The sequence below is a fragment of the Oncorhynchus mykiss genome, chromosome 22 (assembly GCF_057628025.1).
Source record: "Oncorhynchus mykiss isolate SJ-2025 chromosome 22, ASM5762802v1, whole genome shotgun sequence".
Lineage (NCBI taxonomy): Eukaryota > Metazoa > Chordata > Actinopteri > Salmoniformes > Salmonidae > Oncorhynchus > Oncorhynchus mykiss.
The window spans coordinates 57,143,048-57,287,226 of record NC_143043.1 but is presented as its reverse complement, the minus strand read 5'-3'; the positions used below and the strand labels follow the sequence as shown (position 1 = coordinate 57,287,226).

Genomic DNA, 144,179 nt, shown 5'->3' with positions numbered 1-144,179 from the left:
TATCAGTGATTAACAAAACAGAGTTGCATTCAGCTTTCTACATTGGCGACCTACTTGAAGCAAAATGCAACAATCCACAACGTAGCTGTCGATCTTCTACAAGGCGTCATCTAACCAATGATATAGACTGCATTCATCTAACCAATGATATAGACTGCATTCATCTAACCAATGATATAGACTGCATTCATCTAACCAATGATATAGACTGCATTCATCTAACCAATGATATAGACTGCATTCATCTAACCAATGATATAGACTGCATTCATCTAACCAATGATATAGACTGCATTCATCTAACCAATGATAAACACTGCATTCATCTAACCAATGATAAACACTGGATTCATCTAACCAATGATAAACACTGCATTCATCTAACCAATGATATAGACTGCATTCATCTAACCAATGATATACACTGCATTCATCTAACCAATGATAAACACTGCATTCATCTAACCAATGATATAGACTGCATTCATCTAACCAATGATATAGACTGCATTCATCTAACCAATGATATAGACTGCATTCATCTAACCAATGATATAGACTGCATTCATCTAACCAATGATATAGACTGCATTCATCTAACCAATGAGATAGACTGCATTCATCTAACCAATGATATAGACTGCATTCATCTAACCAATGATATAGACTGCATTCATCTAACCAATGATATAGACAGCATTCATCTAACCAATGATATAGACTGCATTCATCTAACCAATGATATAGACTGCATTCATCTAACCAATGATATAGACTGCATTCATCTAACCAATGATATAGACTGCATTCATCTAACCAATGATATAGACTGCATTCATCTAACCAATGATATAGACTGCATTCATCTAACCAATGATATAGACTGCATTCATCTAACCAATGATATAGACAGCATTCATCTAACCAATGATATAGACTGCATTCATCTAACCAATGATATAGACTGCATTCATCTAACCAATGATATAGACTGCATTCATCTAACCAATGATATAGACTGCATTCATCTAACCAATGATATAGACTGCATTCATCTAACCAATGATATAGACTGCATTCATCTAACCAATGATAAACACTGCATTCATCTAACCAATGATATAGACTGCATTCATCTAACCAATGATATAGACAGCATTCATCTAACCAATGATATAGACTGCATTCATCTAACCAATGATATAGACTGCATTCATCTAACCAATGATAAACACTGCATTCATCTAACCAATGATATAGACTGCATTCATCTAACCAATGATATAGACTGCATTCATCTAACCAATGATATAGACTGCATTCATCTAACCAATGATAAACACTGCATTCATCTAACCAATGATATAGACTGCATTCATCTAACCAATGATATAGACTGCATTCATCTAACCAATGATATAGACTGCATTCATCTAACCAATGATATAGACTGCATTCATCTAACCAATGATATAGACTGCATTCATCTAACCAATGATATAGACTGCATTCATCTAACCAATGATATAGACTGCATTCATCTAACCAATGATATAGACTGCATTCATCTAACCAATGATATAGACTGCATTCATCTAACCAATGATATAGACTGCATTCATCTAACCAATGATATAGACTGCATTCATCTAACCAATGATATAGACTGCATTCATCTAACCAATGATATAGACTGCATTCATCTAACCAATGATATAGACTGCATTCATCTAACCAATGATATAGACTGCATTCATCTAACCAATGATATAGACTGCATTCATCTAACCAATGATATAGACTGCATTCATCTAACCAATGATATAGACTGCATTCATCTAACCAATGATATAGACTGCATTCATCTAACCAATGATAAACACTGCATTCATCTAACCAATGATATAGACTGCATTCATCTAACCAATGATATAGACTGCATTCATCTAACCAATGATATTGTCAGGTGCGTGAATGAGGACCCAAAAGCGAATTAACAAACAGAGTTTCTTTAATGATAAACACACGTGGGCTCAGATGGACAGGTAGATTCCGACAGGACAGGACAAGGTTGCAGCAAACACGATGATAGTCTGGTTCAGGCATGAGACACACAAACAAGAATCCGACAAGGACAGGAACAAAAACAGAGAGAGATATAGAGGACTAATCAGAGGGAAAAAGGGAACAGGTGGGAAAAGGGGTGACGAGGTAGTTAGGAGGAGACAAGGAACAGCTGGGGGAAAGCGGGGGAGAAAAGGTAACCTAATACGACCAGCAGAGGGAGACAGGGTGAAAGGAAAGGACAGAAAGACACAACATGACAATACATGACAGTACCCCCCCACTCACCGAGCGCCTCCTGGCGCACGCGAGGAGGAAACCTGGCGGCAACGGAGGAAATCCTCGATCAGCGCACGGTCCAGCACGTCCCGAGAGGGAACCCAACTCCTCTCCTCAGGACCGTACCCCTCCCAATCTACGAGGTACTGGTGACCACGGCCCCGAGGACGCATGTCCAAAATCCTACGGACCCTGTAGATGGGTGCGCCCTCGACAAGGATGGGGGGGGGGGGGGAAGACGAGCGGGGGCGCGAAGAACGGGCTTGATACAGGAGACATGGAAGACCGGGTGGACGCGACGAAGGTATCGCGGAAGAAGAAGTCGAACTGCGACAGGATTAATGACCCGAGAAATACGGAACGGACCAATGAACCGCGGGGTCAACTTGCGAGAAGCCGTCTTAAGGGGAAGGTTCTGAGTGGAGAGCCAAACTCTCTGACCGCGACAATATCTAGGACTCTTAGTTCTACGCTTATTAGCAGCCCTCACAGTCTGCGTCCTATAACGGCAAAGTGCAGACCTGACCCTCTTCCAGGTGCGCTCGCAACGTTGGACAAAAGCCTGAGCGGAGGGGACGCTGGACTCGGCGAACTGAGATGAGAACAGCGGAGGCTGGTACCCGAGGCTACTCTGAAAAGGAGATAGCCCGGTCGCAGACGAAGGAAGCGAGTTGTGGGCGTATTCTGCCCAGGGGAGCTGTTCTGACCAAGACGCAGGGTTGCGAAAAGAAAGACTGCGTAAGATGCAACCAATAGTCTGATTGGTCCGTTCTGCTTGACCGTTAGACTGGGGGTGAAAGCCGGAAGAGAGACTGACGGAAGCCCCAATCAAACGGCAAAACTCCCTCCAAAATTGAGACGTGAATTGCGGACCTCTGTCCGAAACGACGTCTGACGGAAGGCCATGAATTCTGAAAACATTCTCGATGATGATTTGTGCCGTCTCTTTAGCAGAAGGAAGCTTAGCAAGGGGAATGAAATGAGCCGCCTTAGAGAACCTATCGACAACCGTAAGAATAACAGTCTTCCCCGCTGACGAAGGCAGTCCGGTGACAAAATCTAAGGCGATGTGAGACCACGGTCGAGAGGGAATGGGAAGCGGCCTGAGACGGCCGGCAGGAGGAGAGTTACCGGACTTAGTCTGCGCGCAGACCGAACAAGCAGCCACGAAACGACGCGTGTCATGCTCCCGGGTGGGCCACCAAAAACGCTGGCGAATGGAAGCAAGCGTACCCCGAACGCCAGGGTGGCCGGCTAACTTGGCAGAGTGAGCCCACTGAAGAATGGCCAGACGAGTAGGAACGGGAACGAAAAGAAGGTTCCTAGGACAAGCGCGCGGCGACGGAGTGTGAGTGAGCGCTTGCTTTACCTGCCTCTCAATTCCCCAGACAGTCAACCCGACAACACGCCCCTCAGGGAGAATCCCCTCGGGGTCAGTGGAGGCTACTGAAGAACTGAAGAGACGAGATAAAGCATCAGGCTTGGTGTTCTTAGAGCCCGGACGATAAGAAATCACGAACTCGAAACGAGCGAAAAACAGCGCCCAACGCGCCTGACGCGCATTAAGTCGTTTGGCAGAACGGATGTACTCAAGGTTCCTATGGTCAGTCCAAACGACAAAAGGAACGGTCGCCCCCTCCAACCACTGTCGCCATTCGCCTAGGGCTAACCGGATGGCGAGCAGTTCGCGGTTTCCCACATCATAGTTACGTTCCGACGGCGACAGGCGATGAGAAAAATACGCGCATGGGTGGACCTTGTCGTCAGAGAGGGAGCGCTGAGAAAGAATGGCTCCCACGCCCACCTCTGACGCGTCAACCTCGACAACGAACTGTCTAGAGACGTCAGGTGTAACAAGGATAGGAGCGGATGTAAAACGATTCTTGAGGAGATCAAAAGCTCCCTGGGCGGAAACGGACCACTTAAAGCACGTCTTGACAGAAGTAAGGGCTGTGAGAGGAGCTGCCACCTGACCGAAATTACGGATGAAACGACGATAGAAGTTCGCGAAGCCGAGAAAGCGCTGCAGCTCGATGCGTGACTTAGGGGCGGGCCAATCAATGACAGCTTGGACCTTAGCGGGATCCATCTTAATGCCTTCAGCGGAAATAACAGAACCGAGAAATGTGACGGAGGAGGCATGAAAAGTGCACTTCTCAGCCTTCACAAAAAGACAATTCTCTAAAAGGCGCTGGAGGACACGTCGAACGTGCTGAACATGAATCTGGAGTGACGGTGAAAAAATCAGGATATCGTCAAGGTAAACGAAAACAAAGATGTTCAGCATGTCTCTCAGGACATCATTGACTAATGCCTGAAAGACAGCTGGAGCGTTAGCGAGGCCGAAAGGAAGAACCCGGTATTCAAAGTGCCCTAACGGAGTGTTAAACGCCGTCTTCCACTCGTCCCCCTCCCTGATGCGCACGAGATGGTAAGCGTTACGAAGGTCCAACTTAGTGAAAAACCTGGCTCCCTGCAGGATCTCGAAGGCTGAAGACATAAGAGGAAGCGGATAACGATTCTTCACTGTTATGTCATTCAGCCCTCGATAATCTATGCAGGGGCGCAGAGACCCGTCCTTCTTCTTGACAAAAAAAACCCCGCTCCGGCGGGAGAGGAGGAGGGGACTATGGTACCGGCGTCAAGAGCTACAGACAAATAATCCTCGAGAGCCTTACGTTCGGGAGCCGACAGAGAGTATAGTCTACCCCGGGGGGGAGTGGTTCCCGGAAGGAGATCAATACTACAATCATACGACCGGTGTGGAGGAAGAGAGGTGGCCCTGGACCGACTGAACACCGTGCGCAGATCGTGATATTCCTCCGGCACCCCTGTCAAATCACCAGGCTCCTCCTGTGAAGAAGAGACAGAGGAAACAGGAGGGATAGCAGACATTAAACATTTCACATGACAAGAGACGTTCCAGGAGAGGATAGAATTACTAGACCAATTAATGGAAGGATTATGACAAACTAGCCAGGGATGGCCCAAAACAACAGGTGTAAAAGGTGAACGAAAAATTAAAAAAGAAATGGTTTCGCTATGATTACCAGAAACAGTGAGGGTTAAAGGTAGCGTCTCACGCTGAATCCTGGGGAGAGGACTACCATCCAGGGCGAACAAGGCCGTGGACTCCCTTAACTGTCTGAGAGGAATGTCATGTTCCCGAGCCCAGGTCTCGTCCATAAAACAGCCCTCCGCCCCAGAGTCTATTAAGGCACTGCAGGAAGCTGACGAACCGGTCCAGCGTAGATGGACCGACAAGGTAGTGCAGGATCTTGAAGGAGAGACAGGAGTAGTAGCGCTCACCAGTAGCCCTCCGCTTACTGATGAGCTCTGGCTTTTACTGGACATGAAGTGACAAAATGACCAGCAGAACCGCAATAGAGACAGAGGCGGTTGGTGATTCTCCGTTCCCTCTCCTTAGTCGAGATGCGGATACCTCCCAGCTGCATAGGCTCAGCTCCCGAGCCGGCAGAGGAAGATGGTAGTGATGCGGAGAGGGGGGCAACGGAGAGCGCGAGCTCCTTTCCACGAGCTCGGTGACGAAGATCAACCCGTCGCTCAATGCGAATAGCGAGTTCAATCAAGGAATCCACGCTGGAAGGAACCTCCCGGGAGAGAATCTCATCCTTTACCTCTGCGCGGAGACCCTCCAGAAGACGAGCGAGCAAAGCCGGCTCGTTCCAGCCACTGGAGGCAGCAAGAGTGCGAAACTCAATAGAGTAGTCTGTTATGGATCGATTGCCTTGACATAGGGAAGACAGGGCCCTGGAAGCCTCCTCCCCAAAAACAGATCGATCAAAAACCCGTATCATCTCCTCCTTAAAGTCCTGATACTGGTTAGTACACTCAGCCCTTGCCTCCCAGATTGCCGTGCCCCACTCACGAGCCCGTCCAGTAAGGAGAGATATGACGTAGGCGACACGAGCAGTGCTCCTGGCGTAAGTGTTGGGCTGGAGAGAAAACACAATATCACACTGGGTGAGGAACGAGCGGCATTCAGTGGGCTCCCCAGAGTAACACGGCGGGTTATTGATTCTGGGCTCCGGAGATTCGAAAGCCCTGGAAGTGGCCGGTGGATCGAGGCGGAGATGGTGAACCTGTTCTGTGAGGTTGGAGACTTGGGTGGCCAGGGTCTCAACGGCATGTCGAGCAGCAGACAATTCCTGCTCGTGTCTGCCTAGCATCGCTCCCTGGATCTCGACGGCTGAGTGGAGAGGATCCGAAGTCGCTGGGTCCATTCTTGGTCGGATTCTTCTGTCAGGTGCGTGAATGAGGACCCAAAAGCGAATTAACAAACAGAGTTTCTTTAATGATAAACACACGTGGGCTCAGATGGACAGGTAGATTCCGACAGGACAGGACAAGGTTGCAGCAAACACGATGATAGTCTGGTTCAGGCATGAGACACACAAACAAGAATCCGACAAGGACAGGAACAAAAACAGAGAGAGATATAGAGGACTAATCAGAGGGAAAAAGGGAACAGGTGGGAAAAGGGGTGACGAGGTAGTTAGGAGGAGACAAGGAAGAGCTGGGGGAAAGCGGGGGAGAAAAGGTAACCTAATACGACCAGCAGAGGGAGACAGGGTGAAAGGAAAGGACAGAAAGACACAACATGACAATACATGACAGATATAGACTGCATTCATCTAACCAATGATTATAGACTGCATTCATCTAACCAATGATATAGACTGCATTCATCTAACCAATGATATAGACTGCATTCATCTAACCAATGATATAGACTGCATTCATCTAACCAATGATATAGACTGCATTCATCTAACCAATGATATAGACTGCATTCATCTAACCAATGATATAGACTGCATTCATCTAACCAATGATATAGACTGCATTCATCTAACCAATGATATAGACTGCATTCATCTAACCAATGATATAGACTGCATTCATCTAACCAATGATATAGACTGCATTCATCTAACCAATGATATAGACTGCATTCATCTAACCAATGATATAGACTGCATTCATCTAACCAATGATATAGACTGCATTCATCTAACCAATGATATAGACTGCATTCATCTAACCAATGATAAACACTGCATTCATCTAACCAATGATATAGACTGCATTCATCTAACCAATGATATAGACAGCATTCATCTAACCAATGATATAGACTGCATTCATCTAACCAATGATATAGACTGCATTCATCTAACCAATGATAAACACTGCATTCATCTAACCAATGATATAGACTGCATTCATCTAACCAATGATATAGACTGCATTCATCTAACCAATGATATAGACTGCATTCATCTAACCAATGATATAGACTGCATTCATCTAACCAATGATATAGACTGCATTCATCTAACCAATGATATAGACTGCATTCATCTAACCAATGATATAGACTGCATTCATCTAACCAATGATATAGACTGCATTCATCTAACCAATGATATAGACTGCATTCATCTAACCAATGATATAGACTGCATTCATCTAACCAATGATATAGACTGCATTCATCTAACCAATGATATAGACTGCATTCATCTAACCAATGATATAGACTGCATTCATCTAACCAATGATATAGACTGCATTCATCTAACCAATGATAAACACTGCATTCATCTAACCAATGATATAGACTGCATTCATCTAACCAATGATATAGACTTCATTCATCTAACCAATGATATAGACTGCATTCATCTAACCAATGATATAGACTGCATTCATCTAACCAATGATAAACACTGCATTCATCTAACCAATGATATAGACTGCATTCATCTAACCAATGATATAGACTGCATTCATCTAACCAATGATATAGACTGCATTCATCTAACCAATGATATAGACTGCATTCATCTAACCAATGATATAGACTGCATTCATCTAACCAATGATATAGACTGCATTCATCTAACCAATGATATAGACTGCATTCATCTAACCAATGATATAGACTGCATTCATCTAACCAATGATATAGACTGCATTCATCTAACCAATGATATAGACTGCATTCATCTAACCAATGATATAGACTGCATTCATCTAACCAATGATATAGACTGCATTCATCTAACCAATGATATAGACTGCATTCATCTAACCAATGATAAACACTGCATTCATCTAACCAATGATATAGACTGCATTCATCTAACCAATGAGATACACTGCGTTCATCTAACCAATGATAAACACTGCATTCATCTAACCAATGATATAGACTGCATTCATCTAACCAATGATATAGACTTCATTCATCTAACCAATGATATAGACTGCATTCATCTAACCAATGATATAGACTGCATTCATCTAACCAATGATAAACACTGCATTCATCTAACCAATGATATAGACTGCATTCATCTAACCAATGATATAGACTTCATTCATCTAACCAATGATAAACACTGCATTCATCTAACCAATGATAAACACTGGATTCATCTAACCAATGATATAGACTGCATTCATCTAACCAATGATATAGACTGCATTCATCTAACCAATGATATAGACTGCATTCATCTAACCAATGATAAACACTGCATTCATCTAACCAATGATAAACACTGGATTCATCTAACCAATGATAAACACTGGATTCATCTAACCAATGATAAACACTGCATTCATCTAACCAATGATATAGACTGCATTCATCTAACCAATGATATAGACTGCATTCATCTAACCAATGATATAGACTGCATTCATCTAACCAATGATATAGACTGCATTCATCTAACCAATGATAAACACTGCATTCATCTAACCAATGATAAACACTGCATTCATCTAACCAATGATATAGACTGCATTCATCTAACCAATGATATAGACTGCATTCATCTAACCAATGATATAGACTGCATTCATCTAACCAATGATATAGACAGCATTCATCTAACCAATGATATAGACTGCATTCATCTAACCAATGATATAGACTGCATTCATCTAACCAATGATATAGACTGCATTCATCTAACCAATGAGATAGACTGCATTCATCTAACCAATGATATAGACTGCATTCATCTAACCAATGATAAACACTGCATTCATCTAACCAATGATAAACACTGCATTCATCTAACCAATGATATAGACTGCATTCATCTAACCAATGATATAGACTGCATTCATCTAACCAATGATATAGACAGCATTCATCTAACCAATGATATAGACTGCATTCATCTAACCAATGATATAGACTGCATTCATCTAACCAATGATATAGACTGCATTCATCTAACCAATGATATAGACTGCATTCATCTAACCAATGATATAGACTGCATTCATCTAACCAATGATATAGACTGCATTCATCTAACCAATGATATAGACTGCATTCATCTAACCAATGATATAGACTGCATTCATCTAACCAATGATATAGACTGCATTCATCTAACCAATGATATAGACTGCATTCATCTAACCAATGATAAACACTGCATTCATCTAACCAATGATATAGACTGCATTCATCTAACCAATGATATAGACTGCATTCATCTAACCAATGATATAGACTGCATTCATCTAACCAATGATATAGACTGCATTCATCTGACGAATGATAAACACTGCATTCATCTAACCAATGATATAGACTGCATTCATCTAACCAATGATAAACACTGCATTCATCTAACCAATGATAAACACTGGATTCATCTAACCAATGATAAACACTGCATTCATCTAACCAATGATAAACACTGGATTCATCTAACCAATGATAAACACTGCATTCATCTAACCAATGATAAACACTGGATTCATCTAACCAATGATAAACACTGCATTCATCCAACCAATGATACACACTGGATTCATCTAACCAATGATATAGACTGCATTCATCTAACCAATGATATAGACTGCATTCATCTAACCAATGATATAGACTGCATTCATCTAACCAATGATATAGACTGCATTCATCTAACCAATGATATAGACTGCATTCATCTAACCAATGATATAGACTGCATTCATCTAACCAATGATATAGACTGCATTCATCTAACCAATGATATAGACTGCATTCATCTAACCAATGATATAGACTGCATTCATCTAACCAATGATATAGACTGCATTCATCTAACCAATGATATAGACTGCATTCATCTAACCAATGATATAGACTGCATTCATCTAACCAATGAGATACACTGCGTTCATCTAACCAATGATAAACACTGCATTCATCTAACCAATGATATAGACTGCATTCATCTAACCAATGATATAGACTTCATTCATCTAACCAATGATATAGACTGCATTCATCTAACCAATGATATAGACTGCATTCATCTAACCAATGATAAACACTGCATTCATCTAACCAATGATATAGACTGCATTCATCTAACCAATGATATAGACTTCATTCATCTAACCAATGATAAACACTGCATTCATCTAACCAATGATATAGACTGCATTCATCTAACCAATGATAAACACTGCATTCATCTAACCAATGATATAGACTGCGTTCATCTAACCAATGATATAGACTGCATTCATCTAACCAATGATAAACACTGCATTCATCTAACCAATGATAAACACTGGATTCATCTAACCAATGATATAGACTGCATTCATCTAACCAATGATATAGACTGCGTTCATCTAACCAATGATAAACACTGCATTCATCTAACCAATGATAAACACTGGATTCATCTAACCAATGATATAGACTGCATTCATCTAACCAATGATAAACACTGCATTCATCTAACCAATGATATAGACTGCATTCATCTAACCAATGATATAGACTGCATTCATCTAACCAATGATATAGACTGCATTCATCTAACCAATGATATAGACTGCATTCATCTAACCAATGATAAACACTGCATTCATCTAACCAATGATATAGACTGCGTTCATCTAACCAATGATAAACACTGCATTCATCTAACCAATGATAAACACTGGATTCATCTAACCAATGATAAACACTGCATTCATCTAACCAATGATATAGACTGCATTCATCTAACCAATGATATAGACTGCATTCATCTAACCAATGATATAGACTGCATTCATCTAACCAATGATATAGACTGCATTCATCTAACCAATGATATAGACTGCATTCATCTAACCAATGATATAGACTGCATTCATCTAACCAATGATATAGACTGCATTCATCTGCATTCATACCCCATAATGACATCACAATACCCCATAATGACATCACAATACCACATAATGACAAAGCGAAAACAGGTATTTAGAAATTCTTGCATATGTATTAAATTTAAAAAACAGAAATACCTTATTTACATAAGTATTCAGACCCTTTGCTATGAGACTCGAAATTGAGTTCAGGTGCGTCCTGTTTCCATTGATCATCCTTGAGATGTTTCTACAACTTGATTGGAGTCCAACCTGTGGTAAATTCAATTGATTGGACATGATTTGGAAAAGCTCTAGGAAGAGTCTTGGTGGTTCCAAACTTCTTCCATTTGAGAATGATGGAGACCACTGTGATCTTGGGGACCTTCAATGCTTTACGAAGGCACTGTAAAGGGATTTGGTAGCCAATTATTTTTGCACCTACTAGTTACATGTTCACAGTATTTCATGTAGATTGGCACTTTTATAGTTTAATGTTGAACATGTAATACTTGGTGCTATACATACTGTATTTTATGATTTAAAAAATATACACAAAATCAATGATACAACTGTATTTACTGTTTAAGAAAAAGTGAATAAACATGTCTGCTTTCCTTGTGAGGCAGTATCTGAGACACTAATCTAGTTTAAGCTGCTTAAATAGAGCCAAATAGATAAGGTGCTGGAACGTAACTCCTCTCTGGAGTAGCCTCCACTCTCACCACCGAAGACAAGTGGTCAATTAATCAATACTATAAGAAGACTATTCTGATAACCATAGTAGCAGTTGTAGAACAGGATTGATGTATTATTTATTATCTAATTAATTATTTAGATGATGCTACTCTAAAAAAACATTTCGGACTAATTTGACTTTACTTCTCTGGGGATTATCTATTCGTGTTACTGAGTATGACAAGATAGCTCATATTGCCTCAATGGCAAAAAGTTATTTCAGACAATTCTTCCCATAATGGTCATTCTGTGGGCCTGCTACCTGTTCCTCACCTACCTGTCCCTCTACCTGTCATTCAATTTCCTGCGCAGCTTACGAAAGGACAGTGGAAAGCAGAAAGTGACCTCAACGATGCGTAGGAAGAGAAGAAGAAGGGGACGAGCACGGCTGTCCACACGAAGAGCCTTCCAACGCAGGAGCACACATTAGCAGCTGAACTGACCTGGGCTCCCAGCTGAACTGACCTGGGCTCCCTGCTGAACTGACCTGGGCTCCCAGCTGAACTGACCTGGGCTCCCTGCTGAACTGACCTGGGCTCCCAGCTGAACTGACCTGGGCTCCCAGCTGAACTGACCCTGGGCTCCCAGCTGAACTGACCTGGGCTCCCTGCTGAACTGACCTGGGCTCCCAGCTGAACTGACCTGGGCCCCCAGCTGAACTGACCTGGGCTCCCTGCTGAACTGACCTGGGCTCCCAGCTGAACTGACCTGGGCTCCCTGCTGAACTGACCTGGGCTCCCAGCTGAACTGACCTGGGCTCCCAGCTGAACTAACCTGGGCTCCCTGCTGAACTGACCTGGGCCCCCTGCTGAACTGACCTGGGCTCCCAGCTGAACTGACCTGGGCCCCCTGCTGAACTGACCTGGGACCCCAGCTGAACTGACCTGGGCCCCTGGGATGAGAATGATCCAGAAAGCAAAAAGCTATTTTGGTGGTATTCTACTGTAAAAGCTCTTTTGGTGGTATTCTACTGTAAAAGCTCTTTTGGTGGTATTCTACTGTAAAAGCTCTTTTGGTGGTATTCTACTGTAAAAGCTCTTTTGGTGGTATTCTACTGTAAAACTTATTTTGGTGGTATTCTACTGTAAAAGCTATTTTGGTGGTACTCTACTGTAAAAGCTATTTTGGTGGTATTCTACTGTAAAAGCTCTTTTGGTGGTATTCTACTGTAAAAGCTATTTTGGTGGTATTCTACTGTAAAAGCTATTTTGGTGGTATTCTACTGTAAAAGCTCTTTTGGTGGTACTCTACCGATTCAAATCAACGTAGCCTATCAACAGAGTTCTGGGGAACTTCTTAGGTGATACTCTACCGTATTTCATAAGTGATAGAATCGAACGCAAGAACAAGCGATTGGACAATTGGACATATGTAAGATTAGGATATTGTTATGGGGGGGGAACAATCATTGACAGTCTTAGGAGAAAACCAGTATGACAAAAATGATGGAAAACATTATCTTATGTAGAAAACAAATGTCTTATAACTGTGTGCCTTTGTATGGAGCATAGGAAAGATAGTATGAAGGAGGTGTCAGTTCCCTCTGCCATGGTGGGTGTTAGTCTGCTGAAGAGGAGCTGTCATGAATGATTAGAATGGCCTGGGACTGAGAAGGATCACCATGAAGCAGATGCACGTCGGGTTGCCCATTAATCCCCATGTGGTCATCAGTTGTGATAACGACCATACGAGATCTCACACTTTAAATCACATTGTACAAGACTTATAACAGACTTTATTGACATGTCTTGATCTTGAGTTTCATAAACATGATTAAAATATGTATCAGTAAAAATGGGATATGACTTGTTCCATCGGTTTGTAATCGGATCGTGGTCTACGCCGACAGTTCTTCATCGGAGTTACACCAGGCCACCTAGCAGACAAAATAAAACACTGTACTAGTGATGCCATGAAAACATACGGTTCACAAACACTTAACCATGCCATATCCACTGAGATGGTGAAGCCGGTAACTACCTACCACATTCATACAGTAGGTTTATCTTCTGTATGTCCAGAACACTGGGTCCATCTCGCTGACCAATAGGAGTGTTGGGATCTGGTTTGGGGATGATGGTTGGGCTACCGTCCTCTGAGAAGGCATACCTGTATCAGAGAACGCAACCTTAGAAGAACACAGCCTTAGAACCCAACATTAGAGCACAACCTTAGAACCCAACATTAGAACACAACCTTAGAACCCAACATTAGAGCACAACCTTAGAACCCAACATTAGAGCACAACCTTAGAACCCAACATTAGAGCACAACCTTAGAACCCAACATTAGAGCACAACCTTAGAACCGAACATTGGAACACAACCTTAGAACCCAACATTAGAGCACAACCTTAGAACTGAACATTAGAACACAACCGTAGAACCGAACATTAGAACACAACCTTAGAACCCAACATTAGAGCACAACCGTAGAACCGAACATTAGAACACAACCTTAGAACCCAACATTAGAGCACAACCGTAGAACCGAACATTAGAACACAACCGTAGAACCGAACATTAGAACACAACCTTAGAACCGAACATTAGAACACAACCTTAGAACCCAACATTAGAACACAACCTTAGAACCCAACATTAGAGCACAACCGTAGAACTGAACATTAGAACACAACCGTAGAACCGAACATTAGAACACAACCTTAGAACCCAACATTAGAACACAACCTTAGAACCCAACATTAGAGCACAACCGTAGAACCGAACATTAGAGCACAACCTTAGAACCCAACATTAGAACACAACCTTAGAACCAAACATTAGAGCACAACCGTAGAACCGAACATTAGAGCACAACCATGTTAAGACCTTGGTGATATGGACAACGATGAACTTGAAGCTCTTGACCCGCTCAGCCCCGTCAATGTGGATCGGGGAGTGCCCTCTGTTTTCTACCTACATTTACATATTACCTCAACTACCTCCCTGCAAATTGACTCGGTACCGTTACTCCTTGTATATATCATTATTATTGTTATTTATTGTGTTACAATTGTAGTTCTTTTTAACTCTGTATTGTTGGTTAAGGGCTCGTAAGTAAGCATTTCACGGTAAAGTCTAATCCTGTTGTATTCGGCGCATGTGACATAAAATTGGGTTTTGATTTTATAAACCAACTCACCTGCCATAGTGCATGATGGAGCCGTAATCATAGACAGTATTGAGGTTGTTGGTCTGGTACTTCTTAAAGTTATGCTTCTGACCTGTTTAGAGGGACAAAAATTTAAGGAAGTCATCATAGGTACAGTAAACACATGAATAGAGAGAGGGAGAGGGAGAGGGAGAGAGAGAGAGAGAGAGGGAGAGGGAGAGAGAGAGGGAGAGGGAGAGGGAGAGAGAGAGGGAGAGGGAGAGAGAGAGATGGAGCGAGAGAGGGAGAGGGGGAGAGAGAGAGAGGGAGAGGGAGGAGGAGAAGGAGAGGGAGCGAGAGAGGGAGAGGGAGAGAGAGAGAGAGAAGGAGAGGGAGCGGGAGAGGGAGGGAGAGCAAGCGAGGGAGAGGGAGAGAGAGTGAGCGAGAGAGTTGAGAGAGGGAGAGGGAGAGGGAGAGAGAGGGAGAGGGAGAGGGAGAGAGAGGGAGAGAGAGAGAGAGAGGGAGAGAGAGAGAGAGAGAGGGAGAGAGGGAGTGAGAGAGGAGAGAGAGTGAGCGAGAGAGTAGAGAGAGTGAGCGAGAGAGGAGAGAGGGAGAGGGAGAGGGAGAGGGAGAGGGAGAGAGGGAGAGAGAGAGAGAGAGGGAGAGAGCGAGAGGGAGAGGGAGCGGGAGAGTTGAGAGAGGGAGAGGGAGAGGGAGAGAGAGGGAGAGGGAGAGAGAGAGCGAGGGAGAGGGAGAGCAAAAGAGAGAGGGTCCCGTGTGGCTCATTTGGTAGAGCATGGGGCTTGCAATGACAGGGTTGTGGGTTCGGTTCCCACGGGGGACCAGTAAGAAAAATGAATACTATCACTTCAGTAAGTCGCTCTGGATAAGAGCATCTGCTAAAATACTCAAATGTAACTCTTATAGATAAAGTATTGATGGGACACTGACCCTTCCTGATGTTTTCTCACATGGTAGAAACATGGTGAGTATTGATGGGACACTGACCCTTCCTGATGTTTTCTCACATGGTAGAAACATGGTGAGTATTGATGGGACACTGACCCTTCCTGATGTTTTCTCACATGGTAGAAACACGGTGAGTATTGATGGGACACTGACCCTTCCTGATGTTTTCCCACATGGTAGAAACATGGTGAGTATTGATGGGACACTGACCCTTCCTGATGTTTTCTCACATGGTAGAAACACGGTGAGTATTGATGGGACACTGACCCTTCCTGATGTTTTCTCACATGGTAGAAACATGGTGAGTATTGATGGGACACTGACCCTTCCTGATGTTTTCTCACATGGTAGAAACATGGTGAGTATTGATGGGACACTGACCCTTCCTGATGTTTTCTCACATGGTAGAAACATGGTGAGTATTGATGGGACACTGACCCTTCCTGATGTTTTCTCACATGGTAGAAACATGGTGAGTATTGATGGGACACTGACCCTTCCTGATGTTTTCTCACATGGTAGAAACATGGTGAGTATTGATGGGACACTGACCCTTCCTGATGTTTTCCCATATGGTAGAAACATGGTGAGTATTGATGGGACACTGACCCTTCCTGATGTTTTCCCACATGATAGAAACATGGCGATCCCGGTCAGAGCGGGACTGCTCGTGCACAAAGCCCAGAGCGTGCATGAGTTCATGGGAGACGATTCCAGACCACATGCACCCAGGGGACTGCAGGGAGATGGGCTGAGGGCCTTCAGTCATACCCAGGAATGACCAGCAACTAGTGGTTCAACAGGGGAGAGACACGTTCAGCAAAACATATGGACTGACTGTATTAGCCTGGTCCCAGACCTGTTTGTGCTTTCTTGCCACAGTTATCAAGGCAGTACAAACAGACTTGGGACCAGGTTGTCACTGCATATCGTACATGAAGCAACTGAAACTAGAAGCAAGATGTTTCTGAATGTTATCCTAAGACGATGTCCATTGAGTAGTAAACCAAGATACAACACTGACCCAAACCTGGGCTGTATATCCAGGAAGTTGGTTTCATGGCTGCGAGGAACAAACTTCACACACGTTTCAAGTAAGATGTCCAGCATTCCCATCTCTATGGTGATTCTATCCATGTCATCTGTCAATCAAAATTAAACTCCAACTGTCACTAAAGCACAAACGAATAATTGGCATTAAAAGTGTGAAGTCAGTGTAGATCAGTTCACGATGTGCCATGTAGAATCAAAAGATAAAAGCTGAAATATGATAAGAGTCATTTTCAATGGGAGTCATAACCTGAGTCTTAACTTTACAATTTGGTGATAGCTACCTAATACACCTGCTACCTGCTACCTGCCATACTGTGAAGATCAGCTCACAATGAGTCATAGATACATGAGACAAAACAGAGAAATGTAAAATTATAGAATCAGAAAGCCTTAAAGAATGTACAGATACTTGCCATATTGTGGAGAGATAATGTAGGGAACATAGACAGATCCATCCACTGACTTGGGCCAGAGGCAGGAGTTACCAGGGCAGGTAATGGCGCTGCGGCTCTGTATGTTGTAGGAGCTGGCAATGTCTCCTTCCCTGAAGGACAGGCCTCGGGCTCTAGGGCTGCCCAGCCCTGTCAAAGAGACATGATCACCATGTTACCACTGTGACAGGTACTGTAGTAGAACCATGTTACCGTCCCTCTCACAAACACCTGGAATGTGTCCCAAAATGACACCTTATTCCCTACATAGTGCACTACTTTAGACCAGAGCCCTATGGGCCGTGGCACCCTATTCCCTATATAGTGCACTACTTTAGACCAGAGCCCTATGGGCCGTGGCACCCTATTCCCTATATAGTGCACTACTTTAGACCAGAGCACTATGGGCCGTGGCACCTTATTCCCTATATAGTGCACTACTTTTGACCAGAGCCCCAAACACAGTATGTCTCCTTCCCTGTCAACCCCTACCCCAAACACAGTATATCTCTCCAGCCCCAAACACAGTATATCTCCTTCCCTGTCAACCCCTACCCCAAACACAGTATATCTCCTTCCCTGTCAACCCCTACCCCAAACACAGTATATCTCCTTCCCTGTCAACCCCTACCCCAAACACAGTATATCTCCTTCCCTGTCAACCCCTACCCCAAACACAGTATATCTCCTTCCCTGTCAACCCCTACCCCAAACACAGTATATCTCCTTCCCTGTCAACCCCTACCCCAAACACAGTATATCTCTCCAGCCCCAAACACAGTATATCTCCTTCCCTGTCAACCCCTACCCCAAACACAGTATATCTCCTTCCCTGTCAACCCCTACCCCAAACACAGTATATCTCCTTCCCTGTCAACCCCTACCCCAAACACAGTATGTCTCTCCAGCCCCAAACACAGTATATCTCCTTCCCTGTCTACCCCTACCCCAAACACAGTATATCTCCTTCCCTGTCTACCCCTACCCCAAACACAGTATATCTCCTTCCCTGTCAACCCCTACCCCAAACACAGTATATCTCCTTCCCTGTCAACCCCTACCCCAAACACAGTATGTCTCTCCAGCCCCAAACACAGTATATCTCCTTCCCTGTCTACCCCTACACCAAACACAGTATATCTCTCCAGCCCCAAACACAGTATGTCTCCTTCCCTGTCAACCCCTACCCCAAACACAGTATATCTCCTTCCCTGTCAACCCCTACCCCAAACACAGTATATCTCCTTCCCTGTCAACCCCTACCCCAAACACAGTATATCTCCTTCCCTGTCTACCCCTACCCCAAACACAGTATATCTCCTTCCCTGTCAACCCCTACCCCAAACACAGTATATCTCCTTCCCTGTCAACCCCTACCCCAAACACAGTATCTCTCCAGCCCCAAACACAGTATATCTCCTTCCCTGTCAACCCCTACACCAAACACAGTATATCTCTCCAGCCCCAAACACAGTATGTCTCCTTCCCTGTCAACCCCTACCCCAAACACAGTATATCTCTCCAGCCCCAAACACAGTATGTCTCCTTCCCTGTCAACCCCTACCCCAAACACAGTATATCTCTCCAGCCCCAAACACAGTATGTCTCCTTCCCTGTCAACCCCTACCCCAAACACAGTATATCTCCTTCCCTGTCAACCCCTACCCCAAACACAGTATATCTCCTTCCCTGTCAACCCCTACCCCAAACACAGTATATCTCCTTCCCTGTAAACTCCTACCCCAAACACAGTATATCTCCTCCCCTGTCAACTCCTACCCCAAACACAGTATATCTCCTCCCCTGTCAACCCCTACCCCAAACACAGTATATCTCCTTCCCTGTCAACCCCTACCCCAAACACAGTATATCTCTCCAGCCCCAAACACAGTATATCTCCTTCCCTGTCAACCCCTACCCCAAACACAGTATATCTCCTTCCCTGTCAACCCCTACCCCAAACACAGTATATCTCCTTCCCTGTCAACCCCTACCCCAAACACAGTATATCTCCTTCCCTGTCAACTCCTACCCCAAACACAGTATATCTCCTTCCCTGTCAACTCCTACCCCAAACACAGTATATCTCCTTCCCTGTCAACCCCTACCCCAAACACAGTATATCTCCTTCCCTGTCAACCCCTACCCCAAACACAGTATATCTCCTTCCCTGTCAACCCCTACCCCAAACACAGTATATCTCCTTCCCTGTCAACCCCTACCCCAAACACAGTATATCTCCTTCCCTGTCAACCCCTACCCCAAACACAGTATATCTCCTTCCCTGTCTACCCCTACCCCAAACACAGTATATCTCCTTCCCTGTCAACCCCTACCCCAAACACAGTATATCTCCTTCCCTGTCAACCCCTACCCCAAACACAGTATATCTCCTTCCCTGTAAACTCCAACCCCAAACTAAGCAACTGATACAATACTTACTCCCATTGGTTCTCAGGATCCTGTCCATTGCATTCATTTCCTCTGGACCCCTAAACACCTCTATTATAAATGGATAATAGAAGTGTGTTAAGATACATTCTGAAAATATGTGCCACATTAAATACAAAATCATGTTCATGGAAATATTTCAACAATTTACCTGAGTTTCCTCTTTTCAACCTTTTCATTTCTTGTATCACTGATGAATTCTGTGGAAGAAATGTTCATTTCAGAAAGTATTACGTGAGAGAGCACCACTAAGGTAAGATTCATTCTAAACTAAATTCAGCACTTACCTGGATAGGTAGAGCGGAGGTATAGGTCATCATTCCCAAGATGATTCCTAGAGAGATCATGAGTTTCATGTCCTTGGGCCAGACTGGTCTCTGATCCAGATTTAGGTCCTAACTCCACACCTATATAGACTACCCCCCCCCCCCCCCCCCCCCTCACCTCCCGACGTCTGCACTGATTGGTTACATGTTCTGATGTTACAGGATGAATCACAGCCCAGAGCGTTGTCCCTCGTGGCGTCCTATGACATTAACATCTAATCCGTTGATGACCCTAAACAGCATCCTCCAGCTTCACCCCATACTTTTACACAGGACATTCAGCACTTTCAGAGATGAGCCACCCAAAGGTGTTCGTTGTCCCAGAACAGACATATTTCAAACAGGTAAACAGTCATTTCTCAGACTTGTGTGATGCAACAACATGTTTACACAGAAAAACAGAAGAGCAACTGAGTTGTCAATCGATCTTTATTTAAATGCTCCCATTATCTGACGCCAGAGATTCAGTGGATGATGTTTCTCTGTTTGATCTTTCTAATCGTCCAGGGTTTCTGTCAGGAGAGAGAGAGAGAGGACACATCTAGTGATCATACCTTTGTTCTATATTGACAACCTTTGAAAACAAAATGCAAAATGGGAGGAAATTAATACAAAATAATAACCTATTTAAAAATGTAAAATAAACTTTGCCTCAGAAATATAAAGGAAATATTGTTTGCTACCAACCACATTTGTAGAGTTTGTTAATCTTCATTTTGTCCAGTTGACTGAGACCGGTTCTCTGTCCCAGATGGGTGTTGTGGTTCTTCCTCTTAGGTTTGATGGTAGGATCTCCATCTTCTGAATACGAATACCTGCATTTACACAAACGACATTGTGAGACTTTCTTCACATATAATTCCATCTGATAATTGTGTGTGTGTGTGTGTGTGTGTGTGTGTATGTGTGTGTGTGTGTGTGTGTGTATGTGTGTGTGTATGTGTGTGTGTATGTGTGTGTGTATGTGTGTGTGTGTATATGTGTGTATGTGTGTGTGTGTGTGTATATGTGTGTGTGTATGTGTGTGTGTATGTGTGTGTGTGTATATGTGTGTATGTGTGTGTGTGTGTGTATATGTGTGTGTGTATGTGTGTGTGTGTGTGTATATGTGTGTATGTGTGTGCGTGCGTGCGTGCGTGTATGTGTGTGTGTGTGTGTGTGTGTGTGTGTGTGTGTGTGTGTGTGTGTGTGTGTGTGTGTGTGTGTGTGTGTGTGTGTGTGTGTGTGTGTGCGTGTCCTAGCTACATACATCCCAAAGTGCATGATGGAGTCGTAGTCATAGGGGACGCCCAGAGAGTTGGTTTTGAACTTCTCAAAGTTCCGTACGCGATCTGTTGATGGACAACACACATCAGTTGGTTGAATATACTGAACGAACATTAAATTGACCCCAAATCACAGTGTCAACACCTTGTCCGTCTCACCCTTCCAAATGTTCTCCCACAGGACAGTGACATAGTTGTCGCGGTCGATGCGGGAATGTTCGTGCACGAAGCCCAGGGCGTGCATGAGTTCGTGGGAGGCCACGCCAGACAACATACAGCCAGGAGACTGTAGAGATAAAGTCTGTCTGCCACCACGCTGCCCTAGGTACGACCAACACCTAAACAACAACAACAACAACAACAGTGCACACAGTTCCTTATCGAAAAGGGGAGACAAGGGCCGTCCGTAATGACACCTTATTCTCTACATAGTGTTACTCTGTCATGTTTCCCCTACATAGTGTTACTCTGTCATGTTTCCCCTACATAGTGTTACTCTGTCATGTTTCCCCTACATAGTGTTATACTGTGTCATGTTTCCCCTACATAGTGTTACTCTGTCATGTTTCCCCTACATAGTGTTATACTGTGTCATGTTTCCCCTACATAGTGTTATACTGTGTCATGTTTCCCCTACATAGTGTTATACTGTGTCATGTTTCCCCTACATAGTGTTATACTGTGTCATGTTTCCCCTACATAGTGTTACTTTGTCATGTTTCCCCTACATAGTGTTATACTGTGTCATGTTTCCCCTACATAGTGTTATACTGTGTCATGTTTCCCCTACATAGTGTTATACTGTGTCATGTTTCCCCTACATAGTGTTACTCTGTGTCATGTTTCCCCTACATAGTGTTACTCTGTCATGTTTCCCCTACATAGTGTTACTCTGTGTCATGTTTCCCTTACATAGTGTTATACTGTGTCATGTTTCCCCATACATAGTGTTACTCTGTCATGTTTCCCCTACATAGTGTTATACTGTGTCATGTTTCCCCTACATAGTGTTATACTGTGTCATGTTTCCCCTACATAGTGTTATACTGTGTCATGTTTCCCCTACAGAGGTCAGAAATAGTGGGCTATGGGCCCTGGTCTAAAGTAGTGCACTACACAGGGAATAAGGTATCATTTGGGACACAACCATGGAATCAGACAATCTCATCATCAACACAGTACAAAGTGGTTCTCTCTCACCCTGACTTAGGCTGAATATCCAGGTAGTCCCTCTGGTGTGTCCATGGAACGAAACGCACACAGGTACCTCTCTCCATGTTCTCCATACCAGACTTTATTATCCTCTGATCCAAATCACCTGAGGAGGGAATGAGAGAAACACATCAAAGAAGAAGACCGAGCCCATATAGTAGATATACAGTTGAAGTCGGAAGTTTACATACACCTTAGTTTACATAGACATCCACCAACAATAAGTTGGGCCAAAATTCACCCAACTTATTGTGGGAAGCTTGTGGAAGGCTACCCAAAACCTTTGGTCCAAATCAAACAATTTAAAGGCAATACTAATTGCTAAATACTAATTGAGTGTATGTAAACGTCTGACCCACTGGGAATGTGATGAAAGAAATAAAAGCTGAAATAAATCATTCTCTCTACTATTATTTCACATTCTTAAAATAAAGTGGTGATCCTAACTGACATAAATCAGGGAATTTTTACTAGGATTAAATGTCAGGAATTGTGAAAAACTGAGTTTCAATGTATTTGGCTAAGGTGTATGTAAACTTCCGATTTCAACTGTATATCTACTATATGGGCTGGTGGAGGGGGAAGAAAATCACACAATAGTAATATTTAGTTGACTGATTGAACTTATTTTCCTTCTCAGTCTTCTTCTAATTCTAATACTAATTGAGTGTATGTAAACTTCCGATTTCAACCGTATATATACACAACATATTAGTGGAAAAGGTACAGGACCAACAGCACATATCTGAACCCCTGCTGTGTAGCCTGCTGGTAACTTACTGTAGTCCAATGACAGCCTGTATGAGATGTAGACCCATATCTGAAACCCTGCTGTGTAGCCTGCTGGTAACTTACTGTAGTCCAATGACAGCCTGTATGCGATGTAGACATGTCCGTCCACCGACTTGGACCACAGACAACTGCGTGCGAAACAGACCTTAGAGCGCCTCCCGGTAGTCACAGCGATATCTCCATCCCTGAAACTAGTGCCGTCTGGAACCTGGGCAGCTGAGGATGGCAGAGACAACACAACAAGGGTACATAGGAGCCATCCATACAGGTGTTTTATCCATTTTTTAAAATCCATTTTAGAATAAGGCTGTAATGTAGCAAAATGTGGAAAAAGTCAAGGGGTCTGAATATTTTCTGAATGCACTTTAAGACAGGAGAATTACTCCAGATATAACAGACTGACCCCAGCCCCCTGGCACATAGACTATTGCAGCATAAATACTGGAGGCTGAGACGGGGGGGTTAAGGGGACACTGTGGCCCAGGCCAACCAGGCAGGATATAACCCCACCTACTTTGCCAAAGCACAGCCCCCACACCACTAGCTGGATATAAACAGACCATCATCTTACTACCCTGAGACAAGGCTGAGTATAGTCCCCACACCACTAGATGGATATCAACAGACCACCATCATCGACATGGAAGAGTACCAGTAAGCCAGTGACTCAGCCCCTGTAATAGGGTCAGAGGCAGAGAATCCCAGTGGAAAGAGGGGAACCGGCCAGGCAGAGACAGCAAGGGTGGTTCGTTGCTCCAGTGCCTTGCCATTCACCGTCACACCCCTGGGCCAGACTACACTCAATCATAGGACCTACTGAAGAGATGAGTCTTCAATAGAGACTTAAAGGTTGAGACCGAGTTTGCGTCTCTCACATGGGTAGGCAGACCATTTCATAAAAATGGAGCTCTATAGGAGAAAGCCCTGCCTCCAGCTGTTTGCTTAGAAATTCTAGGGACAATTAGGAGGCCTGCGTCTTGTGACCGTAGCGCACGTGTAGGTATTTACGGCAGGACCAAATCAGAGAGATAGGTAGGAGCAAGCCCATGTAATGCTTTGTAGGTTAGCAGTAAAACCTAGAAATCAGCCCTAGTCTTAACAGGAAGCCAGTGTAGAGAGGCTAGCACTGGAGTAATATGATTTTTTTTTAAATGGTTCTAGTCAGGATTCTAGCAGCCGTGTTTAGCATTAACTGAAGTTAATTTAGTGCTTTATCCGGGTAGCCGGAAAGTAGAGCAATGAATCAAATCAAATCAAATCAAATGTATTTATATAGCCCTTCGTACATCAGCTGATATCTCAAAGTGCTGTACAGAAACCCATCCTAAAACCCCAAACAGCAAGCAATGCAGGTGTAGAAGCACGGTGGCTAGGAAAAACTCCCTAGAAAGGCCAAAACCTAGGAAGAAACCTAGAGAGGAACCAGGCTATGTGGGGTGGCCAGTCCTCTTCTGGCTGTGCCGGGTGGAGATTATAACAAAACATGGTCAAGATGTTCAAATGTTCATAAATGACCAACATGGTCGAATAATAATAAGGCAGAATAGTTGAAACTGGAGCAGCAGCACAGTCAGGTGGACTGGGGACAGCAAGGAGTCATCATGTAGTCTAACCTAGAAGTAACAAAAGCATGGATTCAAGCTGTCCTTGAAACAGTCTTGATATGTTCGTCAAAAGAGAGATCAGGGTCCAGAGTAACGCCGAGGTCCTTCGCGGTTTTATTTGAGACGACTGAACAACCATCAAGATTGATTGTCAGATCCAACAGTATATCTATTTGTTTCTTGGGACCTAGAACAAGCATCTCTGTTTGTCCTTATGTATGAAACACAGGCTTCCAGGTTTGACCATTTTTGGGCTTCAACATGTTTCATTGAAATGTACAGCTGTGTGTCGTCCGCATAGCAGTGACATTGTGTTTCCGAATGACATCACCAAGAGGTAAAATATATAGTGAAAACAATAGTGGTCCTAAAACAGAACCTTGAGGAACACCGAAACCTAACATTGATTCATCAGAGGACAAACCATCCCCCGAGACTAACTGATATCTTTCCGACAGATAAGATCTAAACCAGGCCAGAACTTGTCCGTGTAGACCAAGTTGGGTTTCCAATCTCTCCAAAAGAATGTGGTGATCGATGGTATCAAAAGCAGCACTAAGGTCTAGGAGCACGAGAACAGATGCAGAGCCTCAGTCTGATGCCATTAAAATGTAATTTACCACCTTCACAAGTGCAGTCTCAGTGCTATGATGGGGTCTAAAACCAGACTGAAGCATTTCGTTTCGTTTCATTTCGCTTTTTCAAAACATTTTGAGAAGAATGGGAAATTAAATAAAAAAATAATTAATTAATTATTTTTTATTTAAAAATATTTCTTGGTCAAGTTTTGGCTTTTTCAAGAGAGGCTTTATTACTGTCACTTTCAGTGAGTTTGGTACACATCCAGAGGATAGGAAGCCGTTTATTATGTTCAACATAGGAGAGCCAAGCACAGGAAGCAGCTCTTTCAGTAGTTGGAATAGGGTCCAGTGGGCCATTACTGTTTTTGTGAATGTGTCAAGAGATACAGGATTAAAGACTGTAGTGTCTCCATTGATCCTGGGTCCTGGCAGTTCTGTGCAGACTCAGGACCACTGAGTTGTGGAGAAATACTCTGATTCAGGCAGGGTAACATCACTAGGGAGGATGCAAACAGGCCAAACAAAATCATCAAAAAGACTGGATCTACCATCGGCAACAACCAGGATAAACCATGCTGGATAAGTTGGTCCTCAGAAAGATTAGAACTATAGAGGCCAACACTAGCCACAGTACCTGGAGCATCACAGTGATTTAACCAACACTAGCCACAGTACCTGGAACATCACAGTGATATAACCAACACTAGCCAGCCCCTCCACAGTACCTGGAGCATCACAGTGATATAACCACCACTAGCCACAGTACCTGGAACATCACAGTGATATAACCACCACTAGCCACAGTACCTGGAGCATCACAGTGCGATGGCAGACTGATTCATTTTACCCAGGGCCAAAACAGAACGTTTGTGCAGATCTGCAGATCCTTCTTACCATTTTTTTAAAACTCCATTGATGATATGCTGCTTGTAATGTCTGTGTGTCCTTGTTGTGTTTTATGTGTATTACTGGTAATGTACTTGGCCAAAAGTATGTGGACACCTGTTAGTTTAACATCTCATTCCAAAATTATGGGTATTAATATGGAGTTGGTCCCTCCTTTGCTGCTATAACAGCCTCCACTCTTCTGGGAAGGCTTTTCACTAGATGTTGGAACATTGCTGCTATAACAGCCTCCACTCCTCTGGGAAGGCTTTCCACTATATGTTGGAACATTGCTGCTATAACAGCCTCCACTCTTCTGGGAAGGCTTTCCACTAGATGTTGGAGCATTGCTGCTATAACAGCCTCCACTCTTCTGGGAAGGCTTTCCACTAGATGTTGGAACATTGCTGCTATAACAGCCTCCACTCTTCTGGGAAGGCTTTCCACTAGATGTTGGAACATTGCTGCTATAACAGCCTCCACTCTTCTGGGAAGGCTTTCCACTAGATGTTGGAACATTGCTGCTATAACAACCTCCACTCTTCTGGGAAGGCTTTCCACTAGATGTTGGAACATTGCTGCTATAACAGCCTCCACTCTTCTGGGAAGGCTTCCCACTAGATGTTGGAACATTGCTGCTATAACAGCCTCCACTCTTCTGGGAAGGCTTCCCACTAGATGTTGGAACATTTCTGAGGGGACTTGCTTCCATTCATCCACCAGAGCATTAGTGAAGTCAGACACAGTGACTACAATATTACTTTTTTTTTTTTTTCGCCGGAGGAGGTCCTACAGATTTTTGTCCAAATAAAATGTCCGGGTTGAAACGAAGATGTTGCTAAACATGTTGTTCCTCTTCTTCTTTGAGTTTTTATTGGCCGACCGCAACCAACTAACAGGTACATACACCGCCCCCTACTGTATTGGAGTGTGGGGCTGGTCACGACCTATCTATATTCTCTTAATAACTGACCCAAAAATGTAAGAAACAATTATAATAAAAAATGTACTCTTCACTAAGGAACCTGGGAGGCGGAGCCTCTTCATGCTCCCTGTAACATTTCTGCTATAAAGTCCTGGAGGTCTAGAAATCTATTTTGCCACCTTCACAATGATTGACTAGTGCAATTTATCACAAAGTCCACCTTCTTCACTGTTAGTGTGTCGGGTTCCTTCTCGTGTATGGCCTTCACTGCAGACTGTGGCACATCCACTGCCATCTCATCTCTACTCAAGCTATTTTCACTGCCTCCACATAGGAGACCTGCTGGATGGCCCTGATCCACTGTAACCTCCATCCGTACACAGCACTCAGGGAACGTGATCCCCATCACAATCACAACAACATACTCTTCAACTAATACATATTTATTCCTACAACAAACACTTGCCAGGTGTCCAAACTTTTTACAATTGTAACATTGCAGCAGCTTCTGCATAGCTCACATAATACAAGTTTTATATACATTGGGATGACTATTTCATCAAACAGTAAAACCGATAGGTTTTTCTCCTTCTTTCCGTGGATCATTTAATTCAATCGACGTGCGTCTACCACTGCTCGAATGTTATCCCTAAAACCACACAGCCTCTATGTCCAACGAGACGCCAGAGATGACACCTTTAACCGGTGCCCCAATCTGAAAACCATAGCGTTCCACATCATACGGCGCCATCTTGTCGAGCCACAGAGCTTTCTCTTTTTATGCTTTTGACACACACAAAATCAGCATCATCCCGCTCCTGGTCACTCTAACCGATTCCACTTTTCTCGGTTAGTCATTCACCATATTCGAGACCGCAAACAGGTCACCCCCCCAAAAAAAAACATCCTTGTTTGTGAATCACACTCCAACTACAAACTGCTGTTCATTTCCAACTTTCCAGTCCCCATCGTCCCCTCATTCTCACCAAATGTAAATCGCACAATGCTTCCCCCATTGATTCTAGATTTTACAACTCCCTCCTCACTTCTTGTTAAATAGTTTGATTGAAATAGTTAATAAGAGTGAAACGTTTGGCAGGAAGCCAAGTAGCAACAAACAGTACAGTAGTACGGAGACAGGAAGCCAAGTAGCAACAAACAGTACAGTAGTACGGAGACAGGAAGCCAAGTAGCAACAAACAGTACAGTAGTACGGAGACAGGAAGCCAAGTAGCAACAAACAGTACAGTAGTACGGAGACAGGAAGCCAAGTAGCAACAAACAGTACAGTAGTACGGAGACAGGAAGCCAAGTAGGAACAAACAGTACAGTAGTACGGAGACAGGAAGCCAAGTAGCAACAAACAGTACAGTAGTACGGAGACAGGAAGCCAAGTAGCAACAAACAGTACAGTAGTACGGAGACAGGAAGCCAAGTAGGAACAAACAGTACAGTAGTACGGAGACAGGAAGCCAAGTAGCAACAAACAGTACAGTAGTACGGAGACAGGAAGCCAAGTAGCAACAAACAGTACAGTAGTACGGAGACAGGAAGCCAAGTAGAAACAAACAGTACAGTAGTACGGAGACAGGAAGCCAAGTAGGAACAAACAGTACAGTAGTACGGAGACAGGAAGCCAAGTAGCAACAAACAGTACAGTAGTACGGAGACAGGAAGCCAAGTAGCAACAAACAGTACAGTAGTACAGAGACAGGAAGCCAAGTAGCAACAAACAGTACAGTAGTACGGAGACAACGTGGAAGTAGGTTGTGTCACCAGTCATGTGATTAGTCCACTGAGACAGGCGTGAATCAGAGAACTGCTCTGATTCACGCTTGTTTTTTGCCTAGTGTAGACCTATAGCAAAAGATGAAGGGATTTCTTACCTTGGAACTCATTGGCTTCTATGATTTGATCCATCGCTGTCATCTCACTGCGTATAATGTGATCATCTGAAACATTAAATATGTTAATCATGGTATTCCTGTACTATGAAATGTTGAGTAATATGTGGGATGTTTACCTGAATAACTTTTAGGGAACCTTTTGGAGCTCACTGAGGTACTCTACAAAATACAGAGAAATATCATTTTCCTTTTTATAAAAACTCTACATTAAACAGTTTGGGTACAACAGGTTTAACTTGCACTAGTGTTTACCTGAGCAGGTATGGCCCAGGTACAACAGATGTAAACCACCATGGACAGCAGGGAAGACACAGTCAAGTCCATCATGGGAATCAGGAAATGTCGAGTACTGCTGGCATCAGCCTTATATACAGCAGCTTCTTGGTATGACTCTAGAAAGTATCCATTATAGTGTTTAACAACCTAATTGTAGAGCCTTCAACCTGTTGTTTAACATAACTACAGGTATTCCTGTTCAGGGCTTGGTGGGATACACCTCGCAAACATCAACATCATTCAGCACTGTAGCGTCATGTCTGTCGACATAATGATAATGACTCCAGCTCCACTCCAACAGAGTGTTATATTTAACCAACAAGGCCAGAGGGGGTGTGGTATATGACCAATATACCACGGTTAAGGGCTGGAGTGGCTGGATACAGCCCTTAGCCGTAGTATATTGACCATATACCACAAATCCCAGAGAAATATTATTGCTATTATAAACTGATTACCATAGTAATTAGAGCTGTAAACAAGTCGTTTTGTGTCATACCCGTGGCATATTGTCTCATATACTGTACTACAGCTTTCACCCGATCAACATCCAGGGCTCGAACGACCCAGTTTATAATATGCATTAGGTGATAATTAGCTGAAATTAGATGTTTGTATTGGTGCTGCAGTGGAAACATTCTTTGGTTTGTTCTTTACAACATATAGGTTTGTTCTTTACAACAGAGGTTTGTTCTTTACAACATAGAGGTTGCTACTATCGTGTTCATTATATTGTAGACTAGTCTAGGGAGGATCACTGTATTGTAGAGTTGTAGACTAGTCTAGGGAGGATCATTATATTGTAGACTAGTCTAGGGAGGATCATTATATTCTAGACTAGTCTAGGGAGGATCATTATATTCTAGACTAGTCTAGGGAGGATCATTATATTGTAGTGTTGTAGACTAGTCAAGGGAGGATCATTATATTGTAGACTAGTCTAGGGAGGATCATTATATTGTAGTGTTGTAGACTAGTCTAGGGAGGATCATTATATTGTAGACTAGTCTAGGGAGGATCATTATATTCTAGACTAGTCTAGGGAGGATCACTGTATTGTAGAGTTGTAGACTAGTCTAGGGAGGATCATTATATTGTAGACTAGTCTAGGGAGGATCATTATATTGCAGACTAGTCTAGGGAGGATAATTATATTGTGGACTAGTCTAGGGAGGATCATTATATTGTAGAGTTGTAGACTAGTCAAGGGAGGATCATTATATTGTAGTGTTGTAGACTAGTCTAGGGAGGATCATTATATTGTAGACTAGTCTAGGGAGGATCATTATATTGTAGTGTTGTAGACTAGTCTAGGGAGGATCATTATATTGTAGACTAGTCTAGGGAGGATCATTATATTGTAGTGTTGTAGACTAGTCTAGGGAGGATCATTATATTGTAGTGTTGTAGACTAGTCTAGGGAGGATCATTATATTGTAGACTAGTCTAGGGAGGATCATTGTAGAGTTGTAGACTAGTCTAGGGAGGATCATTATATTGTAGACTAGTCTAGGGAGGATCAATGTAGAGTTGTAGACTAGTCTAGGGAGGATCATTATATTCTAGACTAGTCTAGAGAGGATCACTGTATTGTAGAGTTGTAGACTAGTCTAGGGAGGATCATTATATTGTAGAGTTGAAGACTAGTCTAGGGAGGATCATTATATTGTAGAGTTGTAGACTAGTCTAGGGAGGATCATTGTAGAGTTGTAGACTAGTCTAGGGAGGATCATTATATTGTAGAGTTGTGGACTAGTCTAGGGGGAGGATCATTATATTGTAGACTAGTCTAGGGAGAATCACTGTATTGTAGACTAGTCTAGGGAGTATCATTGTATTGCAGACTAGTCTAGGGAGGATCATTATATTGTAGAGTTGTAGACTAGTCTAGGAAGGATCATTATATTGTAGTGTTGTAGACTAGTCTAGGAAGGATCATTATATTGTAGACTAGTCTAGGGAGGATCATTATATTGTAGTGTTGTAGACTAGTCTAGGGAGGATCATTATATTGTAGACTAGTCTAGGGAGGATCATTATATTGTAGTGTTGTAGACTAGTCTAGGGAGGATCATTATATTGTAGTGTTGTAGACTAGTCTAGGGAGGATCATTATATTGTAGACTAGTCTAGGGAGGATCATTATATTGTAGTGTTGTAGACTAGTCTAGGGAGGATCATTATATTGTAGTGTTGTAGACTAGTCTAGGGAGGATCATTATATTGTAGACTAGTCTAGGGAGGATCATTGTAGAGTTGTAGACTAGTCTAGGGAGGATCATTATATTGTAGACTAGTCTAGGGAGGATCAATGTAGAGTTGTAGACTAGTCTAGGGAGGATCATTATATTCTAGACTAGTCTAGAGAGGATCACTGTATTGTAGAGTTGTAGACTAGTCTAGGGAGGATCATTATATTGTAGAGTTGAAGACTAGTCTAGGGAGGATCATTATATTGTAGAGTTGTAGACTAGTCTAGGGAGGATCATTGTAGAGTTGTAGACTAGTCTAGGGAGGATCATTATATTGTAGAGTTGTGGACTAGTCTAGGGGGAGGATCATTATATTGTAGACTAGTCTAGGGAGAATCACTGTATTGTAGACTAGTCTAGGGAGGATCATTGTATTGCAGACTAGTCTAGGGAGGATCATTATATTGTAGAGTTGTAGACTAGTCTAGGGAGGATCATTATATTGTAGTGTTGTAGACTAGTCTAGGAAGGATCATTATATTGTAGACTAGTCTAGGGAGGATCATTATATTGTAGTGTTGTAGACTAGTCTAGGGAGGATCATTATATTGTAGACTAGTCTAGGGAGGATCATTATATTGTAGTGTTGTAGACTAGTCTAGGGAGGATCATTATATTGTAGACTAGTCTAGGGAGGATCATTGTAGAGTTGTAGACTAGTCTAGGGAGGATCATTATATTGTAGACTAGTCTAGGGAGGATCAATGTAGAGTTGTAGACTAGTCTAGGGAGGATCATTATATTCTAGACTAGTCTAGAGAGGATCACTGTATTGTAGAGTTGTAGACTAGTCTAGGGAGGATCATTATATTGTAGAGTTGAAGACTAGTCTAGGGAGGATCATTATATTGTAGAGTTGTAGACTAGTCTAGGGAGGATCATTGTAGAGTTGTAGACTAGTCTAGGGAGGATCATTATATTGTAGAGTTGTGGACTAGTCTAGGGGGAGGATCATTATATTGTAGACTAGTCTAGGGAGAATCACTGTATTGTAGACTAGTCTAGGGAGGATCATTGTAGAGTTGTAGACTAGTCTAGGGAGGATCATTATATTGTAGAGTTGTAGACTAGTCTAGGGAGGATCATTATATTATAGACTAGTCTAGGGAGAATCACTGTATTGTAGACTAGTCTAGGGAGGATCATTGTATTGCAGACTAGTCTAGGGAGGATCATTATATTGTAGAGTTGTAGACTAGTCTAGGGAGGATCACTGTATTGTAGAGTTGTAGACTAGTCTAGGGAGATTCATTATATTGTAGACAAGTCTAGGGAGGATCATTATATTGTTGTAGACTAGGCTAGGGAGGATCATTATATTATAGAGTTGTAGACTAGTCTAGGGGGGGGGGTCATTATAATGTGGACTAGTCTAGGGAGGATCATTATATTGTAGACTAGTCTAGGGAGGATCATTATATTGTAGAATTGTAGACTAGTCTAGGGAGGATCATTGTAGAGTTGTAGACTAGTCTAGGGAGGATCAATATATTGTAGAATTGTAGACTAGACTAGGGAGGATCACTGTATTGTAGAGTTGTAGACTGGACTAGGGAGGATCCCTGTATTGTAGAGTTGTAGGCTAGTCTAGGGAGGATCACTGTATTGCCCCTAAACAAGATCATTAGGTGAGCTATTTTAACCTTGTTTCTCATGGCTTCAATGTTCTTTCATGCGCAATGACGCACTATGGCCTCCACTTATATTGAAAGGTGGTGCAGCTGTGAATGATGTTGTGTTTGGTAAGATCAGTAGGTAGCATATTGCAGATCTGGACAAACAATCCACCGACCTCTATGATTGGTGGATAGTGGACAGGATAGACAGACTGGTAGACCACTATTGGTGGATAGAGGACAGGATAGGCTAGACATGCAAACCTATATGTTATTAAGTCCTATATGTTATTCAGTCCTATATGTTATTCAGTCCTATATGTTATTCAGTTCTATATGTTATTAAGTCCTATATGTTATTCAGTCCTATATGTTATTCAGTCCTATATGTTATTCAGTCCTATATGTTATTAAGTCCTATATGTTATTCAGTCCTATATGTTATTAATATTCAACCCTATACGTTATTAAGTCCTACATGTTATTCAGTCCTATACGTTATTCAGTCCTATACGTTATTAAGTCCTATATGTTATTCAACCCTATATGTTATTCAGTCCTATATGTTATTCAGGCCTATATGTTATTCAGTCATATTCGTTATTAAGTCCTACATGTTATTCAACCCTATACGTTATTAAGTCCTATATGTTATTCAGTCCTATATGTTATTAAGTCCTATATGTTATTAAGTCCTATATGTTATTCAGTCCTATATGTTATTAAGTCCTATATGTTATTAAGTCCTATATGTTATTCAGTACTACATGTTATTCAGTCCTATATGTTATTCAGTCCTATATGTTATTCAGTCCTATATGTTATTCAGTCCTATATGTTATTAATATTCAACCCTATACGTTATTAAGTCCTATATGTTATTCAACCCTATACGTTATTAAGTCCTATATGTTATTCAGTCCTATATGTTATTCAGTACTACATGTTATTCAGTCCTATATGTTATTCAGTCCTATATGTTATTCAGTCCTATATGTTATTCAACCCTATATGTTATTAATATTCAACCCTATACGTTATTAAGTCCTATATGTTATTCAACCCTATATGTTATTCAGTCCTATATGTTATTAAGTCCTATATGTTATTCAACCCTATATGTTATTAAGTCCTATATGTTATTCAACCCTATATGTTATTCAGTCCTATATGTTATTAAGTCCTATATGTTATTCAACCCTATATGTTATTAAGTCCTATATGTTATTCAGTCCTATATGTTATTCAGTCCTATATGTTATTCAGGCCTATATGTTATTCAGGCCTATATGTTATTCAGGCCTATATGTTATTCAGGCCTATACGTTATTCAGGCCTATATGTTATTCAACCCTATATGTTATTAAGTCCTACATGTTATTCCTACCTATATGTTATTCCTACCTATATGTTATTCCTACCTATATGTTATTCAGGCCTATATGTTATTCAGGCCTATATGTTATTCAGGCCTATATGTTATTCAGGCCTATACGTTATTCAGGCCTATATGTTATTCAACCCTATATGTTATTAAGTCCTACATGTTATTCCTACCTATATGTTATTCCTACCTATATGTTATTCCTACCTATATGTTATTCAGGCCTATATGTTATTCCTACCTATATGTTATTCACGCCTACATGTTATTCCTACCTATATGTTATTCCTACCTATATGTTATTCAGGCCTATATGTTATTAAGTCCTACATTGTGTTGCTACTGCCATGTTGTGTTGCAGCCATGTTGTTGTCATGTTGTGTTGCTACCATGCTGTGTTGTCATATTGTGTTGCTACCATGTTGTTGTCATGTGTTGCTACTGCCATGTTGTTGTCATGTTGTGTTGCTACCATGTTGTTGTCATGTTGTGTTGCTACCATGTTGTTGTCATGTTGTGTTGCTACTGCCATGTTGTGTTGCTACCATGCCATGTTGTTGTCATGTTGTGTTGCTACTGCCATGTTGTTGTCATGTTGTGTTGCTACCATGCTGTGTTGTCATGTTGTGTTGCTACCATGTTGTTGTCATGTGTTGCTACTTCCATGTTGTGTTGCTAATGCCATGTTGTGTTGCTACTGCCATGTTGTTGTCATGTTGTGTTGCTGCCATGTTGTTGTCATGTTGTGTTGCTACTGCCATGTTGTGTTGCTACTGCCATGTTGTTGTCATGTGTTGCTACCATGCCATGTTGTTGTCATGTTGTGTTGCTACTGCCATGTTGTGTTGCTGCCATGTTTTTGTCATGTTGTGTTGCTACCATGCCATGTTGTTGTCATGTTGTGTTGCTACTGCCATGTTGTGTTGCTACCATGCCATGTTGTTGTCATGTTGTGTTGCTACTGCCATGTTGTGTTGCTACTGTCATGTTGTGTTGCTACTGCCATGTTGTGTTGCTACCATGCCATGTTGTTGTCATGTTGTGTTGCTACTGCCATGTTGTGTTGCTGCCATGTTTTTGTCATGTTGTGTTGCTACCATGCCATGTTGTTGTCATGTTGTGTTGCTACTGCCATGTTGTGTTGTTACTGCCATGTTGTTGTCATGTTGTGTTGCTACCATGCCATGTTGTTGTCATGTTGTGTTGCTACTGCCATGTTGTGTTGCTGCCATGTTGTTGTCATGTTGTATTGCTACCATGCTGTGTTGTCATGTGTTGCTGCCATGCTGTTGTTGTCTTAGGTCTCTATGTAGTGTTGTGTTGTCTCTCTTGTCGTGATGTGTGTTTTGTCCTATATTTTTTATTATGTCTTAATCCCAGCCCCCGTCCCCGCATGAGGCCTTTTGGTAGACCGTCATTGTAAATATAAAATGGTTCTTAACTTGCCTAGTTAAATGAAAGGTTAAATAAATCAAATCCAAATACAAGGATGGTCTTTTAGCGCCCCGTACAGGTCAGGTTAAGGATGTGCAGAACGGGAGAGTTCCAGGTGGATTTAACATTCAAGACAGTCGCCTGACCCCACACTGAAGACGGCTCGAAAACACAAACCATCACAAATATGAGTTTCTCTGACCTGACTTCTCCCTTCGACGTTTCTGCCATGAGCGAAGAACAACTCGAGGTAAAGGAGTCGACATTCTTCCAGTGGTAGTCGATGCTTCTGAGCAAACCTGACGAACGTCAACAGATATTAGACCAGGGTTAATTGAACCATTTATTTCCGAAATATTCCAGAGTTTGGTTGAACAACTTCAAGATGCCGTCAGTAATGTGAACGAGGAACTGAATATGACTAAGGAAGAGCGAGAGGCTGTGGACAAGGACGTGAAAAGACGGTAAGTAGTCTACAATGTTTGACAGGTAGCCCGGTAGCCTACTCGCTTTCCAACCAAGGTGGTTCATTTCAAGACCCGAAGTCAAATAAAAACTGATTTCGGCCCTATTGTTCAACGCAAAACTTTTATGAGTTGAGGGTAAGTTTTATAGGTAGGAAAAATAACGAGGATTTGAACACGGCCTCCTGTTATTTGGTCTGATTTCTGCAACTGGTTTCTTTCGATGGAAACCTTCCCCTGATGAAGCTCTGAACCCACTGGTTCTAGTACTTTCTATAAGACATAACTGATACGATGTGCTGAAAGCACAACTATAGATGTCGTATTATTGGCTTTATTTCGCCCGCTCTAGAGCTTAAACAATTAAACCTATTAACACGAAACCAATTTCCAAATGTCCAGCTGCCCCAACTTGGATTGCTTGAGAAAATATTTTTGATACCATTTATACTTTCGGAACTAAAAACAATATTTAAATGAGCTCACAATGCATTTCAATGGCAAAGAAAAGGCCCATAGACTTGAATGGTGAAGAAATGTGGACCATCTCCAACACCGTTTAAGCTGTCAACACCAAACCCGAAGTTGAGCTGTCCAGACTGGCCCGACGTGGATTTGCTTGTCAAAGGATATTTGATACTAGGTATACTTTTGGGACTATTAACACTTTTTTTATTTGCATAAATTACATTTGCTATTCAAAACGGTCCTGCTCCTTGGTAAGTTAAGCTACAAGACCAACTGTAAAACATTCAGGCTATCCTAACTTCAAATCATCTAAAACCTTTATGGACTTATAACGATTTGAATTAGCATAAATTAGCATGAACTACCTCCCCAACAGTAACTCTTGAACCGTTCAAGCTGGAGACACAAAACCTACGTTCTCATGTTCAGGCTATGTTATTCCATCCAACTTATTCCATCTAACTACTTTTTCAACTAACCAGTCACTACCACTACTACTGTAGACACTACCATTACTATAACTATAACCAGTCACTACCATTACTATAACTATAACCAGTCACTACCACTATAACCAGTCACTACCACTATAACCAGTCACTACCGCTACTATAACCAGTCACTACCGCTACTATAACCAGTCACTACCGCTACTATAACCAGTCACTACCGCTACTATAACTATAACCAGTCACTACCGCTACTATAACCAGTCACTACCACTACTATAACCAGTCACTACCACTACTATAACCAGTCACTACCGCTACTATAACTATAACCAGTCACTACCGCTACTATAACTATAACCAGTCACTACCACTACTATAACCAGTCACTACCGCTACTATAACTATAACCAGTCACTACCGCTACTATAACTATAACCAGTCACTACCGCTACTATAACTATAACCAGTCACTACCGCTACTATAACCAGTCACTACCATTACTGTAACTATAACCAGTTAACGTAAACACACCCCATTCCTTACAAATGTGCGCAACCGCGACATCCAAACGAGGCTACAAAGAAAACTAATGGGAGTGTAGTGACTGTGTTGATGTCAATCTGGGGTGTGAACTAGGTTTCTATTCAAGCGTTGATCGACATGGTAACGGCTCTATAGTATTGGAGAAAAGTTGAGAAAACTGACCCTCCGTTACATCTAGACGTGTTGTAACGTACAGCAGCATTAAGCAACTATTTCTGTCTTACAATCTCTCTCCACCAGGTGGAGCACTTCTCTCATCCTTTAAAAACAAGACATGGACAGTGACGGGGGGTAAGGGGGGGATACCTAGTCATTTTTTGCTTCATCGTTGCATGCGATCATCGTTCTCAAAGCCGCTGTTTACTTCTAAGATCACTTTAGCACGGCCCTAAAAAACATCCCCTTTCAATCCTTGTCCAGTCAGCTCTCCGGGACAGAGCCACCTTTACCAGCGCTTCATTGATATTCCTCACTGTGACACGAGGGGGTCACAGTCACCCCACGGGTGGTTTGACTGCGACATGCGGGGGTCACAGTCACCCCACGGGTGGTTTGACTGCGACATGAGGGGGTCACAGTCACCCCACGGGTGGTTTGACTGCGACACGAGGGGGTCACAGTCACCCCACGGGTGGTTTGACTGCGACATGCGGGGGTCACAGTCACCCCACGGGTGGTTTGACTGCGACATGCGGGGGTCACAGTCACCCCACGGGTGGTTTGACTGCGACATGCGGGGGTCACAGTCACCCCACGGGTGGTTTGACTGCGACATGAGGGGGTCACAGTCACCCCACGGGTGGTTTGACTGCGACACGAGGGGGTCACAGTCACCCCACGGGTGGTTTGACTGCGACACGAGGGGGTCACAGTCACCCCACGGGTGATTTGACTGCGACACGAGGGGGTCACAGTCACCCCACGGGTGATTTGAGTGCGACTGCGACACGAGGGGGTCACAGTCACCCCACGGGTGATTTGACTGCGACACGAGGGGGTCACAGTCACCCCACGGGTGATTTGAGTGTGACTGCGACATGTGGGTACGCTCCTTTGAATTTCATCAAGTTGACATTCAGTGATCCGTGGGAACCTAGACTTCTCCGTTTTCTGGTTCCACAGCAGATCAATGGGTCCCCAGACAAGCTGAAGATACCTCTCCCCACTTTTTCATTTTAATTTTTTACCTTTATTTAACTAGGCAAGTCAGTTAATTATTAAATTCTTATTTTCAATGACGGCCTAGGAACAGTGGGTTAACTGCCTGTTCAGGGGCAGAACGACAGATTTGTACCTTGTCAGCTCGGGGGTTTGAACTTGCAACCTTCCTGTTACTAGTCCACTAGGCTACCCTGCCGCCCCAGTAGGGCATGAGCCAGATCCTTTCAATGCCCTATCACTGTGGGGCCAATGGGTTTAGTCTCCGCCTTAGGAGTAATGGTTAAAGAGCTATTAAAATGTGAATTGTCACTACAGTATGTTGACGGTCCCTAACTGCTGTTGGTGGACGTGAGGAAAACAACAGGGGAATATCCATCGACTATCCAACCTGAATCTGTCTTTACCTCGGTTACTTGTTTTCTGGAAATGTGAAGTGTTCCCAGGATCCCGCATGTTAATCCCTAATCAGTTGGATACGTTTTTATCTGAATTTATTTCTGTAGGCAAACGGGAGGTTGTGTCACTTAGCACATGTGTTTGTAGGGAGTAGTCCGAATGCAGTTAAGTAAATAGTACAAATGGGAAAACTAGAGTCAAAGCAAATGAACGTTTCAAGACAACAAAAATAATAATAATAATCTGGACAAAATGTATCTTCTCCTTTCAGACACATTACGTCATAGTTTTACGTTAAAAAAAAAAACAAACATCTTAAGAGTATTCAAATTCAATTACTCACGCCCATGACCATCCCTATTATGGTTCCCAATGTGTAGCACTGAAGACCTGAACCGGAGGATGGTGATGGCGACGCAGACAGGAGGAGTGGGTGAGGCCCTGTTGGAGCTGGAGCAACTGAGGCTGAGGAGGGCTGAGCTGGTCCAGCAACTGGAGGGGATTAATAGGTAATCTATGTTTATTGACATTATAAAGGATATAAGCCTAATAGATTTATTAATTATTTTACCAGGAAAGACCCTTGAGGTAAGACACCTCCTTTTTTTGTACTCTGTGATTGAGGTTGTTTTTAGAGAGTGTTCGCTGTCTGATGAAGGTGTGTGACTGTCAGGGAAAATGGAGGGTTAGTTTCTTTAACAACTAAAAAAAAAAAGTCAAATAAAAACATATTTTTTCCTCAGGTCACAGGGTAAAGGACCAAAGAAGAAACTGAAGGATTTAGATAAAATTGACAAGGTGGCGGAGTCTCTAGCAGAGAAGGAGAAGAGTTTGAACCTCCAGTGTCTGACGATAAGGAAGTCTCTAGCAGAGATCCAGTCTCGCTGCCTAGAAGGTACAGTAACACACAACTATACTGTATGATGGAAATGTAATGAGTCAGTGAGAAAGAGATGGTCTGTGACTCACTGACACAGGAATACGGCAACCTCAAGAGTTTTACACAATAGAGAAGTTTATTTCCAGAGGGAAGGGAAAGGTGGGATACCTAGTCAGTTGAATGCCTTCAACTGAAATTTGTCTTCCTCATTTAACCCAACCCCTCAATCAGAGAGGCGTGTCTTCCCCATTTAACCCAACCCCTCTGAATCAGAGAGGCGTGTCTTCCCCATTTAACCCAACCCCTCTGAATCAGAGAGGCGTGTCTTCCCCATTTAACCTAACCCCTCTGAATCAGAGAGGCGTGTCTTCCCCATTTAACCCAACCCCTCTGAATCAGAGAGGTGTGTCTTCCCCATTTAACCCAACCCCTCTGAATCAGAGAGGTGTGTCTTCCCCATTTAACCCAACCCCTCTGAATCAGAGAGGTGTGTCTTCCCCATTTAACCCAACCCCTCTGAATCAGAGAGGCGTGTCTTCCCCATTTAACCCAACCCCTCTGAATCAGAGAGGCGTGTCTTCCCCATTTAACCCAACCCCTCTGAATCAGAGAGGTGTGTCTTCCCCATTTAACCCAACCCCTCTGAATCAGAGAGGTGTGTCTTCCCCATTTAACCCAACCCCTCTGAATCAGAGAGGTGTGTCTTCCCCATTTAACCCAACCCCTCTGAATCAGAGAGGCGTGTCTTCCCCATTTAACCCAACCCCTCTGAATCAGAGAGGCGTGTCTTCCCCATTTAACCCAACCCCTCTGAATCAGAGAGGTGCGGGGAGCTGCCTTAATTGACATGGAGGACATATGAGATGGATGTGGTTCTGTACAAAGAGATATGAATGAATATAATAAACAGCATGACAATGAATGGGTCATTTAAATATGTTATCACAATAACAATAATATGGACTGTAAAAGGAGATGGTGACTATAACACATGGCAAAACTACTATGATCAACTAATAGACAGATTGAAACCATGAAGAGTAAACACACACTCTGTGGAGGCTTTATGAAGATGTCCACACACCCCAACACACATGTGATGTTGTAAGATGGCGCTGAGAGACATGACAGCTCTGCTTGTAGCTCCTCAGACATGACAGCTCTGCTTGTAGCTCCTAAGCAACTTTGCAGTATTGTGGTTTTTGTGTGTGTTATTTCTATCATTATTAGTCCAGAGAGACGTCAGTGCGAGGATCTCCTTCCAGAGAGACGTCAGGTACTGTAACATACTCTGTTTCACGGATTCATGGCTCTCTCTGGATATACTGTCCCGGTCCATACAACCAGCTGGATTCTCAGTTCATTGCATAGACAGGGATAAAGAACTCTCTGGGGAAAAAGAAAGTGGAGGTGTATGTTGCGTGATTAACTACTCTTGGTGTGATTGTGATAATGTACAGAAACTCAAGTCCTTTTGTTCACCCGACCTAGAATACCTCACCATCAAATGCTTGACCGTATTAGCTCACAAGAGAATTCCCTTCGGTTATATTCACAGCCGTATATTTTCCCCCTCAAGCTGAACTACACTGTTGTGCAAACTGGAAACCGTATATCCATCCTGAGGATGCATTTATTGTAGCTGGGGATTTTAACAAAGGAAATTTGTGGAAAACGTTACTGAAGTTCTATCAACACATTGACTTTAGTACTCGCTTAGGAAAAACTCTAGACCACTGCTTCTCGCCTTTTTGAGATGCCTACAAGGCCCTCCCCCGCCCTCCCTTTGGCAAATCAAATCACGACTCTATTTTGCGCCTCCCTTCCTATAGGCAGAAACTCAGTACGGGCACTTCCTGTTTTAAGGTCTATTAAACGCTGGTCTGACCAATTGGAATCCATTCTTCAAGATTGTTTTGCTCCGGGTTGCCTCTGAGAATAACATTGACATATTCCCGGACACGGTGACTGATTTTAATCAGGAAGTGTGTATGGGGTGTTGTTCCCACGGTGACTATTAAAACCAAACCAGAAACCGTGGATAGATGGCAACATTCGTGTAAAACTAAAAGTGGGAACCATCACATTTAACCATGGCAACGTGACTGGGAATATGGCTGAATACAAACAGTGTAGTTATTCCCTCCATAAGGCAATCAAACAGGCAAAACATCAGTACAGAGACAAAATGGAGTCACAATTCAACGGTTCAGACACGAGACGTATGTGGCAGGGCCTACAGACACGGACTACAAAGGGAAAACCAGCCACACCGACGTCTTGCTCCCGGACAAGCTAAACACCTTCTTCGCCCGCTTTGAGGATAACACAGTGCCTCCGACGCTGCCCAAGGACTGTGGGTTGTCATTCTACATGGCCGTCGTGAATAAGACGTTTAAGCGTGTTAACCCTTGCAAGGCTGCCAGCCCAAACAGCGTCCCTAGCAGCATACTCAGAGCATGCGCAGACCAGCTGGCTGAAGTGTTTACGGACATTTTCAATCTCTCCCTATCCCGGTCTGCTGTCCCCACTTGCTTCAAGATGTCCACCAAGAAAGCAAAGGTAACTGAACTAAATGGCTACAGCCTCGTAGCACTCACTTGTGTCATCATGAAGTGCTTTGACAAGCTAGTTAAGGATCATATCACCTCTACCTTACCTGACACCCTAGACCCACTTCAATTTGCTTAACGCCCCAATAGATACACAGATGGTGCAATCGCCATCTCACTGCACTACCCTATCCCATCTGGGCAAGAGGAATACAGTGCATTTGGAAAGTATTCAGACCCCTTGACTTTTTTCACATTTTGTTACATTACAGCCTTGTTATAAAATTGATTGAATTACTATTTTTCCTCAGCAATCTACAGACAATGCCCCCATAATGACATCACAATACCCCATAATGACATCACAATACCCCATAATGACAAAGCAAAAACTGTTTTTTTTAAATAAAAAAACATACCTTATTTGCATAAGTATTCAGACCCTTTGCTAGGAGACTCGAAATTGAGCTCAGGTGCATCCTGTTTCCATTAAGCATCCTTGAGATGTTTCTACATCTTGATTGAAGTCCACCTGTGGTAAATTCATTTGATTGGACATGATTTGGAAAGGAACACACCTGTCTATATAAGGTCCCACAGTTGACAGTGCATCAGAGCAAAAACCAAGCCATGAGGTCAAAGAAATTGTCCAGAGATACAAGACCGGATTGTGTCGAGGTACAGATCTGGAGAAGGGTACCAACAAACATTCTGCAGCATTGAAGGTCCCCAAGAACACAGTGGCCTCCATCATTCTTAAATGGAAGAAGTTTGGAACCACCAAGACTCTGCCTTGAGCTGGCCAAACTGAGCAATCGGGGAGGTGACCAAGAACCTGAGTCACTCTGACAGAGCTCCATCCTCTGTGGAGATGGGAGAACCTTCCAGGGCTACCATCTCTGCAGCACTCCACCAATCAGGCCTTTATGGTAGAGTGGCCAGACGGAAGCCACTCCTCAGTAAAAGGCACATGAAGACTTTCAGACCATGAGAAACAAGATTCTCTGGTCTGATGAAACCGATTTGAACTCTTTTGGCCTGAATGCCAAGTGTCACATCTGGAGGGAACCTGGCACCATCCCTACGATGAAACATGGTGGTTACAGAATAGTGTTGTGGGAATGTTTTTAGGAGACTAGTCAGGATCGAGGGAAAGATGAACGGAGCAAAGTACAAAGAGACACATCACTGAAGTTGGCCACGCACACCGACAGTGTGGTGAAGAAGGTGCAAGAGTGCCTCTTCAACCTCAGGAGGTTAAAGAAATTTGTCTTTGCCTCTAAGACAATCACAATCTTCTACAGATGCACAATTGAGCGCATCCTGTCGTGCTGTATCACCGCCTGGTACGGCAACTGCTCCGCCCACAACTGTAAGGCTCTCCAGAGGGTAGTGAGGTCTGCACAACGCATCACCGGGGGCAAACTACCTGCCCTCCAGGACACCTACACCACCCCCGGTGATGCGTTGTGCAGACCTCACTACCCTCTGGAGTCACAGGAATGCCGTAAAAACTATCAAGGACATCAACCACCGCCGTAAAAACTATCAAGGACATCAACCACCCGAGCCACTGCCTGTTCACCCCGCTATCATCCAGAAGGCGAGGTCAGTACAGGTGCATCAAAGCTGGGACCGAGAGACTGAAAAACAGCTTCTATCTCAAGGCCATCAGACCATGCTTCCACCTGGTTACTCAACCCTGCACCTTAGAGGCGGCTGTCCTATATACCTAGACATGGAACACTAGTCACTTTAATAATGTTTACATACTGCTTTACTCATTTCATATGTGTGTATATACTGTAGTCAGTGCCACTCCGACATTGCTCGTCCTAAAATTTTAATATTTCTTCATTCTATTTTTACTTTTCGATTTGTGTGTTGTTGAGAATTGTTAGATACTACTGCACTGTTGGATCTAGGAACACAAGCATTTAGTTAGATATTACTGCACTGTTGGAGCTAGGAACACAAGCATTTAGTTAGATACTACTGCACTGTTGGATCTAGGAACACAAGCATTTAGTTAGATATTACTGCACTGTTGGAGCTAGGAACACAAGCATTTAGTTAGGTATTACTGCACTGTTGAAGCTGGGAACACAAGCATTTAGTTAGATATTACTGCACTGTTGGAGCTAGGAACACAAGCATTTAGTTACGTATTACTGCACTGTTGAAGCTGGGAACACAAGCATTTAGTTAGATATTACTGCACTGATGGAGCTAGAAACACAAGCATTTAGTTAGATATTACTGCACTGTTGGACCTAGGACCACAAGCATTTAGTTAGATATTACTGCACTGTTGGAGCTAGGAACACAAGCCTTTAGTTAGATACTACTGCACTGTTGGACCTAGGAACACAAGCATTTAGTTAGATATTACTGCACTGTTGGAGCTGGGAACACAAGCATTTAGTTAGATACTACTGCACTGTTGGAGCTAGGAACACACACATTTCGCTTCACTCGCAATAACATCTGCTAAGTATGTGACCAATCTATAATTACATTTGATGATTTGATGTCCTCTTGGAGAGCGACTGAGGAGGCTCTGTGAAGGTCTCAATTGCATGCGCCTTGTGTCCTTCTCAAAACCCATTGGAGGAGGTCAGAGGGGAGTGACCTCTGGCTTTCTCATTCAATGGGTTTTGAGAAGGAGATGAGGAGCGAGGACACAAGTATGCAATTGAGATCTTCCCTCTGTCCTGAGCAGGCAAAAATACTATCAGGTGTCCGCCCCCCTAGCAACCACCTGACCCTAGCAACTAGTGGCCAGGTCAGAGGTCACTGGGGGTGTGGGTCGCCAGTATGACAACCTAGTCTGGCACTGTCAGTGGATGGGTGGCGTGAGCTGAAAGTAATGTCAGTCTGTGTCAGTCGCAGGCAGGGGAATCCGTGTCAGTCGCAGGCAGGGGGGAATCCGTGTCAGTCGCAGGCAGGGGAATCCGTGTCAGTCGCAGGCAGGGGAATCCGTGTCAGTCGCAGGCAGGGGGGAATCCGTGTCAGTCGCAGGCAGGGGGGAATCCGTGTCAGTCGCAGGCAGGGGGGAATCCGTGTCAGTCGCAGGCAGGGGGGAATCCGTGTCAGTCGCAGGCAGGGGGGAATCCGTGTCAGTCGCAGGCAGGGGGGAATCCGTGTCAGTCGCAGGCAGGGGGAAATCCGTGTCAGTCGCAGGCAGGGGGAAATCCGTGTCAGTCGTAGGCAGGGGGGAATCCGTGTCAGTCGCAGGCAGGGGGGAATCCGTGTCAGTCGCAGGCATGGGGGAATCCGTGTCAGTCGCAGGCATGGGGGAATCCGTGTCAGTCGCAGGCAGGGGGGAATCCGTGTCAGTCGCAGGCAGGGGGGAATCCGTGTCAGTCGCAGGCAGGGGGGAATCCGTGTCAGTCGCAGGCAGGGGGGAATCCGTTTCAGTGAGCGAGAAACTGACAATGTCTGTTTCTTTCAGCAGAAAATCAATCGCTACAAGTGAGTCAAGCCTCTGGTTGGGTGAAGTTGGAAAAGCTGGAGGAATCTACCAAGCCAGGTCCAAGGAGGGGTCTACAACCACAAGGCCAAACAGCAGACAACAAGCCAACAAAACACAGAAGACAGAAGTGACGAGCTGTTTAGATACTGTTAGTAGGTAGAACTGTTTACATTATTATTGGTGAAATCTAGACATTTTTGTGGTAGACATTTAGAAAGATTTGTATTAGTAGTTTTGATGGGTTGGGAATATAAATTGAGAAGCCGTGTTAATATTATCTCTGAGGAACTGAATATTTTTCAGTTAAATATTTACTGTTCAATAAATTAAAGTAATGAATCAATGTATGTTGACTTGTAATGTATGGACTTTAAAACTGCCATGAAATGGTTTTCACATTTATCTAGGGGAACATTTATCTAGGGGAAAAGGAAATAGAAAGGTTTTCTGTTGTGACTCATCTTCTCGGCTTCCGTCTTGCCATTTGTTGGGACGGTGTTGCCAGAGATACGTATTAACATTAGATTCATATTAACACCCACTGTTTACGTTGCCAATGGGCCACGCGGTGCATTCTGGGTAAACTCAAGACAAATCTCCTTCAAGGAGTCAATGGTAGTCAATGCACGGAGGGACTGGCGCTGAGACACAAGGTAAGATGGCAGAGAAGAAGATGGAGTCGGGGAATGCACAGGGAGAAGATGGAGTCGGGGAATGCACAGGGAGAAGATGGAGTCGGGGAATGCACAGGGAGAAGATGGAGTCGGGGAATGCACAGGGAGAAGATGGAGTCGGGGAATGCACAGGGAGAAGATGGAGTCGGGGAATGCACAGGGAGAAGACTACTTCAAGGTCTCAAAGCGAGTGACGTCACCGACTGAAACGCTATTTAGCGCGCACCACCGCTAACTAGCTAGGCATTTCACATCTGTTACATTGAGGAGGAGCAGTTGAAATGATGCAACATTTGTTCATGATGCGAACATTGGATGACTTGGTGAAGGAATGAGAGAAACTGTCTGTTTTCCTCCTTCAACATAGCATTTGGAGAGGCCTGTGAACATAATCTTCCTAAATGATAACTAAGAGGAGTAGGTGGCCCGTACGTTACAATAAACTTTAATGAAATATTAACAGAATATATTTACAACAGAATACATACAAAGTGCATTGCAATGTACTGGCTGCCTGCTCCTCTGCCTGCTCCTCTGCCTGCTCCTCTGCCTGCTCCTCTGCCTGCTCCTCTGCCTGCTCCTCTGCCTGCTCCTCTTAAAGGCAGGACTACCTACCTGCCTTTAAGGCGCCTGCATTCCCACTGCTCTCATCTCACCTCTAATTGAGAACTGACATATTGGCATAATATATCTGATGGTAACAGCATCACCCCCCATAAAGACTATAGACATGCTTAAAGGTTTTCAGTCAAGCATGTTGCTATGTGTAGAGGTTGTTACTGACAAAAGGGAATATTAATCATAAATCATAAACTTTGTTGATTGGCACATAATGCTGAGTGAATAGTGTTCATTAGGTAAGTGGTGGATTGGATGTGGATGGCAGTCATCAATCAGATGTGGTCCTGATCAACTAAATATTCACAGAAAGAAAAACAACATTACTCTCACTGTTCTTGTTACAGACGCATGACTATTTTTCTGGTTTCACGATGACACTTGAATAAACACATGGTGATAGGCACTGAGGCTTTAAGCAGGTCCATGATGCACAGGGAAAAGCTCCTGGGCTTCCCACCAAGCTGCAACAACAGAAGTGGAACTCTCGGTTAATGAAGACTGGTACACATGGTACATAGGCCTACAAACACTGTGTGCATGTTTTCTCTGGGGGGGGGGGGTTCATTATCAATCAAATGTGTTTTAATAAAGTCCTTTTCTTACATCAGCAGTTGTCACAAAGTGCTTTACAGATAGCCAGCCTATAACCATAATAGATAAGAAAGAAGAGGAGAGGCGCCCAGTACGGTACAATAAACTTCAGTGAACTATTAACAGAATATATTTACAGCAGAATGCATACAGGGGCAGTCAGCATTGTACATCAGGACTCGTTGCAGTTGACATGCTGACTGCTCCTGTATGTGGGCTGTACAACATGAGACAGATATCAACACGAGACAGATATCAATACAACATGAGACAGATACAACACGAGACAGATATCAATACAACACGAGACAGATATCAATACAACACAACATGAGACAGATATCAATACAACACGAGACAGATACAACACGAGACAGATATCAATACAACACGAGACAGATATCAATACAACACAACATGAGACAGATATCAATACAATACAACACGAGACAGATATCAATACAACACAACATGAGACAGATATCAATACAATACAACACGAGACAGATATCAATACAACACAACATGAGACAGATATCAATACAATACAACATGAGACAGATATGAATACAACACAACATGAGACAGATATCAATACAATAAAACATGAGACAGATATCAATACAACACAACATGAGACAGATATCAATACAATAAAACATGAGACAGATATCAATAGAACATGAGACAGATATCAATACAACATGAGACAGATATCAATACAACACAACATGAGACAGATATCAATACAATACAACATGAGACAGATATCAATACAATACAACATGAGACAGATATCAATACAATACAACATGAGACAGATATCAATACAACATGAGACAGATATCAACACAACATGAGACAGATATCAATACAATACAACATGAGACAGATATCAATACAACACAACATGAGACAGATATCAATACAACATGAGACAGATATCAATACAACATGAGACAGATATCAATACAATACGAGACAGATATCAATACAATACGAGACAGATATCAATACAACATGAGACAGATATCAATACAATACAACATGAGACAGATATCAATACAACACAACATGAGACAGATATCAATACAACATGAGACAGATATCAATACAACATGAGACAGATATCAATACAATACGAGACAGATATCAATACAATACAACATGAGACAGATATCAATACAATACAACATGAGACAGATATCAATACAATACAACATGAGACAGATATCAATACAATACAACATGAGACAGATATCAATACAATACAACATGAGACAGATATCAATACAACACAACATGAGACAGATATCAATACAACATGAGACAGATATCAATACAACATGAGACAGATATCAATACAATACGAGACAGATATCAATACAATACAACATGAGACAGATATCAATACAACACAACATGAGACAGATATCAATACAACATGAGACAGATATCAATACAATACGAGACAGATATCAATACAATACGAGACAGATATCAATACAACATGAGACAGATATCAATACAATACAACATGAGACAGATATCAATACAACACAACATGAGACAGATATCAATACAACATGAGACAGATATCAATACAACATGAGACAGATATCAATACAATACGAGACAGATATCAATACAATACGAGACAGATATCAATACAACATGAGACAGATATCAATACAATACAACATGAGACAGATATCAATACAACACAACATGAGACAGATATCAATAGAACATGAGACAGATATCAATACAACATGAGACAGATATCAATACAACATGAGACAGATATCAATACAACACAACATGAGACAGATATCAATACAACATGAGAGGCCCTCCCCCATCCCCCATCCCCAAAATCCCTTCCAACCCTGTCCAACATCAATGGGGTTGCAGGGTAGCCAAGTGGTTAGAGTGTTGGACTTGTAACCGGAAGATTGCAAGTTCAAATCCCTGAGCTGACAAAGTACAAATCTGTTGTTCTGCCCCTGAACAGGCAGTTACTGACATTAGGTGTGCTGTATTGTTGACTCTACCTTTGTGCTGTTGTTTGTACCCTGTGTTGTGCTGCTACCATGCTATGCTGTTTTTATTTTTACAGGTTAAACCACAACTGAGAGAGCCAAACCACTAGGTCGTCATTAAAAATAAGAATTTGTTCTTAACTGACTTGCATAGTTAAATAAAGGTTTAAAAAAATGACCCTACACTTCAATCTTTCCCTCTCTTCAACGTACCTACAACAATATAACAACACATCGTTTCATTGGCCAGACACAAACCAATCACATGCTTGCCAACCAGTGCCACCCGGTTTATGTTGGACAGGGTTGGAAGGCCTATTATAATTTACTAGGGCTTTTTATTTTCTCAGAAGTACTGAGTTTGGTAGGAGGATTATGACATGTTGTTAACCGTGATTGACCACACACTCCAGCACGGTAGGTGGCGCCATGCACTTTTAACGTTTGTTTGCGGACCGCCATTATATCATAGAAGAAGAAGTTACTCAATCTGCCAGCCAAATAGTGTAGGTAGAGCGTTATCAAACTGGTAACTAGAATTTGTCTTTATTCAACATCGACAAGACGTGGCATCATTTTGGTACGTGTTTAAAACAACAACACATCTGGAAATTAGCTAGCTACTATGGTCACACGTTGCCGTTGATTGATATGGCTAATGTTAGCTAGCGAACTAACTAGTAGCAACCACCATAGCTAGCACAGGGGTAGATAGTTAACTGTTTTACACGTGGTACGTTTACTCACGTAACGTTAGATAAGATTAAATCAAGTGGGTGTTTCAACATCAAATGTAAATATGACATAGTTTGCTAGATTATAGCCAATCTCTGAAATAGAAAACAGACTAAACTCCACTCCATGGTGGAGGAAGTCCCCCAACAGAGTGTAGCAGAAACAGGGGCATCATTTGAGAAAGGTGCAATTCTGTGTGTTCCTTAATGTGGGCACCCCTGCTTCTGCAGGAACCCCTCCTTAATGTGGACACTCCTGCTTCTGCAGGAACCCCTCCTTAATGTGGACACTCCTGCTTCTGCAGGAACCCCTCTTTAATGTGGACACTCCTGATTCTGCAGGAACCCCTCTTTAATGTGGACACTCCTGATTCTGCAGGAACCCCTCTTTAATGTGGACACTCCTGATTCTGCAGGAACCCCTCCTTAATGTGGACACTCCTGCTTCTGCAGGAACCCCTCTTTAATGTGGACACTCCTGATTCTGCAGGAACCCCTCCTTAATGTGGACACTCCTGATTCTGCAGGAACCCCTCTTTAATGTGGACACTCCTGATTCTGCAGGAACCCCTCCTTAATGTGGACACTCCTGCTTCTGCAGGAACCCCTCTTTAATGTGGACACTCCTGATTCTGCAGGAACCCCTCTTTAATGTGGACACCTGATTCTGCAGGAACCCCTCTTTAATGTGGACACTCCTGATTCTGCAGGAACCCCTCCTTAATGTGGACACTCCTGCTTCTGCAGGAACCCCTCTTTAATGTGGACACTCCTGATTCTGCAGGAACCCCTCTTTAATGTGGACACTCCTGATTCTGCAGGAACCCCTCTTTAATGTGGACACTCCTGATTCTGCAGGAACCCCTCCTTAATGTGGACACTCCTGCTTCTGCAGGAACCCCTCTTTAATGTGGACACTCCTGATTCTGCAGGAACCCCTCCTTAATGTGGACACTCCTGCTTCTGCAGGAACCCCTCCTTAATGTGGACACTCCTGATTCTGCAGGAACCCCTCCTTAATGTGGACACTCCTGATTCTGCAGGAACCCCTCCTTAATGTGGACACTCCTGATTCTGCAGGAACCCCTCCTTAATGTGGACACTCCTGCTTCTGCAGGAACCCCTCTTTAATGTGAACACTCCTGATTCTGCAGGAACCCCTCTTTAATGTGGACACTCCTGCTTCTGCAGTAACCCCTCTTTAGACTTCTATTGGTCCATTTTTTAAAAGTTGTACTGCAGAAATCGCTCCTCCATTTCCTGGTTGCTGAAACCCTAATAGTAAGCCTGTTTTACTTTCACCTTTATTTAACGAGTCAGTTTAGAACAAACTCATATTTACAATGACGGCCTACCAAACGGCCTCCTGCGGGGACGGGGGCTGGGAGTAAAAATATAGGACAAAACACACAATCACGACGAGAGAGACAACACTACGGGTGTAGGCCGTCATTCTAAATACGAATTTGTTCTTAACTTACTTGGTTGAGTACAACCAAGATGTGTTGTTTGGCTCTCTCAGTTGTGGTTTAACCTGTAAAAATGAAAAATAGTTAAATAAATAAAAAAATAGAGACCTAAGACAATAACATAGCATGGTAGCAGCACAACACAGGGCTCAAACAACAGCAATACATCACGCCTAATGTCAGTTTGTGTCAAAATAAGATTCTAGTGGAGAATCATGGTACCATCTAAACCGCTGTGAAATATATTTTACATCACCAATAATATTGTTGATGCAGGAACCACTGGGGACCTTGAGGGGGGTGAAGGTGTTCATGAAGGAACCACTGGGGACCTTGAGGGGGGTGAGGGTGTTCATGAAGGAACCACTGGGGACCTTGAGGGGGGTGAAGGTGTTCATGAAGGAACCACTGGGGACCTTGAGGGGGGTGAAGGTGTTCATGAAGGAACCACTGGGGACCTTGAGGGGGGTGAAGGTGTTCATGAAGGAACCACTGGGGACCTTGAGGGGGGTGAAAGGTGTTCATGAAGGAACCACTGGGGACCTTGAGGGGGGTGAAGGTGTTCATGAAGGAACCACTGGGGACCTTGGGGGGGGTGAAAGGTGTTCATGAAGGAACCACTGGGGACCTTGAGGGGGGTGAAGGTGTTCATGAAGGAACCACTGGGGACCTTGAGGGGGGTGAAGGTGTTCATGAAGGAACCACTGGGGACCTTGAGGGGGGTGAAGGTGTTCATGAAGGAACCACTGGGGACCTTGAGGGGGGTGAAGGTGTTCATGAAGGAACCACTGGGGACCTTGAGGGGGGTGAAGGTGTTCATGAAGGAACCACTGGGGACCTTGAGGGGGGTGAAGGTGTTCATGAAGGAACCAATGGGAATGCCCACATGCGGAAACGCCCTGAATTGCGGGCTGCAGTTGCACACTATTGCCTAATTTATTCATGTTGCATAGAAACGATTCTAAAATACTACTTTAACGAAGGGAATTTATAATGTTCATACGCATAGAAAGTGTGATTTATCAAACACTCCTACGAGCGTCGTACACACACTGGTAGGAGATAACCGTTGATAAATGCCAATTGTTCTCAAACTCTGTGCTCGCGTACAATCTTGGCTAGTTGCATTTTCGAAACTCTCCCAATTAACTATATGGTCAAAATCATACCTTTTTTAAAGTCTGTGGGGAACATACGCCATTCCATGAAATATCCTACACCAACGAAAAAACGATGCTAAAAAACCTTTTCCGAGAGTAAAAGGTTCTCGTGTCAGATTTGAGTACAACCAAGATGTGTTGTTTGGCTCTCAGTTGTGGTTTGACCTGTACACATAAAAACATAGCTAGAAAGAGAGGATCATTAGGACAATACAAGTTGCAATGGCAAATAACATTACATTTTCTCTACCTTTTTAATTTAACTAGACAAGTCCGTTTTAGAACATTTTCTTATTTACAATGACGGTCCACACCAGCCAAACCCAGATGATACTGGGCCAATTGTGCGCCGCCCTACGCGACTCCCAATCACGTCCGGTTGTGATACAGCCTGGATTCGAACAAGGGTGTCTATAGTGACGCCTCAAGCACTGAGATGCAGTGCCTTAGACCGCTGCGCCACTCGAATGAATGAATGAATGAACGAGTCGTGCGTCTTTTGCTCATAACAGTGCATTCGGAAAGTATTCAGGCCCCTTCAATTTTTCGCTGTTCTATGCTTGACAAGCAGTTCCCTTATCACTTGACCACTGTGCGTACGCATGGCTGTGCGTAACTTTACGTACACGCTCAAGCAAACGTTCAGAATTATAAATCTCGCTTTGTGTGGGAATGATCCCACGCATGACCAACTACATCGGTCAATATTTCAGTACCCATCCTTTGTAGTTAAGTGCCTTTCTTTTTCTGCTGAAATCCATACTTTTTTCAAATTAAAGTTAATCAGAAACAACTACTGTGTCCTTGTTGAGATTAAATTGGCACATGCGCCGAGTTGCCGTCTTAGAGCTATACAGCTATAAACAAACTGTTGGGAGAATGTATTAACGTTTACTGACAAAGTATGGAATTCAGCAAACAAAGGCACGCAACTACAGACAACAAACATAGGTACACGGTACGTGTTTCATCATTTAAAGCATGTACGTGTTGACCCTGTATTCGGAGCTAGATTCCACTACGCCTGGTCTCTGCTCCACTCTGGTGGAGTCACCAGACACTTCATTCACCATGGAGTTTAGTCCGCTATGATCTAGCTACTGTAGTAGTTACACGTTGATCTAGCTACTGTAGTAGTTACACGTTCATCTAGCTACTGTAGTAGTTACAGATTCTCACTCTCATATTGATGTTCTTCAGATGCTCCGGAGTCTACAATGACCGCAGGTCCAGAACACCGCTCCGTGTTTGAGTACTGTCTTCAAGACTCTGTTCTACAGGAGGTCCGAGAAGTTACCAGTGTTCATGAGCCTCCTGTACACACCAAGAATCCACCACACAGTCATGGTGGGTAGCTAGCCGTAAGCTATGTCTATGGCTGTTGTACATCCTGAAAGCAGTTATTTGTGCCCCGGTTGTTTATTTGTCATGTAAATAGTCATTAATATAAACTCAACATGTAAAGTGTTGGTCCCATATTTCATGAACTGAAATAAAATATCACAGAAATGTTCCATACGCACAAAAAGCTTATTTCTCTCAAATTTTGTGCCAAGATAATCCGTCCACCTGATAGGTTTATCATATTGTGAAGCTGATTCAACAGCATGATCATTACACAGATGCACCTTGTGCTGGGGACAATGAAAAGCCACTCTAAAATGTGCAGTTTTTCTCACAACACCACAGATGTCTCAAGTTTTGAGGTTGTGTGTAATTGGCATGCTGACTGCAGGAATGTCCACCAGAGTTGTTGCCAGAGAAGTTAATGTTAATTTCTCTACCATAAGCCGTCTCCAATGTTGTTTTTGAGAATTTGACAGTACATCCAACCGGCCTCACAACCGCAGACCAGGTGTAAACACGCCAGCCCCACAGACCACGTGTAACCACGCCAGCCCCACAGACCACGTGTAACCACGCCAGCCCAGGACCTCCACATCCGGCTTCTTCACCTGCGGGATCGTCTGTAACCAGCCACCTGGACAGTGGATGAAACAGTTTATTTCTGTCTGTAATAAATCCCTTTTGTTGAGAGAAACTCATTCTGATTGTCTGGTCCTGGCTCCCCAGTGGGTGGTCCTGGCTCCCCAGTGGGTGGTCCTGGCTCCCCAGTGGGTGGTCCTGGCTCCCCAGTGGGTGGGCCTGGCTCCCCAGTGGGTGGGCCTGGCTCCCCAGTGGCTGGGTCTGGCTCCCCAGTGGCTGGGTCTGGCTCCCCAGTGGGTGGTCCTGGCTCCCCAGTGGGTGGGCCTGGCTCCCCAGTGGGTGGGCCTGGCTCCCCAGTGGGTGGGCCTGGCTCCCCAGTGGGTGGGCCTGGCTCCCCAGTGGCTGGGTCTGGCTCCCCAGTGGCTGGGTCTGGCTCCCCAGTGGCTGGGCCTGGCTCCCCAGTGGCTGGGCCTGGCTCCCCAGTCATAGGAAATCCATAGATTAGGGTCTAATGAATTGATTTCAATTGACCGATTTCCTATGAACATTAACTCGGTAAATTCGTTTTAGTTCGGTATAGTTTATCTCCCATGTCACTCAAGTCCTGTATGTATGTCATCCTAACAGGAGTGACTGTGTGCCCCAAGGAGGATCTCCAGGATGATAAACAGCCAGAGAGCAGCCTGGGTAGAGATGTGTCTGACAGGATGGTGTGCTCGGCCTGCCAGTGCCCCTTCGACACCCGGGAGGAGCAGGTGAATAACTGACTGAGGGTTGGGATGGACTGACCAGAGACCATAAAGGAGAGATTCACCCATTTAGAATATTATATAGTTTTTTTTCGGCATCTTTGAGCCATGTTCTATCGATTCCCTGTTAGTGTTACGATACCAACATTTAACTAACGATACCAGGCCAAGTATCACCATACCAACGATACCAGGCCAAGTATCACCATTCCAACATTTAACTAACGATACCAGGCCAAGCATCACCATACCAACGATACGATACCAGGCCAAGTATCACCATTCCAACATTTAACTAACGATACCAGGCCATGTATCACCATTCCAACATTTAACTAACGATACCAGGCCAAGTATCACCATACCAACGATACGATACCAGGCCAAGTATCACCCTTCCAACATTTGACTAACGATACCAGGCCAAGTATCACCATACCAACGATACGATACCAGGCCAAGTATCACCATACCAACGATACGATACCAGGCCAAGTATCACCATACCAACGATACGATACCAGGCCAAGTATCTCCATGCCAACGATACGATACCAGGCCAAGTATCACCATTCCAACATTTTACTAACGATACCAGGCCAAGTATCACCATTCCAACATTTTACTAACGATACCAGGCCAAGTATCACCATACCTACGATACCAGGCCAAGTATCACCATACCAACGATACGATACCAGGCCAAGTATCACCATACCAACGATACGATACCAGGCCAAGTATCACCATACCAACGATACGATACCAGGCCAAGTATCACCATACCAACGATACGATACCAGGCCAAGTATCACCATACCAACATTTTACTAACGATACCAGGCCAAGTATCACCATTCCAACATTTTACTAACGATACCAGGCCAAGTATCACCATACCTACGATACCAGGCCAAGTATCACCATTCCAACATTTTACTAACGATACCAGGCCAAGTATCACCATACCTACGATACCAGGCCAAGTATCACCATACCTACGATACGATACCAGGCCAAGTATCACTATACCTACGATACGATACCAGGCCAAGTATCACCATTCCAACATTTTACTAACGATACCAGGCCAAGTATCACCATTCCAACATTTTACTAACGATACCAGGCCAAGTATCACCATACCTACGATACCAGGCCAAGTATCACCATTCCAACATTTTACTAACGATACCAGGCCAAGTATCACCATTCCAACATTTTACTAACGATACCAGGCCAAGTATCACCATACCTACGATACCAGGCCAAGTATCACCATACCAACGATACGATACCAGGCCAAGTATCACTATACCTACGATACGATACCAGGCCAAGTATCACCATTCCAACATTTTACTAACGATACCAGGCCATGTATCACCATTCCAACATTTTACTAACGATACCAGGCCAAGTATCACCATACCAACGATACGATACCAGGCCAAGTATCACCATACCAACGATACGATACCAGGCCAAGTATCACCATACCAACGATACGATACCAGGCCAAGTATCACCATACCAACGATACGATACCAGGCCAAGTATCACCATACCAACGATACCAGGCCAAGTATCTCCATGCCAACGATACGATACCAGGCCAAGTATCACCCTTGCAACATTTTACTAACGATACCAGGCCAAGTATCACCATTCCAACATTTTACTAACGATACCAGGCCAAGTATCACCATACCAACGATACGATACCAGGCCAAGTATCTCCATGCCAACGATACGATACCAGGCCAAGTATCACCCTTGCAACATTTTACTAACGATACCAGGCCAAGTATCACCATTCCAACATTTTACTAACGATACCAATGCATGACATCCGCCGCAACATAACTGAGTGCTTATGGGTAATGGCTTATGGGTAATGTGAACGAGGGTTGGAAGGGGATGCGGCTGGCTTATTTACAGCTGGTACACGTGATATGAGCATGGAAGTGAAGTCCATATCATTGGACCAACGCATATAAGAGACTGAATTTATAATCACAACTGACTTCATAAACATTGTATAACAGGCACCAACCATCAGGTTCTTTAGATCGGTATGGCAGAAAAAGTCTGTAGTATCATATGAAACGGTACTACGGTTTTCAAAACTGTTTGTATCATGATGTTTTGGTACCATGATATTACCGTGATACCGGTGTGTATATATCTTGTAACACTAATTCCCGGTGTCATTTATCTTGTGCTATTGTTGTTCACGTTGGTCATAAATAATAATAATGGCTGATTGATGTGTTTTGGCATCATAGGCCACGTAATACCAGCTGTATTTCTGCCCAATGTGAACAGTAATATTGCAACAAACACGTGAAAACATGAAATGACACCGGGAATCGACAGAACATTGCTTGGGGATGCCCAAAACGATAACGTTAAAAATGGGTGAATCTTTCCTTTTTTTTAAAGGGATACATCAGAATTTTGATGATGAGGCCCGTTATCTACTGACCCAGAGTCAGATGGTCTCCGTTATCTACTGACCCAGAGTCAGATGGTCTCCGTTATCTACTGACCCAGAGTCAGATGGTCTCCGTTATCTACTGACCCAGAGTCAGATGGTCTCCGTTATCTACTGACCCAGAGTCAGATGGTCTCCGTTATCTACTGACCCAGAGTCAGATGGTCTCCGTTATCTACTGACCCAGAGTCAGATGGTCTCCGTTATCTACTGACCCAGAGTCAGATGGTCTCCGTTATCTACTGACCCAGAGTCAGATGGTCTCCGTTATCTACTGACCCAGAGTCAGATGGTCTCCGTTATCTACTGACCCAGAGTCAGATGGACTCCGTTATCTACTGACCCAGAGTCAGATGGACTCCGTTATCTACTGATAACATCAATATCTCAGAATTGAGAATGTGGTACTAGTCAGTCAGTGCGGTACTAGTCAGTCAGTGTGTTACTAGTCAGTCAGTGTGTTACTAGTCAGTCAGTGTGGTACTAGTCAGTCAGTGTGGGACTAGTCAGTATGGTACTAGTCAGTGTGTTACTAGTCAGTCAGTGTGGGACTAGTCAGTCAGTGTGGGACTAGTCAGTCTGGTACTAGTGAGTGTGGTACTAGTCAGTGGTTTAGATGTGGAGTGTAATTTTTACTTTCAGATGGAGCACTACAAGTTGGACTGGCACCGTTTTAACCTGAGGCAGAGACCATCTGGTAAAACACCAGCCACAGTGGAGGAGTTTGAGAGGAAGACCGGTGGAGGTGAGTCACCACGCATCTAATCTGGGCACTCAGAACCAAATCAGCAACTCTATGTTAAGGTTAAGGTTGTCATGGGAGATGGCCAGACATAACTACCTCATCAAGGTAAAGAGTGGCTACTTTGAAGAATATAAAATATATTTTGATTTGTTTGACACTTTTTTGGTTACTACATGATTCCATATGTGTTATTTCATAGTTTTGATGTCTTCACTATTATTGTTTTTATAATTATTATTACTATTAATAGGTTGGCCACCGACCGTAGGCCCCCGATAGGTTGGCCACCGTAGGCCCCCGATAGGTTGGCCACCGACCGTAGGCCCCCGATAGGTTGGCCACCGACCGTAGGCCCCCGATAGGTTGGCCACCGTAGGCCCCCGATAGGTTGGCCACCGTAGGCCCCCGATAGGTTGGCCACCGACCGTAGGCCCCCGATAGGTTGGCCACCGACCGTAGGCCCCCGATAGGTTGGCCACCGACCGTAGGCCCCCGATAGGTTGGCCACCGGCCGTAGGCCCGAACAGATATAAAGGCTACCGGTACTAATGCTTCATGAAAGGAGTGTATATATTTGGCCAGGCGACGTGAGTTTATACACTTACAGAATGGAGGTTTTACTCCGCTGGTCTGGGGAAGAAATGACGAGTCAAGAACAAGTAGAAATGTATCTGACGCGTGACACCAAGGCAACACCGAGACAGTCAATATGTGGTCTGGAGACCGGACTCCCTACAACACTGGTGCTAGCTACGGGAATTGACCCACTACGACTTGGTGCGTCTGTGTAATCTCGCTGAGTCTACCTTTAAACCTAACGTGACCTGACCCATCACCTTATGCATTATTACTGAAACTAAATTGAATTTCAAATTAAAAATCTTAACTTAGTTTTTGCTAGACAGGTATCAAATCAGTATCAACAATGGAATAGAATGAAGAAAGACGAGGGCTGTGTCTAATGGTAACCTATTCCCTCTATAGTGCACTACTTTCAACCATAAGTGCTGGTCAAAAGCAGTGCACTATATAGGGTGCAACCCTTGTCTCTTCTTCATTCTACTCCATCTGTACAAATGAATTTGTTCTGTCCACAGGAGACATGTCTAGCATCTCAGGTTCTGACTCGGAGGACGAGGAACCAGACGACAGTGACTGGGTTGTGGAGAACACCGAGGCTGCTCCTCTACAGAAGGACGACGGTGTTCTAGAAGCGGAATCCTTCGGTCGCCTCTCCAACCGGGTCGTGTTCCAGAACTCTCAGGGGCAGTACCTGGCTGTCTACCGCTGTGTTCTGCAGAGCAAGGTGAGACTCGGACGGACAAAACAATCAGCCTCCCTTGAGAAATGAATGAAGAATGGGTTGTGTGTTATATGATTGAGTTACAGTGCTGTGAAAAAGTATTTGTCATTTGATCTACGTTTACATATTTTTGATACTGAATTATCAAACCTTCATCCAAAACCTAATAATAGATCAAGTGAACCTTAGTGGACAAATAGCACAACAATTATGTACTTATTTCATAAACAAAGTTATGCAACACCCAATGCCCTTGTGTGAAAAGTAATTGCCCCCTTTCACTCATTAACTGGTTGTGCCACATTTAGCTGCAACGACTCCAACCCACCACTTCCTGTGGACTTGTTGATCAGTCTCTCACGTCGCTGTGGAGGAAGTCTGGTCCACTCTAACATGCAGAACTGCTATAACTCAACAACATTTGTGGGTTTTCAAGGATGAACTGCTCGTTTCAAGTCCTGCCACAACATCTCAGTTGGGATTAGATCTAGACTTTGACTAGGCCATTCCAAAACTTCACATTTGTTGCTTTTTAACCATTTTTATGTAGACTTGATTTTGGGTTTGGGGTCATTGTCTTGCTGCATGACCCAGCTGCTCTTCAGCTCACTGTGGAATGCAGTGCTTTTCTCCAGACATAATGGGACCCATGTCTTCCAAAAGGTTTACTCCAGTTTGGCCAAAAAGCACCTGGATGATCATCAAGACTCTTGGCGTTATGGACGACACATTATTTAATCCACTCTGTATTTCAGTCTGCCATAGAGGAAGACCGTAAGATGGCACCGACAGACATGACAGCTCTGCTTGTAGCTCCTAATACCCTGACTACATCGCTCGCGTTGCAAAATACATTTAGGAATCTGTTATTCAATTATTGCACCCACACTGTTTGTGCGTGTCAACGAGCGTCTGCGTTGCCACGGGCTAAAATAGAAGTCTGACGCAGATTTCTGACCCAGATCACGCTGCAAGTCCTGCCTCTCCCATCTCCTCATTGGTTTATAGAAGCAGGTACCCACGTGCCATCTCCTCATTGGTTATACCCAGGTGGGTGATTGAAAGACGAAATGTTTTGCTGGTCGTCGTGGTAATACTATGAAAGTTTAGATGCCGATCACCATGTAAGTACAAAGATGAAAAAGCCTGGAAGGAGGAGAGATGACTAGAAACGATTCGGTTGGCCATTTTATGTGTGGATTAATTAGTGGAGTAGAGGACCTTGTGCATTTCGGGTAAAATAACAACTCGATGTTTATATCCCAGGACACATTTGCTAGCAACAGCAAGCTAGCTAAATAGGACAAATTAGCTAGCAACAGCAAGCTAGGTAAATAGGACAAATTAGCTAGCAAGTGCAAGCTAACTAGCTAAATTGCCATAAATGTTTAATGCTTTTCGACCTGTCCCCAAATTAATATAATTGGTTCAGAGTTTGTTTTGATATTTTAACCTGCATAAATAAATGTATGCACGATGGCGGTTTGGGTTCCGTGTCAGACATGACAGCTCTGCTTGTAGCTCCTCAGACATGACAGCTCTGCTTGTAGCTCCTCAGATATGACAGCTCTGCTTGTAGCTCCTCAGACATGACAGCTCTGCTTGTAGCTCCTCAGACATGACAGCTCTGCTTGTAGCTCCTCAGACATGAAAGCTCTGCTTGTAGCTCCTCAGACATGAAAGCTCTGCTTGTAGCTCCTCAGACATGACAGCTCTGCTTGTAGCTCCTCAGACATGACAGCTCTGCTTGTAGCTCCTCAGACATGACAGCTCTGCTTGTAGCTCCTCAGACATGACAGCTCTGCTTGTAGCTCCTCAGACATGACAGCTCTGCTTGTAGCTCCTCAGACATGACAGCTCTGCTTGTAGCTCCTCAGACATGACAGCTCTGCTTGTAGCTCCTCAGACATGACAGCTCTGCTTGTAGCTCCTCAGACATGACAGCTCTGCTTGTAGCTCCTCAGACATGACAGCTCTGCTTGTAGCTCCTAAGACATGACAGCTCTGCTTGTAGCTCCTCAGACATGACAGACGTAACAGCTCTGCTTGTAGCTCCTCAGACATGACAGCTCTGCTTGTAGCTCCTCAGACATGACAGCTCTGCTTGTAGCTCCTCAGACATGACAGCTCTGCTTGTAGCTCCTCAGACATGACAGCTCTGCTTGTAGCTCCTCAGACATGACAGCTCTGCTTGTAGCTCCTCAGACATGACAGCTCTGCTTGTAGCTCCTAAGACATGACAGCTCTGCTTGTAGCTCCTCAGACATGACAGCTCTGCTTGTAGCTCCTCAGACATGACAGCTCTGCTTGTAGCTCCTAAGACATGACAGCTCTGCTTGTAGCTCCTCAGACATGACAGACATGACAGCTCTGCTTGTAGCTCCTCAGACATGACAGCTCTGCTTGTAGCTCCTAAGACATGACAGCTCTGCTTGTAGCTCCTAAGACATGACAGACATGACAGCTCTGCTTGTAGCTCCTAAGACATGACAGCTCTGCTTGTAGCTCCTAAGACATGACAGACATGACAGCTCTGCTTGTAGCTCCTAAGACATGACAGACATGAGACATGACAGCTCTGCTTGTAGCTCCTAAGACATGACAGACATGACAGACATGACAGCTCTGCTTGTAGCTCCTAAGACATGACAGACATGACAGCTCTGCTTGTAGCTCCTAAGACATGACAGACATGACAGACATGACAGCTCTGCTTGTAGCTCCTAAGACATGACAGACATGACAGACATGACAGCTCTGCTTGTAGCTCCTAAGACATGACAGACATGACAGACATGACAGCTCTGCTTGTAGCTCCTAAGACATGACAGACATGACAGCTCTGCTTGTAGCTCCTAAGACATGACAGACATGACAGCTCTGCTTGTAGCTCCTAAGACATGACAGACATGACAGACATGACAGCTCTGCTTGTAGCTCCTAAGACATGACAGACATGACAGACATGACAGCTCTGCTTGTAGCTCCTAAGACATGACAGCTCTGCTTGTAGCTCCTCAGACATGACAGCTCTGCTTGTAGCTCCTCAGACATGACAGCTCTGCTTGTAGCTCCTCAGACATGACAGACATGACAGCTCTGCTTGTAGCTCCTCAGACATGACAGCTCTGCTTGTAGCTCCTCAGACATGACAGCTCTGCTTGTAGCTCCTAAGACATGACAGCTCTGCTTGTAGCTCCTCAGACATGACAGACATGACAGCTCTGCTTGTAGCTCCTCAGACATGACAGCTCTGCTTGTAGCTCCTCAGACATGACAGCTCTGCTTGTAGCTCCTCAGACATGACAGCTCTGCTTGTAGCTCCTCAGACATGACAGCTCTGCTTGTAGCTCCTCAGACATGACAGCTCTGCTTCTAGCTCCTCAGACATGACAGCTCTGCTTGTAGCTCCTCAGACATGACAGCTCTGCTTGTAGCTCCTAAGACATGACAGCTCTGCTTGTAGCTCCTCAGACATGACAGCTCTGCTTGTAGCTCCTCAGACATGACAGCTCTGCTTGTAGCTCCTCAGACATGACAGCTCTGCTTGTAGCTCCTAAGACATGACAGCTCTGCTTGTAGCTCCTCAGACATGACAGCTCTGCTTGTAGCTCCTCAGACATGACAGCTCTGCTTGTAGCTCCTCAGACATGACAGCTCTGCTTGTAGCTCCTAAGACATGACAGCTCTGCTTGTAGCTCCTCAGACATGACAGCTCTGCTTGTAGCTCCTCAGACATGACAGCTCTGCTTGTAGCTCCTAAACAACAGTATTACGTATTTTCGTGTTATTTCTTTGTTAGATACTACTACACTGATGGAGCTTGGAACACAAGCAGTTCACTATAACATCTGCTAAATATGTGAATGTAACCAATATGATTTGATTTGACATGGTGTGGCATCGCTACAGTCTCGTTAACAAGACTATATGCATTTCAGTCTGCCATAGAGGAAGACCTGGTGGCCTCTCTACAAAGTCTCAGTAACAAGACTATGTGGGTCATTCTGATGGCAGGTGGTGGACACTTCGCTGGAGCCGTGTTTCAAGGGTCAGTGATGAGAAGCCTGGCTTCATATTCTCTATGGCTATAGTGGTCTCAAATGGTACTATATTCTCTAAATGGTTCTCTGTAGGGCTCTGGTCAAATTGTGCAGTGGGTCCCTGGGTTCAGGTATAAAGTAGTGTCCTGTGTAGGGAATAGTGTCCTGGGTTCAGGTATAAAGTAGTGTCCTGTGTAGGGAATAGGGTCCTGGGTAGGTAGGGGGGTAGTGCCCTAGGTAGGGAATAGGGTCCTGGGTTCAGGTATAAAGTAGTGTCCTGTGTAGGGAATAGTGTCCTGGGTTCAGGTATAAAGTAGTGTCCTGTGTAGGGAATAGTGCCCTGGGTAGGTAGGGGGGTAGTGCTCTGGGTAGGTAGGGGGGTAGTGCCCTGGGTAGGTAGGGGGGTAGTGCCATGGGTAGGTAGGGGGGTAGTGCCATGGGTAGGTAGGGGGGTAGTGCCCTGGGTAGGTAGGGCACTACATTGCAAATGTATAAAAAAACAACATTTATCACATTTACGTGATAAATGTTTACACAAATCACATTTACATAAGTATTCAGACCCCCAAATGAATTTACCGCAAATGGACTCGAGTCAAGTTGGAGAAACATCTCAAGGATGTTCAATGGGACTCGAAATTGAGCTCAGGTGCATCCGGTTTCCATTGATCATCCTTGAGATGTTTCTACATCTTGATTGGAGTCCACCTGGTGGTAAATTCAATTGATTGGACATGATTTGGAAAGACACACACCTGTCTATATAAGGTCCCACAGTTGACAGTTCATGTCAGAGCAAAAACCAAGACATGAGGTCAAAGGAATTGTCCGTAGAGTTCAGAGACAGGATTGTGTCGAGGCACAGATCTGGGGAAGGGGACCAAAACATTTCTGCAGCATATTGTGTGTAGATTGGTCAGGGGGGGGAAAAAACATTGAATCAAATTTAGAATAAGGTTGTAACAAAATGTGGCAAAAGGTCAAGGGGTCTTTCTGAATGCTCTGTAGGTCTTCCTCTCAGTACTAAAAGATGATTCACCCCCCCCCCCCCATCTCTGCTGTTCCAGGAGAGAGGTGTTGCAGCACAAGACGTTCCATCGGTACACTGTGAGAGCCAAGCGGGGGACAGCCCAGGGTCTGAGAGATGCTAAGAACAGCAGTCATGCTCCTAAATCAGCCGGAGCTGCCCTGAGGCGATACAACGAATCTGCACTCGTCAAGGCAACACAACTACTCTTATTATTTTGATGTGTCTGGACTAACCCGGAAAACACATTTTGGTTTCCCTCTGATTAGCCAGAACTACAATAAGTTAAAGTATGATCTTCTCTTGCACACACATGAATGTAATGTTCTGTTTGACCACACAGTGGCGCTATTTCACAGGCCACACCCTTTGTGTGATGATAATCTGACCTGATGGTGGCACATTGCTCCCCTTTGAAGGACCAGAGGAAGTTGCAGCCACTATTTCCACGTATTGTCCAACAGAGGACGTTTAGGTTCTACCTCCGAACAATGACGAAGGTTTCCATGGTAATATCTGGGGCGGCAGGGTAGCCTAGTGGTTAGAGCGTTGGACTAGTAACCGAAAGGTTGCTAGATCAAATCCCCAAGCTGACAAGATGAAAATCTGTCGTTCTGCTCCTGAACAGGCAGTTAACCCACTGTTCCTAGACCAGTTAACCCACTGTTCCTAGGCCGTCATTGAAAATAAGAATTTGTTCTTAACTGACTTGCTTAGCTAAATAAAAGTTACTTTTTTTTATATATATCGCAGTACAAAAACATTATGATACCAACCGTTCAGAAAGCCGATCTAAAGAACCTGGTGTTATAAAATGTTTATCAAGTCAGTTTTATTTATGAATTAAATTTAAGCAACAGCAACTAGTCTCTTATATGCACAGGTCCATTTCCTTTTCAAATCAAATACATTTTTGTCACGTGCCAAATACAACAGGTGTAGTATTATAGTGAAATAGTTGGCCTGGTATCGTTAGTAAAATGTTGGAATGGTGATACTTGGCCTGGTATTGTATCGTTGGCATGGTGATACTTGGCCTGGTATCGTATCGTTGGCATGGTGATACTTGGCCTGGTATTGTTAGTAAAATGTTGGAAGGGTGATACTTGGCCTGGTATCGTTAGTAAAATGTTGGAATGGTGATACTTGGCCTGGTATCATATCGTTGGCATGGTGATACTTGGCCTGGTATCGTATCGTTGGCATGGTGATACTTGGCCTGGTATTGTTAGTAAAATGTTGGAAGGGTGATACTTGGCCTGGTATCGTTAGTTAAATATTGGAATGGTGATACTTGGCCTGGTATCGTATCGTTAGTTAAATATTGGAATGGTGATACTTGGCCTGGTATCATATCGTTGGCATGGTGATACTTGGCCTGGTATCATATCGTTGGCATGGTGATACTTGGCCTGGTATTGTTAGTAAAATGTTGGAATGGTGATACTTGGCCTGGTATCATATCGTTGGCATGGTGATACTTGGCCTGGTATCGTATCGTTGGCATGGTGATACTTGGCCTGGTATTGTTAGTAAAATGTTGGAAGGGTGATACTTGGCCTGGTATCGTTAGTTAAATATTGGAATGGTGATACTTGGCCTGGTATCGTATCGTTAGTTAAATATTGGAATGTGATACTTGGCCTGGTATCATATCGTTGGCATGGTGATACTTGGCCTGGTATCATATCGTTGGCATGGTGATACTTGGCCTGGTATCGTTAGTAAAATGTTGGAATGGTGATACTTGGCCTGGTATCGTTAGTTAAATATTGGAATGGTGATACTTGGCCTGGTATCGTATCGTTAGTTAAATATTGGAATGGTGATACTTGGCCTGGTATCGTTAGTAAAATGTTGGAATGGTGATACTTGGCCTGGTATCGTATCGTTTGTAAAATTTTGGAATGGTGATACTTGGCCTGGTATCGTTAGTAAAATGTTGGAATGGTGATACTTGGCCTGGTATCGTTAGTAAAATGTTGGAAGGGTGATACTTGGCCTGGTATCGTATCGTTGGCATGGTGATACTTGGCCTGGTATCGCATCGTTGGCATGGTATTACTTGGCCTAGTATCGTTAGTAAAATGTTGGAATGGTGATACTTGGCCTAGTATCGTTAGTTAAATGTTGGAATGGTGATACTTGGCCTGGTATCGTTAGTAAAATGTTGGAATGGTGATACTTGGCCTGGTATCGTTAGTTAAATATTGGAATGGTGATACTTGGCCTGGTATCGTATCATTAGTAAAATGTTGGAATGGTGATACTTGGCCTGGTGTCGTTAGTAAAATGTTGGAATGGTGATTCTTGGTCTGGTATCGTTAGTCTGTTGGAATGGTGATACTTGGCCTGGTATCGTATCGTTGGCATGGTGATACTTGGCCTGGTATCGCATCGTTGGCATGGTATTACTTGGCCTGGTATCGTTAGTAAAATGTTGGAATGGTGATACTTGGCCTGGTATCGTTAGTTAAATATTGGAATGGTGATACTTGGCCTGGTATCGTATCATTAGTAAAATGTTGGAATGGTGATACTTGGCCTGGTGTCGTTAGTAAAATGTTGGAATGGTGATTCTTGGTCTGGTATCGTTAGTCTGTTGGAATGGTGATACTTGGCCTGGTATCGTATCGTTAATAGAATGGTGATACTTGGCCTGGTATTGTTAGTTAAATGTTGGAATGGTGATACTTGGCCTGGTATCGTATCGTTAGTAAAATGTTGGAATGGTGATACTTGGCCTGGTATCGTATCGTTAGTAAAATATTGGAATGGTGATACATGGCCTGGTATCGTTAGTAAAATGTTGGAATGGTGATACTTGGCCTGGTATCGTTAGTAAAATGTTGGAATGGTGATACTTGGCCTGATATCGTTAGTAAAATATTGGAATGGTGATACTTGGCCTGGTATCGTTAGTAAAATGTTGGAATGGTGATACTTGGCCTGGTATCGTATCGTTGACATGGTGATACTTGGCCTGGTATCGTATCGTTGGCATGGTGATACTTGGCCTGGTATCGTATCGTTGGCATGGTGATACTTGGCCTGGTATCGTATCGTTGGCATGGTGATACTTGGCCTGGTATCGTATCGTTGGAATGGTGATACTTGGCCTGGTATCGTATCGTTGGCATGGTGATACTTGGCCTGGTATCGTATCGTTGGCATGGTGATACTTGGCCTGGTATCCTTAGTAAAATATTGGAATGGTGATACTTGGCCTGGTATTGTTAGTAAAATGTTGGAATGGTGATACTTGGCCTGGTATCGTATCGTTAGTTAAATGTTGGAATGGTGATACTTGGCCTGGTATCGTTAATGAAATGTTGGAATGGTGATACTTGGCCTGGTATCATTAGTTAAATGTTGGAATGGTGATACTTGGCCTGGTATCGTTAGTAAAATGTTGGAATGGTGATACTTGGCCTGGTATCGTTAGTAAAATGTTGGAATGGTGATACATGGCCTGTTATCGTTAGTAAAATGTTGGAATGGTGATACTTGGCCTGTTATCGTTAGTAAAATGTTGGAATGGTGATACTTGGCCTGGTACCGTTAGTAAAATGTTGGAATGGTGATACTTGGCCTGGTATCGTTAGTAAAATGTTGGAATGGTGATACTTGGCTTGGTATCGTATCGTTAGTTAAATGTTGGAATGGTGATACTTGGCCTGGTATCATTAGTTAAATGTTGGAATGGTGATACTTGGCCTGGTATCGTTAGTAAAATGTTGTAATGGTGATACTTGGCCTAGTATCGTTAGTAAAATGTTGGAATGGTGATACTTGGTCTGTCATCGTTAGTAAAATGTTGGAATGGTGATACTTGGCCTGTTATCGTTAGTAAAATGTTGGAATGGTGATACTTGGCCTGGTATCGTTAGTAAAATGTTGGAATGGTGATACTTGGCCTGGTATCGTTAGTAAAATGTTGGAATGGTGATACTTGGCCTGGTATCGTTAGTAAAATGTTGGAATGGCTATACTTGGCCTGGTATCGTTAGTAAAATGTTGGAATGGTGATACTTGGCCTGGTATCGTTAGTAAAATGTTGAAATGGTGATACTTGGCCTGGTATCGTTAATAAAATGTTGGAATGGTGATACTTGGCCTGGTATCGTATCGTTAGTTAAATGTTGGAATGGTGGTACTTGGCCTGGTATCGTTAATAAAATGTTGGAATGGTGATACTTGGCCTGGTATCGTTAATAAAATGTTGGAATGGTGATACTTGGCCTGGTATCGTTAATAAAATGTTGGAATGGTGATACTTGGCCTGGTATCGTTAATAAAATGTTGGAATGGTGATACTTGGCCTGGTATCGTATCGTTGGCATGGTGATACTTGGCCTGGTATCGTATCGTTGGAAAGGTGATACTTGGCCTGGTATCGTATCGTTGGCATGGTGATACTTGGCCTGGTATCGTATCGTTGGCATGGTGATACTTGGCCTGGTATCGTATCGTTGGCATGGTGATACTTGGCCTGGTATCGTATCGTTGGCATGGTGATACTTGGCCTGGTATCGTATCGTTGGCATGGTGATACTTGGCCTGGTATCGTATCGTTGGCATGGTGATACTTGGCCTGGTATCGTATCATTGGCATGGTGATACTTGGCCTGGTATTGTATCGTTGGCATGGTGATACTTGGCCTGGTATCGTATCGTTGGCATGGTGATACTTGGCCTGGTATCGTATCGTTGGCATGGTGATACTTGGCCTGGTATTGTTAGTAAAATGTTGGAAGGGTGATACTTGGCCTGGTATCGTTAGTAAAATGTTGGAATGGTGATACTTGGCCTGGTATCATATCGTTGGCATGGTGATACTTGGCCTGGTATCGTATCGTTGGCATGGTGATACTTGGCCTGGTATCATATCGTTGGCATGGTGATACTTGGCCTGGTATCGTATCGTTGGCATGGTGATACTTGGCCTGGTATCGTATCGTTGGCATGGTGATACTTGGCCTGGTATCGTATCGTTGGCATGGTGATACTTGGCCTGGTATCGTATCGTTGGCATGGTGATACTTGGCCTGGTATCGTATCGTTGGCATGGTGATACTTGGCCTGGTATCGTATCGTTGGCATGGTGATACTTGGCCTGGTATCGTATCGTTGGCATGGTGATACTTGGCCTGGTATCGTATCGTTGGCATGGTGATACTTGGCCTGGTATCGTATCGTTGGCATGGTGATACTTGGCCTGGTATCGTATCGTTGGCATGGTGATACTTGGCCTGGTATCCTTAGTAAAATATTGGAATGGTGATACTTGGCCTGGTATTGTTAGTAAAATGTTGGAATGGTGATACTTGGCCTGGTATCGTATCGTTAGTTAAATGTTGGAATGGTGATACTTGGCCTGGTATCGTTAATGAAATGTTGGAATGGTGATACTTGGCCTGGTATCATTAGTTAAATGTTGGAATGGTGATACTTGGCCTGGTATCGTTAGTAAAATGTTGGAATGGTGATACTTGGCCTGGTATCGTTAGTAAAATGTTGGAATGGTGATACATGGCCTGTTATCGTTAGTAAAATGTTGGAATGGTGATACTTGGCCTGTTATCGTTAGTAAAATGTTGGAATGGTGATACTTGGCCTGGTACCGTTAGTAAAATGTTGGAATGGTGATACTTGGCCTGGTATCGTTAGTAAAATGTTGGAATGGTGATACTTGGCTTGGTATCGTATCGTTAGTTAAATGTTGGAATGGTGATACTTGGCCTGGTATCATTAGTTAAATGTTGGAATGGTGATACTTGGCCTGGTATCGTTAGTAAAATGTTGTAATGGTGATACTTGGCCTAGTATCGTTAGTAAAATGTTGGAATGGTGATACTTGGTCTGTCATCGTTAGTAAAATGTTGGAATGGTGATACTTGGCCTGTTATCGTTAGTAAAATGTTGGAATGGTGATACTTGGCCTGGTATCGTTAGTAAAATGTTGGAATGGTGATACTTGGCCTGGTATCGTTAGTAAAATGTTGGAATGGTGATACTTGGCCTGGTATCGTTAGTAAAATGTTGGAATGGTGATACTTGGCCTGGTATCGTTAGTAAAATGTTGGAATGGTGATACTTGGCCTGGTATCGTTAGTAAAATGTTGAAATGGTGATACTTGGCCTGGTATCGTTAATAAAATGTTGGAATGGTGATACTTGGCCTGGTATCGTATCGTTAGTTAAATGTTGGAATGGTGGTACTTGGCCTGGTATCGTTAATAAAATGTTGGAATGGTGATACTTGGCCTGGTATCGTTAATAAAATGTTGGAATGGTGATACTTGGCCTGGTATCGTTAATAAAATGTTGGAATGGTGATACTTGGCCTGGTATCGTTAATAAAATGTTGGAATGGTGATACTTGGCCTGGTATCGTATCGTTGGCATGGTGATACTTGGCCTGGTATCGTATCGTTGGAAAGGTGATACTTGGCCTGGTATCATATCGTTGGCATGGTGATACTTGGCCTGGTATCGTATCGTTGGCATGGTGATACTTGGCCTGGTATCGTATCGTTGGCATGGTGATACTTGGCCTGGTATCGTATCGTTGGCATGGTGATACTTGGCCTGGTATCGTATCGTTGGCATGGTGATACTTGGCCTGGTATCGTATCGTTGGCATGGTGATACTTGGCCTGGTATCGTATCATTGGCATGGTGATACTTGGCCTGGTATTGTTAGTAAAATGTTGGAAGGGTGATACTTGGCCTGGTATCGTTAGTAAAATGTTGGAATGGTGATACTTGGCCTGGTATCATATCGTTGGCATGGTGATACTTGGCCTGGTATCGTATCGTTGGCATGGTGATACTTGGCCTGGTATCATATCGTTGGCATGGTGATACTTGGCCTGGTATCGTATCGTTGGCATGGTGATACTTGGCCTGGTATCGTATCGTTGGCATGGTGATACTTGGCCTGGTATCGTATCGTTGGCATGGTGATACTTGGCCTGGTATCGTATCGTTGGCATGGTGATACTTGGCCTGGTATCGTATCGTTGGCATGGTGATACTTGGCCTGGTATCGTATCGTTGGCATGGTGATACTTGGCCTGGTATCGTATCGTTGGCATGGTGATACTTGGCCTGGTATCGTATCGTTGGCATGGTGATACTTGGCCTGGTATCGTATCGTTGGCATGGTGATACTTGGCCTGGTATCGTATCGTTGGCATGGTGATACTTGGCCTGGTATCGTATCGTTGGCATGGTGACACTTGGCCTGGTATCGTATCGTTGGCATGGTGATACTTGGCCTGGTATCGTATCGTTGGCATGGTGATACTTGGCCTGGTATCGTATCGTTGGCATGGTGATACTTGGCCTGGTATCGTATCGTTGGCATGGTGATACTTGGCCTGGTATCGTATCGTTGGCATGGTGATACTTGGCCTGGTATCATATCGTTGGAATGGTGATACTTGGCCTGGTATCGTATCGTTGGAATGGTGATACTTGGCCTGGTATCGTATCGTTGGCATGGTGATACTTGGCCTGGTATCGTATCGTTGGCATGGTGATACTTGGCCTGGTATCGTATCGTTGGCATGGTGATACTTGGCCTGGTATCGTATCGTTGGCATGGTGATACTTGGCCTGGTATCGTATCGTTGGTATGGTGATACTTGGCCTGGTATCGTATCGTTGGTATGGTGATACTTGGCCTGGTATCGTATCGTAGGTATAGTGATACTTGGCCTGGTATCGTATCGTTGGCATGGTGATACTTGGCCTGGTATCGTATCGTTGGCATGGTGATACTTGGCCTGGTATCGTATCGTTGGTATGGTGATACTTGGCCTGGTATCGTATCGTAGGTATAGTGATACTTGGCCTGGTATCGTATCGTTGGTATGGTGATACTTGGCCTGGTATCGTATCGTTGGTATGGTGATACTTGGCCTGGTATCGTATCGTTGGTATGGTGATACTTGGCCTGGTATCGTATCGTAGGTATAGTGATACTTGGCCTGGTATCGTATCGTAGGTATAGTGATACTTGGCCTGGTATCGTATCGTAGGTATAGTGATACTTGGCCTGGTATCGTATCGTTGGCATGGTGATTCATGGCCTGGTATCGTATCGTAGGTATAGTGATACTTGGCCTGGTATCGTATCGTAGGTATAGTGATACTTGGCCTGGTATCGTATCGTTGGTATGGTGATACTTGGCCTGGTATCGTATCGTTGGTATGGTGATACTTGGCCTGGTATCGTAGGTATAGTGATACTTGGCCTGGTATCGTATCGTAGGTATAGTGATACTTGGCCTGGTATCGTATCGTAGGTATAGTGATACTTGGCCTGGTATCGTATCGTTGGCATGGTGATTCATGGCCTGGTATCGTATCGTAGGTATAGTGATACTTGGCCTGGTATCGTATCGTAGGTATAGTGATACTTGGCCTGGTATCCTATCGTTGGCATGGTGATACTTGGCCTGGTATCGTATCGTTGGTATGGTGATTCTTGGCCTGGTATCGTATCGTAGGTATAGTGATACTTGGCCTGGTATCGTATCGTAGGTATAGTGATACTTGGCCTGGTATCGTATCGTTGGAATGGTGATACTTGGCCTGGTATCGTATCGTAGGTATAGTGATACTTGGCCTGGTATCGTATCGTAGGTATAGTGATACTTGGCCTGGTATCGTATCGTTGGAATGGTGATACTTGGCCTGGTATCGTATCGTAGGTATAGTGATACTTGGCCTGGTATCGTATCGTAGGTATAGTGATACTTGGCCTGGTATCGTATCGTTGGCATGGTGATTCATGGCCTGGTATCGTATCGTAGGTATAGTGATACTTGGCCTGGTATCGTATCGTAGGTATAGTGATACTTGGCCTGGTATCCTATCGTTGGCATGGTGATACTTGGCCTGGTATCGTATCGTTGGTATGGTGATTCTTGGCCTGGTATCGTATCGTAGGTATAGTGATACTTGGCCTGGTATCGTATCGTAGGTATAGTGATACTTGGCCTGGTATCGTATCGTTGGAATGGTGATACTTGGCCTGGTATCGTATCGTAGGTATAGTGATACTTGGCCTGGTATCGTATCGTAGGTATAGTGATACTTGGCCTGGTATCGTATCGTTGGAATGGTGATACTTGGCCTGGTATCGTATCGTTGGTATGGTGATACTTGGCCTGGTATCGTATCGTTGGAATGGTGATACTTGGCCTGGTATCGTATCGTTGGTATGGTGATACTTGGCCTGGTATCGTATCGTTGGAATGGTGATACTTGGCCTGGTATCGTATCGTTGGTATGGTGATACTTGGCCTGGTATCGTATCGTTGGAATGGTGATACTTGGCCTGGTATCGTATCGTTGGTATGGTGATACTTGGCCTGGTATCGTATCGTTGGCATGGTGATTCTTGGCCTGGTATCGTATCGTTGGCATGGTGATACTTGGCCTGGTATCGTTAGTGAAACATGTTTGTTAATAAGATGCTGCACATGTATTCCTCTTCACGACCGAGAAGACCAAACAGTGTTGTCCACTTGGGCCACGGAGCTAAACAGGAGGTGTCAATTATTGAGCTAGTCTGTTTATCTGACTGTTTTAAAATCATTTTTATAGTCTAAGGGGGGGGGGGGGGGGGGTTCTACTTCTAGTTGTCACCATACAATACCAAGCCAAGTATGTTGGAATCAGTCAAATAAAACCCTGAAACACAGGCTGAAAAATAATTTGTACATAACTTAGGAAACGCATTCACAATGATTTGCATGAAGTAGGCAGTTCAGATTTGCCACGTTCAAGCCCAAATATTTCTGATTTTAAAGCGATGACTTATTGACTTAAATCATTGTGCAACATCGTGGGTAAGCTCTCGCCATCGTCTTTCAGCTCGAAAAAGTGCTGTGTGTTTAATGGCTGCTTGCAGCTTCATTGTTGCTGGTTGTAATTGATCTAATCAGTAGTTCCTCTGCTTGCAGGAGATCCAGGACTTACTGGAGAGCTGGTCTGACCACCTGACTGACGCCAGTGCCATCTTCCTGCGGGCGCCCAGCCATAACAAAACCCTGTTCTTGGGGGGTAAAGCGGCTCCGCTGGTGAAGAAGGACCCTCGGATCAGAACACTGCCCTTCCCCACACGCAGGGCCACCTTCAGGGAGATAAAGAGAGTACACGATGTCCTCTCCACTCTAAATATATATGGTACGAGTTTAATCTACGGGACGGTTTCCTACCATCACTTTAAGCCTAGTATTAAAATCTAGATTCTTCATTGAAAAGCAGTTTTCAGTCTTGGACAAGGCTTAATCTGTCCTACATGTACGTTGCTTTCTGGAAGTATTCAGACCCCTTTTGACCACATTTTGTTACGCTAACACATATTTTTGTTCCTCAATCTACACCCAATACCCCATAATGACAAAGTGAAAACAACATGTTTTTACATCAGTATTCAAGCCTGACACTCTAAATTGGGTATTCAGACCCTTTGCTATGAGACTCTAAATTGAGCTCAGGTGCATCCTGTTTCCATTGATCATCCTTGAGATGTTTCTGCAACTGAATTCAGTTGATTGGACATGATTTGGAAAGGTACACACCTGTCTATGTAAAGAGCTCCACAGTTCCTCTGTGGAGATGGTTGTCCTTCTGGAAGGTTCTCCCATCTCTTCAGCACGCCACCAATGAGGTTTTTATGGTAGAGTGGCCAGACGGAAACTGCTTCTCAGTAAAAGGCCCATGACAGCCCGCTTGGAGTTTGCCAAAAGGCAACTGAGACCTCTTTCAGACCATGAGACCTCTTTGGCCTGAATGCCAAGCGTCACGTTTGGAGGAAACCAGGCACCATCCCTATGGTGAAGCATGGTGGTGGCAGCATCATGCTGTGGGGATGTTTTTCAGCGGCAGAGACTGGGAGACTAGTCTGGATTGAGCCAAAGATGAACGGAGCAAAGTACAGTGAGATCCTTAATGAAAATCTGCTCCAGAGCGCTCAGGACAACGTCCCTAAGCACACAGCCAAGACAATGCAGGAGTGGCTTCGGGACAAGTCTCTGAATGTCATTGAGTGGCCCAGCCAGAGCCCGGACTTGAACCCAATTGAACGTCTCTGTAGAGACCTGAAAATAGCTGTGCAGAGACACTCCCCATCCAACCTGACAGAGCTTGAGAGGATCTGCAGAGAAGAATGGGAGAAACTCCCCAAATGCAGGTGTGCCAAGCTTGTAGCGTCCCAAGAAGACTCAAGACACTAATCTCTGCCAAAGGTGCTTCAACAAAGTACTGAGTAAATGGTCTGAACTTTATCCCTGTAAATGTGATATTTCAGTTTTTATTTTTAATACATTTGCAAAAAAATCTAAAAAAAAATGTTTTTGCTTTATCGTTATGGGGGTTTTGTGTGTAGATTGATGAGGAAAAAAACTATTTAATCCATTTTAGAATAAGACTAAGGAAATGTGGGGAAAGTGAATGGGTCTGAATACTGTCCGAATGCACTAATGGACATTCCTGAGCTTCAATTCTGAGAGAGGCTGACAAAGTGTTAATTTACTAATCTATCCCAAACCACAGGTAAAGACACTGACATCTCCGACATCCTGAGTCCCTCTAACAAAGTGTGGAAGAAGGCACGTACACCTGTGGCTCAGCCAGAACCTTCCCAGGAGACAACAGCACCCCTAGTGGAGGAGGAGGAGGAGAAGGAGGAGGAGAGTTCAGGAGAGGAGCTGGAGACGGTGGAGGTGACTCTGGGAACTCTGGACCTCCGGGAGCATGAGATCTACCCTGCCAGGAGGAAGAAGAGGAGACGCAGGACAGAGGACAGAGGTGAGGGAGACGGGTCTGTAGAGTTTGGCTGCTTATCAAATTACACCCTGTGTGCTCTATTGTGCCCTACTTCTGACCAGGGCCTATTAGAGAATAGGGTGATGTTTAGGATGCCTGTTTAATTCATAGAATTTCTACAACAGGACCTTCTATCACTTGATAATCTTTCAAAAGCTACAAAACCATTTTTTTTTCTGTGTTCAGGTCTAAGTAACAGAGAAGCTGTGGGGTCTCCTGCTGCTCCTGAAGACAGTAACCAGGAGAGAGGAGGAGAGAAAAACCAGGGGAGGAGGAAACCCAAGGGGAAGAAGACGATACAACATGAAGAGGGTGAGGTCATAACCTAACTCTGCCTGCCTGCCGGTCTGCCTGCCTGCCAGTAGGTCTATCGATCTGTCTGTCTGCCTGCCTGTAGGCCGGTCTGCCTGCCTGTAGGCCGGTCTGTCTGCCTGCCTGTAGGCCGGTCTGTCTGCCTGCCTGTAGGCCGGTCTGTCTGCCTGTAGGCCAGTCTGTCTGCCTGTAGGCCAGTCTGTCTGCCTGTAGGCCAGTCTGCCTGCCTGTAGGCCGGTCTGTCTGCCTGTAGGCCGGTCTGTCTGTCCTTTTTGTCTGCCTGTCTGTGTTTGTTGTATACAACAGCATCTTCTCTGCATCTCTCCTCAGAGGTGCCTGATGAGTCCTGGGACTATGGCCTGAGGGATGCTCTCTACACCGCCTGTAAGACTGGAGACCTGGACACCCTCATCAGACTGTTACCAGTGAGGAGGGGAGAGGAGGGGGACCAGGATGGACAGAGAGAGGACCAGGATGGACAGAGAGAGGACCAGGATGGACAGAGAGAGGACCAGGATGGACAGAGAGAGGACCAGGATGAACAGAGAGAGGACCAGGATGGACAGAGAGAGGACCAGAATGGACAGAGAGAGGACCAGGGAGACCAGGGTGTTCAGAGTGAGGACCAGGGTGCAAAGCAAGAGGGAGAGAAGAATCAGGGAGAGGTGGAGGAGAGCTGCTCTTCCCAGGCCCCTGCAGCCCAGAGTCCACTAGTCCTACTCAACCAGCCCAAAGACCCTGCGGCCCAGAGTCCACTATCCCTACTCAACCAGCCCATAGACTCTTCAGGCTTCACTCTGCTTCACGTGGCCTCCGCAGCAGGGCAGAAAGGAGTGGTCCAGCTGCTGATGGATGCAGGCAGCGACCCGGCATGCAAGTATGAACCATACATATGTCGATATTAGGCTTGGGCGGCATACCGTAATATGTCCTATACCGGGGTAATGTTTTTTTCAATACATTAGGAGATAAAGCAGAGCGCGTTCTTCATGTCACCTTTTACATTATGAAGTTTTACCGTAGTTCGCCAGAACAGAGCCAGTCGCGTGTTTGTAAATAGCACCATGGGAGAAAGCGGTGTATTGACGGGGGGTCACGTTTTTATAACAATACGGTGTTCAGGGATGTGCAGCTATAATATTCCTTCACAGAAAATAAATCACTACTGCACCACAATCGGCAGAAAATGTAATTATCAGCAGATGATAACAGAAGTGCAACGCACTCATGAGTTGAAATAAAAGATACTTAAATGTAATACGCACATTTTATTTCTATAAAATGTTGTTTACATCCCCGTTAGAAAGCATTTCTTCTTTGCCAAGATAATCCATCCACCTGACAGGTGAGGCATATCAAGAAGCTGATTAAACAGCATGATCATTACACAGGTGCACCTTGTGTTGGGGACAATAAAAGGCCACTCTCTAAAATGTGCAGGTTTGTCACACAACACAATGCCACAGATGTCTCAAGTTTTGAGGTTGTGTGTAATTGGCATGCTGACTGCAGGAATGTCCACCAGAGCTGTTGCCAGATAATTTAATGTTCATTTCTCTACCATAAGCCGCCTCCAAAGTCGTTTTAGATAATTTGGCAGTACGACCAACCGGCCTCACAACCGCAGACCAGGTGTGGGTGAGCGGTTTACTGGTGTCAACGTTGTGAACAGAGTGCCCCATGGTGGAGGTGGGGTTATGGTATGGGCAGGCATAAGCTACAGACAACAAATGCAATTACATTTTATCGATGGCAATTTGAATGCAGAGATACCGTGATGAGATCCTGAGGCCCATTGTAGTGACATTTATCCACCGCCATCACCTCATGTTTCAGCATGATAATGCACGATGTGTATGTATGTATGTATATATATGACACAGTACCAATCAAAAGTTTTAGAACACCTGCTCATTCTAGGTTTATGTTTACTATTTTCTACATTGTAGAATATGAGTGAAGACATCAAAACTATGAAATAACACATATGGAATAATTTAGTAACCAAACAAGTGTTTAACAAATCAATATATTTTAGATTCTTTAAAGTAGCCACCCTTTTCCTTGATGACAGCTTTGCTCTTTACTCTTGGCATTCTCTCAACCAGCTTCACCTGGAATTATTTTCCAATAGTCTTGAAGGAGTTCCCACATATGCTGAGCACTTGTTGGCAGCTTTTCCTTCACTCTGCGGTCCAACTCATCCCAAACCATCTCAATTGGATGAGATGATAGTCTCACTAAGCGCAAACCAGATGGGATGGCGTATCGCCACAGAATCCTGTGGTAGCCATGCTGGTTCAGTGTGCCTTGAATTCTAAATGAATGTCACCAGCAAAGCACCCCCACACCACCACCTCCATGCTTCACGGTGGGAACCACATATGCAGATATCATCCGTTCACCTACTCTGCGTCTCACAAAGACACGGCGGTTGGAACCAAAAATCACAAATTTGAACTCATCAGACCATTGCTCTTGTTTGTTAGCCCAAGTCTCTTCTTATTGGTAACCTTTAGTAGTGGTTTCTTTTCAGCAATTTGACCATGAAGGTCTGATTCACACAGTCTCATCTGAATAGTTGATGTTGAGATGTGTCTGTTACTTGAACTCTGTGAAGCATTTATTTGGGCTGCAATTTCTGAGGCTGGTAACTCTAATGAACTTATCCTCTGCAGCAGAGGTAACTCTGGGTCTTCATTTCCTGTGGTGGTCCTCATGAGAGCCAGTTTCATCATAGCGCTTGATGATTTTTGCGACTGCACTTGAAGAAACTGTCAAAGTATTGACTGACCTTCATGTCTTCAAGTAATGATGGACTGTCATTTCTCTTTGCTTATTTGAGCTGTTCTTGCCATAATATGGATTTGGTCTTTTACCAAATAGGGCTATCTTCTGTATACCACCCCTACCTTGACACAACACAACTGATTGGCTCAAACGCATTAACTTTTAACAAGGCACAACTGTTAATTGAAATGCATTCCAGGTGACTACCTCATGAAGCTGGTTGAGAAATAAAAATTTGTTTAACTGTTTTTTGGTTACTACATGATTCCATATGTGTTATTTCATAGTTTTGATGTTTTCACTATTATTCTACAATGTAGAAAATAGTAAAAATAAAGAAAAACCCTTGAATGAGTAGGTGTGTCTAAACTTTTGACTGGGACTGTGTGTGTGTGTTGTAAAACATTTCATTTTGAATGAAAAGCACATACATCTGATGTGTTATTATAACGTTTATATGTTATAACAGAGAGGAAATGTGGCGTTGTTGCTTTGTGTCCACAGAGATCTGACCGGCCAGACTCCCTACATCGTTGCTCCTGACAAGGACACCAGGAACGTGTTTAGGAAGTACATGGCTGATCACCCTGACAAATACAACTACAGCAAGGCTCTGGTGAGCTGTTGGTCTAGTTACGTACCGTAGGCTCTGGTGAGCTGTCTAGTTACGTACCGTAGGCTCTGGTGAGCTGTCTAGTTACGTACCGTAGGCTCTGGTGAGCTGTTGGTCTAGTTACGTACCGTAGGCTCTGGTGAGCTGTTGGTCTAGTTATGTACCGTAGGCTCTGGTGAGCTATTTGTCTAGTTATGTACCGTAGGCTCTGGTGAGCTGTTGGTCTAGTTATGTACCGTAGGCTCTGGTGAGCTGTTGGTCTAGTTATGTACCGTAGGCTCTGGTGAGCTGTTGGTCTAGTTATGTACCGTAGGATCTGGTGAGCTGTTGGTCTAGTTATGTACCGTAGGCTCTGGTGAGCTGTTGGTCTAGTTATGTACCGTAGGCTCTGGTGAGCTGTTGGTCTAGTTATGTACCGTAGGATCTGGTGAGCTGTTGGTCTAGTTATGTACCGTAGGCTCTGGTGAGCTGTTGGTCTAGTTATGTACCGTAGGCTCTGGTGAGCTGTTGGTCTAGTTATGTACCGTAGGCTCTGGTGAGCTGTTGGTCTAGTTATGTACCGTAGGCTCTGGTGAGCTGTTTGTCTAGTTATGTACCGTAGGCTCTGGTGAGCTATTTGTCTAGTTATGTACCGTAGGCTCTGGTGAGCTGTTGGTCTAGTTATGTACCGTAGGCTCTGGTGAGCTGTTGGTCTAGTTATGTACTCTGGTAGGCTGTCGTATTCAAACTGAGTAGCACTTTCTGCCAAGCACTGTGGAACAACAACAAACGACCAGTCAATTGTCCAAAGACATACAGTACTTAGACATTTTAAGGAGAGAGGACTTTGTGATAAATCTGTGAAGTGTAATCTTGTATGTTTGGGCCTAAACAGACAGTTAGAGTGCACTTTCTGTCAATCAAATGGAATAAATCAATGGTGATTCTGTTGTCTAGGAGTTAGCTAGACAGAGAAGTAACGTGGGCCATTTCACATGATGAGCAAGGACACATTTCAAGCACGCGAAAAACCGTTAATATAACTATGAGCGTTTTCATTTTTTCCAAAGATGTACGTAGACATTTTTTGAGCCCCTTTGTGGTACAGCAGGGAAGTCTTAACGCTCTCTATCCCCTTAAGGTTCCTGGTCCGCTGACGGCCGAGTTGGAGTCCAAGAAGACGGAGAAGAAAAGGGCTCAGAAAGCGGCCAAGAAAACGAGGGAGAAAGAACAGAAAGAACAGAGGAAGAAACTAGAGATGGAGGCTGAGGAGAAGAAAAGATTTGCCTCCTTAAGCGATCGAGAGAAGGTCTGAAAACTGTTTTTTTTTTTTAAATTTTATGCAGTAGATTAATTGTTCAATTTGTTTCAAAACGAACGACTTGTCAAATCTCCACCCGCAGAGAGCACAGGCTGCAGAGAAGAGGTTGGCAGAGCATCAGGCCTCAACAGGGGGAGACCTTTCAAACACCAGGTAACAGTACGAAGGCCTCAGTCATTAGTCAAACAACCTCTCCTTTTGACTCACTGGAACACACAACAATGTTAGACAAATGAATACGACATGTTACTCAATAAATAGCAGAACAGTCTGTTTCTGTACTGTAGGCAAATGGTGTTCTGTATTGAGAAACACATTTATTCATTTGTCTAGTGTTCTCTCCTGTCATATACAGTATCATCTAGGAGTCTAGTGTCCTGTCATATACAGTATCATCTAGGAGTCTAGTGTCCTGTCATATACAGTATCATCTAGGAGTCTAGTGTCCTGTTGGTACAGTATCATCTAGGAGTCTAGTGTCCTGTCATATACAGTATCATCTAGGAGTCTAGTGTCCTGTCATATACAGTATCATCTAGGAGTCTAGTGTCCTGTTGGTACAGTATCATCTAGGAGTCTAGTGTCCTGTCATATACAGTGTCATCTAGGAGTCTAGTGTCCTGTCATATACAGTATCATCTAGGAGTCTAGTGTCCTGTTGGTACAGTATCATCTATTAGTCTAGTGTCCTGTCATATACAGTATCATCTAGGAGTCTAGTGTCCTGTCATATACAGTGTCATCTAGGAGTCTAGTGTCCTGTCATATACAGTATCATCTAGGAGTCTAGTGTCCTGTCATATACAGTATCATCTAGGAGTCTAGTGTCCTGTCATATACAGTATCATCTAGGAGTCTAGTGTCCTGTTGGTACAGTATCATCTAGGAGTCTAGTGTCCTGTTGGTACAGTATCCTCTAGGAGTCTAGTGTCCTGTTGGTACAGTATCCTCTAGGAGTCTAGTGTCCTGTTGGTACAGTATCATCTAGGAGTCTAGTGTCCTGTCATATACAGTATCCTCTAGGAGTCTAGTGTCCTGTCGTATACAGTATCATCTAGGAGTCTAGTGTCCTGTCATATACAGTATCATCTAGGAGTCTAGTGTCCTGTCGTATACAGTATCCTCTAGGAGTCTAGTGTCCTGTCGTATACAGTATCCTCTAGGAGTCTAGTGTCCTGTCATATACAGTATCCTCTAGGAGTCTAGTGTCCTGTCGTATACAGTATCCTCTAGGAGTCTAGTGTCCTGTTGGTACAGTATCATCTAGGAGTCTAGTGTCCTGTCATATACAGTATCATCTAGGAGTCTAGTGTCCTGTCATATACAGTATCATCTAGGAGTCTAGTGTCCTGTCATATACAGTATCCTCTAGGAGTCTAGTGTCCTGTCGTATACAGTATCATCTAGGAGTCTAGTGTCCTGTCATATACAGTATCATCTAGGAGTCTAGTGTCCTGTCGTATACAGTATCATCTAGGAGTCTAGTGTCCTGTCGTATACAGTATCCTCTAGGAGTCTAGTGTCCTGTCATATACAGTATCCTCTAGGAGTCTAGTGTCCTGTCGTATACAGTATCCTCTAGGAGTCTAGTGTCCTGTTGGTACAGTATCATCTAGGAGTCTAGTGTCCTGTCATATACAGTATCATCTAGGAGTCTAGTGTCCTGTCATATACAGTATCATCTAGGAGTCTAGTGTCCTGTCATATACAGTATCATCTAGGAGTCTAGTGTCCTGTTGGTACAGTATCATCTAGGAGTTTAGTGTCCTGTCATATACAGTATCATCTAGGAGTCTAGTGTCCTGTCATATACAGTATCATCTAGGAGTCTAGTGTCCTGTCATATACAGTATCATCTAGGAGTCTAGTGTCCTGTCGTATACAGTATCCTCTAGGAGTCTAGTGTCCTGTTGGTACAGTATCATCTAGGAGTCTAGTGTCCTGTCCTGTCATATACAGTATCATCTAGGAGTCTAGTGTCCTGTCATATACAGTATCATCTAGGAGACTAGTGTCCTGTTGGTACAGTATCATCTAGGAGTCTAGTGTCCTATCATATACAGTATCATCTAGGAGTCTAGTGTCCTATCATATACAGTATCATCTAGGAGTCTAGTGTCCTGTTGGTACAGTATCATCTAGGAGTCTAGTGTCCTGTCATATACAGTATCATCTAGGAGTCTAGTGTCCTGTCATATACAGTATCATCTAGGAGTCTAGTGTCCTGTTGGTACAGTATCATCTAGGAGTCTAGTGTCCTGTTGGTACAGTATCCTCTAGGAGTCTAGTGTCCTGTTGGTACAGTATCCTCTAGGAGTCTAGTGTCCTGTTGGTACAGTATCATCTAGGAGTCTAGTGTCCTGTCATATACAGTATCCTCTAGGAGTCTAGTGTCCTGTCGTATACAGTATCATCTAGGAGTCTAGTGTCCTGTCATATACATTATCATCTAGGAGTCTAGTGTCCTGTCGTATACAGTATCCTCTAGGAGTCTAGTGTCCTGTCGTATACAGTATCCTCTAGGAGTCTAGTGTCCTGTCATATACAGTATCCTCTAGGAGTCTAGTGTCCTGTCGTATACAGTATCCTCTAGGAGTCTAGTGTCCTGTTGGTACAGTATCATCTAGGAGTCTAGTGTCCTGTCATATACAGTATCATCTAGGAGTCTAGTGTCCTGTCATATACAGTATCATCTAGGAGTCTAGTGTCCTGTCATATACAGTATCCTCTAGGAGTCTAGTGTCCTGTCGTATACAGTATCTAGGAGTCTAGTGTCCTGTCATATACAGTATCATCTAGGAGTCTAGTGTCCTGTCGTATACAGTATCATCTAGGAGTCTAGTGTCCTGTCGTATACAGTATCCTCTAGGAGTCTAGTGTCCTGTCATATACAGTATCCTCTAGGAGTCTAGTGTCCTGTCGTATACAGTATCCTCTAGGAGTCTAGTGTCCTGTTGGTACAGTATCATCTAGGAGTCTAGTGTCCTGTCATATACAGTATCATCTAGGAGTCTAGTGTCCTGTCATATACAGTATCATCTAGGAGTCTAGTGTCCTGTCATATACAGTATCATCTAGGAGTCTAGTGTCCTGTTGGTACAGTATCATCTAGGAGTTTAGTGTCCTGTCATATACAGTATCATCTAGGAGTCTAGTGTCCTGTCATATACAGTATCATCTAGGAGTCTAGTGTCCTGTCATATACAGTATCATCTAGGAGTCTAGTGTCCTGTCGTATACAGTATCCTCTAGGAGTCTAGTGTCCTGTTGGTACAGTATCATCTAGGAGTCTAGTGTCCTGTCCTGTCATATACAGTATCATCTAGGAGTCTAGTGTCCTGTCATATACAGTATCATCTAGGAGACTAGTGTCCTGTTGGTACAGTATCATCTAGGAGTCTAGTGTCCTATCATATACAGTATCATCTAGGAGTCTAGTGTCCTATCATATACAGTATCATCTAGGAGTCTAGTGTCCTGTTGGTACAGTATCATCTAGGAGTCTAGTGTCCTGTCATATACAGTATCATCTAGGAGTCTAGTGTCCTGTCATATACAGTATCATCTAGGAGTCTAGTGTCCTGTTGGTACAGTATCATCTAGGAGTCTAGTGTCCTGTTGGTACAGTATCCTCTAGGAGTCTAGTGTCCTGTTGGTACAGTATCCTCTAGGAGTCTAGTGTCCTGTTGGTACAGTATCATCTAGGAGTCTAGTGTCCTGTCATATACAGTATCCTCTAGGAGTCTAGTGTCCTGTCGTATACAGTATCATCTAGGAGTCTAGTGTCCTGTCATATACAGTATCATCTAGGAGTCTAGTGTCCTGTCGTATACAGTATCATCTAGGAGTCTAGTGTCCTGTCATATACAGTATCATCTAGGAGTCTAGTGTCCTGTCATATACAGTATCCTCTAGGAGTCTAGTGTCCTGTCGTATACAGTATCATCTAGGAGTCTAGTGTCCTGTCATATACAGTATCATCTAGGAGTCTAGTGTCCTGTCGTATACAGTATCATCTAGGAGTCTAGTGTCCTGTCGTATACAGTATCCTCTAGGAGTCTAGTGTCCTGTCATATACAGTATCCTCTAGGAGTCTAGTGTCCTGTCGTATACAGTATCCTCTAGGAGTCCAGTGTCCTGTTGGTACAGTATCATCTAGGAGTCTAGTGTCCTGTCATATACAGTATCATCTAGGAGTCTAGTGTCCTGTCATATACAGTATCATCTAGGAGTCTAGTGTCCTGTCATATACAGTATCATCTAGGAGTCTAGTGTCCTGTTGGTACAGTATCATCTAGGAGTTTAGTGTCCTGTCATATACAGTATCATCTAGGAGTCTAGTGTCCTGTCATATACAGTATCATCTAGGAGTCTAGTGTCCTGTCATATACAGTATCATCTAGGAGTCTAGTGTCCTGTCATATACAGTACCCTCTAGGAGTCTAGTGTCCTGTCATATACAGTATCATCTAGGAGTCTAGTGTCCTGTTGGTACAGTATTCTCTAGGAGTCTAGTGTCCTGTCATATACAGTATCATCTAGGAGTCTAGTGTCCTGTCGTATACAGTATCCTCTAGGAGTCTAGTGTCCTGTTGGTACAGTATCATCTAGGAGTCTAGTGTCCTGTCCTGTCATATACAGTATCATCTAGGAGTCTAGTGTCCTGTCATATACAGTATCATCTAGGAGACTAGTGTCCTGTTGGTACAGTATCATCTAGGAGTCTAGTGTCCTATCATATACAGTATCATCTAGGAGTCTAGTGTCCTATCATATACAGTATCATCTAGGAGTCTAGTGTCCTGTTGGTACAGTATCATCTATTAGTCTAGTGTCCTGTCATATACAGTATCATCTAGGAGTCTAGTGTCCTGTCATATACAGTATCATCTAGGAGTCTAGTGTCCTGTTGGTACAGTATCATCTAGGAGTCTAGTGTCCTGTTGGTACTGTATCATCTAGGAGTCTAGTGTCCTGTCGTATACAGTATCATCTAGGAGTCTAGTGTCCTGTCGTATACAGTATCATCTAGGAGTCTTGTGTCCTGTCGTATACAGTATCATCTAGGAGTCTAGTGTCCTGTCGTATACAGTATCATCTAGGAGTCTAGTGTCCTGTCGTATACAGTATCATCTAGGAGTCTAGTGTCCTGTCATATACAGTATCATCTAGGAGTCTAGTGTCCTGTCATATACAGTATCATCTAGGAGTCTAGTGTCCTGTCGTATACAGTATCATCTAGGAGTCTAGTGTCCTGTCATATACAGTGTCATCTAGGAGTCTAGTGTCCTGTCATATACAGTGTCATCTAGGAGTCTAGTGTCCTGTCATATACAGTGTCATCTAGGAGTCTAGTGTCCTGTCATATACAGTATCATCTAGGAGTCTAGTGTCCTGCCATATACAGTATCCTCTAGGAGTCTAGTGTCCTGTTGGTACAGTATCATCTAGGAGTCTAGTGTCCTGTCATATACAGTATCATCTAGGAGTCTAGTGTCCTGTTGGTACAGTATTATCTAGGAGTCTAGTGTCCTGTCATATACAGTATCATCTAGGAGTCTAGTGTCTTGTTGGTACAGTATTATCTAGGAGTCTAGTGTCCTGTCATATACAGTATCATCTAGGAGTCTAGTGTCTTGTTGGTACAGTATCATCTAGGAGTCTAGTGTCCTGTTGGTACAGTATCATCTAGGAGTCTAGTGTTCTGTCCTATACAGTATCATCTAGGAGTCTAGTGTCCTGTCATATACAGTATCATCTAGGAGTCTAGTGTCCTGTTGGTACAGTATCATCTAGCAGTCTAGTGTTCTGTCCTGTCATATACAGTATCATCTAGGAGTCTAGTGTCCTGTTGGTACAGTATCATCTAGGAGTCTAGTGTCCTGTCATATACAGTATCCTCTAGGAGTCTAGTGTCCTGTCGTATACAGTATCCTCTAGGAGTCTAGTGTCCTGTTGGTACAGTATCATCTAGGAGTCTAGTGTCCTGTTGGTACAGTATCATCTAGGAGTCTAGTGTCCTGTCGTATACAGTGTCATCTAGGAGTCTAGTGTCCTGTCGTATACAGTATCATCTAGGAGTCTAGTGTCCTGTCGTATACAGTATCTAGGAGTCTAGTGTCCTGTCGTATACAGTATCATCTAGGAGTCTAGTGTCCTGTCATATACAGTATCCTCTAGGAGTCTAGTGTCCTGTCGTATACAGTATCCTCTAGGAGTCTAGTGTCCTGTTGGTACAGTATCATCTAGGAGTCTAGTGTCCTGTCATATACAGTGTCATCTAGGAGTCTAGTGTCCTGTCATATACAGTATCATCTAGGAGTCTAGTGTCCTGTCATATACAGTATCATCTAGGAGTCTAGTGTCCTGTCATATACAGTATCATCTAGGAGTCTAGTGTCCTGTTGGTACAGTATCATCTAGGAGTCTAGTGTCCTGTTGGTACAGTATCCTCTAGGAGTCTAGTGTCCTGTTGGTACAGTATCCTCTAGGAGTCTAGTGTCCTGTTGGTACAGTATCATCTAGGAGTCTAGTGTCCTGTCATATACAGTATCCTCTAGGAGTCTAGTGTCCTGTCGTATACAGTATCATCTAGGAGTCTAGTGTCCTGTCATATACAGTATCATCTAGGAGTCTAGTGTCCTGTCGTATATAGTATCATCTAGGAGTCTAGTGTCCTGTCGTATACAGTATCCTCTAGGAGTCTAGTGTCCTGTCATATACAGTATCCTCTAGGAGTCTAGTGTCCTGTCGTATACAGTATCCTCTAGGAGTCTAGTGTCCTGTTGGTACAGTATCATCTAGGAGTCTAGTGTCCTGTCATATACAGTATCATCTAGGAGTCTAGTGTCCTGTCATATACAGTATCATCTAGGAGTCTAGTGTCCTGTCATATACAGTATCCTCTAGGAGTCTAGTGTCCTGTCGTATACAGTATCATCTAGGAGTCTAGTGTCCTGTCATATACAGTATCATCTAGGAGTCTAGTGTCCTGTCGTATACAGTATCATCTAGGAGTCTAGTGTCCTGTCGTATACAGTATCCTCTAGGAGTCTAGTGTCCTGTCATATACAGTATCCTCTAGGAGTCTAGTGTCCTGTCATATACAGTATCCTCTAGGAGTCTAGTGTCCTGTTGGTACAGTATCATCTAGGAGTCTAGTGTCCTGTCATATACAGTATCATCTAGGAGTCTAGTGTCCTGTCATATACAGTATCATCTAGGAGTCTAGTGTCCTGTCATATACAGTATCATCTAGGAGTCTAGTGTCCTGTTGGTACAGTATCATCTAGGAGTTTAGTGTCCTGTCATATACAGTATCATCTAGGAGTCTAGTGTCCTGTCATATACAGTATCATCTAGGAGTCTAGTGTCCTGTCATATACAGTATCATCTAGGAGTCTAGTGTCCTGTCGTATACAGTATCCTCTAGGAGTCTAGTGTCCTGTTGGTACAGTATCATCTAGGAGTCTAGTGTCCTGTCCTGTCATATACAGTATCATCTAGGAGTCTAGTGTCCTGTCATATACAGTATCATCTAGGAGACTAGTGTCCTGTTGGTACAGTATCATCTAGGAGTCTAGTGTCCTATCATATACAGTATCATCTAGGAGTCTAGTGTCCTATCATATACAGTATCATCTAGGAGTCTAGTGTCCTGTTGGTACAGTATCATCTAGGAGTCTAGTGTCCTGTCATATACAGTATCATCTAGGAGTCTAGTGTCCTGTCATATACAGTATCATCTAGGAGTCTAGTGTCCTGTTGGTACAGTATCATCTAGGAGTCTAGTGTCCTGTTGGTACAGTATCCTCTAGGAGTCTAGTGTCCTGTTGGTACAGTATCCTCTAGGAGTCTAGTGTCCTGTTGGTACAGTATCATCTAGGAGTCTAGTGTCCTGTCATATACAGTATCCTCTAGGAGTCTAGTGTCCTGTCGTATACAGTATCATCTAGGAGTCTAGTGTCCTGTCATATACAGTATCATCTAGGAGTCTAGTGTCCTGTCGTATACAGTATCATCTAGGAGTCGTGTCCTGTCGTATACAGTATCCTCTAGGAGTCTAGTGTCCTGTCATATACAGTATCCTCTAGGAGTCTAGTGTCCTGTCGTATACAGTATCCTCTAGGAGTCTAGTGTCCTGTTGGTACAGTATCATCTAGGAGTCTAGTGTCCTGTCATATACAGTATCATCTAGGAGTCTAGTGTCCTGTCATATACAGTATCATCTAGGAGTCTAGTGTCCTGTCATATACAGTATCATTTAGGAGTCTAGTGTCCTGTCATATACAGTATCCTCTAGGAGTCTAGTGTCCTGTCGTATACAGTATCATCTAGGAGTCTAGTGTCCTGTCATATACAGTATCATCTAGGAGTCTAGTGTCCTGTCGTATACAGTATCATCTAGGAGTCTAGTGTCCTGTCGTATACAGTATCCTCTAGGAGTCTAGTGTCCTGTCATATACAGTATCCTCTAGGAGTCTAGTGTCCTGTCGTATACAGTATCCTCTAGGAGTCCAGTGTCCTGTTGGTACAGTATCATCTAGGAGTCTAGTGTCCTGTCATATACAGTATCATCTAGGAGTCTAGTGTCCTGTCATATACAGTATCATCTAGGAGTCTAGTGTCCTGTCATATACAGTATCATCTAGGAGTCTAGTGTCCTGTTGGTACAGTATCATCTAGGAGTTTAGTGTCCTGTCATATACAGTATCATCTAGGAGTCTAGTGTCCTGTCATATACAGTATCATCTAGGAGTCTAGTGTCCTGTCATATACAGTATCATCTAGGAGTCTAGTGTCCTGTCATATACAGTATCCTCTAGGAGTCTAGTGTCCTGTCATATACAGTATCATCTAGGAGTCTAGTGTCCTGTTGGTACAGTATTCTCTAGGAGTCTAGTGTCCTGTCATATACAGTATCATCTAGGAGTCTAGTGTCCTGTCGTATACAGTATCCTCTAGGAGTCTAGTGTCCTGTTGGTACAGTATCATCTAGGAGTCTAGTGTCCTGTCCTGTCATATACAGTATCATCTAGGAGTCTAGTGTCCTGTCATATACAGTATCATCTAGGAGACTAGTGTCCTGTTGGTACAGTATCATCTAGGAGTCTAGTGTCCTATCATATACAGTATCATCTAGGAGTCTAGTGTCCTATCATATACAGTATCATCTAGGAGTCTAGTGTCCTGTTGGTACAGTATCATCTATTAGTCTAGTGTCCTGTCATATACAGTATCATCTAGGAGTCTAGTGTCCTGTCATATACAGTATCATCTAGGAGTCTAGTGTCCTGTTGGTACAGTATCATCTAGGAGTCTAGTGTCCTGTTGGTACTGTATCATCTAGGAGTCTAGTGTCCTGTCGTATACAGTATCATCTAGGAGTCTAGTGTCCTGTCGTATACAGTATCATCTAGGAGTCTTGTGTCCTGTCGTATACAGTATCATCTAGGAGTCTAGTGTCCTGTCGTATACAGTATCATCTAGGAGTCTAGTGTCCTGTCGTATACAGTATCATCTAGGAGTCTAGTGTCCTGTCATATACAGTATCATCTAGGAGTCTAGTGTCCTGTCATATACAGTATCATCTAGGAGTCTAGTGTCCTGTCGTATACAGTATCATCTAGGAGTCTAGTGTCCTGTCATATACAGTGTCATCTAGGAGTCTAGTGTCCTGTCATATACAGTGTCATCTAGGAGTCTAGTGTCCTGTCATATACAGTGTCATCTAGGAGTCTAGTGTCCTGTCATATACAGTATCATCTAGGAGTCTAGTGTCCTGCCATATACAGTATCCTCTAGGAGTCTAGTGTCCTGTTGGTACAGTATCATCTAGGAGTCTAGTGTCCTGTCATATACAGTATCATCTAGGAGTCTAGTGTCCTGTTGGTACAGTATTATCTAGGAGTCTAGTGTCCTGTCATATACAGTATCATCTAGGAGTCTAGTGTCTTGTTGGTACAGTATCATCTAGGAGTCTAGTGTCCTGTCATATACAGTATCATCTAGGAGTCTAGTGTCTTGTTGGTACAGTATCATCTAGGAGTCTAGTGTCCTGTTGGTACAGTATCATCTAGGAGTCTAGTGTTCTGTCCTATACAGTATCATCTAGGAGTCTAGTGTCCTGTCATATACAGTATCATCTAGGAGTCTAGTGTCCTGTTGGTACAGTATCATCTAGCAGTCTAGTGTTCTGTCCTGTCATATACAGTATCATCTAGGAGTCTAGTGTCCTGTTGGTACAGTATCATCTAGGAGTCTAGTGTCCTGTCATATACAGTATCCTCTAGGAGTCTAGTGTCCTGTCATATACAGTATCCTCTAGGAGTCTAGTGTCCTGTCGTATACAGTATCCTCTAGGAGTCTAGTGTCCTGTTGGTACAGTATCATCTAGGAGTCTAGTGTCCTGTTGGTACAGTATCATCTAGGAGTCTAGTGTCCTGTCGTATACAGTGTCATCTAGGAGTCTAGTGTCCTGTCGTATACAGTATCATCTAGGAGTCTAGTGTCCTGTCGTATACAGTATCTAGGAGTCTAGTGTCCTGTCGTATACAGTATCATCTAGGAGTCTAGTGTCCTGTCATATACAGTATCCTCTAGGAGTCTAGTGTCCTGTCGTATACAGTATCCTCTAGGAGTCTAGTGTCCTGTCGTATACAGTATCATCTAGGAGTCTAGTGTCTTGTCGTATACAGTATCCTCTAGGAGTCTAGTGTCCTGTCGTATACAGTATCCTCTAGGAGTCTAGTGTCCTGTTGGTACAGTATCATCTAGGAGTCTAGTGTTTTTCTAGCTAACTCCATGTTCTCTCCTCTCTACCAGGCGGTGTTGGCAGTGTGGGGAGTCCCTGGTGGGAAAGGTTCCGTTTCAGTACCTAGACTTCAGCTTCTGCACCCCTCGCTGTGTCCAGGAGCACCGCAAGGCTAATGTGGCTAACAGGAGCAGGGCAGGAAACTGACTTTCATGTTGCTACCGCCACAACCCTACCATACTGTTGCCACTTCACTATAGAAGCCTCAGGCCTACTAATCTATTGGTTGGTGGGGACAGAGCACGCAGACCCAGAGACCTTACTAAGCCAAGCCACAGACCTCAGTCAATCTGCAGGGCCCAGTGATCTTGATGTTGCCCATCTGATAGGATTAAAATGCACAGAAATATAATTAATATAACATACGAATGGGGACTCCTGTTCTATTCATTATATTCTATGCATTTAATCCCATCAAATAGGCCAAAATCCAGATGGATAACTTTAGATGAAAACTGGACCTGGTGACTCCGAGACGAGCAGCTTTGTTACGATTCAGTTTATCTCAGAAGATCTGCCTTGTAGCACCGTTGGAAATCTGAAAGGTCATTTTCCGATTTGAGCCTTGAACATGCAGCGTTTACCGTGAAAGCAGGTTGCCTTTTAAATGGAGCTGATCGTTTCAGGAAAGGAGGCAGAGCTGGGGTCTGAACCGGGTCTGAACCGGGTCTGAACCGGGTCTGAACCGGTGTCAAATGAAATCACTGTTGGTGTGGAATGGAATAATAAACCATATTAATTCAGCTGTACATGTGATGATGAAACTGTTTATTCATGTACACAGTGTTTTTATGAAAATAGGTATATAGTAACGTGCCAAAACGGACAGTATCTGACAGAAGCACAGCAACTCATGTTATTAAATCATGTCCAAACAATGATTACCATAATACTGTCATCTATTTATTCATACCTGCGTGAGCTCAACACTGAAAACCAAACCTTAAGTTGCCTTTAAACAGATCAGATGCAGCAGAGACCGAGGAACAGAAACTGAAAGTCTGGCTCAGAGGTTGTTTCATTTGTTATAGACGGAAGTCCGTAGAAACGAGTGCTGAAGTGAATTGATACAGGATATGCTACTCATACATTGATTGATAGACGATTGGAGTGTATTAGCTCATGCTGCAGATAAGTGGTTGGACAGAGACTTATTCGGAGGGATTGATTGATTGGCTGGCTGTCGTCTCTGTGTGTCAACTATGAAGAAACTGATTCTCTGAGGTAATGACTTGCTGTCTGTGGCTGTGATGTCATGTCTGTCTGTGATCTGTAGCTGTGATGTCATGTCTGTCTGTGATCTGGAGCTGTGATGTCTGTCTGATCTGTAGCTGTGATGTCATGTCTGTCTGTGATCTGTAGCTGTCATGTCTGTCTGATCTGTAGCTGTGATGTCATGTCTGTCTGTGATCTGTAGCTGTGATGTCATGTCTGTCTGTGATCTGGAGCTGTGATGTCATGTGTCTGTGATCTGTAGCTGTCATGTCTGTCTGTGATCTGTAGCTGTGATGCCATGTCTGTTGTCTGTAGCTGTGATGTCATGTCTGTCTGTCTGTGGCCTGTAGCTGTGATGTCATGTCTGTCTGTCTGTGGCCTGTAGCTGTGATGTCTTGCCAGCAGTGCTGTCGAGCTGAGGCCGGTCCATGAAGAGGACCCTGGTGTGAGGAGGGGCCCTCTCTAGCTCCAGGACTGTGATGTTGTTGGGCTGGGTGGGGCTGAGCAGGGGCCCCGGGACGTACAGGGTCTGCTGGGGACCTCTCTTAGGCCAGTACCTGCCCAGGTTCACCCCGTTGATCCACACCTGTCCCTGGGAGCAGAGGGGAGACGGTCTCAGTTTTGGATTTGACCCCAAGAAGGAACTCATAGTGAACACATGCCTGTTTGACTCTTGTTCTTCCGAGAGCCATTGTGTTCATCGATCTCCATATTGGATAAGTACTACACTAGTATTTCTGTACTTAGTGAGCCAGATGGTAAAAAGACTCAGTATTGATTATGTCCTCACCTTGGTCCATTCATTGAGCCGGAGAAAGGTGTCCCAGGCCAGACCGTTGGGAGGCAGGGTGCCCTGGTAGAAGACTGGCCCATCTGAGGGCCCTCTGACTGGGTTGGGCGGGGAGCGTCGCTGGCCTGACTGGGGCCATCCGGAGGCGATGGCTCCATCAATGTCCAGACGGTAGATCTGCCAATCTGTCAGCACATCTTTACCAAGGATCAGGTTACTCAACAGGCCCTGCAAAACACAGACATGACCGACAAATCAACTGTGTGTCCATTCCTTAGCCTGAGTACCAGACTGTTGGTGCTCAACTGTAAGTCCATTCCTTAGCCTGAGTGCCAGACTGTTGGTGCTCAACTGTAAGTCCATTCCTTAGCCTGAGTGCCAGACTGTTGGTGCTCAACTGTAAGTCCATTCCTTAGCCTGAGTGCCAGACTGTTGGTGCTCAACTGTAAGTCCATTCCTTAGCCTGAGTGCTAGACTTGCCTTGAAGTCGTTGATCTTGCTGCCAAAGTTGACTCGTCCCATGTTCTCTACTAGAACATCAACCTGGTCCCCCTGCTTCCCTGTTAGGTTCATCACCAGAGTCGTGTCTCTCTCCAGCAGCCCCTGGAACACCTGTATAGGAGCAGGACACAGCCTCTACAACATGCAGACAGGACAAAACCATCACACAACCTCTGTACAACATGCAGACAGGACAAAACCATCACACAACCTCTGTACAACATGCAGACAGGACAAAACCATCACACAACCTCTGTACAACATGCTGACAGGACAAAACCATCACACAACCTCTGTACAACATGCAGACAGGACAAAACCATCACACAACCTCTGTACAACATGCAGACAGGACAAAACCACCACACAACCTCTGTACAACATGCAGACAGGACAAAACCATCACACAACCTCTGTACAACATGCTGACAGGACAAAACCATCACACAACCTCTGTACAACATGCAGACAGGACAAAACCATCACACAACCTCTGTACAACATGCTGACAGGACAAAACCATCACACAACCTCTGTACAACATGCTGACAGGACAAAACCATCACACAACCTCTGTACAACATGCACAGGACAAAACCATCACACAACCTCTACAACATGCTGACCATCACACAATCTCTGTACAACATTGAATACTTATGTAAGATTCTGGAACCGCGCCTGACATTCTGACCACCGCTCACGTTGCAAAATTAAATGTACACATACATACATACGTTTTCCACCACCAGTAGGGGCACCGTCTGAATGACCAGACGAGGACAGCACTAGTGGTGTGACAGACAGACACCTACCCCATTAAGATAGACAGACACCTACCCCATTAAGACAAGGCAGACACCTACCCCATTAAGACAAGGCAGACACCTACCCCATTAAGACAAGACAGACACCTACCCCATTAAGACAGACAGACACCTACCCCATTAAGACAGACAGACACCTACCCCATTAAGACAGACAAACACCTATGGCCGGTCATGAACCCCATTCAGGACAGATGGACACCTACCCCATGGACAAACATCTACCCCAGACAGACATGCCCAGTCATAAACTCCATTCAGGACAGACGGACACCTACCCCACAGACGGACGGACACCTACCCCACGGACAGACAGACACCTACCCCACGGACAGACAGACACCTACCCCACAGATAGACACCTACCCCACAGACGGAGACATATGCCCGGTCATGAACCCCATTCAGAGGAGAGATTAGGGGTGTGTCTTCTGGCAGGTCCCTGGGCAGCTTGGTCCGGTACAGCATGAAGCCATAGTACTAACCAACAGAATAGGTACAACATTAAACACATTAAGTAAAGTTAAAACAATGTGAATTGTTTCTTAGATCTACCTTCCATAACTATACCAGATGGTGTCCCAGGATAGAGACCTACCTCCCATAACTATACCAGATGGTGTCCCAGGATAGAGACCTACCTTCCATAACTATACAGTGCCTTGCAAAAGTATTCGGCCCCCTTGAACTTTGCGACCTTTAGCCACATTTCAGGCTTCAAACATAAAGATATAAAACTGTATTTTTTTGTGAAGAATCAACAACAAGTGGGACACAATCATGAAGTGGAACGACATTTATTGGATATTTCAAACTTTTTTAACAAATCAAAAACTGAAAAATTGGGCGTGCAAAATTATTCAGCCCCTTTCAGTGCAGCAAACTCTCTCCAGAAGTTCAGTGAGGATCTCTGAATGATCCAATGTTGACCTAAATGACTAATGATGATAAATACAATCCACCTGTGTGTAATCAAGTCTCCGTATAAATGCACCTGCACTGTGATAGTCTCAGAGGTCCGTTAAAAGCGCAGAGAGCATCATGAAGAACAAGGAACACACCAGGCAGTTCCGAGATACTGTTGTGAAGAAGTTTAAAGCCGGATTTGGATACAAAAAGATTTCCCAAGCTTTAAACATCCCAATGAGCACTGTGCAAGCGATAATATTGAAATGGAAGTAGTATCAGACCACTGCAAATCTACCAAGACCTGGCCGTCCCTCTAAACTTTCAGCTCATACAAGGAGAAGACTGATCAGAGATGCAGCCAAGAGGCCCATGATCACTCTGGATGAACTGCAGAGATCTACAGCTGAGGTGGGAGACTCTGTCCATAGGACAACAATCAGTCGTATATTGCACAAGTCTGGCCTTTATGGAAGAGTGGCAAGAAGAAAGCCATTTCTTAAAGATATCCATAAAAAGTGTTGTTTAAAGTTTGCCACAAGCCACCTGGGAGACACACCAAACATGTGGAAGAAGGTGCTCTGGTCAGATGAAACCAAAATTGAACTTTTTGGCAACAATGCAAAACGTTATGTTTGGCGTAAAAGCAACACAGCTGAACACACCATCCCCACTGTCAAACATGGTGGTGGCAGCATCATGGTTTGGGCCTGCTTTTCTTCAGCAGGGACAGGGAAGATGGTTAAAATTGATGGGAAGATGGATGGAGCCAAATACAGGACCATTCTGGAAGAAAACCTGATGCAGTCTGCAAAAGACCTGAGACTGGGACGGAGATTTGTCTTCCAACAAGACAATGATCCAAAACATAAAGCAAAATCTACAATGAAATGGTTCAAAAATAAACTTATCCAGGTGTTAGAATGGCCAAGTCAAAGTCCAGACCTGACTCCAATCGAGAATCTGTGGAAAGAACTGAAAACTGCTGTTCACAAATGCTCTCCATCCAACCTCACTGAGCTCGAGCTGTTTTGCAAGGAGGAATGGGAAAAAATGTCAGTCTCTCGATGTGCAAAACTGATAGAGACATACCCCAAGCGACTTACAGCTCTAATCGCAGCAAAAGGTGGCGCTACAAAGTATTAACTTAAGGGGGCTGAATAATTTTGCATGCCCAATTTTTCAGTTCTTGATTTGTTAAAAAAGTTTGAAATATCCAATAAATGTCGTTCCACTTCATGATTGTGTCCCACTTGTTGTTGATTCTTCACAAAAAAATACAGTTTTATATCTTCATGTTTGAAGCCTGAAATGTGGCAAAAGGTCACAAAGTTCAAGGGGGCCGAATACTTTCGCAAGGCACTGTACCAGATGGTGTCCCAGGATAGAGACCTACCTTCCATAACTATACCAGATGGTGTCCCAGGATAGAGACCTACCTTCCATAACTATACCTGATGGTGTCCCAGGATAGAGACCTACCTTCCATAACTATACCAGATGGTGTCCCAGGATAGAGACCTACCTTCCATAACTATACCTGATGCTTTCCCAGGATAGAGACCTACCTTCCATAACTATACCAGATGGTGTCCCAGGATAGAGACCTACCTTCCATAACTATACCAGATGGTGTCCCAGGATAGAGACCTACCTTCCATAACTATACCTGATGCTTTCCCAGGATAGAGACCTACCTTCCATAACTATACCAGATGCTTTCCCAGGATAGAGACCTACCTTCCATAACTATACCAGATGGTTTCCCAGGATAGAGACCTACCTGCTTCATCTCTTCAAAAGACAGAGGGTACAGTGACCGGACAGGACCCTGAGGTGACAGCGTGTCCAACAGGCTGCTGAGGTTCCCTACCTACCAAACAGAGCAGACGTTGAAGTCATACATCATGTTGTACTGCGATTTATTTCTCTTAGGGCATTGGTTTACAACCTGCAGGTCATCCACACATTTCTTTGGTAGATAAAACAAACATATATATATATATATATATACATACATACATACAGTGGGGCAAAAAAGTATTTAGTCAGCCACCAATTGTGCAAGTTCTCCCACTTAAAAAGATGAGAGGCCTGACATTTTCATCATAGGTACACTGCAACTATGACAGACAAAATTAGAAAAAAATCCGGAAAATCACATTGTAGGATTTTTAATGAATTTATTTGCAAGCGCCAGGACTGTCTCCTAAAGTTAATTCAGCTGCGGGATCGGGGCACCACCAGTACAGAGCTTGTTCAGGATTGGCAACAGGCAGGTGTGAGTGCATCTGCACCCACAGTGAGGCGAAGACCTTTAGGAGGATGGCCTGGTGTCAAGAAGGGCAGCAAAGAAGCCACTTCTCTCCAGGAAAAACATCAGGGACAGACTGATATTCTGTAAAAGGTACAGGGATTGGACTGCTGAGGACTGGGGTAAAGTCATTTTCTCTCTGATGAATCCCCTTTGATTATTTGGGGCATCCGGATAAAAGCTTGTCCAGAGAAGACAAGGTGAGAGCTACCATCAGTCCTGTGTCATGCCAACAGTAAAGCATCCTGAGAACATTCATGTGTGGGGTTGCTTCTCAGCCAAGGGAGTGGGCTCACATGTGTGGGGTTGCTTCTCAGCCAAGGGAGTGGGCTCACATGTGTGGGGTTGCTTCTCAGCCAAGGGAGTGGGCTCACTTGTGTGGGGTTGCTTCTCAGCCAAGGGAGTGGGCTCACTCACAATTTTGCCTAAGAACACAGCATGGTACCAACACATCCTCCGAGAGCAACTTCTCCCAACCATCCAGGAACAGTTTGGTGATGAACAATGCCTTTTCCAGCACGATGGAGCACCTTGCCATAAGTCAAAAGTGATAACTAAGTGGCTCAGGGAACAAAACATCGATATTTTGGGTCCATGGCCAGGAAACTCCCCAGACCTTAATCCCATTGAGAACTTGTGGTCAATCCTCAAGAGGTGGGTGGACAAACAAAACCCCACAAATTCTGACAAACTCCAAGCATTAATTATGCAAGAATGGGCTGCATCAGTCAGGATGTGGCCCAGAAGTTAATTGACAGTATGCCAGGGCGGATTGCAGAGGTCTTGAAAAAGAAGGGTCAACACTGCAAATATTGACTCTTTGCATCAACTTCATGTAATTGTCAATAAAAGCCTTTGACACTTATGAAATGCTTGTAATTATACTTCAGTATTCCATAGTAACATCTGACAAAAATATCTAAAGACACTGAAGCAGCAAACTTTGGAAATTAATATTTGTGTCATTCTCAACTTTTGGCCACAACTGTATGTACGGTCACTGTGGGAATGATGTCATCGATGCACTTATTGATGAAGCCAGTGACTGATGTGCTGTACTCCTCAATGCCATAGGAAGAATCCCGGAACATATTCCTGTCTGTGCTAACAGGATAGAATTATGGTCAGATTTGCCAAATGGAGGGTGAGGGAGAGCTTTGTACGCGTCTCTGTGTGTGGAGTAAAGGTGGTCTAGAGGGAGAGCTTTGTACGCGTCTCTGTGTGTGGAGTAAAGGTGGTCTAGAGGGAGAGCTTTGTACGCGTCTCTGTGTGTGGAGTAAAGGTGGTCTAGAGGGAGAGCTTTGTACGCGTCTCTGTGTGTGGAGTAAAGGTGGTCTAGAGGGAGAGCTTTGTACGCGTCTCTCTGTGTGGAGTAAAGGTGGTCTAGAGGGAGAGCTTTGTACGCGTCTCTCTGTGTGTGGAGTAAAGGTGGTCTAGAGGGAGAGCTTTGTACGCGTCTCTCTGTGTGGAGTAAAGGTGGTCTAGAGGGAGAGCTTTGTACGCGTCTCTGTGTGTGGAGTAAAGGTGGTCTAGAGGGAGAGCTTTGTACGCGTCTCTCTGTGTGGAGTAAAGGTGGTCTAGAGGGAGAGCTTTGTACGCGTCTCTGTGTGTGGAGTAAAGGTGGTCTAGAGGGAGAGCTTTGTACGCGTCTCTGTGTGTGGAGTAAAGGTGGTCTAGAGGGAGAGCTTTGTACGCGTCTCTCTGTGTGGAGTAAAGGTGGTCTAGAGGGAGAGCTTTGTACGCGTCTCTCTGTGTGGAGTAAAGGTGGTCTAGAGGGAGAGCTTTGTACGTGTCTCTCTGTGTGGAGTAAAGGTGGTCTAGAGGGAGAGCTTTGTACGCGTCTCTCTGTGTGGAGTAAAGGTGGTCTAGAGGGAGAGCTTTGTACGCGTCTCTCTGTGTGTGGAGTAAAGGTGGTCTAGAGGGAGAGCTTTGTACGCGTCTCTCTGTGTGGAGTAAAGGTGGTCTAGAGGGAGAGCTTTGTACGCGTCTCTCTGTGTGGAGTAAAGGTGGTCTAGAGGGAGAGCTTTGTACGCGTCTCTCTGTGTGGAGTAAAGGTGGTCTAGAGGGAGAGCTTTGTACGCGTCTCTCTGTGTGTGGAGTAAAGGTGGTCTAGAGGGAGAGCTTTGTACGCGTCTCTCTGTGTGTGGAGTAAAGGTGGTCCAGAGTTTTTTTCCCCCCTCTGTTTGCACATTTAACATGTTGATAGAGATTTGGTAAAACGGATTGAAGTTTCCCTGCATTAAAGTCCCCGGCTCCTAGGAGCCCCACCTCAGGGTGAGCAGTTTCTTGTTCGCTTTTGGCGGAATATACTGATTACACTAAAGTGAGGAATCCAAACAAGACTTGCTTCCACACATCACACTGTTGATTTTATGTGCATTTTACATTTACTGTACTTTGTCACATTTGTTGATAACGGAATCTGAAAATACTCTGGATACATTCAGTAACATGACCAGAATATGTGGGGTAGGTACAACATAAGAAAAAACTATGACAAGGGGTTGAATGAGAGGACTTACTGCTGTCTCCAAGTGGCCACACACCTCTCCAGACTGGGGGTTAGTGAGAGGACTAACTGGTGTCTCCAAGTGGCCACACACCTCTCCAGACTGGGGGTTAGTGAGAGGACTTACTGCTGTCTCCAAGTGGCCACACACCTCTCCAGACTGGGGGTTAGTGAGAGGACTAACTGGTGTCTCCAAGTGGCCACACACCTCTCCAGACTGGGGGTTAGTGAGAGGACTAACTGGTGTCTCCAAGTGGCCACACACCTCTCCAGACTGGGGGTTAGTGAGAGGACTTACTGCTGTCTCCAAGTGGCCACACACCTCTCCAGACTGGGGTTTAGTGAGAGGACTAACTGGTGTCTCCAAGTGGCCACACACCTCTCCAGACTGGGGGTTAGTGAGAGGACTTACTAGTGTCTCCAAGTGGCCACACACCTCTCCAGACTGGGGGTTAGTGAGAGGACTAACTGGTGTCTCCAAGTGGCCACACACCTCTCCAGACTGGGGGTTAGTGAGAGGACTTACTGCTGTCTCCAAGTGGCCACACACCTCTCCAGACTGGGGGTTAGTGAGAGGACTAACTGGTGTCTCCAAGTGGCCACACTCTAGTGCTGTAATAAGGCACTGTGGTGGTTGATGGTAGTAAAGTATGCTGTAATAAGGCTGGGTCCTGGTTGTAAAGTATGCTGTAATAAGGCTGGGTCCTGCTAGTAAAGTATGCTATAATAAGGCTGGGTCCTGGTAGTAAAGTATGCTGTAATAAGGCTGGGTCCTGGTAGTAAAGTATGCTGTAATAAGACTGGGTCCTGGTTGTAAAGTATGCTGTAATAAGGCTGGGTCCTGGTAGTAAAGTATGCTGTAATAAGGCTGGGTCCAGGTTGTAAAGTATGCTGTAATAAGGCTGGGTCCTGGTTGTAAAGTATGCTGTAATAAGGCTGGGTCCTGGTTGTAAAGTATGCTGTAATAAGGCTGGGTCCTGGTTGTAAAGTATGCTGTAATAAGGCTGGGTCCTGGTTGTAAAGTATACTGTAATAAGGCTGGGTCCTGGTTGTAAAGTATGCTGTAATAAGGCTGGGTCCTGGTTGTAAAGTATGCTGTAATAAGGCTGGGTCCTGGTTGTAAAGTATGCTGTAATAAGGCTGGGTCCTGGTAGTAAAGTATGCTGTAATAAGGCTGGGCCCTGGTTGTAAAGTATGCTGTAATAAGGCTGGGTCCTGGTAGTAAAGTATGCTATAACAAGGCTGGGCCCTGGTTGTAAAGTATGCTGTAATAAGGCTGGGTCCTGGTTGTAAAGTATGCTGTAATAAGGCTGGGTCCTGGTAGTAAAGTATGCTGTAATAAGGCTGGGTCCTGGTAGTAAAGTATGCTGTAATAAGGCTGGGTCCTGGTAGTAAAGTATGCTGTAATAAGGCTGGGCCCTGGTTGTAAAGTATGCTGTAATAAGGCTGGGTCCTGGTAGTAAAGTATGCTATAACAAGGCTGGGTCCTGGTAGTAAAGTATGCTATAACAAGGCTGGGTCCTGGTAGTAAAGTATGCTATAACAAGGCTGGGTCCTGGTAGTAAAGTATGCTGTAATAAGGCTGGGTCCTGGTAGTAAAGTATGCTGTAACAAGTATGCTGTAAATAAGCCCATACCATTGTCAGAGTCACAAAGCCATAGGCCATCTTGGGAGAGGCTGGGGGCATGGGACCCACAGGGATGTCTCTGAACTAGAAAGGGGAAAATATAGCCAGTATTAACATACAACATACATGTCATCAATACCATATATGTCATCAAATGCCTCTCTATATAGTGTGATACTTTTGACCAGAGCCCGTGCATCCTAGTATGCCCTATATAATACACTAGAGCACTATGGGTCTTGGTCAAGTAGTGCACTATATAGGGCATAGAGTGCCATTTGGGACATAACCTAAGATGAACTGAGTCCTGTGGGTTTGTTCCAGTCTTGTTACCATGGTGATGGTGTCCCGTATGGCCAGTATATTCTCTACTGGGTTAGGACAGGTTAAGGGTTGTTACCATGGTGATGGTGTTCCGTATGGCCAGTATATTCTCTACTGGGTTAGGACAGGTTAAGGGTTGTTACCATGGTGATGGTGTTCCGTATGGCCAGTATATTCTCTACTGGGTTAGGGCATGTTAAGGGTTAGGCTTGTTACCATGGTGATGGTGTTCCGTATGGCCAGTATATTCTCTACTGGGTTAGGACAGGTTAAGGGTTGTTACCATGGTGATGGTGTCCCGTATAGCCAGTATATTCTCTACTGGGTTAGGACAGGTTAAGGGTTGTTACCATGGTGATGGTGTTCCGTATGGCCAGTATATTCTCTACTGGGTTAGGACAGGTTAAGGGTTGTTACCTTGCTGATGGTGTTCCGTATGGCCAGTATATTCTCTACTGGGTTAGGACAGGTTAAGGGTTGTTACCTTGCTGATGGTGTTCCGTATGGCCAGTATATTCTCTACTGGGTTAGGACAGGTTAAGGGTTGTTACCATGGTGATGGTGTTCCGTATGGCCAGTATATTCTCTACTGGGTTAGGACAGGTTAAGGGTTGTTACCTTGCTGATGGTGTTCCGTATGGCCAGTATATTCTCTACTGGGTTAGGACAGGTTAAGGGTTGTTACCATGGTGATGGTGTTCCGTATGGCCAGTATATTCTCTACTGGGTTAGGACAGGTTAAGGGTTGTTACCTTGCTGATGGTGTCCCGTATGGCCAGTAGTTTCTCTGTAGGGTCTCCTGCCTCAGACAGAGGGGCGTTGTAGTCATAACTGGTCACTACCGACCTAAACCTGTTATCATGGTCCGCTCCTACAGGGTTAACACAACTACAGTTATACATCTGCTCCTACAGGGTTAACACAACTACATCTGATCCTACAGGGTTAACACAACTACATCTGATCCTACAGGGTTAACACAACAACAGTTATACATCTGATCCTACAGGGTTAACACAACTACAGTTATACATCTGCTCCTACAGGGTTAACACAACTACAGTTATACATCTGATCCTACAGGGTTAACACAACAACAGCTGATCCTACAGGGTTAACACAACTACAGTTATACATCTGATCCTACAGGGTTAACACAACAACAGCTGATCCTACAGGGTTAACACAACTACAGCTGATCCTACAGGGTTAACACAACTACATCTGCTCCTACAGGGTTAACACAACTACAGCTGCTCCTACAGGGTTAACACAACTACAGCTGATCCTACAGGGTTAACACAACTACATCTGATCCTACAGGGTTAACACAACTACATCTGATCCTACAGGGTTAACACAACTACAGCTGCTCCTACAGGGTTAACACAACTACAGTTATACATCTGATCCTACAGGGTTAACACAACTACATCTGATCCTACAGGGTTAACACAACAACAGCTGATCCTACAGGGTTAACACAACTACAGTTATACATCTGATCCTACAGGGTTAACATAACTACATCTGCTCCTACAGGGTTAACACAACTACAGCTGATCCTACAGGGTTAACACAACTACAGCTGCTCCTACAGGGTTAACACAACTACAGCTGCTCCTACAGGGTTAACACAACTACAGTTATACATCTGATCCTACAGGGTTAACACAACTACAGCTGATCCTACAGGGTTAACACAACTACAGTTATACATCTGATCCTACAGGGTTAACATAACTACATCTGCTCCTACAGGGTTAACACAACTACAGCTGATCCTACAGGGTTAACACAACTACAGCTGCTCCTACAGGGTTAACACAACTACAGTTATACATCTGATCCTACAGGGTTAACACAACTACAGCTGATCCTACAGGGTTAACACAACTACAGCTGATCCTACAGGGTTAACACAACTACAGCTGCTCCTACAGGGTTAACACAACTACAGCTGATCCTACAGGGTTAACACAACTACAGTTATACATCTGATCCTACAGGGTTAACACAACTACATCTGATCCTACAGGGTTAACACGACTACATCTGATCCTACAGGGTTAACACAACTACAGCTGATCCTACAGGGTTAACACAACTACAGTTATACATCTGATCCTACAGGGTTAACACAACTACATCTGATCCTACAGGGTTAACACAACTACAGCTGATCCTACAGGGTTAACACAACTACAGTTATACATCTGATCCTACAGGGTTAACACAACAACAGTTATACATCTGATCCTACAGGGTTAACACAACTACAGTTATACATCTGATCCTACAGGGTTAACACAACTACATCTGATCCTACAGGGTTAACACGACTACATCTGATCCTACAGGGTTAACACAACTACAGCTGATCCTACAGGGTTAACACAACTACAGTTATACAGCTGATCCTACAGGGTTAACACAACTACAGTTATACATCTGATCCTACAGGGTTAACACAACAACAGCTGATCCTACAGGGTTAACACAACTACAGTTATACATCTGATCCTACAGGGTTAACACAACTACAGTTATACAGCTGATCCTACAGGGTTAACACAACTACAGCTGATCCTACAGGGTTAACACAACTACAGCTGATCCTACAGGGTTAACACAACTACAGCTGATCCTACAGGGTTAACACAACTACAGCTGATCCTACAGGGTTAACACAACTACAGTTATACATCTGATCCTACAGGGTTAACACAACTACAGCTGATCCTACAGGGTTAACACAACTACAGCTGATCCTACAGGGTTAACACAACTACAGTTATACAGCTGATCCTACAGGGTTAACACAACTACAGCTGATCCTACAGGGTTAACACAACTACATCTGATCCTACAGGGTTAACACAACTACAGTTATACAGCTGATCCTACAGGGTTAACACAACTACATCTGATCCTACAGGGTTAACACAACTACAGTTATACAGCTGATCCTACAGGGTTAACACAACTACAGTTATACATCTGATCCTACAGGGTTAACACAACAACAGTTATACATCTGATCCTACAGGGTTAACACAACTACAGTTATACAGCTGATCCTACAGGGTTAACACAACTACAGCTGCTCCTACAGGGTTAACACAACTACAGCTATACAGCTGATCCTACAGGGTTAACACGACTACAGCTGCTCCTACAGGGTTAACACAACAACAGCTGCTCCTACAGGGTTAACACAACAACAGCTGCTCCTACAGGGTTAACACAACAACAGTTATACATCTGATCCTACAGGGTTAACACAACTACAGTTATACATCTGATCCTACAGGGTTAACACAACTACAGCTGATCCTACAGGGTTAACACAACTACAGTTATACATCTGCTCCTACAGGGTTAACACGACTACATCTGATCCTACAGGGTTAACACAACTACATCTGATCCTACAGGGTTAACACAACTACAGTTATACATCTGATCCTACAGGGTTAACACAACTACATCTGATCCTACAGGGTTAACACAACTACAGTTATACATCTGATCCTACAGGGTTAACACAACTACATCTGATCCTACAGGGTTAACACAACTACAGTTATACATCTGATCCTACAGGGTTAACACAACAACAGTTATACATCTGATCCTACAGGGTTAACACAACTACATCTGATCCTACAGGGTTAACACAACTACAGCTGATCCTACAGGGTTAACACAACTACAGTTATACATCTGATCCTACAGGGTTAACACAACTACAGCTGATCCTACAGGGTTAACACGACTACATCTGATCCTACAGGGTTAACACAACTACAGTTATACATCTGATCCTACAGGGTTAACATAACTACATCTGCTCCTACAGGGTTAACACAACTACAGCTGATCCTACAGGGTTAACACGACTACATCTGATCCTACAGGGTTAACACAACTACAGTTATACATCTGCTCCTACAGGGTTAACACAACAACAGTTATACATCTGATCCTACAGGGTTAACACAACTACAGCTGCTCCTACAGGGTTAACACAACTACAGTTATACATCTGATCCTACAGGGTTAACACAACTACAGTTATACATCTGCTTGTACAGGGTTAACACAACAACAGTTATACATCTGATCCTACAGGGTTAACACAACTACAGCTGATCCTACAGGGTTAACACGACTACATCTGATCCTACAGGGTTAACACAACTACAGCTGATCCTACAGGGTTAACACAACTACAGTTATACATCTGATCCTACAGGGTTAACATAACTACATCTGCTCCTACAGGGTTAACACAACTACAGCTGATCCTACAGGGTTAACACAACTACAGTTATACATCTGATCCTACAGGGTTAACACAACTACAGCTGATCCTACAGGGTTAACACGACTACATCTGATCCTACAGGGTTAACACAACTACAGTTATACATCTGATCCTACAGGGTTAACATAACTACATCTGCTCCTACAGGGTTAACACAACTACAGCTGATCCTACAGGGTTAACACGACTACATCTGATCCTACAGGGTTAACACAACTACAGTTATACATCTGATCCTACAGGGTTAACACAACTACAGTTATACATCTGATCCTACAGGGTTAACACAACAACAGTTATACATCTGATCCTACAGGGTTAACACAACTACAGCTGCTCCTACAGGGTTAACACAACTACAGCTGCTTCTACAGGGTTAACACAACTACAGTTATACATCTGATCCTACAGGGTTAACATAACTACATCTGCTCCTACAGGGTTAACACAACTACAGCTGATCCTACAGGGTTAACACAACTACAGTTATACATCTGATCCTACAGGGTTAACACAACTACAGCTGATCCTACAGGGTTAACACGACTACATCTGATCCTACAGGGTTAACACAACTACAGTTATACATCTGATCCTACAGGGTTAACATAACTACATCTGCTCCTACAGGGTTAACACAACTACAGCTGATCCTACAGGGTTAACACGACTACATCTGATCCTACAGGGTTAACACAACTACAGTTATACATCTGATCCTACAGGGTTAACACAACAACAGCTGATCCTACAGGGTTAACACAACTACAGTTATACATCTGATCCTACAGGGTTAACACAACTACATCTGATCCTACAGGGTTAACACAACTACATCTGCTCCTACAGGGTTAACACAACTACAGTTATACATCTGATCCTACAGGGTTAACACAACTACAGTTATACATCTGATCCTACAGGGTTAACACAACAACAGTTATACATCTGATCCTACAGGGTTAACACAACTACAGCTGCTTCTACAGGGTTAACACAACTACAGTTATACATCTGATCCTACAGGGTTAACACAACTACAGTTATACATCTGATCCTACAGGGTTAACACAACAACAGTTATACATCTGATCCTACAGGGTTAACACAACTACAGCTGCTCCTACAGGGTTAACACAACTACAGTTATACATCTGATCCTACAGGGTTAACACAACTACATCTGATCCTACAGGGTTAACACAACTACATCTGATCCTACAGGGTTAACACAACTACAGTTATACATCTGATCCTACAGGGTTAACACAACTACAGCTGATCCTACAGGGTTAACACAACTACAGCTGCTCCTACAGGGTTAACACAACTACAGTTATGCATCTGATCCTACAGGGTTAACACAACTACAGTTATACATCTGATCCTACAGGGTTAACACGACTACATCTGATCCTACAGGGTTAACACAACTACAGCTGATCCTACAGGGTTAACACAACTACAGCTGCTCCTACAGGGTTAACACAACTACAGCTGATCCTACAGGGTTAACACAACTACAGTTATACATCTGATCCTACAGGGTTAACACAACTACATCTGATCCTACAGGGTTAACACAACTACAGCTGATCCTACAGGGTTAACACAACTACAGCTGATCCTACAGGGTTAACACAACTACATCTGATCCTACAGGGTTAACACAACTACAGCTGATCCTACAGGGTTAACACAACTACAGCTGATCCTACAGGGTTAACACAACTACAGTTATACATCTGATCCTACAGGGTTAACACAACAACAGTTATACATCTGATCCTACAGGGTTAACACAACTACAGCTGCTCCTACAGGGTTAACACAACTACAGTTATACATCTGATCCTACAGGGTTAACACAACTACATCTGATCCTACAGGGTTAACACAACTACAGTTATACAGCTGATCCTACAGGGTTAACACAACTACAGTTATACATCTGATCCTACAGGGTTAACATAACTACAGCTGATCCTACAGGGTTAACACAACTACAGCTGCTTCTACAGGGTTAACACAACTACAGTTATACATCTGATCCTACAGGGTTAACACAACTACAGCTGATCCTACAGGGTTAACACAACTACATCTGATCCTACAGGGTTAACACAACTACAGCTGATCCTACAGGGTTAACACAACTACAGTTATACATCTGATCCTACAGGGTTAACACAACTACATCTGATCCTACAGGGTTAACACAACTACAGCTGATCCTACAGGGTTAACACAACTACAGTTATACATCTGATCCTACAGGGTTAACACAACTACAGCTGATCCTACAGGGTTAACACGACTACAGCTGCTCCTACAGGGTTAACACAACTACATCTGATCCTACAGGGTTAACACGACTACAGCTGCTCCTACAGGGTTAACACAACTACAGCTGATCCTACAGGGTTAACACAACTACAGTTATACATCTGATCCTACAGGGTTAACACAACAACAGCTGATCCTACAGGGTTAACACAACTACAGCTGATCCTACAGGGTTAACACAACTACAGTTATACATCTGCTCCTACAGGGTTAACACAACAACAGTTATACATCTGATCCTACAGGGTTAACACAACAACAGCTGATCCTACAGGGTTAACACAACTACAGCTGATCCTACAGGGTTAACACAACTACAGCTGCTCCTACAGGGTTAACACAACAACAGCTGATCCTACAGGGTTAACATGAGGGAACAACAAGTTATACTTCGACAGTATTAAATGATTGGTATACGAGACTTAATGAAGGAAATATTGATACAGGCTATTAAACCAACCATTCCAGTAGCCGAAGTTGGTCCCTCCTTCAAACATATACCTGTAGTGAGAGAATAGAACAACTGCTTTTGTTATGTTGTGTGAGATGATTCAAAATTTAAAAAAGCTTATTAATTTAGCTTGTTCCTTACTACGGCACCTTACCAATCACATTGTTCCTTACTACGGCACCTTACCAATCACATTGTTCCTTACTACGGCACCTTACCAATCACATTGTTCCTTACTACGGCACCTTACCAATCACATTGTTCCTTACTACGGCACCTTACCAATCACATTGTTCCTTACTACGGCACCTTACCAATCACATTGTTCCTTACTACGGCACCTTACCAATCACATTGTTCCTTACTACGGCACCTTACCAATCACATTGTTCCTTACTACGGCACCTTACCAATCACATTGTTCCTTACTACGGCACCTTACCAATCACATTGTTCCTTACTACGGCACCTTACCAATCACATTGTTCCTTACTACGGCACCTTACCAATCACATTGTTCCTTACTACGGCACCTTACCAATCACATTGTTCCTTACTACGGCACCTTACCAATCACATTGTTCCTTACTACGGCACCTTACCAATCACATTGTTCCTTACTACGGCTCCTTACCAATCACATTGTTCCTTACTACGGCACCTTACCAATCACATTGTTCCTTACTACGGCACCTTACCAATCACATTGTTCCTTACTACGGCACCTTACCAATCACATTGTTCCTTACTACGGCACCTTACCAATCACATTGTTCCTTACTACGGCACCTTACCAATCACATTGTTCCTTACTACGGCACCTTACCAATCACATTGTTCCTTACTACGGCACCTTACCAATCACATTGTTCCTTACTACGGCTCCTTACCAATCACATTGTTCCTTACTACGGCACCTTACCAATCACATTGTTCCTTACTACGGCACCTTACCAATCACATTGTTCCTTACTACGGCACCTTACCAATCACATTGTTCCTTACTACGGCACCTTACCAATCACATTGTTCCTTACTACGGCACCTTACCAATCACATTGTTCCTTACTACGGCACCTTACCAATCACATTGTTCCTTACTACGGCACCTTACCAATCACATTGTTCCTTACTACGGCTCCTTACCAATCACATTGTTCCTTACTACGGCTCCTTACCAATCACATTGTTCCTTACTACGGCACCTTACCAATCACATTGTTCCTTACTACGGCACCTTACCAATCACATTGTTCCTTACTACGGCACCTTACCAATCACATTGTTCCTTACTACAACACCTTACCAATCACATTGTTCCTTACTACGGCTCCTTACCAATCACATTGTTCCTTACTACGGCTCCTTACCAATCACATTGTTCCTTACTACGGCACCTTACCAATCACATTGTTCCTTTTTTATGAAACCTTTGGCACTTCTATCATACACAGAGGGTTCGAGGACCTACATGTTGACGCTGGCCCCAATGCTGAGCATCTCCCCCAGCATCCTGCTGACCTTCTGGGTGTCCACCTGAGCATGCTGGTCCCCCCAGTGGTCCAGCCACCCCGTGTAGAACTCAGAGTTCACCTGGAACACACAGGAGATTTGTCTGGTCATGGTACTACATCATCAACATCTAATAGTTTAGTCTGGTCATGGTACTACATTATCATCTAACAGTTTAGTCTGGTCATGGTACTACATCATCATCTAATAGTTTAGTCTGGTCATGGTACTACATCATCATCATCTAATAGTTTAGTCTGGTCATGGTACTACATCATCTAACAGGTTAGTCTGGTCATGGTACTACATCATCTAATAGTTTAGTCTGGTCATGGTACTACATCATCATCATCTAATAGTTTAGTCTGGTCATGGTACTACATCATCTAATAGTTTAGTCTGGTCATGGTACTACATCATCATCTAACAGTTTAGTCTGGTCATGGTACTACATCAACACCTAATAGTTTAGTCTGGTCATGGTACTACATAATCATCATCTAATAGTTTAGCCTGGTCATGGTACTACATCATCATCTAACAGTTTAGTATGGTCATGGTACTACATCATCTAATAGTTTAGTCTGGTCATGGTACTACATCATCTAATAGTTTAGTCTGGTCATGGTACTACATCATCATCTAATAGTTTAGTCTGGTCATGGTACTACATCATCATCTAATAGTTTAGTCTGGTCATGGTACTACATCATCATCATCTAATAGTTTAGTCTGGTCATGGTACTACATATCTAATAGTTTAGTCTGGTCATGGTACTACATCATCATCATCTAATAGTTTAGTCTGGTCATGGAACTACATTATCATCTAATAGTTTAGACTGGTCATGGTACTACATCATCATCATCTAATAGTTTAGTCTGGTCATGGTACTACATATCTAATAGTTTAGTCTGGTCATGGTACTACATCAACATCTAATAGTTTAGTCTGGTCATGGTACTAAATAATCTAATAGTTTAGTCTGGTCATGGTACTACATCATCATCTAACAGTTTAGTCTGGTCATGGTACTACATCATCTAATAGTTTAGTCTGGTCATGGTACTACATCATCTAATAGTTTAGTCTGGTCATGGTACTACATCATCATCTAATAGTTTAGTCTGGTCATGGTACTACATCATCTAATAGTTTAGTCTGGTCATGGTACTACATCATCTAATAGTTTAGTCTGGTCATGGTACTACATCATCATCTAACAGTTTAGTCTGGTCATGGTACTACATCAACACCTAATAGTTTAGTCTGGTCATGGTACTACATAATCATCATCTAATAGTTTAGCCTGGTCATGGTACTACATCATCATCAAAGAGTTTAGTCTGGTCATGGTACTACATCATCTAATAGTTTAGTCTGGTCATGGTACTACATCATCATCATCTAATAGTTTAGTCTGGTCATGGTACTACATCATCTAATAGTTTAGTCTGGTCATGGAACTACATCATCATCTAATAGTTTAGTCTGGTCATGGTACTACATCATCTAATAGTTTAGTCTGGTCATGGTACTACATCATCATCTAATAGTTTAGTCTGGTCATGGTACTACATCATCTAATAGTTTAGTCTGGTCATGGTACTTTATCATTATCTAATAGTTTAGTCTGGTCATGGTACTACATCATCTAATAGTTTAGTCTGGTCATGGTACTACATCAACATCTAATAGTTTAGTCTGGTCATGGTACTACATCATTATCTAATAGTTTAGTCTGGTCATGGTACTACATCATCTAATAGTTTAGTCTGGTCATGGTACTACATTCTCTAATAGTTTAGTCTTGTCATGGTACTACATCATCTAATATTTTATTCTGGTCATGGTACTACATTCTCTAATAGTTTAGTCTTGTCATGGTACTACATCAACATCTAATAGTTTAGTCTGGTCATGGTACTACATCATCTAATAGTTTAGTCTGGTCATGGTACTACATCATCATCTAATAGTTTAGTCTGGTCATGGTACTACATCATCTAATAGTTTAGTCTGGTCATGGTACTACATCATCTAATAGTTTAGTCTGGTCATGGTACTACATCATCATCTAATAGTTTAGTCTGGTCATGGTACTACATCATCATATAATAATTTAGTCTGGTCATGGAACTACATCATCATCTAATAGTTTAGTCTGGTCATGGTACTACATCATCTAATAGTTTAGTCTGGTCATGGAACTACATCATCATCTAATAGTTTAGTCTGGTCATGGTACTACATCATCATCATCTAATAGTTTAGTCTGGTCATGGAACTACATCATCATCTAATAGTTTAGTCTGGTCATGGTACTACATCATCTAATAGTTTAGTCTGGTCATGGTACTACATCATCTAATAGTTTAGTCTGGTCATGGTACTACATCATCATCTAATAGTTTAGTCTGGTCATGGTACTACATCATCATCTAATAGTTTAGTCTGGTCATGGTACTACATCATCATCTAATAGTTTAGTCTGGTCATGATACTACATCATCATCTAATAGTTTAGTCTGGTCATGGTACTACATCATCATCTAATAGTTTAGTCTGCTCATGGTACTACATAATCATCATCTAATAGTTTAGTCTGGTCATGGAACTACATCATCATCTAATAGTTTAGTCTGGTCATGGTACTACATCATCTAATTGTTTAGTCTGGTCATGGAACTACATCATCATCTAATAGTTTAGTCTGGTCATGGTACTACATCATCTAATAGTTTAGTCTGGTCATGGTACTACATCATCATCTAATAGTTTAGTCTGGTCATGGTACTACATCATCTAATAGTTTAGTCTGGTCATGGTACTACATCAACATCTAATAGTTTAGTCTGGTCATGGTACTACATCAACATCTAATAGTTTAGTCTGGTCATGGTACTACATCATCTAATAGTTTAGTCTGGTCATGGTACTACATCATCTAATAGTTTAGTCTGGTCATGGTACTACATCATCATCTAATAGTTTAGTCTGGTCATGGTACTACATCATCTAATAGTTTAGTCTGGTCATGGTACTACATCAACACCTAATAGTTTAGTCTGGTCATGGTACTACATCATCTAATAGTTTAGTCTGGTCATGGTACTACATCATCTAATAGTTTAGTCTGGTCATGGTACTACATCATCTAATAGTTTAGTCTGGTCATGGTACTACATCATCTAATAGTTTAGTCTGGTCATGGAACTACATCATCATCTAATAGTTTAGTCTGGTCATGGTACTACATCATCATCATCTAATAGTTTAGTCTGGTCATGGAACTACATCATCATCTAATAGTTTAGTCTGGTCATGGTACTACATCATCTAATAGTTTAGTCTGGTCATGGTACTACATCATCTAATAGTTTAGTCTGGTCATGGTACTACATCATCTAATAGTTTAGTCTGGTCATGGTACTACATCATCATCTAATAGTTTAGTCTGGTCATGGTACTACATCATCATCTAATAGTTTAGTCTGGTCATGGTACTACATCATCATCTAATAGTTTAGTCTGCTCATGGTACTACATAATCATCATCTAATAGTTTAGTCTGGTCATGGAACTACATCATCATCTAATAGTTTAGTCTGGTCATGGTACTACATCATCTAATAGTTTAGTCTGGTCATGGTACTACATCATCTAATAGTTTAGTCTGGTCATGGTACTACATCAACACCTAATAGTTTAGTCTGGTCATGGTACTACATCATCTAAATTTTAGTTTGGTCATGGTACTACATCATCTAATAGTTTAGTCTGGTCATGGTACTACATCATCTAATAGTTTAGTCTGGTCATGGTACTACATCATCTAATAGTTTAGTCTGGTCATGGAACTACATCATCATCTAATAGTTTAGTCTGGTCATGGTACTACATCATCATCATCTAATAGTTTAGTCTGGTCATGGAACTACATCATCATCTAATAGTTTAGTCTGGTCATGGTACTACATCATCTAATAGTTTAGTCTGGTCATGGTACTACATCATCATCTAATAGTTTAGTCTGGTCATGGTACTACATCATCTAATAGTTTAGTCTGGTCATGGTACTACATCAACATCTAATAGTTTAGTCTGGTCATGGTACTACATCAACATCTAATAGTTTAGTCTGGTCATGGTACTACATCATCTAATAGTTTAGTCTGGTCATGGTACTACATCATCTAATAGTTTAGTCTGGTCATGGTACTACATCATCATCTAATAGTTTAGTCTGGTCATGGTACTACATCATCATCTAATAGTTTAGTCTGGTCATGGTACTACATAATCATCATCTAATAGTTTAGTCTGGTCATGGTACTACATCATCATCATCTAATAGTTTAGTCTGGTCATGGTACTACATCATCATCATCGAATAGTTTAGTCTGGTCATGGTACTACATCATCATCATCGAATAGTTTAGTCTGGTCATGGTACTACATCATCATCTAATAGTTTAGTCTGGTCATGGTACTACATCATCATCTAATAGTTTAGTCTGGTCATGGTACTACATCATCATCTAATAGTTTAGTCTGGTCATGGTACTACATCATCATCTAATAGTTTAGTCTGGTCATGGTACTACATAATCATCATCTAATAGTTTAGTCTGGTCATGGTACTACATCATCTAATAGTTTAGTCTGGTCATGGTACTACATAATCATCATCTAATAGTTTAGTCTGGTCATGGTACTACATCAACATCTAATAGTTTAGTCTGGTCATGGTACTACATCATCTAATAGTTTAGTCTGGTCATGGTACTACATCATCTAATAGTTTAGTCTGGTCATGGTACTACATCATCTAATAGTTTAGTCTGGTCATGGTACTACATAATCATCATCTAATAGTTTAGTCTGGTCATGGTACTACATCAACATCTAATAGTTTAGTCTGGTCATGGTACTACATCATCTAATAGTTTAGTCTGGTCATGGAACTACATCATCATCTAATAGTTTAGTCTGGTCATGGTACTACATCATCTAATAGTTTAGTCTGGTCATGGTACTACATCATCTAATAGTTTAGTCTGGTCATGGTACTACATAATCATCATCTAATAGTTTAGTCTGGTCATGGTACTACATCATCTAATAGTTTAGTCTGGTCATGGTACTACATAATCATCATCTAATAGTTTAGTCTGGTCATGGTACTACATCATCTAATAGTTTAGTCTGGTCATGGTACTACATCATCATCTAATAGTTTAGTCTGGTCATGGTACTACATCATCAACATCTAATAGTTTAGTCTGGTCATGGTACTACATCAACATCTAATATATGAAGTTGTAAAAACGACTTCTCACCAGAGGGCCTCTTGGTTCAAATCTCCTCTGCCGACTAAAAGCTTGGGATATGTTGACGTCTGAGCGGAGAACAAAAGAAGGGGCCTTTTAAAAACGATGTGCTGGCAACTATGTAACAACTCCTCTCTGTTCCTCAACTCTGTTACAACACCTCTCTGTTCCTGTTCCTCAACTCTGTTACAACACCTCTCTGTTCCTGTTCCTCGAATCTGTTACAACACCTCTCTGTTCCTGTTCCTCAACTCTGTTACAACACCTCTCTGTTCCTGTTCCTCAACTCTGTTACAACACCTCTCTGTTCCTGTTCCTCGACTCTGTTACAACACCTCCCTGTTCCTCAACTCTGTTACAACACCTCTCTGTTCCTGTTCCTCGACTCTGTTACAACACCTCTCTGTTCCTCAACTCTGTTACAACACCTCTCTGTTCCTCAACTCTGTTACAACACCTCTCTGTTCCTGTTCCTCAACTCTGTTACAACACCTCTCTGCTCCTGTTCCTCAACTCTGTTACAACACCTCCCTGTTCCTGTTCCTCAACTCTGTTACAACACCTCTCTGTTCCTGTTCCTCAACTCTGCTACAACACCTCTCTGTTCCTGTTCCTCGAATCTGTTACAACACCTCTCTGTTCCTGTTCCTCAACTCTGTTACAACACCTCTCTGTTCCTGTTCCTCAACTCTGCTACAACACCTCTCTGTTCCTGTTCCTCGACTCTGTTACAACACCTCTCTGTTCCTGTTCCTCAACTCTGCTACAACACCTCTCTGTTCCTGTTCCTCAACTCTGATACAACACCTCTCTGCTCCTGTTCCTCGACTCTGTTACAACACCTCTCTGTTCCTCAACTCTGTTACAACACCTCTCTGCTCCTGTTCCTCAACTCTGCTACAACACCTCTCTGCTCCTGTTCCTCAACTCTGCTACAACACCTCTCTGCTCCTGTTCCTCGACTCTGTTACAACACCTCTCTGTTCCTGTTCCTCAACTCTGCTACAACACCTCTCTGCTCCTGTTCCTCGACTCTGTTACAACACCTCTCTGTTCCTCAACTCTGTTACAACACCTCTCTGTTCCTGTTCCTCAACTCTGTTACAACACCTCTCTGCTCCTGTTCCTCAACTCTGTTACAACACCTCTCTGCTCCTGTTCCTCAACTCTGTTACAACACCTCTCTGCTCCTGTTCCTCAACTCTGTTACAACACCTCTCTGCTCCTGTTCCTCAACTCTGTTACAACACCTCTCTGCTCCTGTTCCTCAACTCTGCTACAACACCTCTCTGTCCCTGTTCCTCAACTCTGTTACAACACCTCTCTGCTCCTGTTCCTCAACTCTGTTACAACACCTCTCTGTTCCTGTTCCTCAACTCTGCTACAACACCTCTCTGTTCCTCAACTCTGTTACAACACCTCTCTGCTCCTGTTCCTCGAATCTGTTACAACACCTCTCTGCTCCTGTTCCTCAACTCTGCTACAACACCTCTCTGTCCCTGTTCCTCAACTCTGTTACAACACCTCTCTGTTCCTGTTCCTCGACTCTGTTACAACACCTCTCTGCTCCTGTTCCTCAACTCTGCTACAACACCTCTCTGTCCCTGTTCCTCAACTCTGTTACAACACCTCTCTGCTCCTGTTCCTCGACTCTGTTACAACACCTCTCTGCTCCTGTTCCTCAACTCTGCTACAACACCTCTCTGTCCCTGTTCCTCAACTCTGTTACAACACCTCTCTGCTCCTGTTCCTCGACTCTGTTACAACACCTCTCTGCTCCTGTTCCTCAACTCTGTTACAACACCTCTCTGTTCCTGTTCCTCGACTCTGTTACAACACCTCTCTGCTCCTGTTCCTCAACTCTGCTACAACACCTCTCTGTCCCTGTTCCTCAACTCTGTTACAACACCTCTCTGTTCCTGTTCCTCGACTCTGTTACAACACCTCTCTGCTCCTGTTCCTCAACTCTGCTACAACACCTCTCTGTCCCTGTTCCTCAACTCTGTTACAACACCTCTCTGCTCCTGTTCCTCGACTCTGTTACAACACCTCTCTGCTCCTGTTCCTCAACTCTGCTACAACACCTCTCTGTCCCTGTTCCTCAACTCTGTTACAACACCTCTCTGCTCCTGTTCCTCAACTCTGTTACAACACCTCTCTGTTCCTGTTCCTCAACTCTGCTACAACACCTCTCTGTTCCTCAACTCTGTTACAACACCTCTCTGCTCCTGTTCCTCAACTCTGTTACAACACCTCTCTGTTCCTGTTCCTCAACTCTGTTACAACACCTCTCTGTTCCTGTTCCTCAACTCTGCTACAACACCTCTCTGTTCCTCAACTCTGTTACAACACCTCTCTGTTCCTGTTCCTCGACTCTGTTACAACACCTCTCTGCTCCTGTTCCTCAACTCTGCTACAACACCTCTCTGCTCCTGTTTCTCAACTCTGTTACAACACCTCTCTGTTCCTGTTCCTCAACTCTGTTACAACACCTCTCTTTTCCTCAACTCTGTTACAACACCTCTCTATTCCTGTTCCTCAACTCTGCTACAACACCTCTCTGCTCCTGTTCCTCGACTCTGTTACAACACCTCTCTGTTCCTCAACTCTGTTACAACACCTCTCTGTTCCTGTTCCTCGACTCTGCTACCACACCTCTCTGTTCCTGTTCCTCAACTCTGCTACAACACCTCTCTGTTCCTCAACTCTGTTACAACACCTCTCTGCTCCTGTTCCTCAACTCTGTTACAACACCTCTCTGTTCCTGTTCCTCAATTCTGCTACAACACCTCTCTGTTCCTGTTCCTCAACTCTGTTACAACACCTCTCTGTTCCTGTTCCTCAACTCTGCTACAACACCTCTCTGTTCCTGTTCCTCAACTCTGTTACAACACCTCTCTGTTCCTGTTCCTCAACTCTGCTACAACACCTCTCTGTTCCTGTTCCTCAACTCTGTTACAACACCTCTCTGTTCCTGTTCCTCGACTCTGTTACACCACCTCTCTGTTCCTCAACTCTGTTACAACACCTCTCTGTTCCTGTTCCTCAACTCTGCTACAACACCTCTCTGTTCCTGTTCCTCAACTCTGCTACAACACCTCTCTGTTCCTGTTCCTCAACTCTGTTACAACACTTCTCTGCTCCTGTTCCTCGACTCTGTTACAACACCTCCCTGTTCCTCAACTCTGTTACAACACCTCTCTGTTCCTGTTCCTCAACTCTGTTACAACACCTCTCTGCTCCTCGACTCTGTTACAACACCTCTCTGCTCCTGTTCCTCAACTCTGTTACAACACCTCTCTGTTCCTGTTCCTCAACTCTGCTACAACACCTCTCTGTTCCTCAACTCTGTTACAACACCTCTCTGCTCCTGTTCCTCAACTCTGTTACAACACCTCTCTGTTCCTGTTCCTCAACTCTGCTACAACACCTCTCTGTTCCTGTTCCTCAACTCTGTTACAACACCTCTCTGTTCCTGTTCCTCAACTCTGATACAACACCTCTCTGTTCCTGTTCCTCGACTCTGTTACAACACCTCTCTGTTCCTGTTCCTCAACTCTGCTACAACACCTCTCTGCTCCTCTTCCTCAACTCTGTTACAACACCTCTCTGTTCCTGTTCCTCGACTCTGTTACAACACCTCTCTGTTCCTCAACTCTGTTACAACACCTCTCTGTTCCTGTTCCTCAACTCTGCTACAACACCTCTCTGTTCCTCAACTCTGTTACAACACCTCTCTGCTCCTGTTCCTCAACTCTGCTACAACACCTCTCTGCTCCTCTTCCTCAACTCTGTTACAACACCTCTCTGTTCCTGTTCCTCGACTCTGTTACAACACCTCTCTGTTCCTCAACTCTGTTACAACACCTCTCTGTTCCTGTTCCTCGACTCTGTTACAACACCTCTCTGTTCCTCAACTCTGTTACAACACCTCTCTGTTCCTGTTCCTCGACTCTGTTACAACACCTCTCTGTTCCTGTTCCTCGACTCTGTTACAACACCTCTCTGTTCCTCAACTCTGTTACACCACCTCTCTGTTCCTCAACTCTGTTACAACACCTCTCTGTTCCTGTTCCTCAACTCTGCTACAACACCTCTCTGTTCCTGTTCCTCAACTCTGTTACAACACCTCTCTGTTCCTGTTCCTCAACTCTGTTACAACACCTCTCTGTTCCTGTTCCTCAACTCTGTTACAACACCTCTCTGTTCCTGTTCCTCAACTCTGCTACAACACCTCTCTGTTCCTGTTCCTCAACTCTGTTACAACACCTCTCTGTTCCTGTTCCTCAACTCTGTTACAACACCTCTCTGTTCCTGTTCCTCAACTCTGCTACAACACCTCTCTGTTCCTGTTCCTCAACTCTGTTACAACACCTCTCTGTTCCTGTTCCTCAACTCTGCTACAACACCTCTCTGTTCCTGTTCCTCAACTCTGTTACAACACCTCTCTGTTCCTGTTCCTCAACTCTGTTACAACACCTCTCTGTTCCTCAACTCTGTTACAACACCTCTCTGCTCCTCGACTCCCTGCCTGTCCTGTTCCTACCTGTCCTGTTCCTACCTGTCCTGTTCCTACCTGTCCTGTTCCTGCCTGTCCTGTTCCTGCTTGTCCTGTTCCTACCTGTCCTGTTCCTACCTGTCCTGTTCCTACCTGTCCTGTTCCTACCTGTCCTGTTCCTGCCTGTCCTGGTCCTGCCTGTCCTGTTCCTACCTGTCCTGTTCCTGCCTGTCCTGTTCCTACCTGTCCTGTTCCTGCCTGTCCTGTTCCTACCTGTCCTGTTCCTACCTGTCCTGTTCCTACCTGTCCTGTTCCTACCTGTCCTGTTCCTGCCTGTCCTGTTCCTGCCTGTCCTGTTCCTACCTGTCCTGTCCCTACCTGTCCTGTTCCTGCCTGTCCTGTTCCTGCCTGTCCTGTTCCTACCTGTCCTGTCCCTACCTGTCCTGTTCCTGCCTGTCCTGTTCCTACCTGTCCTGTTCCTACCTGTCCCAAAGTCTATAGTGGCGTACATTCCCTCCAGGGTCCCGCAGGTCATTTCCCGGTCCGTGTTCCCGTCGGTTGTGAAGAGAACAGTTTTGTCCCCCAGGAAGAACTGGAACAGGGTCCTCAGATGCCGCATGTAGTTGTAGTCACACGTATAGTAGCTCCCATACTCATTCTCTACCTGGTGGAGTCACAGGAAGGAACGAAAAGAACCGGATCAAGGATTCATTCCTGAGCACAATGACTCTACAGTTGAAGTCGGAAGTTTACATACACTTAGGTTGGAGATTGAAACTCGTTTTTCAACCACTCCACACATTTCTTGTTAAACTATAGTTTTGGCAAGTCGGTTAGGGCATGACACAAGTAATATTTCCAACAATTGTTTGCAACTTCACATGGGGACAAATATACTTAAATGTCCTCTGGACTGATGAAACAGGAATAGAACTGTTTGGCCATTATGACCATCGTTATGTTTGGAGGAAAAAGGGGGAGGCTTGCAAGCTGAAGAACACCATCCCAACTGTGAAGCATGGGGGTGGCAGCATCATGTTGTGGGGATGCTTTGCTGCAGGAGGGTCTGGTGCACTTCACAAAATAGATGGCATCATGAGGTAGGACAATTATGTGGATATATTGAAGAAACATCTCAAGACATCAGTCAGGAAGTTAAAGCTTGGTCACAAATGGGTCTTCCAAATGGACAATGACCCCAAGCATACTTCCAAAGTTGTGGCGAAATGGCTTAAGGACAACAAAGTCAAGGTATTGGAGTGACCATCAAAGCCCTGACCTGAATTTCATAGAACATCTGTGGGCAGAGCTGAAAAAGCGTGTGCGAGCAAGGAGGCCCACAAACCTAACTCTGTTACACCAGCTCTGTCAGGAGGAATGGGCCAAAATTCACCCAACTCATTGTGGGAAGTTTGTGGAAGGCTACCCAAGCTAAACAATTTAAAGGCAATGCTACCAAATACTAATTGAGTGTATGTATGTATGTAAACTTCTGACCCACTGGGAATGTGAGGAAAGAAATAAAAGCTGAAATAAATCACTCTACTATTATTCTGACATTTCACATTTTTTAAATAAAGTGGTGATCCTAACTGACCTAAAACAGGGAATTTGTACTAGGATTAAATATCAGGAATTGTGAAAAACTGAGTTTGAAATGTATTTGGCTAAGGTGTATGTAAACTTGAGACTTCAACTGTACCTGCACAGTGATAATGTTCCCTCCGTTTGTATACAACCATCTCCTCATCTTTGGGAGCAGCACTGCCATCCAGGTGTTCACTGCCTCCAGGTAGTCTGGATCAAAGACACAAGCAGCCAACCAGAACACTGGATTAAGCACTGATTAAACACAAGCAGCCAACCAGAACTCCGGATTAAGCACTGATTAAACACAAGCAGCCAACCAGAACACTGGATTACGCACTGATTAAACACAAGCAGCCAACCAGAACACTGGATTAAGCACTGATTAAACACAAGCAGCCAACCAGAACACTGGATTAAGCACTGATTAAACACAAGCAGCCAACCAGAACTCTGGATTAAGCACTGATTAAACACAAGCAGCCAACCAGAACTCTGGATTAAGCACTGATTAAACACAAGCAGCCAACCAGAACACTGGATTACTCATATGTGTAAAAGGGATGGTACTGGCAGTATGGTTTTATGATACCTGTGTTCCAGGATTGTACTGGCAGTATGGTTTTATGATACCTGTATCTGCTGAGCGAAGTACAATGTTTGGTTTCTGGAGCAACCAAGCTGGTAAACCACCCTGAAAGAGACAGAAACTTAATGAACTTCTGTCTACAAGCATGACTCAGATATTTCTGTCAGCTGACACACTGTGAGAGAAAGGGGAAGAGGAGAGTCAAAACAACATCTGTTACTCAGTGGTGCATGACACCAAAACATCCCTCCTCTTTCTGACTCTTTAGTGTCCATCCCTCTCTCTCTACGGTCCCCCAGGTGAGAATAGGACTTCCATCCCTCTCTCTCTCTACAGTCCCCCAGGTGAGAATAGGACTTCCATCCCTCTCTCTCTCTCTACGGTCCCCCAGGTGAGAATAGGACTTCCATCCCTCCCTCTCTCTCTACAGTCCCCCAGGTGAGAATAGGACTTCCATCCCTCCCTCTCTACAGTCCCCCAGGTGAGAATAGGACTTCCCTCTCTCTCTCTACGGTCCCCCAGGTGAGAATAGGACTTCTAGTAGACTACAGCCTCACACCATGTGATGTAGTGAGTTTCCAATGTGTTACTGAAAGGCCTGACTTTGACCAGAGAAAGTCTTATAACAAAGTGCAGGTCAAGGAAACCAAGCTCAATAGTGAAGGAAGCAGTGGGGGTCTGACTGTCTCTGGAGAGGAGCGTCTCCTTTTGTGACCAAATGTAAAGTGTAATGGTGGCCCTTTAAAAATCGGAGGACGGGCTCATTGTAATGACTGGAACGGATTGAATTCAGCACTTAGGCTCATAGTAATGACTGGAACAGATTGAATTCAGCACTTAGGCTCATAGTAATGACTGGAACAGATTGAATTCAGCACTTAGGCTCATAGTAATGACTGGAACAGATTGAATTCAGCACTTAGGCTCATAGTAATGACTGGAACGGAATGAATTCAGCACTTTGAGTCCATTCATTACTATGAATCTGTCTTCCACTCACCAGCCTCTTCTGACAGGAAGATACCTCGATGTACTGTAGTGCTTACCATCTCCCACTCTGCACAGATGTAGGGTCCGGGGCGGAGGATCACCAGGAGGCCAGTCTGATTGGCCAGATCCAGGAAGTTCTCCAGGTCTCGATCCCCAGTGAAGTTGTAAACACCCCGCTTTTCCTCATGGAAGTTCCAGGGAACATAACTGACAGGAAGGAGAAGAGTACTGGTGACATAACTGACAGGAAGGAGAAGAGTACTGGTGACCTAACTGACAGGAAGGAGAAAAGTACTGGTGACATAACTGACAGGAAGGAGAAGAGTACTGGTGACATAACTGACAGGAAGGAGAAGAGTACTGGTGACATAACTGACAGGAAGGAGAAGAGTACTGGTGACATAACTGACAGGAAGGAGAAGAGTACTGGTGACCTAACTGACAGGAAGGAGAAGAGTACTGGTGACATAACTGACAGGAAGGAGAAGAGTACTGGTGACCTAACTGACAGGAAGGAGTAGAGTACTGGTGACATAACTGACAGGAAGGAGAAGAGTACTGGTGACATAACTGACAGGAAGGAGAAGAGTACTGGTGACATAACTGACAGGAAGGAGAAGAGTACTGGTGACAACTGACAGGAAGGAGAAGAGTACTGGTGACTACTGACAGGAAGGAGAAGAGTACTGGTGACATAACTGACAGGAAGGAGAAGAGTACTGGTGACCTAACTGACAGGAAGGAGAAGAGTACTGGTGACATAACTGACAGGAAGGAGAAGAGTACTGGTGACATAACTGACAGGAAGGAGAAGAGTACTGGTGACATAACTGACAGGAAGGAGAAGAGTACTGGTGACATAACTGACAGGAAGGAGAAGAGTACTGGTGACTACTGACAGGAAGGAGAAGAGTACTGGTGACATAACTGACAGGAAGGAGAAGAGTACTGGTGACCTAACTGACAGGAAGGAGAAGAGTACTGGTGACATAACTGACAGGAAGGAGAAGAGTACTGGTGACATAACTGACAGGAAGGAGAAGAGTACTGGTGACATAACTGACAGGAAGGAGAAGAGTACTGGTGACATAACTGACAGGAAGGAGAAGAGTACTGGTGACATAACTGACAGGAAGGAGAAGAGTACTGGTGACATAACTGACAGGAAGGAGTAGAGTACTGGTGACATAACTGACAGGAAGGAGAAGAGTACTGGTGACATAACTGACAGGAAGGAGTAGAGTACTGGTGACATAACTGACAGGAAGGAGAAGAGTACTGGTGACATAACTGACAGGAAGGAGAAGAGTACTGGTGACATAACTGACAGGAAGGAGAAGAGTACTGGTGACATAACTGACAGGAAGGAGAAGAGTACTGGTGACAACTGACAGGAAGGAGAAGAGTACTGGTGACATAACTGACAGGAAGGAGAAGAGTACTGGTGACATAACTGACAGGAAGGAGAAGAGTACTGGTGACATAACTGACAGGAAGGAGAAGAGTACTGGTGACAACTGACAGGAAGGAGAAGAGTACTGGTGACAACTGACAGGAAGGAGAAGAGTACTGGTGACATAACTGACAGGAAGGAGAAGAGTACTGGTGACATAACTGACAGGAAGGAGAAGAGTACTGGTGACATAACTGACAGGAAGGAGAAGAGTACTGGTGACATAACTGACAGGAAGGAGAAGAGTACTGGTGACCTAACTGACAGGAAGGAGAAGAGTACTGGTGACCTAACTGACAGGAAGGAGAAGAGTACTGGTGACCTAACTGACAGGAAGGAGAAGAGTACTGGTGACCTAACTGACAGGAAGGAGAAGAGTACTGGTGACCTAACTGACAGGAAGGAGAAGAGTACTGGTGACATAACTGACAGGAAGGAGAAGAGTACTGGTGACCTAACTGACAGGAAGGAGAAGAGTACTGGTGACATAACTGACAGGAAGGAGAAGAGTACTGGTGACATAACTGACAGGAAGGAGAAGGGTACTGGTGACATAACTGACAGGAAGGAGAAGAGTACTGGTGACATAACTGACAGGAAGGAGAAGAGTACTGGTGACATAACTGACAGGAAGGAGAAGAGTACTGGTGACATAACTGACAGGAAGGAGAAGGGTACTGGTGACATAACTGACAGGAAGGAGAAGAGTACTGGTGACCTAACTGACAGGAAGGAGAAGAGTACTGGTGACATAACTGACAGGAAGGAGAAGAGTACTGGTGACCTAACTGACAGGAAGGAGAAGAGTACTGGTGACCTAACTGACAGGAAGGAGAAGAGTACTGGTGACAACTGACAGGAAGGAGAAGAGTACTGGTGACAACTGACAGGAAGGAGTAGAGTACTGGTGACATAACTGACAGGAAGGAGAAGAGTACTGGTGACATAACTGACAGGAAGGAGAAGAGTACTGGTGACATAACTGACAGGAAGGAGAAGAGTACTGGTGACATAACTGACAGGAAGGAGAAGAGTACTGGTGACATAACTGACAGGAAGGAGAAGAGTACTGGTGACATAACTGACAGGAAGGAGAAGAGTACTGGTGACATAACTGACAGGAAGGAGAAGAGTACTGGTGACCTAACTGACAGGAAGGAGAAGAGTACTGGTGACATAACTGACAGGAAGGAGAAGAGTACTGGTGACATAACTGACAGGAAGGAGAAGAGTACTGGTGACATAACTGACAGGAAGGAGAAGAGTACTGGTGACATAACTGACAGGAAGGAGAAGAGTACTGGTGACAACTGACAGGAAGGAGAAGAGTACTGGTGACAACTGACAGGAAGGAGAAGAGTACTGGTGACATAACTGACAGGAAGGAGAAGAGTACTGGTGACCTAACTGACAGGAAGGAGAAGAGTACTGGTGACATAACTGACAGGAAGGAGAAGAGTACTGGTGACATAACTGACAGGAAGGAGAAGAGTACTGGTGACTACTGACAGGAAGGAGAAGAGTACTGGTGACAACTGACAGGAAGGGGAAGAGTACTGGTGACATAACTGACAGGAAGGAGAAGAGTACTGGTGACATAACTGACAGGAAGGAGAAGAGTACTGGTGACATAACTGACAGGAAGGAGAAGAGTACTGGTGACAACTGACAGGAAGGAGAAGAGTACTGGTGACAACTGACAGGAAGGGGAAGAGTACTGGTGACTACTGACAGGAAGGGGAAGAGTACTGGTGACTACTGACAGGAAGGGGAAGAGTACTGGTGACAACTGACAGGAAGGAGAAGAGTACTGGTGACTACTGACAGGAAGGAGAAGAGTACTGGTGACATACGGTGCATTCTGAAAGGATTCAGGCCACTCCACATTTTTTACGTTACAGCTTTTTTCCTCGTCAAGCTAATTAATAAAAAACAGAAATACCTTATTTACATAAGTATTCAGACCCTTTGCTATGAGACTCGAAATTGAGCTTAAGTGCATCCTGTGGTGAATTTAATTGGATGATTGGATATGATTTGGAAAGACACACACCTGTCTATATAAGGTCCCACAGTTGACAGTGCATATCAGAGCAAAAACCAAGCCATGAGGTCGAAGGAATTGTCAGTAGAGCTCTGAGACAGGATTGTGTCAAGACACAAATCTGGGGAAGGGTACCAAAACATTTCTGCAGCATTGAAGGTCCACAAGAACACAGTGGCCTCCATCATTCTTAAATGGAAGAAGTTTGGAACCTCCAACACTCTTCCTAGAGCTGTCTGCCCAGCTGAACTGTGCAATCGGGGGAGAAGGGCCTTGGTCAGGGAGTTGAACAAGAACCTGATGGTCACTCTGACAGAGCTCCAGAGTTCCTCTGTGGAGATGGGAGAACCTTCCAGAAGGACAATCATCTCTGCAGCACTCCACCAACCAGGCCCTTATGGTAGTGGCCAGATGGAAGCCACTCCTCAGTAAAAGGCACATGACAGCCCGCTTGGAGTTTGCCAAAAGGCACCTAAAGGACTCTCAAACCATGAGAATCATGGATACAGGTACAACCCTACTGCTGTTGTATTGGGAAATCTTCAGGAGATACATTTAATTATATTATAATAATCTCGCTCTCCCCATTATGTCTCCTGTCTAACTTACATCTGTACAGCGTTGAGTCCTGCCATGTACATCTTGAGCAGTCTGTCTTTCCAGTAGTAGTGAGGGATGCGGGAGTAGTGGATACTGCCGGAGACATACTGGAAAGGCTTCCCATCTTTCTGGAAGCAGTTGTTCTTGTAGTCTATGGCGAAGGAAGGGGCCCCGGAAACCTGTAAGAAAAAAAACAGACAGGAGTCATACCGTGATATACAGTAAGCTTATAGTGTATGAACACTATGCTCTTATCAAGGTCTAGAACTGGCTCTGGCATAGATCATTTCAAGGTATATTTGATATCAGTAATAATATATGGAGAGCTGTGAGAAAGCCAGGACCTCTGTCAGACAGCTGTTCGGCCTGCATGACTACTGTTGTTATGGGTTTGTCATGACAGTAATATGTTCCTATCAAAGCCTGTTCGGCCTGCATGCCTACTGTTGTTATGGGTTTGTCATGACAGTAATATGTTCCTATCAAAGCCTGTTCGGCCTGCATGCCTACTGTTGTTATGGGTTTGTCATGACAGTAATATGTTCCTATCAAAGCCTGTTCGGCCTGCATGACTACTGTTGTTATGGGTTTGTCATGACAGTAATATGTTCCTATCAAAGCCTGTTCGGCCTGCATGCCTACTGTTGTTATGGATTTGTCATGACAGTAATATGTTCCTATCAAAGCATGTTCGGCCTGCATGACTACTGTTGTTATGGGTTTGTCATGACAGTAATATGTTCCTATCAAAGCCTGTTCGGCCTGCATGCCTACTGTTGTTATGGGTTTGTCATGACAGTAATATGTTCCTATCAAAGCCTGTTCGGCCTGCATGCCTACTGTTGTTATGGGTTTGTCATGACAGTAATATGTTCCTATCAAAGCCTGTTCGGCCTGCATGCCTACTGTTGTTATGGGTTTGTCATGACAGTAATATGTTCCTATCAAAGCCTGTTCGGCCTGCATGACTACTGTTGTTATGGATTTGTCATGACAGTAATATGTTCCTATCAAAGCCTGTTCGGCCTGCATGACTACTGTTGTTATGGATTTGTCATGACAGTAATATGTTCCTATCAAAGCCTGTTTGGCCTGCATGACTACTGTTGTTATGGATTTGTCATGACAGTAATATGTTCCTATCAAAGCCTGTTTGGCCTGCATGACTACTGTTGTTATGGATTTGTCATGACAGTAATAAGTTCCTATCAAAGCCTGGGTAGCCAGGTAGTTCCTACTTTGCCTTTTGGACCTCGTTACTTTTTTTCCTTCTTTTTTTCCAAAGGTTTGACTTTCTTAAAGGCATATTGGTCAAACTCAGCTCCATTTTCCACCAACATGTTGGAGTTGCTAATGCCTAGGAATGCTAGTCCGGGATGTTGCGTATTGGGCTTAGCCAATCAGCTTGCAGCAGTCTGTTGTGTACCCCTGGGCACAACATCAGGAAGTAACATTCCTAGTCATGAGCCACTCTAACATGGTGGTTGAAAATGGTGTCGCATATTTTCCCTGGTTATTTTCCCCCTCCTTTTCCATCATTAAATCGAGTTAAGGAGGAAATTGAAGCCTTTGCAGCCTGAATGGAGAATGTTTTATGCAGGGGGACATCAAGGCCAGACGATAGTGGAGATCCATAGCGCCCACTAGTGTCCGTACAGGCTAATCAAGACCTGAGAACTGCATGTATCACAAAACCACAGTAAAAGATGGAATGGTACCTGGAGGAAAACGGGGGTGTCTGGCTTTTCAATTTCAGTCAAAGGGAGGGTTTAGTATTGTGTATCTAGTCCAGGGGAGGGTTTAGTATTGTGTATCTAGTCTAGGGGAGGGTTTAGTATTGTGTATCTAGTCCAGGGGAGGGTTTAGTTTTGTGTATCTAGTCAAGGGGAGGGTTTAGTATTGTGTATCTAGTCAAGGGGAGGGTTTAGTATTGTGTATCTAGGGGAGGGTTTAGTATTGTGTATCTAGGGGAAGGTTTAGTATTGTGTATCTAGGGGAGGGTTTAGTATTGTGTATCTAGGGGAGGGTTTAGTATTGTGTATCTAGGGGAGGGTTTAGTATTGTGTATCCAGGGGAGGGTTTAGTATTGTGTATCCAGGGGAGGGTTTAGTATTGTGTATCCAGGGGATGGTTTAGTATTGTGTATCTAGGGGAGGGTTTAGTATTGTGTATCTAGGGGAGGGTTTAGTATTGTGTATCTAGGGGAGGGTTTAGTATTGTGTATCTAGGGGAGGGTTTAGTATTGTGTATCTAGGGGAGGGTTTAGTATTGTGTATCTAGTCAAGGGGAGGGTTTAGTATTGTGTATCTAGTCAAGGGGAGGGTTTAGTATTGTGTATCTAGTCCAGGGGAGGGTTTAGTATTGTGTATCTAGTCCAGGGGAGGGTTTAGTATTGTGTATCTAGTCCAGGGGAGGGTTTAGCATTGTGTATCTAGGGGAGGGTTTAGTATTGTGTATCTAGGGGAGGGTTTAGTATTGTGTATCTAGGGGAGGGTTTAGTATTGTGTATCTAGTCTAGGGGAGGGTTTAGTATTGTTTATCTAGTCCAGGGGGGAGTTTAGTATTGTGTATCTAGTCCAGGGGAGGGTTTAGTATTGTGTATCTAGTCCAGTGGAGGGTTTAGTATTGTGTATCCAGTTGAGGGTTTAGTATTGTGTATCTAGTCTAGGGGAGGGTTTCGTATTGTGTATCTAGGGGAGGGTTTAGTATTTTGTATCTAGTCCAGGGGAGGGTTTAGTATTGTGTATCTAGTCTAGGGGAGGGTTTAGTATTGTGTATCCAGGGGAGGGTTTAGTATTGTGTATCTAGGGGAGGGTTTAGTATTGTGTATCTAGGGGAGGGTTTAGTATTGTGTATCTAGGGGAGGGTTTAGTATTGTGTATCTAGGGGAGGGTTTAGTATTGTGTATCTAGTCTAGGGGAGGGTTTAGTATTGTTTATCTAGGGGAGGGTTTAGTATTGTGTATCTAGGGGAGGGTTTAGTATTGTGTATCTAGGGGAGGGTTTAGTATTGTGTATCTAGGGGAGGGTTTAGTATTGTGTATCCAGGGGAGGGTTTAGTATTGTGTATCTAGGGGAGGGTTTAGTATTGTGTATCTAGGGGAGGGTTTAGTATTGTGTATCTAGTCCAGGGGAGGGTTTAGTATTGTGTATCTAGGGGAGGGTTTAGTATTGTGTATCTAGGGGAGGGTTTAGTATTGTGTATCTAGGGGAGGGTTTAGTATTGTGTATCTAGTCAAGGGGAGGGTTTAGTATTGTGTATCTAGTCAAGGGGAGGGTTTAGTATTGTGTATCTAGTCCAGGGGAGGGTTTAGTATTGTGTATCTAGTCCAGGGGAGGGTTTAGCATTGTGTATCTAGGGGAGGGTTTAGTATTGTGTATCTAGGGGAGGGTTTAGTATTGTGTATCTAGGGGAGGGTTTAGTATTGTGTATCTAGGGGAGGGTTTAGTATTGTGTATCTAGGGGAGGGTTTAGTATTGTGTATCTAGTCCAGGGGAGGGTTTAGTATTGTTTATCTAGTCTAGGGGAGGGTTTAGCATTGTGTATCTAGGGGAGGGTTTAGTATTGTGTATCTAGGGGAGGGTTTAGTATTGTGTATCTAGGGGAGGGTTTTGTATTGTGTATCTAGTCTAGGGGAGGGTTTAGTATTGTGTATCTAGGGGAGGGTTTTGTATTGTGTATCTAGTCTAGGTGAGGGTTTAGTATTGTTTATCTAGTCTAGGGGAAGGTTTAGTATTGTTTATCTAGTCCAGGGGAGGGTTTAGTATTGTTTATCTAGTCCAGGGGGGAGTTTAGTACGGTGTATCTAGTCCAGGGGAGGGTTTAGTATTGTGTATCTAGTCCAGTGGAGGGTTTAGTATTGTGTATCCAGTTGAGGGTTTAGTATTGTGTATCTAGTCTAGGGGAGGGTTTCGTATTGTGTATCTAGGGGAGGGTTTAGTATTTTGTATCTAGTCCAGGGGAGGGTTTAGTATTGTGTATCTAGTCTAGGGGAGGGTTTAGTATTGTGTATCCAGGGGAGGGTTTAGTATTGTGTATCTAGGGGAGGGTTTAGTATTGTGTATCTAGGGGAGGGTTTAGTATTGTGTATCTAGTGGAGGGTTTAGTATTGTGTATCTAGTCAAGGGGAGGGTTTAGTATTGTGTATCTAGTCAAGGGGAGGGTTTAGTATTGTGTATCTAGTCCAGGGGAGGGTTTAGTATTGTGTATCTAGTCCAGGGGAGGGTTTAGCATTGTGTATCTAGGGGAGGGTTTAGTATTGTGTATCTAGGGGAGGGTTTAGTATTGTGTATCTAGGGGAGGGTTTAGTATTGTGTATCTAGTCTAGGGGAGGGTTTAGTATTGTTTATCTAGTCTAGGGGAGGGTTTAGTATTGTTTATCTAGTCCAGGGGAGGGTTTAGTATTGTTTATCTAGTCCAGGGGGGAGTTTAGTACTGTGTATCTAGTCCAGGGGAGGGTTTAGTATTGTGTATCTAGTCCAGTGGAGGGTTTAGTATTGTGTATCCAGTTGAGGGTTTAGTATTGTGTATCTAGTCTAGGGGAGGGTTTAGTATTGTGTATCTAGGGGAGGGTTTAGTATTTTGTATCTAGTCCAGGGGAGGGTTTAGTATTGTGTATCTAGTCTAGGGGAGGGTTTAGTATTGTGTATCCAGGGGAGGGTTTAGTATTGTGTATCTAGTCTAGGGGAGGGTTTAGTATTGTGTATCTAGGGGAGGGTTTAGTATTGTGTATCCAGGGGAGGGTTTAGTATTGTGTATCTAGGGAAGGGTTTAGTATTGTGTATCTAGGGGAGGGTTTAGTTTTGTGTATCTAGGGGAGGGTTTAGTATTGTGTATCTAGGGGAGGGTTTAGTATTGTGTATCTAGGGGAAGGTTTAGTATTGTGTATCTAGGGGAGGGTTTAGTATTGTGTATCCAGGGGAGGGTTTAGTATTGTGTATCTAGGGGAGGGTTTCGTTTTGTGTATCTAGGGGAGGGTTTAGTATTGTGTATCTAGGGGAGGGTTTAGTATTGTGTATCCAGGGGAGGGTTTAGTATTGTGTATCCAGGGGAGGGTTTAGTATTGTGTATCTAGGGGAGGGTTTAGTATTGTGTATCTAGGGGAGGGTTTAGTATTGTGTATCCAGGGAGGGTTTAGTATTGTGTATCTAGGGGAGGGTTTAGTATTGTGTATCTAGGGGAGGGTTTAGTATTGTGTATCTAGGGGAGGGTTTAGTATTGTGTATCTAGGGGAGGGTTTAGTATTGTGTATCTAGTCTAGGGGAGGGTTTAGTATTGTGTATCTAGTCTAGGGGAGGGTTTAATATTCTGTATCTAGTCTAGGGGAGGGTTTAGTATTGTGTATCTAGTCCAGGGGAGGGTTTAGTATTGTGTATCTAGTCCAGGGGAGGGTTTAGTGTTGTGTATCTAGTCCAGGGGAGGGTTTAGTATTTAGTACCCATACCTGTGAAAGACGTGACTGAACCATATAGGGATATCATTGGTTCATTTTTTTTTTTACATTCAGAGGCTGAGCTACAACCTCCTATCGCCAAGGAGACAAAACATGAACTTTGCTTGATTAAGCTATTCACTTGATGTACAATAGAATGCTCATTCAGCTTTTAGGGAAACACTTGTGACTTTCTCTCATTGGGTTAAACCACCGAAGAAGAGTAGCCAGTAGTTAGAGCTGCAATATGTCACTTTTGGGGGACCCGGCCAACTTCACGTAGAAATGCACTTTCTAGATATGTCATTCTCCTTGAAAGCAAGCCTGAGGTAGATCTGTTCTATGTGTTATAGATCTGTCATTCTCCTTGAAAGTAAGTCTGAGGTAGATCTGTTCTATGTGTTATAGATCTATCATTCTCCTTGAAAGCAAACCTGAGGTAGATCTGTTCTATGTGCGCCATTTCTATGCTTCCTGTTAAGTTTAGTTTTAGTTGTATTTTACTTTAGTACACTAAACACCTGAACATACAATATGCTGGGTTCCTGAAAATATATTTCACCATGATTCTTTACACTTGTCTTGTCACAAACTGAAATTAGGTGGCTTGTTCAAATTTATCAACCAGGAAAGGGCGCAGCGGTTTCTACATACATTTTTCTGCTTTGGTAGGCCTACTCTGTCTGGGGTGGAAAGGTAGGCCTACTCTGTCTGGGGTGGAAAGGTAGGGGGGTGGAAAGGTAGGCCTACTCTGTCTGGGGTGGAAAGGTAGGCCTACTCTGTCTGGGGTGGAAAGGTAGGCCTACTCTGTCTGGGGTGGAGAGGTAGTGGGGGTGGAAAGGTAGGCCTACTCTGTCTGGGGTGGAAAGGTAGGCCCTACTCTGTCTGGGGTGGAAAGGTAGACCTACTCTGTCTGGGGTGGAAAGGTAGGTCTACTCTGTCTGGGGTGGAAAGGTAGGCCTACTCTGTCTGGGGTGGAAAGGTAGGGGGGTGGAAAGGTAGGCCTACTCTGTCTGGGGTGGAAAGGTAGGCCTACTCTGTCTGGGGTGGAAAGGTAGTGGGGGTGGAAAGGTAGGCCTACTCTGTCTGGGGTGGAAAGGTAGGCCCTACTCTGTCTGGGGTGGAAAGGTAGGCCTACTCTGTCTGGGGTGGAAAGGTAGGCCTACTCTGTCTGGGGTGGAAAGGTAGGCCTACTCTGTCTGGGGTGGAAAGGTAGGCCTATTCTGTCTGGGGTGGAAAGGTAGGTCTACTCTGTCTGGGGTGGAAAGGTAGGCCTACTCTGTCTGGGGTGGAAAGGTAGGCCTACTCTGTCTGGGGTGGAAAGGTAGGTCTACTCTGTCTGGGGTGGAAAGGTAGGCCTACTCTGTCTGGGGTGGAAAGGTAGGTCTACTCTGTCTGGGGTGGAAAGGTAGGCCTACTCTGTCTGGGGTGGAAAGGTAGGCCTACTCTGTCTGGGGTGGAAAGGTAGGCCTACTCTGTCTGGGGTGGAAAGGTAGGCCTACTCTGTCTGGGGTGGAAAGGTAGGCCTACTCTGTCTGGGGTGGAAAGGTAGGCCTACTCTGTCTGGGGTGGAAAGGTAGGTCTACTCTGTCTGGGGTGGAAAGGTAGGCCTACTCTGTCTGGGGTGGAAAGGTAGGTCTACTCTGTCTGGGGTGGAAAGGTAGGCCTACTCTGTCTGGGGTGGAAAGGTAGGTCTACTCTGTCTGGGGTGGAAAGGTAGGCCTACTCTGTCTGGGGTGGAAAGGTAGGCCTACTCTGTCTGGGGTGGAAAGGTAGGCCTACTCTGTCTGGGGTGGAAAGGTAGGCCCTACTCTGTCTGGGGTGGAAAGGTAGGCCTACTCTGTCTGGGGTGGAAAGGTAGGCCTACTCTGTCTGGGGTGGAAAGGTAGGCCCTACTCTGTCTGGGGTGGAAAGGTAGGCCTACTCTGTCTGGGGTGGAAAGGTAGGCCTACTCTGTCTGGGGTGGAAAGGTAGGTCCTACTCTGTCTGGGGTGGAAAGGTAGGTCTACTCTGTCTGGGGTGGAAAGGTAGGCCTACTCTGTCTGGGGTGGAAAGGTAGGCCTACTCTGTCTGGGGTGGAAAGGTAGGCCTACTCTGTCTGGGGTGGAAAGGTAGGCCTACTCTGTCTGGGGTGGAAAGGTAGGTTCTACTCTGTCTGGGGTGGAAAGGTAGTGCTACTCTGTCTGGGGTGGAAAGGTAGACCTACTCTGTCTGGGGTGGAAAGGTAGGTCTACTCTGTCTGGGGTGGAAAGGTAAGCCCTACTCTGTCTGGGGTGGAAAGGTAGACCTACTCTGTCTGGGGTGGAAAGGTAGGTCTACTCTGTCTGGGGTGGAAAGGTAGGCCCTACTCTGTCTGGGGTGGAAAGGTAGACCTACTCTGTCTGGGGTGGAAAGGTAGGCCCTACTCTGTCTGGGGTGGAAAGGTAGACCTACTCTGTCTGGGGTGGAAAGGTAGGTCCTACTCTGTCTGGTGTGGAAAGGTAGGCCTACTCTGTCTGGGGTGGAAAGGTAGGTCTACCTTTTGAAAGTACCATCAGATTCCAAATAAAGTCTCATATTGAATCATTTGCAAACAGGAACAGTTTAGTTGCAAAGAAGACACGGATTTGGTATTGGAGAAATATGATGAACACCTTTCCCCCAGACGAGCCTCAATGCCATACAACACTCCTTCCGTGGCCTCCAACTGCTCTTAAACGCAAGTAAAACTAAATGCATGCTCTTCAACCGATCGCTGCCCACACCTGCTCACCCGTCCAGCATCACTACTCTGGATGGCTCTGACATAGAATATGTGGACAACTACAAATACCTGGGTGTCTGGTTACACTGTAAACTCTCCTTCCAGACTCACATTAAGCATCTCCAATCCAAAATTAAATCTAGAATCGGCTTCCTACCTCGCAACAAAGACTCCTTCACTCATGCTGCTAAACATACCCTCGTAAAACTGACTATCCTACCGATCCTCAATTTCGGCGATGTCATCTATAAAATAGCCTCCAACACTCTACTCAGCAAATTGGATGCAGTCTATCACAGCGCCATTCGCTTTGTCACCAGAGCACCATATACTACCCACCATTGTAAAGCTCCGCCTTATCTCAGCTCACTGGTCACCATAGCAGCACCCACACGTAGCACGTACTCCAGCAGGTGCTACTGGTCATCCCCAAAGCCAACACCTCCTTTGGCCGCCTTTCCTTCCAGTTCTCTGCTTCCAATGACTGGAACGAATTGCAAAAATCACTGAAGTTGGACACTTATCTCCCTCACTAACTTTAAGCACCAGCTGTCAGAGCAGCTCACTGATCGCTGCAGCTGTACATAGCCCATCTGTAAATAGCCCATCCAACTACCTCATCCCCTTATTGTTTTTATTTACTTATTTTGCACACCAGTATCACCACTTGCACATCATCATCTGCACATCTATCCCTCCAGTGTTAATCTGCTACATTGTAATTACTTCACCACTATGGCCTATTTATTGCCTTACCTCCTTACTCCATTTGCACACACTGTATATAGATTTTTCTATTGTGTTATTGATTCTGTTATTGTTTATTCCATGTGTAACTCTGTGTTGTTGTTTGTGTCGAACTGCTTTGCTTTATCTTGGCCAGGTCGCAGTTGCAAATGAGAACTTGTTCTCAACTAGCCTACCTGGTGAAATAAACATTTATAAAAATTAATTCATAATAATGTGAATATATAGTTTCAGGTTTGTGTGAAATGGTTAATAATAATATAAAACCAGTCTGTCTGCACACCACCAAGGTGAATTGGTTTAGTCTTGACTCTTGGTTGACAGTGATGGGGGATGGGTAATGTAGTCTTGACTCTTGGTTGACAGTGATGGGGGATGGGTCATGTAGTCTTGACTCTTGGTTGACAGTGATGGGGGATGGGTCATGTAGTCTTGACTCTTGGTTGACAGTGATGGGGGATGGGTAATGTAGTCTTGACTCTTGGTTGACAGTGATGGGGGATGGGTAATGTAGTCTTGACTCTTGGTTGACAGTGATGGGGGATGGGTAATCTATTGAAATCTTTCCATTTGTCTTTGGCCCCCCGGCTGAAGGGGGGATTCGCACAGGGAGCCTTACGAGCTAGAACCACCACTTCTGCTAATATGTAAAATAACGTAGAATTGCATGAAATGTTTATAAAAGGCCATTTTCTTCCTTGGACCTGCAAATAGGATGATCAATTCATACCATGGTTTTACTATAAATGAGATGTTTCCAGCCCTACTCCTGTCCACGGTGGTCTGTGAACCCACAACCATCTGGCCCAGAGCGCTGTCAACAAACCTGCATTGCCATGTAATGTTGACAGGACGAAGAACAGCTTCTAAAAGTGCATATTTAAGGCTCGAAGTGATGGTAAATGGTAGGAAGTTTCTCTGTTATCCACTTTGTTTAAATTATTATTATTATGGGTTTTGTGGAGCGTCACTTAATTTTTTTCAAGCGTTCGAGTGTTTAGTTCAAATATAATTTTCTGAATGGAGGGCGATGCATTTTCATTTCCAAGGTCGGATTTTATCCATGTAACTTTATACTTGATTATAACAATATCACGTCAATATAATGTATGTATTTACTATATTATTATATATATTATATATTATTATTACTATATTATACCCTCAAGGAAAATAGACAAGTGGTAAATATGAGTGGCGATAGATCTGATCCAGTCAGCTGGTATAATCACCTGGTAGACAGAGGAAGTAGTATTTAATATGAAATAATAGATACAGAATCAAACTTACCACGGTTCTATTCGCGGCTAAAAAGGCAAAGAAGACTAGAGAGAAAACAGTCTTCGTATCCATTGTTTCCTGTGTGGATTTAAATACAATATAAACTTGCCATTTGCCTGGTTTAGCCTACTTTCTATATCACTTGAAACGTTACACCAGAGAAACAAGCATCATGAGTCGTCCGCGCTCCCAAAATCACTATCATGTGATGTTCACATTGCTTTGCCTCTCTGCTGGGTCCTAAACCCCGCCACGTTTCCTGCTCCGGTGGCATACTTTACCACGTTATAAATCCAGCATGCCTACTCACCTGACGATGAACATATTACTTGAAATTCCGATGGATTAGGATTACATTTTTATTGTATATAATTAATTACATTTCACAGATATTTTTCATACATTGATTTAACAGTAACCTAAATAATGACCTACATTGTTATACACTATTGTTAGGCTCTATAGCAGGCCTATAGCATGCCTCTATAGCAGGCCTATAGCATGCCTCTATTGCAGGCCTATAGCATGCCTCTATAGCAGGCCTAACTTTACTACGTTTGAGAGATTGTAGCTGCTCCTATTCTCCCTAACTCTAACACAGTGACTCGAACTCACATCCCATCTGATGCAGTCACGGCTAACAGGACAGACTCTTGTGTAAAATGAGAATCAGGGTAAAAGGCAACAATCACTATTGTGGTTAACATGGCCTGTGAACAAAGCAGGCTGTTCGGGAACAGTATTATGGCCCGGAGAGACTATGGCACCAGGTCAACATGCTGTTTTGTTCTGGGTTTGTATGCTTTTGGAATGACGCTTGTATGAAAGGACTCTCCTTGGGCTTGAGGAAACACATGTACAAGGCCTGACTTTTTTTTTTTTTTCCAGATACATACTTCATCCTGATTGTATTTAAATATCTGTTTTAAAGATGTGAATTAGTTAAAGATGCACCATGTTGAAAACCACTATTTCCTGGTTGCTAAAATTGTAATCGTTCTACCTAATTGTCAGTTTGTGACAAAACAAGCAAGTATAGTGTAGAGAATCATCGTACCATCTAAACCTCTGTGAAATATATTTTACATCACCACACATTTTGTATTTTCAACAGTTTGAAGCTGGTGTACAAAAGACCCAAAAATGAAGAACGGGGAGCAATAGAAATAGCAAACACAGAACATATCTACTGCTTCTTAGACTTGCTTTCAATGAGAAGGACAGATCTACAACACACATTTCTACGTGAATTTGGGCAGGGTCGACCCAAAAAAGTGACATATTGCAGCTTTTAGACAGAGGTCTCTAGTTTTCATGAAATAATAAGTCAAGTGATAGATTTGGTGCCACAGGCAGACCGTTGCCTGGACTGTATTGCATGAATCTCAGAACCACATTGTATCATGGCTAAAGTAAAGGGAGATTTAATATAGGTTCTTACATGGTCCTCAGGCTGGAAATAGCTAAGAAATCATAGAACGGGTGGCAATAAGGAGGGCTCCTCCCAGAAACCCAGGAGACCTGAAGCTCCACCCCTCAGTTACAGGTACAGCTCATCACCTGTGATCAGAGATTGAGGGAACAAAATGATAATACCACAAAATTATATCAATTACTCTCATCCAATCAACTACTGAAGAATACCGGGTCAGGGCGTAGTGATGAAAGCATATAACTGTAAATTGATGAGGTATGATTAATGACACTTTCCATTATAATAAAAGATCAACAGAAACATTCATACATCCGCTCCCTCATACTCCTCCCATCTGGACGGAGATGGCAGGCACACCATGAAGTTCTCCCTTCACAATTAGGCCTACTACTATCTGTATAATAAACCCATGAGTGTTGTAGATTTAGGGTTGTACAATTCTGGGTTTCTTCCATAAATTCCCTGTTTTTTTTCTGAAATCCTGGTTGGAGGTTTTCTGGAATAAGGAGAGAATAAGGATTTCTGGAAAACCAGGGAATTTATTGAATGTTCCCAGAATTTTGCAACCCGGTGGAGACCACAGAACAGGGCTGTTCAATGTCGGTCCTGAGGTGCCAAAACACTTTCGATTTCACTCCTCTACGTCTAATCAGGGACTTTAACCTGGAGACCAGACTTTAGGTCTCCAGGTGGGACACCAGGGAAAAACAAAAAACAAATGTGTTTCTACCCTCCAGGACGGGACGTGAACTTCCCCAGAAGAATTACAACTGTATTTTGTCCTATTGAACACTAGATGGCGCTGTAACACTGAAGTATAAAGAACTCTCAAGCAGTCAGAGAGCCATCAGTCAAAGCATTTTGTGAGACTGTACCCCAAAACCTAATGTCTACCTGTCCCCACCACTCCACCCTGGACCTGAACAGCATTTATGACCAGCTCCACTTCTACAAGGCAGAAATCCCACCTTTTGCCAGGACCCTGAAGGACGTCACCCTCAACCGTAGCCCCAGCACATCACACAGGAGCAAGAGAGCAATTTACCCCGCCCAGACTAGTGAGACCCCCTCCCGAAGGACCTGCACTGAGAGAACCCCCTGTCCGGAGGTATCGTTGGACGGGGCCACAGTGTCTCCCGACCCCTCCTGTCTCAGCCTCCAGTATTTACAGTGCCTTGCGAAAGTATTCGGCCCCCTTGAACTTTGTGACCTTTTGCCACATTTCAGGCTTCAAACATAAAGATATAAAACTGTATTTTTTTGTGAAGAATCAACAACAAGTGGGACACAATCATGAAGTGGAACGACATTTATTGGATATTTCAAACTTTTTTAACATCAAAAACTGAAAAATTGGGCGTGCAAAATTATTCAGCCCCCTTAAGTTAATACTTTGTAGCGCCACCTTTTGCTGCGATTACAG

At 43.8% G+C, this 144,179-nt stretch overlaps 5 protein-coding genes across 11 annotated transcripts; 2 read left to right on the top strand and 3 right to left on the bottom strand.

Moving 5' to 3' along the window:
* Positions 1–13,982: 13,982 nt before the first annotated feature.
* hce2l1 (high choriolytic enzyme 2-like 1) lies at positions 13,983–20,642 on the bottom strand. Its single transcript, XM_090216363.1, has 9 exons — positions 20,552–20,642; positions 20,416–20,464; positions 20,256–20,315; positions 17,796–17,963; positions 17,354–17,471; positions 16,939–17,117; positions 15,412–15,493; positions 14,252–14,376; positions 13,983–14,143 (listed from the first exon to the last, which is right to left on the bottom strand). The coding sequence occupies exons 1-9, from the start codon at positions 20,618–20,620 to the stop codon at positions 14,130–14,132; spliced, it is 864 nt and encodes a 287-aa protein (XP_090072489.1). The 5' UTR covers positions 20,621–20,642; the 3' UTR covers positions 13,983–14,129.
* A 361-nt stretch (positions 20,643–21,003) lies between these two features.
* hce2l2 (high choriolytic enzyme 2-like 2) lies at positions 21,004–30,147 on the bottom strand. Its single transcript, XM_090216362.1, has 9 exons — positions 30,014–30,147; positions 29,878–29,920; positions 29,741–29,806; positions 23,923–24,075; positions 23,056–23,173; positions 22,015–22,193; positions 21,840–21,921; positions 21,278–21,405; positions 21,004–21,102 (listed from the first exon to the last, which is right to left on the bottom strand). Exons 1-9 carry the CDS (start codon positions 30,086–30,088, stop codon positions 21,086–21,088), a joined length of 861 nt encoding a protein of 286 aa, XP_090072488.1. The 5' UTR covers positions 30,089–30,147; the 3' UTR covers positions 21,004–21,085.
* Positions 30,148–36,784: 6,637 nt separating this feature from the next.
* Positions 36,785–47,454, top strand: LOC110501982 (uncharacterized). Of its 2 annotated transcripts, none has more exons than XM_021579855.3 (5): positions 36,785–36,973; positions 37,087–37,187; positions 40,589–40,717; positions 40,952–41,103; positions 47,098–47,454. In XM_021579855.3, the coding sequence occupies exons 1-5, from the start codon at positions 36,911–36,913 to the stop codon at positions 47,244–47,246; spliced, it is 594 nt and encodes a 197-aa protein (XP_021435530.3). In that variant the 5' UTR covers positions 36,785–36,910; the 3' UTR covers positions 47,247–47,454. The 2 variants fall into 2 exon arrangements, with proteins under 2 accessions (XP_021435530.3, XP_090072487.1); XM_090216361.1 differs by having other exon boundaries at positions 36,786–36,973; positions 47,095–47,454.
* Positions 47,455–51,482: 4,028 nt separating this feature from the next.
* Positions 51,483–95,252, top strand: ankzf1 (ankyrin repeat and zinc finger peptidyl tRNA hydrolase 1). 4 transcript variants are annotated; one of them, XM_090216357.1, is made up of 16 exons: positions 51,515–51,623; positions 52,416–53,058; positions 55,607–55,753; positions 56,960–57,087; positions 60,221–60,323; positions 61,421–61,629; positions 65,568–65,677; positions 66,737–66,890; positions 76,677–76,899; positions 78,271–78,525; positions 78,730–78,855; positions 79,186–79,732; positions 82,150–82,261; positions 83,379–83,546; positions 83,641–83,711; positions 94,383–95,252. In XM_090216357.1, exons 3-16 carry the CDS (start codon positions 55,624–55,626, stop codon positions 94,516–94,518), a joined length of 2,472 nt encoding a protein of 823 aa, XP_090072483.1. In that variant the 5' UTR covers positions 51,515–51,623; positions 52,416–53,058; positions 55,607–55,623; the 3' UTR covers positions 94,519–95,252. The 4 variants fall into 4 exon arrangements, with proteins under 4 accessions (XP_090072482.1, XP_090072485.1, XP_090072483.1 ...); XM_090216356.1 differs by lacking the exon at positions 52,416–53,058 and having other exon boundaries at positions 51,483–51,623; XM_090216359.1 differs by lacking the exons at positions 52,416–53,058; positions 55,607–55,753 and having other exon boundaries at positions 51,514–51,623.
* glb1l (galactosidase, beta 1 like) lies at positions 95,119–141,553 on the bottom strand. Of its 3 annotated transcripts, none has more exons than XM_036959520.2 (16): positions 141,331–141,553; positions 131,129–131,298; positions 127,079–127,229; positions 126,077–126,137; positions 125,559–125,653; positions 124,340–124,520; positions 119,368–119,426; positions 113,984–114,105; positions 112,522–112,562; positions 106,138–106,256; positions 105,071–105,145; positions 100,394–100,483; positions 98,071–98,184; positions 96,857–96,988; positions 96,377–96,604; positions 95,119–96,178 (listed from the first exon to the last, which is right to left on the bottom strand). In XM_036959520.2, the coding sequence occupies exons 1-16, from the start codon at positions 141,391–141,393 to the stop codon at positions 95,945–95,947; spliced, it is 1,935 nt and encodes a 644-aa protein (XP_036815415.2). In that variant the 5' UTR covers positions 141,394–141,553; the 3' UTR covers positions 95,119–95,944. The 3 variants fall into 3 exon arrangements, 2 of the variants coding, with proteins under 2 accessions (XP_036815415.2, XP_090072486.1); XM_090216360.1 differs by having other exon boundaries at positions 95,119–96,172; positions 141,331–141,537; XR_016490709.1 differs by lacking the exons at positions 95,119–96,178; positions 96,377–96,604; positions 96,857–96,988 and adding an exon at positions 97,273–97,448 and having other exon boundaries at positions 97,487–98,184; positions 141,331–141,528.
* Positions 141,554–144,179: the final 2,626 nt, after the last annotated feature.

Bases quoted from the DNA above. Each gene is read 5' to 3' on its own strand.
- hce2l1 (XM_090216363.1), bottom strand. From the start codon at position 20,620: ATGAAACTCATGATCTCTCTAGGAATCATCTTGGGAATGATGACCTAT. The intron at 20,465-20,551 runs GTAAGTGCTGAA...TTTCTTCCACAG, and splicing joins CCTCCGCTCTACCTATCCAG to AATTCATCAGTGATACAAGA. The intron at 20,316-20,415 runs GTAAATTGTTGA...CATTTATAATAG, and splicing joins GTTGAAAAGAGGAAACTCAG to AGGTGTTTAGGGGTCCAGAG.
- hce2l2 (XM_090216362.1), bottom strand. From the start codon at position 30,088: ATGATGGACTTGACTGTGTCTTCCCTGCTGTCCATGGTGGTTTACATC. The intron at 22,194-23,055 runs GTGAGAGAGAAC...GTTGTTGTTTAG, and splicing joins GATATTCAGCCTAAGTCAGG to GTGTTGGTCGTACCTAGGGC. The intron at 21,922-22,014 runs GTGAGACGGACA...GTCCATCAACAG, and splicing joins GTGGGAGAACATTTGGAAGG to ATCGCGTACGGAACTTTGAG.
- LOC110501982 (XM_090216361.1), top strand. From the start codon at position 36,911: ATGAGTTTCTCTGACCTGACTTCTCCCTTCGACGTTTCTGCCATGAGC. The intron at 37,188-40,588 runs GTAAGTAGTCTA...CCCAATGTGTAG, and splicing joins GACAAGGACGTGAAAAGACG to CACTGAAGACCTGAACCGGA. The intron at 41,104-47,094 runs GTACAGTAACAC...TGTTTCTTTCAG, and splicing joins CCAGTCTCGCTGCCTAGAAG to CAGAAAATCAATCGCTACAA.
- ankzf1 (XM_090216356.1), top strand. From the start codon at position 55,624: ATGACCGCAGGTCCAGAACACCGCTCCGTGTTTGAGTACTGTCTTCAA. The intron at 55,754-56,959 runs GTGGGTAGCTAG...TCATCCTAACAG, and splicing joins GAATCCACCACACAGTCATG to GAGTGACTGTGTGCCCCAAG. The intron at 76,900-78,270 runs GTACGAGTTTAA...CCCAAACCACAG, and splicing joins CTCCACTCTAAATATATATG to GTAAAGACACTGACATCTCC.
- glb1l (XM_036959520.2), bottom strand. From the start codon at position 141,393: ATGGATACGAAGACTGTTTTCTCTCTAGTCTTCTTTGCCTTTTTAGCC. The intron at 126,138-127,078 runs GTAAGCACTACA...TGTCTCTTTCAG, and splicing joins TCTGTGCAGAGTGGGAGATG to GGTGGTTTACCAGCTTGGTT. The intron at 106,257-112,521 runs GTTGGTTTAATA...TTAACCCTGTAG, and splicing joins CAACTTCGGCTACTGGAATG to GAGCGGACCATGATAACAGG.